General features: G+C 41.3%; 1 protein-coding gene across 3 annotated transcripts; it reads right to left on the reverse strand.

The window, feature by feature from the left end:
• Positions 1-16,477: 16,477 nt before the first annotated feature.
• SGK1 (serum/glucocorticoid regulated kinase 1) lies at positions 16,478-86,270 on the reverse strand. Of its 3 annotated transcripts, XM_077175348.1 has the most exons (14): positions 85,719-86,270; positions 63,512-63,727; positions 41,068-41,143; positions 21,868-21,943; positions 21,356-21,431; positions 20,811-20,915; positions 20,294-20,377; positions 20,059-20,190; positions 19,663-19,775; positions 19,337-19,460; positions 18,896-18,991; positions 18,627-18,782; positions 18,429-18,518; positions 16,478-17,711 (listed from the first exon to the last, which is right to left on the reverse strand). In XM_077175348.1, exons 1-14 carry the CDS (start codon positions 85,785-85,787, stop codon positions 17,544-17,546), a joined length of 1,581 nt encoding a protein of 526 aa, XP_077031463.1. In that variant the 5' UTR covers positions 85,788-86,270; the 3' UTR covers positions 16,478-17,543. The 3 variants fall into 3 exon arrangements, with proteins under 3 accessions (XP_077031463.1, XP_054484600.1, XP_054484601.1); XM_054628625.2 differs by lacking the exons at positions 41,068-41,143; positions 63,512-63,727; positions 85,719-86,270 and adding an exon at positions 24,509-24,835; XM_054628626.2 differs by lacking the exons at positions 41,068-41,143; positions 63,512-63,727; positions 85,719-86,270 and adding an exon at positions 22,044-22,447.
• Between the last annotated feature and the right edge of the window lie 57,909 nt (positions 86,271-144,179).

A 144,179-nucleotide genomic window follows, 5' to 3' on the forward strand; every position in this document is an offset into this window, starting at 1 on the left:
TCTCATCTGATGATGATGATTATTATTTACTTTGTTTAGTCACTAGACTACTCATATCTCAACCCACCAGTTTTACTTTTTTCCCTTATTCTTGTCTTCATCACACTGGGACAAGCTAGGGGAATGAATGGGAGGCTGCATGGTACAGAATTGCTCTCTGGGGTTAAACCACAACACCCCTAAAAGGCAAGTTTTCAATTTGCCACTTAAAAGGGAGGGCCTGAGCACACCCTACAAATGCTTCATTCACCTGAAATCCTCCCTGCCAAGGGAAACACCTGTGCCAGTGGCAAGCTAGAGCAGTGAGGGCTGGGCAACACAGCTGCAGTGGAATTCCCCTTAACTATTTGCCTATGTCTTTTTGCAGGTGTTAGGAGGTCGGGGCAGGAGCTGAGGAACTTATCAAAGTCTTCACCTCTTTATTGGATCCTGGTTCCTCAGAGATAATGAGTGTCATGGAGCAAGTGGGATTTGGAAGGAACATTTTGGAGAAAAAGCAGAAGTGTTGCTGCTCTGCATGGTAACTGCAGCTGGCCAGGTGCTTGCAGCCAATAGATGGGTTTGCATCTACTGCATGGACCCTGCAGCCTGCTGGAGCTGCACAGGCTGCTCTCAGATTTGGCAAGTCTGCTTTCAGACAGCTTTCAGAGACTTCCCACATCATTCCATTCCTCCAGCTTCATTTCCAAGCGACTGCCAGATCAAATTGAGGTTTGATCTCTGTAGGTTGCTGTGAGTTTAGACAGGAGAGATTTCTGGGCAGCCCAACAGGCCAGGGGCCGCTTGGCTCCCTGTAGATGGGGCTCCTGCCTGGACTGTGCCACTCTGGGAGAGAGGAAGCTAGGGAGCAACTCACAACTATCTCAGCAACAGCTTGTGTTGTGCCTCCCTGCTTAACTGAGCAGGGAGAGGAACCAAACGCTTCTTCTTGAAACAATACAGGTTTGTCTCAACGAGTCATATCACAGATAATTACAGATATTCTGAGTTAAAAGGAACCCACAAGGATCATCACGTCCAACTCCAAAGTAAATGGCCGGTATGGGGATCCAACCCATCACTTCGGTTTCATTAACACCATACTCTGAACAGCTGAGCCAATCTCAGGATCCTATAAATTTGTTCTTCATGTTTGAGTACTGCATAGGTTGATTTCATGCATGGGGCACCTGGAAACACTATTACAAAAGGCAGCTGTGTGCAAGCCGGTAAATCCCAGAAGCAGAGAGTATTTGTGCCTGTGGTACTCTGCACTTTTGTGCACATGCACAACAGGTTGTTTAAAATCTCTACTGCATATGGGTTTTTTCACACACCCTCACCTTGTTCAGTACACAAAGAAGATAAGTATTAGCTAATAATATCGTGGAGGTCTGTGGTACCTCAGAACTGAATCGGCAAAACCACAGCCATTGCTGCTTCCTTTATAACCTACAGTGATAGTGAGCATTATGATGTTTGTTTTCTCCAGCCTGTGGTATTAACCTTGGAAATGGAGATAATCTGTCATGGAAATATAGTTAACAGTTTCCCCATAAAATGCTATATGGTACAGTAATAGATAAAAATTTCATAAGACTGAATTAATCCACCTTCACAACATGACAAAAAGATGAATGGATAGCATTAACTCTGCATTGGAGGTCAGGAACCAAGATGTGTCATTTTAAAGCCCAAAACATCCTTTATATTTGAACACCCAGTCTGGGAAACCTAGACTCTGTCCTTGTGATTTAGTATTAACCAAGCCTTAAAACATATAAAGGCAGTTACCGTTCACTTGGTTCACACTTGGGAGTCTGGAACACAGATGAAAATAAAGCTTAAGCATTTCAGAGCACGCCAAGGGGAAAAATAAGTCTGACAGCGTCCCCTGTAGGCCATGTAGTCCATCTTCCTGTCCTAACAAAAGGTCAGCTATCTCAGTCTTTGCTGGTTATCTTTAGTGCTAAATTATTCCTGTCTAACCTGCTCTTTAAAAATGCCTAAAAACAGAGATTTCACTGTCTTCTGAGGCAGGTCTCTTCCAGCACTTAATTATGCTCGTTGTTAGACTCATGTTTATCTTAGACCCTCTGTACAAGTGCTAGTCCATCTTTCCTTGCTTTGTTCCCAGGGGACATGAAGAACTGTATATTTCTGTGCTGTTTGAAGACACTGGATATCTGCTGCTGACTTTGACAAGACTCCTCACTGAATCACACCCTCTTTGGGGAATGTTGCTCAGAATGGGACATGAAGCACCAGTGGATGCCTCAGGGCTGCTGAGTAAGGCAGAAAAATTTCTTCATGACTCTTACATGTTACTTTTTCTGCTTATATAACACAGACACGATCCTCACATTTCTGCCCAACAGTGTCAACATTATTGCTCATTAATAAGATGGGGTATGCTACAACCTCAATTCCCTTTCTGAAGAACTATTAGCCAGCCTGCGACATCATAATTCTGTAGTAAATTACTCTTACTTAAATGTATAATTTTGTGGTCTGACTTATTACTCACACTTTTACAACTCTCTATACTAATTTGTCAGTGGAGCTCCCCTCCCAGCTGGGTGTTGTTTGTGGTCTCCCACACAAAGTTAATGCACACATCTGCTGATGACATGAGTGGTGGAAGGGTAGCCAAGAGAAAAGAAGTAAACCCAAGAGAGACCACTGTGGAAGCAACCACAGATTTTTCTTCAAATTGACAATTATTTGTTAATAATTCTTCGTATTTATTAAGAATTACTAATAAATAATTGTAATGCCCCTAGTGCAATTATTTTCCATGCATTTAAGAAGCAAGGCATCTACCAATGAACAAACTGACCTGGAAAGTCTGTTGTAAGCAACTTCCCTAGAATCAGGTGCCAAACAGGCAGAGGTTGGAGCTCTACTTTCATCTGCCTCCACCATGGGGCAATTTTCTTCATGCTGTTCAGTTCAAAACTCCCTGGGGTGACTGGCTGGGGGCAACTCTCTCTTCCTGAGGAGAGTGAAGGGCAAGGTGCAGCTTCTTGGGCATCAAGAGCTGGGAAGCAAGGACATGACACAGTCCTTGAAGACGTCACCTTCAGAGACTTCAGCTTTTAAGCTCTAGCAAGCTTAAAACAGCTTAGTACATGCCCTAAGTCCTGATTTAACCACATCTAGGGTTTTCTTCAGGAAGAGGAAAGCATTCTTGGTACAAAGACTAACTGTCAAGCTCATTGAGTGTCCACTGAGGGTCTACTTTTAAGAAACCAATTGCCTTTTATATTCTTCACCCTCTGGTGACAGGAAGAACAGGAGAGCTGAAACAGAATTAATAAGAGGTTTGGATGGAATTATCCATTACAGGTTCTTCACCTTTTCTCAAAATCCACAGCTAAATGCATTACACCAATGTCATGTGCCTTCTTTATCAGAATCATAATCATATCATATCATAATCTTTGCATTACATAAATCCATCAGAACTGTGAGCTCACAGAAACAGATTTTGTATGGTTGATTTCAGCTTCTTGAATATAGACAAGCAAAATAAGCTTCTGTTTTATGGGTTTTCTGTTTTTCTGATTTATGGTAAACAGCTGTTTAATAAAGTTTGGAGGAGAGAAAAATCCTTTGCTTTTAATGGGGATTTTTTTGAGCAATCTTAAAAAAAAAAAAGGTCTATTTTTACTCCACTAGAGGTCACCAGCACTGTATTTTTCAAAGAACAAGCTAATTTCACTTCAAGAACTTCACTTGGGACTTAAAGTGATGTATTTGACCAGCTAATCATTCCAGAATAGCTGTACCAAACTACTTTTGAGAACCATCTCACAAAAATTTCTGCTTTGGTGGCTGATAATTTTTCTAGGGAAAAAAACCAAACCAAGTGAAATCAATTCACAAAAAAAACCCACAACACCCACAACAACAACAACAACAACCAAAAAAACCCCAAACAAAACAAAACAAAACCAACAACAACTAAAATTTTTAAAAATTTTGTTTTAAAATTAAAACAAAACAAAACAAAACCAACAACAACAAAAACAAAAACAAAACAAAACAAAACCAAAAAACAAAACCACCACCCCTCAGCACTTTAATTTTGTACTAGCTTGTTCACACCACAAAGGATAGCTTAGAAAAGTTAGATCATACCAAAATAAGTGCACTAAGCAGTTATTTCAAAGTGTTGAGACCAGCTAAAAAAGGGAGTACTCGCTAACAGCAGTGTAAATTAAAATAAGGATTTAAAATTAGATTCTGTGCTCCTCCTTAGCCAGCTCAGTAAATAAAGACCAGAGAGGATACTTTATGTCAAGATACATTAACCCAGACTTGAGACTAGCCCTGTGGTATCCAGAGTCTGTAACACTTTGCAGTAGGCTGGCTGATGCCCCTACCTGTGGCACTTCTGCTGCCTCCTCACTGCAGCCATTTGGGGCCCTGGTCTGGGGTCACAGCAACAATTTAACTCCTGAGGGACACACTCAGGTCGGGCACTGATTTTGCTTCAGTGCTGTGCTCTCAGCTACCTTGCCCCTTGCTGGGGAGCTGGAGCTGAGCTCAGCAAGAGATTGTCACATCTCCATTGTGAGTGAAATCACAGCTGACTCATATCAAATTTGTTGTGATAAGTTATACAACACCTTCATCAGAGCCAAGGGTGGCACCAACAGTTATTAAACTGGTTGTAAACATATCTGGAGATAGGAGTATCCCAAAGGGAGCACCAAAACTGGCCTTCAACTGCAGCAATCTGAGGGTTCTCACAGCTCCCCTCTCGTTTCCCTGCAACAATGTTGCATCCACTTTTATTCCCCCTGAGCTGCTATGTGCAGTTTTCTCTCTCCATGTCACTGCAGCAGTGTAAGTTGAAGCCCTGCTTAACCTGTTACCCTAAGGCCTTGCCTTGACACCTCATCCTTTGGAAAGGATCAGGTCCTACAGCAGAGCCACAGCCTATCTGTATTGGTCCAGGTTGTATTTTTCCATGGATAATGCAATCACAGGCCTCAGCATGCTTTTCCAGAGGGGAGCAGGGCCATCACACATCCTGCTGCTCCAGGAGATAAGGGTGCACAATAGCCCAGTTCATGGTGCACAGCCCATAGCACACCAAAAGAACTTCACCTTTGCTGACAGAGCAGGTCAGGGGCCAGGCAACGGGAAACTGAAAGAGTCTCTTCCCAGAAAGTTATGCCTTGCTCATGAATCAACAGATATCAACGGCAAATACAGCTGCCAAACACTGCACAGCTCCATGAGCAATGGCTTACATATAAATCATTTAAGGAGCTCATATGTACCTTTGCAGAAATCTTCCCCTTCTATGTTCTGCCCCCGTTTTTCAAAGCCTTACCCCGGTTACCTCCTGGTTCTCTTGTCCACTTTTGGGTCTACCCACATTCCTAAGCTCACTCCTCCATGGACATCACCTTGTCTGCACTCCACCAAAGGAGGCCAGGAGACAAAGGACCATCTTTCTACATGAAACTCAGACCCCCCACAATCCCCATCAGCAACAGAGCAGTTCAAATTCTGCTTGTGAGAGAGCAGCAGGTGTCAGGCAGGGAGCAATTCATGACAGAGCACTAAATGTGTTGGCTGTACTGTTTCTGGGCATTTTGAGTGCTTACCAAAATGCTACTCCTTGCAACACCCAGCTGAGGGAGGAACATGGCAGAGAGATAGAAAAGGTAGCTGCAACCTCCTAGTGCTTCTGGCAGCAAGGAGTGGTTTAGAGGTATCAGAGACAGCAAAACCCTCACCTGCTTAGCTCAGCCACTCATGTTTGGGATGGCTGGAGCAGGAACTGAAGCAGATCCTTTACAGTGCTCCACTGTGAACTAAGATTTTTCGAAGGAACCGCTAGACCACTGTATATGTGACCACTTTTATTCCACACTTAAACAAATATCAGTTGTCTTTATTTCATGGCAGCTAGTGTCTCTCATAGCATTGCCACTGCAATGAAGTCTGTGTGGTTTAGGAAGAACACAGTGTTTCTCTAGTTCTCCTCTTGGTCATTGCTAGCATCAATTTTGCCCTTTCTTCTTCAGGGTCAAAGAACCAATGTGTGCAGCTTAAGTAAGGCTCCTGGATGGAATAAAATTAGCCTTTCACTAAATCATGGATATTCACCTCCCTTACTTTTGCTCTCCTTGAGCTCATTTATAAACCACAAGTGGCATGGACAGGGTGAACAGGGATTGATCATTTCCCTGTTGTCTTAACACAATAATTCTAGCTCATCAGGGAAAAGACAGGTAGAAGAGAGATCTGGGAGAAGATATAGTTCACAGCCACAGTCAAGCACCACAGCTGTCCTCCCACAGTAGAAACTGACAGGCAAGACATGACCTGTGGTATTCAACTGCACACTTTTCCCTCATATTAGGAAATGTGGGAAATCTGTTGCCACGAGAAAGTGTGATGACAGGACAGGGAAATGCACTTTGTTGAAACTTAATCTGTTCAACCGGAATACAGGCGGTAGTGAAGAACGCTTTCTGTGGTTTCTGCACAAGCTCACTGCTGAAGTGAGCACCATATGTCCCCCGTGGGCCTGCAGAGCTGAGACTGAAAGCCTGGCTGTCTCACCTTGCTCACTGTTGCTGTCAGAGCTGACCAGGGTAAACATCCATCAAGCTAATGATGTCCCTGCAGCAGAATTGAGTGCAGGCTGTCAAAACCAGCTAAGAAGCACAGCAAGTACCTGTCAAGCTCCCTGCTAGCAGCCCCCTGCCTAGGGTTGGGGATGTTCACCTCATCTCCTTCGGCAGAGCAGCTTACAGGTACCTTAAATTTAGTTCAAGGCTGCCTGTGCGTTCATGCAGGCATGCTCTGGTTACAGGGTGTACACCCTCCCAGGGGAGGGTTCCACCTACAGTTTGGGAAAGAGGATTTCCTACTGCTGACATGCAATACCATGCCTCCTCCTCAGCATGGCAAAATGGTGCTTTTGTCATGTGGTTTTGGATTAACCCAAATGGGAAAAGCTTCTTATATACCTGGAGGGTAGAAAACCTGACCTATTGTGCTCTTCATGCTATTGAGGTAAAAAGGATTAAGATAGAAGTAGTGTACATGGAGTGAGAAAATATCAGAGTATACCTCTGCTGATTTCAAGATGCAGCTGCTGTCAGTGTTTGTGCTTGTGCTTTTATACCTTCTCCTTTGTTATATTTGGATGAAAATTAACTTGCCATACAAGTCCTTAAGGATATGTCATTGATAAGTTTATTTGTGGAAAATCAGTACAGAATATTTAAAATAAATGCAATTAAAATGTTCTTTGATGAAGAGTTTAGAAAAGTTCTATAATCCTAGCTCTGAAAGACATACTGGCAAACTGACATTATATTCAAAGAGGGAAGGGGATTAGATTTTGCACTTGATGTGATCAACTAGGTTCTGAATTAATTCTTCATTTTAGAAACGGTGCTTTTCCAGCTGCCTTTTCAAAGTGCAGATTTCAATAATAAAAAAAAAAAAAAAAAGCCATATTTATAGAGGACTAAGCTTCCTGAAAATACCACAATTGAATTCACAAGCTTCTTAACATCCTTTTTATATCCTGAAGATTTAATCAGTGTATTTTTGTCTTTAGACAGCAAGTAATTTGGCATTAGCACTTCACCTTATTTAGGTCGGTTGAAAAAGACTCCTGATTTATGGTGAACATATGGGGAGAATCCAAAATTGTAAAGACTGACAGCCTAAATTTAGGAAAGGTAACAGAAGGCATTGTACTCAGAGCTAATAGCACTGAGGGAACAGGGTACTGTCAGGTGTTTCAGTTCTTAAGCAGAACTCCCCTATTTTGTGATGATAACAACCATGGTGGCCAAATTCTGCTTTCAGTTTTAACTGTGAAAACCCATAGGACTCTTCAGCCTTACTGTAACTTATGTTGACATAAATAACAGCAGTTTTTTCTCTCTATTTCTCTCTATTATTTTAAATTTTACCTTCTTTGAAAACTGGCCTGTTCAAAAAAGATTTAAACAACATTTTCAGTCTTTCAGATAGAAATAAATTTCTATTTGAATTTAGAGCCTCCAGGACTAATTTGGAACCTAATTATTCTGCAACAAGTTGTTTGTGAGTCAATGAAGTAAAAAATCTCAGTTAGAATAAAAGTTTTCCTGGTAATAAAAAATGGGCAATAAAGTCAGGAAAAGCTGAGATGTGCAAGGCCTTACTTTTTAGATCCAACGGGATATTGTTAGAGATGTTTATAACTTTTAAAAATTTGGGTCAGATTGCAGAGGCTTGCTATGCCATGATCAGGGCAGAGCCTGAATCAAAAGAATCAGAAAGAAAGCTGTCAAATGTGGACTACAGAACATTAAGCTACTATCTACATAGGGAAAAGAGAAGGTATGAGATTTCTCTGTTGCAGAGAAAATGTGTCTGAATCTGACAAGGACTCAGAGATGAGGGTGTGACAAAGGGCAGACAAATAGAGGGAGTCACAGGCAACTGGGGTGATGGGTTTTCAGGTGTCATCTTTGTGAAACCAAATTCTAATTACAATTTGCTACTCAGTGTTGGATAAATAGAGAGATATAATAGATCCTTCTTTTAATATGAGGTTACACGAGTAGCTGCTGGATTCTAAACTGTAAGCAATGTGTATCTTATCTCCTCGTGTCATGGGTTTGGGTACTGCACGTGCCTGTGTGACTAATACAGCATACCCAAGTGTCATCCATCAGCAGTGAACACTGAGACAGGAGAACAAGAGCACTGAAGACTGAGTTCTTGAATTCTCATCCAGGGAAGGGTATCAATATCTTTTTTAAAATAGTCTATTCAAAAAGGCAATTCTGGAACTGAAGCAGCACTTTTTTTTTTTTCTTTACTTGAAGAGGACTCTCAGGATGATATGACAACATTAAGGTATATTTGCTGCAAACAGATGTAAGAGCTTAGCTGAAATGAAAACACTGAATAGAGACCATATACTTGGCTACACGTGGGAAAAATAATCACTGCTTGGTTCACGTGCATCCATAAAGTGCTAGAGGATAGATGCAAGTAATCTGTTTGCAATTTCTCACACTTGGTAGATATTTGTGGTTTGTCTAATTTAGAACTGTCTCATAAAACTGTCCCTAACAGAAAATGGTAAGTACATATCATCAAAAAATATTTTCATTATAAAAACCTGCTTGTAATTTTCAAGTGGTTGTGGGATCAATTTTTTTTAATTGCACAGGAAGCTCGGACTAATTTCCATAAAGTCAATCTTGTGCCAGAACCAAACTGACAGAAGGAGAGGTGAAAATCAAACTTGCTCTGTTTTTTCTTACTTCACAATCAGTGATATTCACAAAATAATTTTAGCAATTTATACTTATCAAACGTATCAAGTTAAAAGATGTGAGGGGCATTCAGACAATCAAGATGAGCATTCTTGGATTCCTGAAATGACTGGAGACCTGACTACATAATGGGAAGAAGAAAAGCTTGGATGCATGAACATCTTTAGGAGATGATTATCTTCAATCTATGTTTATGTGGAAGATGACACTGTTCCTCTCAGAGCCTTCATGTGGACATTATAGTTGAAACATAGGAACTATTCAAAAGGTTGCACAATCCATGGAAATTCCGAGTGCATGTTGGAGCATGGCTGTGGTGGTCCATAGCCTCAGGCCCTGAACATAGGGCTGTACAGAGACAAAACAACAACAAAGCTCCTGCTGCCAACAGCCAAAAGCCTGCAGCCTCAGGTCAGCATCTCTAACCTCTAGTTGCAATCACATGTTTCAAAGGGATTGATTTTCCAAGCCCAGCTGGGTAACCACCAGTGGCCTTAACGCATATGTGAAAGTGCTGAGACAAGTCTCACTTTTACCAGAATATTGCTGTTCTACTCCCCTTTACAACTCCAGCCCTGTGCTGGACCATTATTCTGTGCTGTAATAAGGAAAATGAGGGGTGTTACGGGACCCTTCTCTTTTGTTTAAATAAACTGCTATTTTGGCCCAGTGGTCTGTGGAAACACATCAGAGCTGTCAGTCTAAGCCAGATGTGAAATAAAATAACCTGAGCAGCTTGACCCTGTTTTACTTTACAGCCTCCAGCAGGGACAAAAGCCACCTCAGCAATGGCTCCATAAGGCAAGGGAGGGAATTCCTGAGCACTGTTAGCAGTTTTTCTTACCAGGCTGTTCCAGTCAAGGTGACATGGAAACCAATAAACATTGTACATCTGGCCTGTCCGCTGCAGAACAGAAGCTGCACACTTGGAGTGAAGGAAAAAAGTAAATACATAACTCTTTACTGAGGGTGATGATGCACTGGAGGAAGTTGCCCAGAGAAGCTGTGGATGCCCCTTCCTTAAAAGCATTCATAGCCGTGTTGGATAGGGCCCAGAGCAACCTGGTCTAGTGGAAGGTGCCCCTGCCCATGTCAGAAGGATTGGAACTAGATGACCTTTAAGTTCCCTTCCAACCCAAAGCATTCTGTGATTCTATGATTATACAAAAAAATACACATCAGAATGTATCAGCAAGAGCTATAGTACACACAGCAGTAGAGCAGGTAGTTACTAACATTAACTTTTATTTATGTAAATAAATAAAATTCACTCCAGTGGAGTGAATATGCTGTGGGCTTTGCTTGTTGTAAGGCTCTGAAATCTAGCTCAGAGTGACTAACTGCAGTATTGGAGCATGAACAGTTGGTGAATTATTTTTGACCCAGATGGTAACAGGCTCCCATCAAATGTTTTGTTTGATTCATGCCAGCTGAATGGCTCTGCTTATGATGCTCTCATGTTACATGAAAAAATGGTTTACAGGTTTACATGATTTAGTATAACTCCCTGTAGATCTGGGCAGCATTTCACACAAGAACTACTCTCCTTTTATATATTTTAATGGAGTGTCTCAGTGTCTTATCTATTTTCAGCTCTTCACCATTACCTGTCATAATACTGTGCATGATGGAAACATGCCAAGGGATGCAATGTCACATTAATAATTGTTAATATATAACAGGGCAGATATCCAAAGTGATAAGTATTTTAGAAATAATAAAACTTTTTTATTTTTTTTGCTTTTCATATTTGTTCTCCAGCACTTTCCATTTTAAAGACTGCTTGTTCTAATTCTCATGTCCTTCTTGTCAGTATCTGAAATACTTCTTTTTAGTGGCCACAAAATAAGGAGCAGTTTATCTGTAGTCATCTGTAAACCTTAACTTAAAAATCCATGCTTTGGAAGCTGATTATCAAATCTGTTAAGCCTTCTTCTGGCTTGCAGTCATGTTTTAAACAAATACCGTTTTTCTCTGCTAAATGTTCTTAATTGCTTGCAGGGCTTATCAGCATCTGCAGAGGTAAAATTCTTCAACTCCCTAGTGAGCTGCATCATTTCCAGTTAGTTCCATGTCTTTTGATATCAATCCCATGTGCCTAGGATGTGATCTGCTAAACACACATAGATGGTAAGCAAAATATGCACATGCTGAATGATCATCTGAGAGGGAGGAGGAATCTGTTTTAAGCAAGTGCATTTACAAGTCAGTGAAAACTCCATTTATAGGCAAGGGAAAGAAACCATCCCCATCAGAGCACCCAACACGTCTGTTTAAGACAAGTGAGATCACTTTCTCTCTCTGGGTACCTGGAAAGTCGCTGTAAGGAGAGACTATGTTGCATGCTCAGGTCTGACCCATACTGATCAAGAGGTATGATTTAATTAACTTAGCCATAGACTGTTAACTGGCATGGGGCCCAGTGTTTCTCAGCAAGATTATATTCTATATTCAGAGTTGAAAAATTAATAACTGGATAATCTCTTATTAATCACGAATGGTTCTTACAAGTCTGCAAATTTATCATTCACAGAACATCAGTAAAATATAACCTTAGTACCAACCTGATGTCTGGAAGCCAAAGTGATCCTGGAATACAGGGAAACTTAGGACCCAAATCTGGAAACATAAGTCACATTTGCGACCCTCTTTTACAGTAGCCAATTAAGCATGTCCCATAGTCCCATGGTCATTACTAAAAAAAAGTATATGGATTATTTTGTTCCTTCAGAAAAGCTAGGTCCCTGTATACCCACACATCATTCTTAATTTTTATTTCAGTGCTCACTTCAGCATAATCAGTCATTAACTGTGGTTGTATGGTATATATAACTTATGTTCAAATCCATACACAGGCTATTTTTTGCATCTATAATTGAATTGATACAGAGCAGTTCTCAGCAGGAAACTACTCTGTATGGCATATACTTTGTACTTGGGGAGACATTAGCTGTCCAGCTGTCTTCAGAGCAGTATGTGCATTTACCTGAACTAATAAATTTATTTCCCTAAGAAAAGCAAAAATGGTAACTGACTGACTTACATTTTTGAAAATATATATATAGGACACAAAAAATATTACTTCTTTACAAAAGTAAAGATATATTTCTATAGATTTCAAAAGTACATATATGGATTTTCTACACCAGTGTAGAAAATCTTAATACCAAACCACTAGAGACCAATCATAACTATAGACTCTAAAGTGCAGAGGGAAGGATGTTTACGAGAACTGAGAAAGCAGGATAAAGTCTAAGAAGGCTTAGGCCTTATCCTATAAACCACTTATTTGTGTGCTTCACATACTACATTCATATGAGATGGCCTGAACTGTGGGATCTCTCCTCATCAACATGTGAGAGACCCTCCACAGAGTACCAAGTTCTTCACATCCTCACTCATGGGGAGAGACAATTCAGTGAGCAGATCCCTACCAAATAAACAGGCCAAGGCTGTAGATCCCTTCCTAAATAGTCCAACCTTTCCAGATAAGGGGAGCTGCTGAAGGAGTCATGGACACATTGCAATGCTGTTCTTGCCTGGTGCTGCTTATCCCTCCTGCTGGAGGAGGAGATGGGCAGCATCCATTGTAGCAGCTGGCAATCTGGGCACCAAAAAATACTCAGGAGGGAACTCTTGTGCTAGCCTGGTGCTTCTCAGAGGCAGATGAGTCCCGATGGGGATGTTACAGGGAAGACTGAATCTGACAAGGAAATATGGGCTTAGTAAGGCCTTCACAGCTCCAGGAACGCAGCCCCTCTATCATGGCGGGTGGATGCCTGTCTGCAAGAGGAACCGGAGCTGTGCCATGGCTCCTGCCCCTCTCTCAGCACCAGCATGAACCAATGGCTCACGCAGGGGCAGGAGGAGGGCACCATTTCCCAGAGGCGCCGTCTCCCTCCCCTCCTGTCCCTGAGCTCCGACAGGCTCCCACCCCCGCCCGCGCCTCTCCCTCTCCCGGCGGGAGCCGAGCGCTGCCCGGCGGCACCACAGGGTGTCAGCCTCGGCCCGGGCCCACAGCGCGGCCCCGCTCTGCCGGGCTCCGGGACGCCCAGTGCTGCAGAACTGACTGCACACAGCCGCAGGTGACCACAGGGACACGCGTGGGGACCATACCCTGGCACTGCGGTGCCCCCCGGACCTGTGCAGGAGAGCCAGCAGCTACCGCATTTCAGTGTCTCACAGAAGAGACCGACCTTTCAGAGCCTGGCTTGACTCTCAGCGATCTGGCTTGACTTTCAGCTGAACAAATTGTACATATCTGTATTAATTGTTTGAAGATTGCTATTTCAGATAGGGGTTCCCGCCCCCCCCTCCCCCCCCCCAATATCTTTGGAATGTTTTGTAAGCATTTTTGCAGAAATTTTCCATAACCAGGCCTAGCCAGCATGGAAGATTTTATCCTGATCTTGAAATGTAGGCCTTCGTAGCAGGAACTGCAACTGTGGGGAGCATCAGAAAGCATCTTTACTGTAAACTGTCATAGCAGCCCTACCAGGGTAACTACAGCCACATAACATGTGGTTATGATACCACATAAACATCTGTAGATCTGGTACTGCAGTTAAATAGGAACATAATTTTGTGCAATATTTCATTTCCCTTCTTACAAGAGTCCAGATGGGCCCAGATTCATCTCACCTACCCTCAGGTACCCCATGTGAGATGCTGAAAAAAGCCAAAGCTTTTTTCTGAGCAGCATCCCTCATTTCTAGCACCTATCTGTAGAAATGTTTCACTAGAGATGCAAGGCTGTACTAGAGTCTTGGTTTTTTTCATTAATTTCTCCAGGCTCATTATAAGTCTACAGAGGATAGGCATAAACGACTTTTTAAGAATTTTTTTGGGGAGAGACAGGAACCTCCTGCTTAATTTGCTTATTATCCAGTCTGTCCTCCAGCCTGCTGAGTATAAAGAGCAGAAGAAAAATAGCCACTAAGAAGTTTCTCTTATCTCCCTATGGCTCATGAAACGGTTCATGGCTTTTGGTACACAGAGATAAGTAGCACATACTAAACCACGTGAGATGTCTGCATTTACGTATTTAAATTTTTTTGCATGTATTATCAATACACTCCACCAAAAGAGCATATGAAAGCCCAAGCATGCTATGCTTGCTATGCAGAGTACAATATAATAAGTGTTTGAAGTTTAGTTGCATTGACCATTCTGCTAAATAAAGTTATCCAAGCTGGTGGCGGTTACCACACTGCCACCAGCAGAAAGTATGGATGACTACTTCCATTTTACAAAGGAGTGAAATTAAAGTCCAGATTCAGGTCTTAGTCAAAACAGCTCATAACACCTATGTCACCTCTGATTTCAGGAATGCTAGCACTTTGCCTCTCAGTGCATACTTTTCTCTAAAGAAAATACAGATCTTATAGACACAGAATTCCATAAAACAAAACAACAAACCCAAAACCCAGGTGACTTCCACATTCTTCCTACAGGCATGACTGTAATACATCAAGATCAGCAAGATTAAAATCATGGACAACTTTTTCCCCTTTTCAACACCAAACAATTGAGGCGGCATGTGTTGAATATTCATTGCTAGCTGTTGCAGACTTTTGCAGAAAACAGCAGCAACATAATAAGCCTACGCATGGTAGAACATTTAGAATTACAATCAGACATTGTTTTTTAAAAGGAACCCATTAAAATAATACCCTACATCTTGGCAGAGATGAAAAGCACATGATGTACACCTTTGAGTCACTGAAGTTTTATACTTCTTTATTATTAATTGCTCCAGCAGGTTTTTTTCCTTTAAAATGATAGGCAGCATTTAACGTTCTGTTACCCTGGAGCTGCAGCTCTCTGCTCGCGTATCTGCACGCAGCACCTTGCTCATGGCTGGGAAATGTGAGGCAAAGATAATGTGTATGCACAGCTTCGTTGCTTGGCAAGTACAGTTTCATTTTCTGTAGAGACAAATTAGCACTATATATTTTAACATCTCTAGCCTACAAAGTCACGGGCACAAAAGTGTTTCAGGAACATTATGGCAGTGGAAGACTTTGCAGAGCCTGTCAGTGCACTATTCAAAGAGTTTTTGAATGCATGAATTTGAGTTTGTTGGGAGTTTGAGGGGGAGGTGACTGCATTTCTTTCAGATAATAACGGGATCTCAAAGGTTTCTTGGCTGCTATAAATTAGCATTCTCAGCTCTGAGTGTGGTCTCCCAGAAACAGTTTATAGCTAAAGCCATACACATTTTTCTGTTCCTACATCGAACAGATAATAAAAGCTGGAAAATTACTGCAGGCTTTTATCTCAGAAATGTAATGAATAGAAATACCACCCCTATTAGCGAATTGCTTACACTGCTGTTATCACAGCAGCCTGAGCAACATTCGACTGTCCAACTTTTGCTCCTCTGGATTCTCAGAATTGCTAAGATCAACAATTGAAATACCCAATGGATAATGGGAACTGTAACGAAGGTGCAGAGGCTGCATAAGAGAAAAAAAGCCATCCATCACCACACAAAGGAAACTGAATAGGATCACCCAAGAAGCAAGTAGGTGATCTTGCTTCTTGGCCACAAGTCCCTCTTGCAGGCCATCTGGTAGCAGTACTCAGTAATAAAAAACTAACAGTTTTAGGTAAACAGTCAGTTTTACCCCAGCTGCAAGCATATGATCAGTGAGTGAAATCCAACTCCTGAACAGATTTTGGAACACTGGTAAATTCAGGATACAGTGCACTGCCCCACATCACAGCAGCAAGGTTAGAAGTTCTAGGATGGACTCCCCAACAGGAATTGTCTCCAAAGTACCATGACAGTCTGTTTGTAGTGTATGTCTGCAATGCTGTGCTAAAACATCTCCTGTCTTGGTTACCTAAGGACATCATTCAAGTATAGCTGTGCCTTGTCCACACCAGAGAGCAGCACCTTCACTTTGCTTGAGGCAGAGAAACTAATTTTGGGGGAATGGGAGCATTTGCACCACGAAAGAACACCCACACTACACAACCACTCCCAACACACATAGTTGGAAGACCAAGTTGTATCCACGTACTTTGCCAAGTTGTATCCATGGCAAGACTTCTATGGGTGCAGTCTGATGGAATAACCATCACACACCTAAACAAAATTATCTTAGCTGATTGGCAGCTGGGATTTTAAATCTTGCTAAAACCTTTGTTTTAAAATAAGACAAAGTTCATGGAAGTATTTTTCAGGATTTTACTGCAAACCTATGGGTCTGGTCACAAAAAAATATGATACATATAACCATGTTAATTATATTACATTACAATGATGGTATACATTACAAGTAAGTCTGTAAGTTTAAATATACATCTAGAGTTACAACTGAATGTACACATCTTTTGTACAATACATACAATCAGGAATGAAAATCCCTCAAACCCCAAGACCATAAATAATGCCCATTTTACAGATGATGTCTTTTAAACTAAAGGAGAAAAAAATAAAAAAAAAGAAACCAACAGCTTTGACCGACTGCACAGCTGGGGCATTTTGGTCCATAAAAACCCTTTCTAAAAATAGAAATCTTTTTTCATAGCAGCAATGCTTTCTTCAAGCATTTGGATACAAGTAATTGTGAGCCCATTTCAATAATTTTAGTTGACAGTATAGATTTACAAAAGAAATTTCAAAATTACACTTAATTTATCTTCCAAATATGGAAGAAACAAACAATGCCCCACATTGTGGTATCCTGCAAGTGTCACACTGATGCTTTAAACTAAGTCCATCTGTAGTACGCAGACCACACGCATACCATTTGTTCACATAGTAAACCCACATAAATGAACTGAGAAACACACTCTGCAACAGGGAAAGCTTTGGAGCTCACAAGATCTCATCAGAAAAAAGGCACATTTCATAAAATCCTTATCACGTTCAGATAGATCTCCAGGCAAGGCTTTTCGAGCACGATTACAAAACAGCTTGTTCTTACTCCTACGATCTGCCGTAGCAGTCTATGGCAGCAGTCATTTTATTTTTTCTTTCCCAAGGAGACAGCACCACTTTGGGGGAAGAACAAATGGAAATGAAAAGCCTGTAAAGCTCATTTAGAGAGTGATGTGCTCTTCAAAAAAGCTTCCAGCAAACAGTGTAGTTGAAATTAAGGCTGCAAAGCTGCCATGGTGGAAATGTGCAAATTCTCTTTCAAGGTGACTGGTCAACTGGCAGTTCTACCAGAAGGCCAAACAAAAAATAAAAATAATAGTTGTTATTATTATTAAAAATTAATAAAATAAAAACGTTCACAAGAAAGAGTCCACAGGTGGGGCGTATGAGAAGCCCAAAAAAGCCTCAGCGGCTTCTTTGACGCTGGCAGTGATGAGGATGCTGTCTGGGGACTGGCCAATGGAGTTAGGGACTGGCTCATCTGTAAACTCCGGATCAAAGTGTCGCAGGTCACTGGGGCCACTCTGTGGAAAGGACAGAAAAGGAATTTAGACCTTAAGATTTTGTGAGTGCGCAATTCAATTCACTATGGAGACAAGCACCCTTGTACAGAGACTCACAGTGTTATCACCTCAGGCCCAATGTTCAGCAGCCTTTAACAGTTTACTTTGACCTTTTTTGTATACTGTAGCACACTGACTCACTAAAAACAAGATTATTCAATTTAGTATGCACTCCCACTAAGCTCATGCAAGAGAAGCTAAATGCAAACATGCCACTCTGCCGCACAGCAGTTTGCAGTGCAGGACATTGATCTCCTAGATATTGAATGAAGTTTATAAAATGCTCAGAAAACGATGGAGAACAACCTCCACAACCTGATCTCTCACTTTATATGTTAGTATCTGACAAGCCAATTGTAATTCTGCCATAAGGAAGCTACTTGCTCCCTATACCTTAACTTCCCCTTTGGTAAAATGGGGAGGCTGGGCATTATTTTAAAATTGCCATGCAAATGAAGCATGTGAGACAACAAAAAAAACAGCCAAATTTAGATGGATCATCACTAAAAAGTCAATTACCACCTGTTTTTCACTTTGTTTGGACAGATACAGGGGAAGGAAAGTTCCCTTCCCCAAACACACCCATCTGGCCACTTGCCCCTGGCTCCTGGGCACCCCACAAAGACAAGGGGTAAAAACACACTCTCCATGCACTCTATAATTAGAAGTGATACATACCACATTTGGGTTAAAAGGGGGTGTAATCTTCTTATTAATGAGATCATCCCAGTTAATTGGGGAGAAGAAGATGTGATTCTTAATCTCCATCTGTTAAGAGAGAGAAAAATAGATTAATTCAGAACCAAGCTAATGTAAACAGTACATCCCAGTCATCCTCCCAACACTGCATGTGGGCGCCGGCCAGTTCTCACTTACAAAGTCCTCCTTGGCACCGAGTCTCTTTGTCCTGTCCTTCTGCAAGAGGCCTTCCAGGAGATGTCTAGCTGAGTTAGTGATATTTGGCTTCAGCTGCAAGGGTTTGTTCAAGATATTGTCGTACATTTCTGCGGTGTTCCGGCTGTAGAAGGGTGGCTGTGGGAAGCAGAAAAGGAGGAATTAATGAGGCTGACAGGCAGGCATGGGGTTTCTTGTGGGAAAAGGCCGAGTAAGCTAGTTTGATCTGTCATGAAGGATTTGTTGCTTACCAAGCCATAAAGCATCTCGTACAAGACTGCTCCAAGGCACCACCAGTCCACAGTCCGGTCATAGGGCTGCTTATGGAGAACTTCAGGAGCAAGATACTGTTGAAGAGAAGGGAAAGAGCCATGTGAGCCATAGAGATCTTTACAACCAAGAAAGCCTCCCCATTCATGAATGAAAGCAGCTTACTGAATCCCAGCAACATCTAAGCTAAAGGAAAGCTGCAGTATTTTTACAGACAGGCAGATGGCTTGAGAGCTGCTCTCTCCTGCTCAGCAAGCTCCATGCATCCTACATGTCTTCACTGGCAGCCCTATTATTAGAAGGCCCATAATGCCCCCTGCTCATGTAACCAGCCTTACATACACCTGGGACAAGTCAGTTTTCACTGCTAAGAACAGCTCTTGCTGTCGCGCTGAGTGTGGGGGGCTGAGGACTGGCCGTACCTCTGGTGTGCCACAGAAGGTGGAGGTCGTGCCATTGTGCTCTATGTTTTCTTTGCAGAGTCCAAAGTCAGTCAAGACAATGTGCCCCTGTGAATCAAGCAGGATGTTCTCTGGCTTCAAATCTCTGCAGGAAGAGATGAAAGAGATAAATGTTAGAGAAGGTGCAGCGAGAGTATTTTAGGTGCAGCTGTTTAGAGAAGTTCATTAAGCCACCACAAAATATTAAAAGCAATTCCAAGCTCCTACGGAGCTGAACTTTTCAATGCTTATTTAACAAAGCACATGGGTTTTTTTTCTGTACAACAAATTTGAACAAGGCTGCTCACCGATAAACGATGTTCAGGGAGTGCAGATAGCCCAGTGCACTGGCAATTTCAGCAGCATAAAATCGGGCTCTCGGCTCCAGGAAGCAACGCTCCCTCTGGAGATGGTAGAACAACTACAGGAGACAGAGAGAACAAAGTTGTGTAAACGGCGCCAAAGCCTGTTAACAATGCACTTAATTAGACTCAACATATATAGCACGGGAGAACAATAGTAGGAAATGGCCTAAGGATCCTTTGGTAGTTCAAAAGTTGGCAGGCAGAAACATTGAATCTAGTAACTTCTCCCCCATGACTTTTCCCCTTGCAACTTTTTTTGTATTTAAAAGGAAGTGTGAAAATGTCTACCCTACCACCATGCACATGATAGGAAATACTAATAATTTTCTTACTGCTTACCTCTCCACCATTGATGTAATCCAGGACAAAATACAATTTGTCTGCAGTCTGGAAGGAAAAGTGAAGCCCGACCAGGAAGGGGTGTTTCACATTTTTCAGCAAGACATTGCGTTCTGACATAATGTGCTTCTCCTGAAAACATCAGAAATCCATTAACATTTAGCACACTTGCTTAGTGGTAGCAGTAAAAATGTTTTTGATGGACATTGCAATGGCATTGAGAAGGGCAGCTTACCTCCTTCTTCTTCAGGATTGCCTTTTTCTGCAGGACTTTGACAGCATAGAACTGCTCTTCTGCCTTATGCCGTGCAAGGAGGACCTGAAAGTGCATAAAATTGCAGAACTGAGTAATACTGAAATATAGAACAACTTGTAAACACAGCCAGCAACAAGCTTTTACTTTAGCTTCTGAGCACTGCCACATCCCTCTGGTTCAATGTGCAAGCCCTTTGCTGGAAATGCCTGACACTGTTACCATTCTGGCAGAATTATCTAGCCCAAAGATACTACATCTAGCTTCTTTCTCTTCCAAAAGCCAAGTACATCTATTATTCACAGCACTAGAGGACTGAGTTCCCTGGCTCTTCTGACTCATTCAAATGAAGAGTCCCTGCTCCTGCACTGGATGTGCTCAGGTTTGGTTTAAGCAATCACCATTCACCAATGGCAGTACAAACCCCACTCGCTGGTATTTCACAGAAGAGCTCAAGAATAAATAAATAAATTAGAATGAAAATAAAAGTTATGCTTACCTTCCCAAAACTGCCTTTTCCAATCACTTTTAAGAAATGAAAGTCTGATGGTTTGGCATGTGGGTTGGATGATGGGCCGAGATTGATCTGCTGTGAAGGACTGGGCTAAAAAAATAAACAGAAACCATGTTCATTAAAACAGCTCAGCAGTGAGAGTCCCAACAATTTATCATTTCTAGAAATATAAATAAAGGGAGCTTGAAAATAAAGACTAATGCTCTTATTGCCACTAAAACTTGATCTCTAACAGATACCTTAAACTAAGAGGTACTGCCTAAGAAGAGTCTAACAACCATAGCTTACTTAAAAGTGCTTGTTGAAGTCTTTGACACATTCCATGATGAAATAACTCATAACTCTTCTTAAACATTTCTTCTTAATGTTTGAAACAGAAAGTTTCAGTCTAACCCAACTACTCCTTCTTGTTTACATTAGTGTGCTATGAGATTGCACTAATGCAATACTCATGATGCTAATTTCGCTACACTTCTATTAGTGGCCGAATTGATGTTCTAAAAATGTCACACTGAGTAAAATCTACTTACCGGAGGAGAAGGATTAGCATTCATAAGTTCAGGCTCTTGAGGCTGAGAGATTTTCAAGATAGACTGAACTTCAGGGCTGCAAGGATAAGAGCACACATGATTAGGAGTTACCAGGAGCAGCACAGGCAGATCTTTCCACCAGAGGGCAAGCACGTATCGCGGAAGAGTTTTGGTTGAGTCTACTACAGAAGGCAACCAAAACAATCCATTCGATTTAAAGAGTAAAATTTTTCTAGTGACAGTAAGTTCCATCATACAAAGACATTTATATACACACTAAGTACGGCACAAAATAGGGACGGGTCCCTAGAAATCTCTGACTTATTTGTTCCAAACTCAGCTCACAGAGATGGTTGCGAAGTGACTAATACCTCAACAAGACAAATAAATTCTTCCGTAACAGTAATGCCGCAGGAATTGCGGTAAGCAAACATTATTTTTAAACTAGATCTCGCAATATCTAGGGATATTTGTGACTGAAATCCTCTCCCCACAAGATTTCTGACACTTACTGCTTGCATGCATAGGAGTTGGTGGCTATCTTCTGAATGAAATCGTTTAGTCCCATTCTTCTCTGCTTCATGAAAGCTATAAAGTAAAAGGAAAGGAGAAACAAAATCGTTAAGCCACCGTGACAGAAAAATCACAGCCCCTTGAGCATCTTCGAAGAAGTCTGCACGCCGCTCACCGATGAGGATGGCCACCATCCCTCTCATCTTCGAGTAAGTCAAGGTAGGACCAGACGCCTCAGCTGCTTTCACGGTCATTTTGAAGCGAGAGTGGGATACGCAGCAAGAGCACAGTACCACCAGCTCCCAGCACCGCACTGACTGGACGAAGCACCCGGCGGCGTTTATGTGGCGGCGGCGATGGGCGGGTCCGGGGCGGGGCGGCGACGATCGCGCCCCCCTCGACGTCCTGTGAGGGGCGGCCAGTGGCCGCCTCGGGGGATGTCGAGGGTGGGAGGGGAAGGAATCGTCGCTGCCTGTGCCACCGCCCTACCTTGGGCGCAACCCTCAGGGGAGCCCCCACACAGTACCCCCGCAGGACCTTGCCTCAGGATGCCGAGCATCCACAGGCAAACGAATCAAATCCTTTTTTTTTCCCTTGACAGCAAACTCCGGTAACCCCGACTTTCTCTCTCCCCCTCCCCCCCTTTTTTTTTTTATTCAGCCCTACTTATTTTACGGTTATATAAAGCTGTGTTTTTAAGACGACCACCTCTTCCCGAAAGTATGGGTGTCCCCCCACCAGCCCGCAGTCTGCGTCCGCTCCCGGTCCCGCCGCACCGGCTGAGCGGCGATAAGGGACGCTGACGTCTCCCTGAAGGAGCCGCAGTGACTCAGAAGAACAAAATTTCCTGCCCGGTTTTCAATAAAACAAACAAATGGCCCTTCTGTGCACTGCCCTGATCCTGGCTGGGACATAACTAAAAGGAAAAGGAAAAAAAAAAATTAATGCCAAAAAGGGAAACAACGAGGAAAAAAAAATCCGTTCCCTGAACTTGGAGGAGAGAGCAGAAATCTGCTTCTAGAAAAGCCGGGGAGATGACCGAGGGCTGGACAAGTGCAATAACGGGGGAGGGGGGGAGAAAGGAAAACAACCCCGCTCTGCAGATTTTGTTTTTACTGTACACGGTCATTTGGGAACACCGTGTACCCGGGATTTAATGGCTCAGTCGCTTCCCTACGGGCGCGCCGGGGGCACACCAGGAGCGCTGGTGCATGCACGACGCCCAAGGTGAAAGGATGCAGCCGGAGCCCTCCTCCCGGGGGACGCGGGAAGGACCACGGCCTGCCGCCAGGCCGCCCCGCCGGGGCGCATCCCCGCCCGCAGCTCTGGCATGGGTCAGGGGGGTGCCGAGCTCCTGCGCCCTACAGGCGGCTGGAAGTTTCCACCCGACGGGGTGTTATTCATGCGCGTGTTTCGCCTCGCTGTCTGAACGAAGGGCGCTGGGTTGCGGCCAGCGGCTCCAGCTGCAACCTGCCCCCGTCCTCCCCCCACCCGGAGACCGTCTTTTTACGCTTTATTTTTTCCCTCTGTACCCGCTGCTGCTGCCTCCCCCCACAACCACTGCCGGCCGCTGGGCGGCATCCCTTGGCAGCTGCCTGCACCCTGCGCCTCGGGGGGGAGGGCAAGCACCGCAGCAGGGCAGCCGTCACAGGCAGCAGCGCACCTTGAACGGCAACATGGATGACCCGGAGAAGAGACAGACAGACCCCTGCGAGTTGGGCACAGGTCTTTCAAAAGCGCTACAATGGCGTTATAGGGAAAGAGCAAAGAGGGAGGAATGCCGGCTCCGAGCCTCCGGTGGCCTTCCCGGAGCAAGGGGCCCTTGGCCGGCCCCGCCGTCCCGGTTCGGGGAAGTGGAAGGGAGCCGGCGCCAGGGAAGGAAGCGGCGACGGGAGAAGCAAGGAAATGTGGACTGCAGCTGGCGGGGCTCTAAATTCTCTCACTTGTGGCTTTCCTCACTCTGTTGCACACAGAGATTGCCACTGTAATTAATGTAAGTGGAGAACAAAAAATTTAAAAAAAAAAAGAAAAACAAAAAAATTCCACAATAAAGTTTGGAATTTAAAACTATCCTCAAAAAACCCCGCTTGATAGATTGAAAGAGACGCAGACAGTTGTCTCTGTCCCTTCGAACTGTTTTCAGAGTATTGCTGTTAAAAAACACTCGAGATCCACAGTTTGGAGGGTCACCAGAGTCCCCGTCCCCTGCCCCTCCTGCCTGCTGGCATCTCCAGGCTACAAGACGATGACCAGCGGCACGTTTCTGCCGGCTGTGCACAGAGGCAAGCGGCTCCCAGTCTCCGGCGCTACCCACCCGCAGTTCTACACAGCTTGCCAGAGGCTGACACCCACTGCCGTCCTGCCGGCTCAGCCGCGGCCCCCCACGCCGCCCGCAAGCGCCCCCGCTCCAGCCGGCTACACCAGCGTCCTCGCCCCCGCTCTGCGTCGGTCTCTTTGCAAGGATTCCGCTGCTCTCGCCAAGTCACCTGGCTTCTGTTCGTGCCAAGCGCTGCCTCGGCTGTCCCCCGCACGCACCCGCCTGTATCCCCCGGTGCATCGCCGCGCGGGGACCCCGCTGCTGGGAGGGTTCTTTTCCCCGTGGAGAACAGTTCTCCTGCCAGGGCGGAGCGGTGAACCCACCTTTCAGCGACGACTTCTCCTCTTTGCCCCTCATCTTGCTGCCTGCCGGGACCCCGGGAGCGGCGCGGCGGCGCGGAGGCTGTGCCTGGGCTCCCGCTCCCGGCCGCTGCTGCAATCCCGAATAACTCCCCTTCCTGGCCGGGCGGCCCGCAGGCAGGAGGGAGGCGGCGAGGGCGGCGAGGCCGGCCGGCGCTCCCGCTGACCCCTTTATGGACGCGCTATCGAGGGCGGCTGACATGCGGGAGCGTTATAAAGTTCAGCACGGGCCGCCCCGCACACTCTGCCCCGTTGCAACATCACCCTCAAAATTACTGTAATCGGCGCGCACACAAACACACGCACGGGCGGAGCGGGGCGGGGGGGCCGCTCCGGCCCTCCCTGACCTGCCGGCCGCAGCCGGCCCTGCCCCACGGAAGCTGGCGCTGCCCACGCTCCCCGGCCAGGGCGCGGTGCGAGCGGCCGCGCACCCACAGCGCGGGTCCTGCGCCCCCTCCCCTCCCGTCCGGCACGGGCAGCGGCGGGGCGGGGGCTGCTGCTGCCCGCGGGGGGCGCGGGGCTGCGGCTCCCGGCCGGGCTTCCCCGGCGGCCGGATAGCGCCGGGGCGGGACCGGCGCCCCGCTCCGACCTGGCACCCTGCGCCTTCCGCCGGCAGCGCCCCGGCGGCGCCCCCCGCCCGCCCGCGCGGCACCGCTCCCCCGCCGCCCGCCACCGCCCGGGCCGGCGCCGCGCACCCCGGCCGCGCCCCGCCGCGGGAAGCCGCTGTCCTGTCCCTCCGTGCGGCACCCACCTGCCGGCTCCCGCACCCGGCACGGCCCTCGCCCCCTCCCCGTGTTCGAGGTGCCTCGTAGCAGCGATGTTTTTAACGTGGAAGGCAGGAATGTCGCCCAAGGGGCGAATTATTATTATTTTTTTAGTTAAAGTTATGCAGCGTTTTAAGCAATTCATAACTGGGTTCTCCAAAGCCCGGGGTGTCCTTAAGTTGCATTTTTAAACTTTTCCTTACAATGACGGCAGCAAACCTCAAGAGTTAAAAGGCAGGAGAGAGCACAACAAAGGAACAAGTAATCAAAGATCCCATTTCTCAGATGCCAAGTCTTGCAGGACAGCATCAGAGTATCTCAATAAATCGCATCAAAAATTTGTATAGACAATGTCTTAGGGCTGTACAGCTAAAAAGTAAATACAGGAAAAGAATCAAAGAATCACAGTGATGTTCCACACTCATGTTACTCAGCTTAAAAAATTGACAAACTGTCCTGAAATTCTAAATTAAGAGTTTTTCAAAGCAAAATGAATAATAATAAAGAAGAGGGTAGATGCTGAAAATAAAAGGGAAAGGGAGACTCCACAAACAAAATACTAAAAGTTTATAAAACTCTTTGGCCCAGGATGTGCACACTCCAAAAGAGTGGGTGAGGTAAAGAACGGATGCAAGTAGGAAAAAAACACCCAAGATTTAACTACACAGGCAGCATGTCTGACCTGAAATGTTCCCGTACCACAAATCCCTGTAAGCCAGGGATGGGTTGAAGCATATCCTTGAATAGTTGCCTGTTTTTTCCTTCTCATGTCATATTGCAATATTAGATAATGGTAAGTGACCAGCTAACCCAGTAACCCAAACTGACCTGTATGGACTTTGGGCACATACTCACCTTCTGACAATCTTATACTGCACTTCTGAGTGGCATGATACTGTTTTATTTGTACCAGAAAACTCCAGGAACTGCTGCTCACTGGCAAGAAGGAAGAGAACTGATTTGATTTGTAACCTAATGTGAAGCATTTGGCTCTGCCAAGTACATGTATTCCATGCAAAAGTAGCACTAGGTAAACACTTGCTCATCAAGCTCTTCACCATGACAGCGTTCAAAACAGCCCCGCATCCAGGCTGTGAGAGATGCAGAAAGACACAGACTCTGCTGGAGCCTTGGAACACTTGGGCAGAGGGCAGAGCAGACACAAACATGCTGGCTTACTGGTATGGGTCACCCCAGGGTCCTGCTGACTCAGAGATTGGGACATACCTGATGTAAAGCCAGGAGGGATGTGAATTGATTTATCTTAAAGAACAAACAGCAGCTCATCACTAGCGTGGGCCTGTATTGCTCAAAGCACTTCAAAGCACATTCAGCAGTAGTTGAGCTGTGTAAATTCGTCTTCCTAAAAAAGCCTTGCTGTTTGCAGGGCTTATTCCTCAGTGGTAGGCAGGCAGGTGTTAGTCCTGCCTGACACTGCTTTCGGGGCACACAGAAACTTCTCCCTCTTGCCCTTCAGGAAGGTCGGAGGCTTCAGCAGCCCACATGAACCTGTGAGCTCCCTTCTGATTCTGTACTGGTCCTCATTGTCTGATTTGGAACTCAGTGCCTCAATCCTTCAGGAATTCAATTCTCTGATAGCTTCTGAACTTCAGTTTGGCAATGAATTCAATGCTGAATAAATGAATTCCTGCTTACTTATCTTGCTGAATCAAGACCTTAGGATACAGCAGGTTCCTAGAATTACTTGGCTGACTCTGGAAGGAAACTTCTTCAAATTCTGCAAATATTTTCAGCAGTATTTGGCTTTGGGTTAATTAAATGAAGATGAAGTTCAGGGTTTGAACTGCAGGAATGACACAGCCCCCAACTATAGAAGACAATGGCACTCTTTAACAGCATCTGTCCTCTGAAGCAAAATTTCAGAAGCTTTTATTTTCCTCCTGTATATCCTGAACAAAAGTCTCTGACCTCGTAATTAAGTTTTATGTGCAACAGCCAAAACTTTCAGTCAAGACCTTCATGCTGCCCCCACAAATGGTGTCTGCGAACAGATAAGTAACTGAGTAACAGCTTTAATGACAACCCCAACAGAGATTTTAAATCAGGAGCTTTCAAATGCTGTCAACAGGTCTTCTAGACATTGTGTTGACAGGAGGTTTATTGACTGAAGCCCCTATTGATCTGGAAACATCTAATTGATTTCAGTGTCATATTTTGTGAAATACAAATTTGGAACATCTTTTATTTCCCTTTTCTGATGCCCACAGAGCAGGTTTACTGCATTGTCAGTAAGAGGCTTTAGTGCCAAGGGATTATGCTCACAGGATCACAGAGTGATGCAGGGCTGTGCTGTGAAAAAAAAAAAGTAATTCCCATCCTTGTAGAAACCAGTGGAAAATTACAGCATTCTTTAGATGAACTGACCTCTAGTTATAATAGCTGATAAACAATGCCCTGAGCTCCATTTTAGTCCCAACACATGGATTTGAGTCTAACACAGTTGTCGCCGTGACTTTATGAGTAAATGTTGCAGGTATTTCAGCCTGTAGCAATCAGAGAGGGATGACTGCAGGAAAACTGTGTTTGTATGCCTTCCCCTGAGCGTGTCTTCCTGGGAGTGTGCCACCCCAAGGTTAGTAAAAGTCTTTGCAGTATTGTGTAGTCTGTCTAGCTTAGAGTCCTCATAAAACTGCACTGGATGACAGATACTTAAATTCATTATTGATATTATGAAATTTAATGTGCTGTGACTGCACAGGATCTGGTCTTAGCAGAACTGAATAGAGCTAATATGGAAAAGGAGGTGAAAACATATGATGGAAAAGTGATGAAAAACAAGTCATGAGAAAAATGAACATTCTTAGTGATGCTATGAGTTCAGTCTGCTGGTTTCCTTTGGTCACAAGGCAGCCTTATGTGAGGAGCTCCAGAATGAACAGTGTAAGTCTACACTGTCAGCTGACTCCCACACTCAGACTTTTTCTTCCAAAACTGGTTTTTAAAGGATAATAGCAGAAGGGCATTTATGCATTTTCTGACAAGGGCATAATCTGAACAAGTTTCCTTGAAAGTCTTGCATGAAATAGATGTCCTGAAATACAAATGTCAGTTGAACTAACCTAGCTATGGGGTCATCTCCTTTTCTCTTATCTCTTCATCTAGTGTTCCACTAGGTGTTGGCTATCATGATATCTCAATGTCCTTTATGTGTGTACAAAACCCCCATCATCATGATTGTCATCATCATCAGTTCATTATCTTGAAAGAAAAGATCTCTTTAAGTCTGTAAGTCTTCCAGCAACATTGAAGATAAGGTACTAAATGATGTAAATAGTGAGGGAATTTGTCAAAGAGAGGAATTTTTGCCAGAGAGAAGTTCAGCTGGGTCCTAACTCAAAACAAGTTCGATTCTTGGCAATGTGAAAACAGAGGCCTGATAAAGGAAGACACTCACTGCCAGGTGTCAATGATTTTCCTCTTGGTGATACCATTGTGTCTCTTGCCATCACACTGAGTTTCGATATTCCTTATTATTTGTAGGACGTTTTCTTTCAAGAAGTGTTAAAGGGTGTCCTGGGCAGAAGGATGCAAAATATGCATGATGAATAGGGGGTTATCTATAGTGATTTGTGCTTAGTGATTTATAATTTTAGAAGATATTGGGTCTCTTGCAGAACCCAGATAAATGTAGGGTTGTTACAGCATTTCTGAGTGTAGACTAATTCATCTAAGATAGGGAGTAAGGGAAGAAGTGTTAATTTTGCCCTAGGTAACTGGTCCAAAATGGAGTAAAAATATTTATATATTCATTCACAATATATTTACTTTCCTTAGGTCTTGGTACTCAAGTTAGGCACATGGTCACCAAATGTACCCTCCTTGGTCAGAAGAGACAGATAAGCACCCTGAAGGCAACTCTGCATCTGTGGCCTGAATAAGGCAGCGTCTACTGTTTATTTGAAGGAGTTTGGTCTTGAAACCCACAGATAAGTAGAGGCTGATTTGAATTGTGGATTTTTCTTTCTTATTTCTGAAGTTTTACATGTAAAAGATGTGGAATCACTTTAAAGAGTAATTTTGTCTATGTATGCTGAGAGAGCTGGTTATTTTATTTCTGACCTATATATATTTACATAAAAGAAAAAATCCTGTGGCAAGTGTAAACACCACATATGTTAGCCAGAGCCAGAGATTCCCAACCTTAGTCCAGTCTAGTTATGGACCTGAAAGAATACTTGTAACATTGTTATAACTCTCCATAGTGCTCCTCAAGGTTGGATTATACATGTTGTCTTCCAGCCAGCAGCCCTGTGTGGTTGTGTGTTGAGTGGATATACAAGACATACCAGTTTTCTTGAAATTAATTGACATTATCTTGCATTGCACTGTGCCTGATATAATCTCAGAGAGATGTGAAAATATTAGTTCTATTTTACAAAGGTGGGAATTGAACCACAGGGTAGACAATATGTCTCATCTGAGGGAGATCTGGGGCAGCACCAAAAACTGAATGCAGAGCTAACTTTCTCCCATGCTAGTATCTGGATTATGATTACTGTACAACAATATATATTCCCTATGTGCCAACCTTATTTGTAAGGTTTACATACATTGTAAACAGACAGTTTTGGATGGCAAGAGCCAGAGCAGGCAGTGGAGGCATTTGCTGTACCTTGGAGGAATGCCACTGAGATATCTGATATTACTATAGCCCTGGCTCCCTTCCCAGCAGGAGCTACCCATCACAGTGAAAAATGGGGGACTTTGGAGCACTGGCACCTAAAAGGCTGTTGTTGCAGGAAGGACCTGAATCTAGATTTGTGGGGAAGGAAGGAAGTATAACCATATTCCCATTGAACTGGCAACTGGTAGCATCACCTGCCGCCATCCAACATGTTGGAAATGCCAGGAAAGTGCTTTTCCCACAGCATATGATCATCACAAAGAATATTACAGTAAGACTAAGAAATCCCACAGCTGTTTCATAGGCAGATACAGAAGGAAAAAGCCACAAACATTCCCAGCATTAATTTCTCTTTTCATTTCTAGATGCCATTTTCAAACCTGTTCAGTCATTCACTGCACTGTGAATCTCTTTGTAGTGTTCCAGTTAGCCCATTTTTTTAACACCTTTACCAAAGTAAATTGGAAACCTTTGATACGGGTTTTATTTACTTTGCTAGAAATTGCCTTTAGTTTTTTGTAATTGCTTTGTGTGACTCTACAAAGAAAAGCTCAGGTGTTTTGTCCATAGATTTACTAGGCTTCAAGACCAAGAGAAGATGCTGGAACATATAACCTGGCTGTCTGTGTAACAACTCTTGCATTTGCTGCTATGTATATCATGTCCAACAACCTTTCCTCTGACATTTCTTGTCTCTTCCTCTTAACTCATATTTAACTATCTCCAAATTTTCATCTAGTTCAAGGATAAGAATCAGGAGATTTGACAAGCACAGACACTCACCCATGCACAGTCATGCAGTGGACCACAGGCTGTGAGTATATGACCTTTCCAGCCTTCAGCAAAGGCATCTGCACCCCCATGCATGTGCATCTGTTCATCAGCACCCACATGGTGGGTGTTACCAACCCTTGGATCAGCTGGCAGATCTCCATGTGGGAGCTCCCACTGACTTGCATTAGTCAGCCAGGTGATGAGCAGCTGGGCACAGCCTCTTCAGCTGGCACAGCTGAAGCTGGAGGCAGACATGTCCCAGCCCACTTAGTGGGCAAGGCATAGTGTTATTGATCTTATATGCCTTCACTGCAGTGTTATTTTAAACTTTTTTAAAAAAAGGAATACAGATTTGCAAGTGTGCCATGCTCCAAGTAGTTGTGATACTTCTAGAATGCTCCCATCAGAACCTTATAATATGAATTTTTTTTCAGAAAATGCTTGCATGCAGGAAAGGGGAAGAGCAGGTTTATCTTATTGAACTGCTGGTGAATGCAGTGTGGCTGGTACATAATTCTCAGTGTGACACTAATCTCTATACCTTCAGTGAGATGACCACAACACCTCTCTGCCTAGCTGAATATAATGATCTTTCGATCTTTCACACAAGACAAGCTTAATAACACTATAGAATTTTATTTTAGGGATTTTAGGGAAGAAAGAATGTGAGAGACTCAACAATCTCTATATATTTTTACTAGAGCATCAGAAAAATTAAGTCCTGAAACTCTGCCTCGTTGTGAACATGCCTTAGCTTGCTGCAATATAGGAAACATTACTAAGCAGGTTGTATTTTGTTGACAGTAGAGTTCTTTAGAAAAACAGATAAAGTGCCAGGTGAAGAAATTAAAACATAAGAGATTAAGCAAAGTACTGTCCAATGAGATAGGAGGTTGAAAACAAGACTTTCTGCCTTTGGTGTTCAGCACTAGTGTAGACAGATGAACCACTGAGGGCAAATGTAAAGCTTGAATGCAGAAAGGCTAAGCATAATTTAGTTGCCAATGGCAGCATTTAGTCACTTGCAAAGCATAGCATTGTGGATTTCTCTGTAGTTATAGGGAACTCTCTGACCAATGCTGTTATTCATGACTTTCACTCAGCAAAGATTTTTACTTATGCATGCTTTTATCCTGAGCGCTTTAAACCTTCAAACTGGCAAATATTAGCAGCGACATTTTAAAGAATGAGGCGATGGGGAAGTTGGATGACTTAGGTCACTGTCATATGATGAGCTTGAAATAGAATAAACAGTTTGTGAGGCTTGTGACTTTCAATCCCATGCTCAACTCATTGGACATATAGCCCACCTCCTACAAAGCAAAACCAGACAGCAGTTTTGCTCCTTTGGTGACTGACCCAGACTGACTGACTCAAAAGAGTGGTTTAAATCACAACTATTGTACTTGGGATCAAAGTAAAATGCTGTCTTCTCCCAAGTTTGATGAGGTTTGAAAGTAGCACTCTGTTTTTTACCTGATCCACAGTTTTGAGTTCCTTAGTGCTTAGTGGCAGACACAGGCCACAGAAAGGAAAGACATTTCTCAGAAAGGAAGAAAAAGTGTTAGTGCCGGTGTTTGAGATACGAAATTATGAAATATGCAGTGATCTGCCTATGCCAGATTCAGCTGAGTAGTAACTCTATATCTGCCTAATCCTATTTTGATTTCACTATATCTGTTTCAAAATAGATATTACAGGGTAGTAAAGTATGCTCAGCTTTGTCTGGAGATAGCATTGTGAAGTACTTTTTATGGACCACAGTTTTCTCATATTTAGTATTATGTACATATACATATATATAGGTGTGATTGTGCATTTAATTTAATACATATTTATTCTAGATTGTTTAACTCTGTTGAGCAGCATACACAGAACTTTCAACTCTTTCATGTAGTCTCAGGTCACACTGATGAAAGGTCTGTAAGTACTGAAACCCCAGAGCATTCGCCTTGATTATTTCAAGTATGTTTGTCTTTACGTGCTGCAACCACAGCTAGTGAATTTCCAAGCCACTTTGGCTGTGTGAGTCATAGAAAATATAAAATTACTCCTATCATAGAATAATATAAAATGACTCCTATTCAAGCATTTGTGCTCACTGAAAGATACTTGTATGTACAGTAATGACTAATGAACTAGTGAACATATTTGTTAAAAACAGCTTAACAAGAAAATGTGTTTTGTTCTCAGAGTAGAGGAAAGTCTATTATAAGGTTAGAAACTGTGAGAACCAACATTATTTCATTAATGTAATGAGTGTTTTGTCTTTATATGCATTTTTATTCTCAGATGTGGTGGTTTTAAATATTGAAGAAGATTATTAGACAGATACATCAGGTCCCACTTTGTTGTATAAGCCTATTTGTGGCTGCCAGGAAAGGGCATAAACTTCTCTGGGCATTTGTCAGTATCTTGTGCCTTTAACAGTGTCTCTGAAGTCCTAATCCCTGTAATTTAGAGATTATTTAGTTTTTTACAAAACTATCAATGGATCACCTTGTGCAGCGCAGCTATAATATTCAAATTCACAAAAAAACATATAATGAAGCTAAGCCTTGGGCATCCACTCACTTGCCTTTATCAAGAGTGTTTTGAGAATATTATTTCATTTATTTCCATGTTTCTTTTGCTTTACTGATTACTTAGAAAAAAATATTGCAGCTATTGTTTTAGGTCACCAACTGATGTTCTAGCTCTGTCAAAGACTGTGAGACATCTCTGAATGGTATCTAACATGAACCATTACTGGAGATGAGGTCCTGGACCATGAGAACCTTTGCTTGGAACAAAGAGGCAATTCAAATGCTCCTTAAGCAATTTAAGAATGCTAAACTGATTAAAAACTATTTTATCAATATATTACAGCTATCAACTTGTAAAAAGTCCTGCTTTGTGAGACACCGTCCTTTTCACAGGAGATCTTGAAATAGATTTCAAAATCCCATTTTACTCTGAATTTGCTCCACAGGAAGAAATGCAGGCTTCCAGGCTATATGCCATCATCCAGAGCATGGCTCAGCATCCTGACACTTCTGTGGGGCCAGCTTACAAGAAATGTGGAACTGCTGAGATGCTGAATTCTTTTCACAATGTGAAATGTTTAGACTGCTAAGAAAGGAAAAAAAAAAAAAGGGAACTAATGTGGGAGTGAGTGGGGAACTCCATATAGAAAGAGGAAGTATCGTGTGACTGATCAGGAAATGGGTACAAAGCATGTGTTTTGGTAGTATTTTCACTTGTTTTGGGGGCATTTCCATAGAGAGCTGGAATCTGGCCCTGTGTTTAGGTATTACTTCACTCTGGAGTGAAAGGCAGGCACTAATTTGGAGCGAAACACACCAGCTGTCAGCCTTTGCACATAGCAACACGGCACAACAGCTGAAGGCAGGTCGCACAAACACAACATCCCACGGAAATAGCAGTGTTGTAGAGCCATTCTGGGCTGCAAGAATCAATAAACAATGCTCTGGCTTCTATAAAAAGAGAAAGCTATTTCCAGGCTGTATTTTCTGAGAGAAATTTGTTCTCTTTTACCTCCAAAAACTCTGGGATACATCTGTGCTACAAAAACTCCAGGGAAATATGCACAGCAGCAAGGTGCGAACACGATGAAAGCCCTTTCTGATCCTGCCTGCCAAGGCATTTCTTTACCATGCACAGCTTTGACAGGATAGAAATTTAGTCCTCATCATCTTTCTGTAAACATTATCTAGTCTGGAGTACACTGACAGACCTCGTGATGTCAGGGCTGTTCACTCCTTTGGTTTTGTCATGTGATATTTTTTTTTCAGAACCCAGGAAAAAGTCCAAAAATGTGACAGTTCTTCTTGTGTAAAGTGAAGTTCTGCTTATTCATTTTATCTTGAGCAAGTTGCTGTTAGTCAGATGTTTGCACAGTTGTGGGGAGGGTAGTGTACTGCCCTAAATGCAATGAAGTAATTTTTAGAGGAAGTCCTTGTATGGACAATTTGTTCATTGTTTTGGAAGACTTCAAATAGCATTTCTAGGAGGGCCAATTCAAATTCCAGATTGATTCCCCTTATTAAGTCATTCCTCAGTCAGCTGGCAGAGGTGAGTTTGGGTATGCTCGTACAAGTGAGCAGCACAGAAAGCTGAGACAAAATCCCTAACAGAGGATATTTTGGACATTCCGCTCCAAAACAGGAATGTAATTCTCCTGCAGACTTATAAAGGGACTGAAATAAATGAAAGATATATTTCAAGGGCTGTCATCATGAAGCTCCTAAGCAGCATGCTCAATGATATAGAGCAAGACAATTATTTGGAGGACTCTTTTTGCCATTGGCTTTCCCCTCTCTGGAGAATGAAACTTCTTAGCTTAAATGATTTCAAACTTGACCCATCCCCATTTGCTAAGTAGATGATATTAGTGTACATTTGTCTGGATCGCAGTGTAACAAAAGTGTTATGGTGTAATTTCCTATACTGCTCCCTTGGTCTTTGTCATGTTTTCTTTTTCAGCTTTGTTTTTGTCCTCTGTCTTCTTTCCAGCATTTCCACTACTCCCTGGAGTGATATTTTTGGCCTAATCTGCTTCTTCATTTCACCTTCTTTTCTCTCAGGCCTTTCTTTCTTACTGGCTGCTTCAAATTGAAACCAGCTCTCTGAAGGCAGCATCATCAGCTACAGTCACCTTCAGTGTGACATTATGAGACAAAGTCATCTTCAAAATCATTTGAGATCATTTCTCATGTTATTATTTCACAGGGTGAAGTCAAGTAGGATTTGGAAAGTGGGACAGTTTTGGCCACCCACCTCATGAAAGGTGTTAAGAAAATGGAGGGAGCCAGAGTGAAAGGCTATTAAGGTTCTAGTGCACAGGAGCACTGAGGAGAGGCTGAAGAGCTGAGCTTGATGCATCTGGTGAAGAGGAGCATCTGAGCATGCATCTGAGCATCTGATGAAGAGGAGGTCAAAGGCACTTGAACAGCAGCCTATGATTTCATGATCAAAAGCTACAATGACATCAGAACCAAACTCTTCCCAGTGGTGACAAGGTGCAAGAGGGGGCAATGGCAGCAAGATGAGTGTTCAGCTTGGCCATTAGGAAACAAAATGCCCACCTAGAGCATAGAGCAGCCTGGATACAGGTTGTTTTGAGAGCTGGAGGAAACTCTATCCCTGGAGGTTTCCAAGCCTTGACCCAACTAAATCCACATTGACCTGCTCCAGCACTGATCATAGTCTGGCCTTGGAGTGGGATGGGTGATCCACAAGGGCCCTCTAAACAACGCTATAACACCAAAACCATGTATTTGTTCCCTCAAAACACTTAATGTAGAGTTCTTCATGTTGTCCCTCATTTAGCCAATCCCTCCTGAATGGGAAGAAGAAGAATATACTTTTCTTTTTTTTAAGTGAAGGATCATATAAACCAACTAGAACTGCTAAGGTAATTCTGGTAATAAGGAGAACACCTCTAACTCTTGCTTTAAATGAAATACATCTCATACAGACAGTGTGCCTTCAATTTTTACTCCCTTTCAAATCTACATTTGTTCAAGTGCTGGAAGATGTGCAGGCAGAGCACAATGCTGAGAGCCCAGGAAATGTGCCCAGCAGAGCAGAACCTGTACTTTCTGTTGTTAAAACTGTGTTGGGATTCTGGAGATTCTGATACATCTGTTATGTACTAACAGACCTAGAAGGAAAAAGTTTGTGTGCATGAAGATACCTCTGTTCCCCCAGCCAGGCTGGTCTTGAGCTTAAAGGGTATCCATAGAGCCCAGGCCATGGCAGGTCACTCTGTGTTAGAATGTACACTCCTCGTTCTACAAACTGGTGCAGACACTGGTTTTTATTTTTAGGTAGACGAGCAGCCTTCTTAGTTTTAGTGGGATGATTCACATCCATGTAGTGATGTATAGCTTCTAGAATGAACCTTCTTTATTTGCTGTTTCAATATTTGTGTCTTTTCTCTGAGTTATTCTAATGAAATCTTTGTTCAATTATTTTTTCCCCCTGGGGCTGTCTACAGGCATCCAATGATTTTTTATGGAGAGGTGTTTCTTTTAAAGTTTCTAATTCCTTGGTATGAATAAATTCACTTATTTTTACTGGGGTGCTGTAAATACTTTGTTTAGGACAGATTGTAAGCCACAGTTTTGCATTTTCTTTTAACAGATTTGCAATCTTATTTTTTGTCCAGCCATATTAAAAGCAACAGCAATTTCCCATCTGTTTTAATTTGCAGTAAATGAGTTTATGCTGCTGTGTTTTACCCTGATGAGAGCTTGTATTCTTCAGTAATTATTTCAAGACAACGCTGTTGGAACGATGTGATAGACTAAATAAAAATGATAGCATATCTCAGGTAAACTAAGCAATTTTGCTAGACCATATTAAATTCTGATTATAATAAAAGGCTTTTAATTCATTTCCCTCACCACTGAACAGATTTACAAATCACCTTCTGAGATGTACAGTGACAATGCATATAAAAGTATCTGCTTGAGATTACAGAGGATATCAAAGAGCACTGTGATTGTTAAAACAATTTAAAATGAATATATGGCACTGACTGAGATCACACCCCTTAGTCCACAAATTTCTGAGAAGTGGGAAGATTTCTGAGGTTTTCCAAAAGTCTTAGACATCAGTCATTGCCACAGTTTACATGGAAAAGTTTAAAACATAGTTTCTTCTCCACATGAACAGAAGTCTCTCATCTCCTGTGCAGGAGCTGAAGAAGCAGAAGGTGTCCTTGAAGAAGCTTTCAACCCTTTCCTGAGGCAATGTGGGGACAGCCTTCTCTACCCTAGGGCCTTGAAAGGGAATCAGAAACAAACCTTAACAAGCCTTAGTTAGCCCTTCTCTCTTCTGAAACACATTTACCTCAGAGCATTTGCATTGGTGTGAAAAGGATGAAAAGTCCCCTCAGTCAGGCTGTTCTGTTACTTGATCCGTTTGTGCTGTGTGCTGCTAAGGGCTGATGGATTCCAGCATGCTGCTACACTGTGTTCTGCCTTGGTTAGGGACAAACCTTTCCTGGACAAACCTCACTCACCCTTTGAGAAGTGCAGCCACGCTGATTTTTCTTGCAAAATGTATTGCAGAAAAATATAATACAGAGAAACTTTGGGCTACCATTACTGAAGAAAAAATTTGTATTTTTTCCCTGTAAAGAAGCAACATAAGCACATGCCCACTGTCAAGGTCACTTCTACAAGCAACATAAGAAAATACAAAAAATTATATAATCTTTTCCTGTGGGATCTTCATTCAATATGACCATTTTAATTAGCTTATTTCAATATCTGTAAAACTGAAAGCAATAGTTCTCCTTGGGCAGGAGCCAATCACTAGAAATTAACAACCAGGATGCCCCTGACACTCGGCTTCTGTTCTGTGTCACATTTTCCTAGATGTTTACCCTATTAATCTTGCAACAACCCATGCATTTGTGTGATTTATTGTTTAGCTGTGTCCATAACACACAAAAAGCTTGTAGATGATGACCCCTGTACTGCTTTTCAAACATATGATACTCTCCTATAAGGCCTGGAGGACTTGCCAAAATGTAGATTCCTGCTGGAATCTGCATGTTCCATAACAGCACCTCAAACATAATAAAGACAGTTTGCATACTGTCTGGAAGGGATACTGTGAAGGAAATGTTAGGGCAAGAGAAAAGGTCAGATCTGGATATGGTATCTCCTCACCACCCTGTTATTTTCTCCAGTGATGTCTTTTTCATCCTCTTGCCTTCCCTTGCCTTAATCCCCCACAACTGCAGCAATGTAGCAGATCCTCTGGAAACTTCACCTAATGCCACACTCTGGAAGAAATCATCCAGGGCTCTGGTTTGGCCAATTTGGGGCTGATCTCCTTTACCATATGGTGTGGTGGGTCAGGTGTCAGATTTATAAATCAGTGAGAAAAGATACAAATTAAAAACAAATAAAGTGTTAAACCCCACAAATACTTAGTTCTGTTTTATATCTACATGGGCTGTCCAAGGAAATGGACATGGAGGATTCCCCACTACTGAATATCTCCAGGAATAAGTTAAACCCAGCTCATCCAGTCTTCCTTCATAGTCAAGAGAGAGAAAAGGACGCAGATAGGCACTGATTCTTCTCCTCCTCAGCCTGTTCTCCTGTAAGTCAGAAGAACGCTGTCTGTTCTTTGTCACAAGAAACAGTGACAACTGTGACAGCACCACCCCCTTTGCAGGGATCTGAAGTCAGGGGAAATTATGATTTTGGTTTTTTATTTAAGAAAAATTCTTTAGAGCTAGAAGTACTGGAAGCACAATTTTTCACAAAAAATTTAGAACGTCAAGTCATCATATTGCAGCATCTGAGTCTCCATGGAGTTCTGCTTCCTGCCTGACACCAGTGGCTGAAGGATCAGCTCAAGGTTGTCCTGCAGGTAAATCTGGAAGGGCTTCCCATGTCTTCAATCCAGACTGTTACATTTCTTTTTTAGTGCAAGTTCAGTATGACACATAGAGAGCCAGGTATATTAACTGCAATTAGGCTTTATTAGACCTTTGATCTGCTACCATGTTGTAGTGTATAAATTAATGCATTAAAAGAAAAATCAAATGTAAAATAATTCTCTTCTCTAAGATGCAAAGCTGAATTTCAAGCTGCCTTTAGAGCACTTTCATTACATATTTAATTGAGCTAGCTTTTGTGTCAGGAAATAGGGCTTTATTGGAAAAGATGAGGGGAAAAGTAGAAAAAAAGCTGATGCTTCATTAAACTGAGAAATGCCATGGGCATGAAATTCTAATCTTTACAATTGGCAGTTCTGTCCTGGCAGAAGAGCCCTTAAACTTCAACTACTCTGGGAAAAGGTCCCAGAGCCATGAGCACTTTTCTGCTTTAACTGAAATTAGCCTGGATACCCAATTAACATGGGTAAGAAAAAGAGCAGCCAGCATCCCCATCTCATCACCACTGCCAAGAAGTGGTGCCTAAATACTGTATTTTTAACTGGGTCATTCCCCAGATGTGGTTTCACGTGTAGCCAGCTGTGGACTTAACTGAGAAGACAATAACATGGTAGCAGAGAGAGCAGGAGCAAACAAAAGGACATTAACAGCTCTCCCACTGCACATGTAGCTCAAAGTGGGGTAATCACTGGTTTAGTGTACTTCAGGCAGAAGAAAACACAACTCAAATTAGTTAAATCAGCTTTCCTGTGTGGATTCCTATATTTTTAGAAAAAAAAATTATTATAGCTATAGCTACCACTGCTTAGGAATCAGTGTAATTTGCAACATTCACACACTACTGTGAGATCTCATGACTGACTGATTGTGTTTAGCTAATTATATTAATTTCTAAACTTGTTTCATAAAAGTTTATCATCTAGATCAGGATTTAATGTTAATGCATAGAAGCCAAGACTGGTTATAGGTCAGGGGAATTAAGCAAGAGCATTAAGCATTCAGAATCAAAGCAAGGAAGTGAAAGATTTCCTCCTAATGGGGACAGAGGCTTCTGCGATTTTTCCCGGGGGGAAAGTTGCAAAAATGGCATAGGAAGCAGGAAGAAAATCCCTAAAAATCCAAGTGAAATCTGCCTCAGGATCAGACATCTACTGTCATGTTAGGAGCAGTTTATTTTTACTGGGACATTTGCACTGTGTAGTCACAGCATTTTTAAGGGTAATTTTTTTCTTGGCTTAAATGCAGTTCTGACATGTCATTTAACCTCAGCACCAACAATCCAAGTTAATCTGGTATACTTTCCATTTGTAAATAATATCTAAGCTTATGATTAGGCAAAGGGAAATAAAGACAAACAAAGTACATTAAAAGAATTTCCCATCCCTCCAAAAAAGCAGAACACCAAGACATAAAGGAGATAGAGTAAGAAGAATGCATGTGAGCTCAACATAATTTATTCTATATTTGCCAAAACTACTGAGGCTTCTCTTTGTGCACAGCTCAGTTCTTCTGCATACAGACCAGGGGTCACTGAGTGGCCACTTTTGCCCTCAGATGCATTCACAGGACTCTTGCTGTAGCTAACAAGAGCTCTGCTCACACCACGGGTCAATGCTGAAATGTGTCTGACAGCCCATTAAACAGATCTGCTGGAATTCTGTTGTTTCTCCTCCCTGTGTCATGGCATAATTCCTCTGGAGCCTGCGTGCTGCACATTGTGTGCTACGGCTATGCCCACAAGTGGGGCAGTTGTTGTTTTTGCCCAGCAAACACTCAGTGGGTGAGAGCCTGTGTCTCAGTTTGACATGAAAAACATCCTTCAATTAGGCTTGGCCTGGAGACAAAGCACTGCAGCCCAGAATTGAGGCGCATCAGGCACAGCCCCACTGCCCGCCCTGCAGCACACCACCCGTACCTGTGTCCTCACCACCCCAGAGGCTGCTGGGCTCCGCCTTGGGCAGCGAATCTCCTTTGCTCTGGGCCTCCTTCATCTGAAAAACACAGAGGGAATAAATACATCAGGTCATGAGAGCTTTCTTTTGAGGTGGGTTTTGCTTTACAACACTTAAGACCAAAATTGTTTTCCATCTAAAGTGCGTTTTTCAGGCCCCTCTCCAGCTGTTTCTATAATCAGGGGAAAAGTTATGAAGTGTGAGGTACTGTGATCTTTCAGAAAAGAAAAGGGCCCTGTGAGTCACTGTATTTTGAATTGCATTTTTCCATTCAAAGTGTGCGTGTTGATTTTACACTGTGGACCAGATGGTCCAGCCCCATTCTCCTGCCTTGGCCCTGCAGAGGTAGAGGAAGGGAAAGGAAATGGTGGGCAGGGCCCCAGAGGGTCTGTCTCCTGGCATGGAACTGTTTGCAGAGAGCTACTTTGCCCACTTTCTTTCACAGCAGGGACAACCTTAACAGGGGAGGGATTTGGTGTCGGGGATGTGCAGGTGCAATCCCTTCACATATCCTTGGGATATCGCCAGTGTGGGATCTGCAGACACCTGTTCCCCTTCCTGATTAACACTTCATCCTCATCCCTGCTATTGCAGTGCCTCTAAGTGCTTGCCCTCTAGACCTCTCTTATTCACACATGAGATTTCAATCAGAGCTGTGGAAGAATTCTGAGAACTAGGAGTGTGGCTATCCTCTGTCACCACTTTGATAAAAACTCAGACCTCAGTGGTGCTGTTTCTGGGTGATAACTGGAGTGTGAGGGTGAAGCCAGACAACAGGATTACACCATTGCTAACCCCATCTGCCCCAAAGTACTTCCCAGGCTCTCCATCCTACTGAAACACTGCATCCAGCATTAGCATGGGAAGCAGCAGTCAAACACCAAATAAGGTGCTGCAGAAGAACAAGGTAAAGAATTCCCACTGTAATTTTGGCTTTTGGTAAAGAGCTCTGGTGTCCAAAGACAGAAGTTTTCTTGCTAGCATCAAAACTTAAATACTTCTTCATACAAATGCACTTTTCTCAAAGTCTGCAGTCCTTACAGGTCGAGTAGTTTGTCAGCGTGGGTCTGGAGCTCTGGTGGGTTGCTTATGTAGAGTTTTCAGTTGTGCTGTTTGTGTTGTTAGTTTTAGAAATGCTTTCATTCAAAAGAGTCCCAACTCAAATGGCACTTCACCCCCATTACACACACTCTAAACAGGCATGAAGCTGTCTGGAGGATGCACAGGATTGCAAAACATTGAAAAGGTGACTTGTTCTTCGGATTGCATATTTCTCATTATCTTTTTTCATATAAACACATGGCAAATAGTATGGAAGAAATAGACATCCAGGACAGCCACTGTTCTGACTACTGTAGAGCTCCTTGATTAAAGAGCCAGAGGGACTGTGGGAAAAAAGGAATAGAAAGTAGGTGCAAGATGAAGAGAGAGAAGGAGAGAAAGTTTGTTGCATTCCAGGCAGAACTGTGATAATTCCCAGAAAAAAAAAAGCTCAGAAAACACAGGGAAAACCATTTAAGAAAAAGCAAACTCTAGACCTGGATCTACCCTCCCAGAAAAGCACATCTTTTTGTATGTACAAACCAGTACATATGGGCATAGTCACCATATCAAAGACAGAAGTGTGTCCACAATGTCCATAAGCAATACTATTCAGATTTTGGATGCTGAAAGCTGCAAATTCTGAACTCTGTTACTTAGTGGAGTCCAGTAAAAGTGGAAACACTTGGCTACCCTGCCATTAGATGAGAGGCATCACTGTCAAAGTTTGCAAAAGTAGAAGTCTGTAAAGTTGTACAGATGGGCACATGGAAAGACTCCCATGCAAGCAAACTCATGCTAAACTGATACTAAAGAGGAGAAGGGGAACAGTGCACTCAAAGCAATGACCCCCTGGAGCATCACACACATCTCTCCCTCACCTCATGCAACACAATGTCCTGCATGTGCAAGCAAAGGCAATTGGGGCTTTTATCAAGTTGTATCCATCAACAAGGAGCAGCCCTGGGTGGGAGTGAAGTCTGTTCCTGCTGACAGAAGGAGGGTTCACAGCAGACACTGACACTGCAGCAGCATCACCCTTGTGTGGTCATCATGGGCTAATGCCAGGAAGTCACAAAGCTGACAACAACCTGACTGCACTCCAGAGCATGCCAGTCTGCAGGGCCAGAGCCAGAGCCAGAAACATTTCTGTGTTCCACAGCAGGGATGGAAGGTAAAAGCATTACATCTTGTGAAACACAGAGAACAACAGGTACAGAACTGACATGAATGGGTAGGAAACCTATTTTGGAATAGCTTGTGGAACTCCTTTAGCACTAAGTGTGCCCACTTTACTTGTGTATGATATTGTTAACAAATTCATCAATTTCAATAATTTTGTTAATTTACTTTTTCTCCTTTAATTTCCCCAGAATTATCTGTATGTACAGTGACACTTTATTCACACCTTCCATTTTTATGTCTATGCTTCCATTTCAGTTGAGGTTCTTAAAACCTGTGGCTGCCTTGAGAAGAGCCACTTTGTTATTGTATGCAGAATGTTTCTTTTGTATGCTTTCCTGGATTATATTCACATACTCCCAATTAAGTAGTTCAATTCTATAAAAGAATATCCATACAATACAGTGTATAAACCAGCAAGTTTTTTCCTACCACAAAGCACAACTTCTCCCTTCCGTCATTTCTTGTACTCCAACAATGAGACCCTGAAAAACCAACAGCCCAGGTGAGAGGGACTGCTCCCACTAAGCCTTGTCCTAGGAATCAGCTGTGGAAAACTACATCCTTTGGTTTGCAAGAGGTAAACCATGTTGGAAGCTCTTTCTCTGAAGCAGAGTTTAACAGCACTAGACTATGTTTTGAGTTTTCCCCAATCTCACTGTCATTGGAAGAAGATAAAGGGCAGTAGAAGTCAGAAGTTCATATGTCAGTGCAAGCAACACTTAACTTGGAGTACTGATTTTGGCTAATGTTCAGTGCTTTATATATTTTTGGCAAATATGCCATTAATTGCATGATCCTACTTTATCTTGTTTTAGAAAGTAAAAAGATGTCAGTCTTTATAAATGCTTAATAAAATAGCAACTGCATCACTTCCTTCTCTGCTCCTTTTGACCTAGGCACACAGTTCTTTTCAGCTGTGATGCCTCTTGGTGTGTCCTCAGCCTGGAGACCACCCCTAAAATAAAGGCTGGGAAAGAGACAGGGTAGGCAGACTGGCTACCCATTCTTCATGTAGGAAAAGGAATGGCTGTTGAAATTCAAATACTTCATGAGATACTCTGAGAAAGCTCATCTTTTTCATGGCAGCTAGTATGGGAAAGATTAAAGGCATCCAGACATTCATACAAGCATCACTATGGGTAGACACTGTTGGGTTGTTCAGTGTGGAGAAGAGAAAGCTCTGAGCAAATCTTGTATCAGCTTTCAGTACATAAAGGGGCCCAGGAAGAAGGCTGGAGAGGGACTTTTTGCAAGGGCATGTCATAGCAAGACAAGAGGGAATGGCTTTATACTTAAAGAGGATAGGTTCAATTGGTTATTATCAATAAATTCTTTACTGTGGGGGTGTTGAGACATGGGAACAAGTTGCCTGGAGAAGTTGTGGGTGCCCCATCTCTGGAAGAGTTCAAGGCCAGGTTGGCTGGGCCTCCAAGGAACCTGGTCTAGTGGAAAGTGTCCCTGCCCATCCCAGGGGAGTTGGAACTAAATGATCTTTTAAGGTCCATTCAAGCCCAAACCATCCTATGATTCTGTGATTGTGGGCGCTCCAAAGGAGCTGAGACCTGGGGAAATTGCTTCCTCCTTTCTTGTGATGTGGGGTCCGCATTTCTTCACTGCACACAGCGAGGTGCCAGGGGTGGAGAGCACCAGAAAAAGAAGAGAGAAGACGGTTTAAAGAAGACATTTTACTCTTTGAATAACAATGTTAGTAAGGCAGGTAGCACTTCTGGTCTAGAACTGACCTGTGACTCTAATGCATGTGCTTGTAGAAGGATTGCTGCTGTTTAGCTTTCAGCCAGTCCTCACTTGCTCTGCTGAACCAAGAGCCAGAGAAATACGGTTTGCAAAGGCAATTTAAACTCTGAAACCTAATTTACACATCAACATTGTTAATTATTTCATTGCTGAACATCTTAACAGCAAGAGCTCATTATTGGCTTCATATTCTGTTCACTTGAAAGGACATCAATACCAACAGTGGAAGTAGAATATATTATCTAGACTAAATACCACAACGACTTGGTATTAGAAAGAAAAGATGCTTCTCATTGATACAAAATGATACTCGTTTATTAAACTGTCTGCTTTCATTGCTGTTTTCTGGAGTCCTGTAGAGGATCTACCTTATTCAGCAAGACACAGCCTCAGGATCCAGCATATTTTTGCCACTCGGATGACAATGAATATCCTGGTTTTGCTTGAGGTTCCCAATTATACAAATAAGTCACTGAATTCATTATGACAGTTAATGTGTTTGGATTTACATCTTTGTTCCTGTAGACAATCTCTTCCAATGAGGACAACATCCGAATGTAATAGGGCCAAGCGTTCATTAGCTCTGTGGATTGTGTTTGTGAAATGCTCACCTAAACTTAAAAGAGTCATAAAATTGGTGGCTAACACTTCTGCAGTCAGTCATAACAGCCAGTGATCCATTGAAATTAATGGAAGCCATCCACCCTTCTCTTGGCGTGGCTGCTTCAGTGCTCCTGAAGTCTCAGGGGTGTTGTCTGAGTAAAAGTCCAAAACATCTGGCAAGACCACCACCACTGGGCCTAGTGCCTAGGAAGGGCTGTCACCACTGCTGGTGGCCACAGTCATCTGCAGCTTCTGAAATGAGAATAGACCAGATGTCCCCATACTGGTGTCCAAAGCAAGAACCCCTGGTGAGTCTGGAAGCTGAAGTTGCCTGGACCTGACCATGGCTACAGTGCTACTTCTTACTGGCAGGTTCTCCCAGCCTACCTATGAAAGAATATTCAGAGGTTTACATAGCTGTTTGAAAAAATGTGAGAAGTCTAAGTTCTTCCCCTGGGTGGAAAAAAGCAGTGATGCAGATTTCCATAAACCAACCGTGACTTGGACTGGGTTTGATAGTGCTGCATCACAGGGCCATAATCAAGTGAGCTGCAAAGTTGAGAGAAAGGCATTTTATGTGCTGCAGTGCTGTTTCTCCAAGCTCTGTGTTTCTCCACACAGTGATGCATCCTTGCACAGCATCTCTGCAAAGGGTGCCAGTCCTGGGAACAGCAAGCTGAAGGTGCCCATAGCTGCCAGCACAGCTCCCTGGGCTATTGCTGCCATAAACACCCAGCACAGAGCAGCAAAGGCAGGAAGAAGGGGAAGAAAGTTTTCTAGTTGTGCAAAATACTTTTTTTTTTTTTGTGGGACACCTACAATATAGATACCCTACTGGGATCTGAAGGATGGTCTTCCAGGAAGAATCACCAAGACTGAAAACAATAATGTTCTTCATCTGTGTTACTGATTTATTCAAATGATTCCTATCATATCTTTACTGTGTAAAGCAAAAAAGCATTGAGCATTGCTGTTAGTTATTGGGGAAAGCATCCTTATTTCGTTAAAGCAATATTTTATTCAGACTCCAACTTTTATTTTCAATAAATATCACGCTTTTGCCTTGACAGTTGCCAAATTATGAGAAACCCTATTATTTGTGGCAATGTTTTGTTCAATTAAGATTATTAGGGAAGGAAGAAAATTATATTATTGGTGGACTAAAAGCTCAGTTAAAGCAGAGTACAAAGATCTAATGGCATTAGTAGATGCATAAGATATTGTAAAACTTGCAGCTAATCTGTACAAGTCCAAGCTATTTGGAGTAGCTCACATCTAACCTGCAAAAACATAACCACATAACCCTCTTCCAGAGGTTTCTTGACCATTGCCAGGGGACAGAAGATGCATTTTTCTGCAGAAGGGCAGACTGAGCTAACTGAATTTGGCACTGGGTTAACTGTGTTTTTGAACCAAGGACCTTATCCCAGCCCAAAGCCATGCTCAGGGTCATAACTGAACAACATTCTGTGAATCAGAGCTTTTGTGATTCATTGCCTTCAACAGTGCAACCCAGAGCTGAATTTGATGATGTTGGGAGCCAGATCAGTGTGAATGAGACTGGTTGATGTAACAGGAGGAAGGACTGCATTGTGGTTCACAGGACAGGGGCCTGGGAACAATGAAACTGCAAACCTGCAGTGCAGTGTAAATGCTGCATCAGACAGTAATTCATTATGAATGTACAGCATGCTGTAGCTATGTCACCTGTTCAGTCAGTGAAAGAATCCTTCCTCTTGAGAAAACAAAGTCAAGGGACAAGCAGCAGTGAAAATCAGCACTTTTATTACATATACTTACATGAAATTTCATCAGTGCTTTTTCTACAGTAGAACTACACTAGTCCAAATAATGCATATAAGTGTTATTTAGACTGATCATTATAAAACAGCTAACATCTTTATTTATGTCAGATGGTGGAAATAAAAGCATTGAATAGAGCACTTTTTAAAAGCTACATGTTTCTCTTAGTTTAAAAATTCGCTAAAGCCAACATATGTGATCCAAGCTTTCTAGCCTCAGATTTTGAAAGAGTTTGACTTTGGGTTCAGATTTGTATCTGTGTTTTGTTCCATGGGACTGAATAGGAATCTTGAGACCAGACAATGCTGAATGGAGTGGAAATTCAGGTACCTAACGATAGAGTCAGAAGTAGATGGTACAACGATCTTGTCCAATATTCTGCATAATGTGGCTACAGAATATTGTCAGGTTTACTGCTACCTCACCCCCCTCACCTCTGGCATTTTATGCCTGGTTTGAACTTCAGGATTTCCAGTGATGTAAAATCCACCTTTCCTTATATATGAGTTATTTGTTCAACCTTTTTTTTCACCTTTTTTCTTATTGATTGCTTTTGCTTGATCTTCCAGTCACAGGGTGCTTTTATATCTCTTCTTTGAAGAGCTTTGTGTTACAAGTAGCTGCTCCATCAGAAGATATTTGTAGGCCATGATCAAGTTGCCTCTCAAATTCGTTTTTGATGAAGTCATCGTGGCCCTCTCATACAGGGTTAAACAATCTTTTTTTTTTTGACACAAGGGAGAAATACACATAGTTCCTACAAAGTAGCAAACAGAGCTATAAATTTGAGCCCTTCCAGTTAACTTACAATAATATGTACCTATATCCTAAATCAAGTTCAGAAAAAGAACTCCCATTTAATTAACATTGTCTGTACTTTCCAAAATAAGACAAGGTGTAATAGAAACAGAGATCATGTCTAGACTATCCAAAAATGGGACTTATTGCCATTTTTCTCTTTTTATGTAGACTTAAGGAGGTCAAACTAAAGACTACAATTTAACTATCACAAAGAAACTAATGCTTTGTATGTTATAATAAAAATTATAAAATGTGCCTGAAATAATTTTGAGTGTTGAATTTAACTTTAAAGTAAACAGTGGCATAAAAATGTATCTGTATGTGGAGCTGACACAACACTCTCAATGAGCAAGGCATGTTGAGTGGGCAGAGCTCCCACATGTTCACAGGGTCCCTCAGAGCTGTGGATACCTTCCAAGGCTATACTTCCTTATTTCCCAGGAATCAGACTGAAAGTGTCATGACTGTATTTTCTGGTCCTTGCCATCTCTAACCAGAGCAAAGTCATTCACTTGCACATTATCCCACTCTCATTTACAAACAGTTAATGCAGGAAAGCGAATGTTAACTGAATTCACTGCAGGTTTGGTTAAAGATTTGGGCAAATGTTGGAGACACTCCCCACTCTGCCTGAACTAATTCTCTGCTGTGGGTTGTAAACCCTCAGAAATAATCAATGAACCTTGCATGCTCCCAGCTTGCTTTCAATTGCTTCTGGCCTGAGCAAGGAGCATTTTTCCATGGATGAGCAAGTGAGATGTCTCAGCAGCAATCACATCTGCCCACAGTGATAATTGTTCTCTGGCTGTTCAGTCACACAGCACCTATTGCCAGGGAGAAGATATGACTGGATTTTGCTTCAGATACTAATTGTGCTTATTGTGTAGGCAGTTTGCAGACCTTCTAGACTGTATCCTCACTCTGTCCTAGACACTAGTATAGAAAACTGGTTGCAATATTGCTTTGTTCTCTATTTTTCTGTATATGGGAAGAAAGAAAAGCAGTGACCACTCAAGCAGCAATGTATGCCTTCCATGAGGCAGGGAAAATTGATAATATGTTGCATCTTGAAATACTGAGCCTGAGGATTAATTGGATAATTATCTCAATTTTACAGATGAAAAATCTAAATAACAAAGAGTTTGAAGATTTGTTCAAACTTAAATCTCAGTTCAAAGAATCTGGAGTTGGCTTTATTTTCCAATCCTCCAATTCATTTTCATGAGAAAGTGATATCCCTAATACATTCTTACATAACTATGACAATCAGTTTACACATACATTTTACATGGTTTATACCAGCTGAGAAGCCCTTTTTTCTGTGTATTTTCTTGATGTTCTTCAAGCACTTGGGGATCCTTTTTCCAAGGCTTGTAGTTCTGCCATGTATTCAGATACAAAGGGACTGAAACTCAGTTGAGACAGTGGATCTGAAATCCTGCCAATAGGATTAGCAAGCCCTCAAAACTTCATGTGTATAGGATTTGCTCAGAAACAGGGGTGAATTACTCAGGGAAAGGGCTAAATTTGTTCCTGGATAATTAGTTTTGTTGTAGCACAGCTCCAGGTCTTGGCAGCTTGGTGAGAGTAGGTAAAGGATAATGGTTCTGATGTATGCAGGGTCCACACTGAGTCAGCTGAGATTTACAGCCATTGAGAAAATCAGAAGCAATTTACCTGAGGGATTCTGTGAGACCTATAAATCTTCCTGGTATTCACAGGTTTCTTTTTCCACCACAAATGCCACCATAGCCTAATCCCTCTTATGTTCCCCTACCCCTGTGCAGTGTCTATGCAGGCAGTGGTGGGGAGCTCCCTGCAGTCATCTCTGTCCCTGTGTACAAGGATGCTGGCTGGCACATCCTTTAATCTTGTCAGGAACACAAACTTCTTCATACAGGGCAGATATGCTTGACTGAAGAACAGAAGGTGAGGCTGCAGGAGGAGCTGAAATGTACCTGGACCCACCAGCAGCAAGTGCATGGTGCACTCACCAACTGCCCTGCTGCATTCCCATTGCCTGAGATGTTCATACCTACCCTGAGGAAGCCAAATGTCACTTGCTTAGGGACAGCTTCAATGTCCTACTGACTGGAAAGTGTTGATATTTTCATAATACTGCAGTTCAGTCCTGTGATATCAAGGTCAAGAACATATTACCAGAAAAGATTGTCTACTGTACTTAGGTTTGACCCTTTCTTTTTAGAGTATCTGATCATTCTCCCTTTCTTATTCCCTGCTAAGGAATCATTTGACCTGAAAATGGAAAGGAAATGAGGCTGGTTAAAAGCAAAATGGTTTTGGAGAGTCATTGTCTACCTGCTCTATACTTGAAATCATATTTCCAATAATTTCTGACAAGTCAGTGACATAGTGAAGAAATAGTCTTGTTCTCTGTTTAAAACAATGAAAAATCTCACTCTACCTTCAGGAGTGAGACCTCTGTTACAAATATCTGCAGGGAAATAAAGTAAATTAGCAAAAACTGTACCTTTTTACTTATGTTCATTTATAGTTGCAATGGTTGTTACATAAGTGCTCAGAGGAAGAAATGAAGCAAAGCTGTATAGGAGATGTAAATGGATAATGCCACTGTTGTATGCTGTGTGAGTGCAAAACTTGAAATGGAATCATATGCAACTATGACAAGCCCATGTTATTCTACACCCATATTTTGCAAGAGGTGGTGGAGGTGGAGTGATGCTGGCCTGATAATGAGGGCAGTGACTGTTATTCACCATTTCAGGTAGAGACACTGAAATTACTTAAATGAATAGGCTTCTGCTATGTGAAGGGTATGATTAGCTCTTATCAGTGGGTTTCTTCTGGCTCTCCTGACAGGAGACAAAAGTGGCTGAATAACTCATGCAGCTCATTAGGTAAAATGAAACTCTAAAACTTCATTCTACCCAGAAAATAAATCAAGGGACTTAAGCCATAAAGTTCTGTGTGAACATCATTCTTATCTGGATGGTTGTTTTTTGCACTGGTCAGCCATTCAGCAATATCCAGTTTGGCTGAAACTTGGTTTAAATCAGATTAAACCAAATTTTGCAATCCACAATGCAGGTTCTAAGGAAGGAATTAATAGGGCCTGCATGGTCCTTGCAGTCTGGCTTTGCAATTGCAAACAATGTTAGTTCTGAACATTTGACAGTTTGATATTTGATATTGTCATCGTTACCAAGACTTGATCTTGTACAAAAGGGCTGGCCAAAAGTTAAATGTTAAACATCAACTGCTTGCATGTCCACTGAGCATGTTGTTGGTCCTTAGCCTCTGCTGCTGTGAACTGTCTTTAGCCATGTGTTTTGAGGAGAAAGGATAAAACAAGGTATATTTCACTGCTTATTTCAAATCATAAAAGCACCAAAACAGGACTGCTGGATGTGTTAATACTTTCTCTTCCAATTCGCTTTAGTCATAGCATCAAGAAAAATGGGATTTGTTAAATAGGAAAATATTTAACACACCTGTAAGTGTCAACAGTCACTACAACTCTGAAAAATAGTTGCTCCTGCTTTCAAAGTACAAGTATTTGCTTGCACTCAGTTACCTAATCAGATGTGGGAATGCTGGTTCATAGCTACACATCTCTCTGAAGAAAGTTCCCACTTGTGGTTAGAGTCAGAGATTCAGTTTTTCCATTCCTCCAAAAGATTTATTCAGCATGTAGGTCTTTTCCTTTCCAGCTGTCCACAAAACTTTAAAGCCGATGTAACATAAGCAGTGGTCCATCTTTTTCTCTAAGACCGTCAGCAGGATTAATTGACTTATGAATTGTGGCTTTGGTCCAAGAAGAGCCTCTGGTTCTCCCTCAAAGAAATTGAAGCAGCATTCTTAGTGAAATGATAGCATATAATCCCAACCCACCCAAAACTGGCAACAATCATGTTAGAGCCAAACAGATTTTGAGGTTGTGACAGAATTGAGCAAGTCTGTTACTATCAGCCTCACCACAAGACTGCTACCAAGACACTGAAAATTCAAAACTAAGCATACACAGCAGTTTCACCAAAAGAAAAATAATATTGACAAATGTTCTATGAAGGCACCAGACCTTTTCCCCCCCATGAAAACTCTTTGCAAAACTTAAAGGAACAACGTCCTCTGAAGATCTGCTGACAGTTCATAAAGGAAGCTGTATAGGCTTATATATCCGTAAATATTCCTACAGGTCTTATTTCCACTCTTCTCAATATTGCTGGAATGAAATGTAAGGAAGAATCAGGCTGCTAATGGCATCCATGGCAGTGATACAATCTGAGTTTTGCAGCAACAAGCTTGGAGAGTGTCCAAATTGCCTTTTTCCTGTGCTCCTGCAGTTATAGACTGGGGCAAGCCTAGATTCAGTACAGATTTCAGCATGTGCTAATGTAGTAAAAACACAGATTCACAGACCACTGCAGCAATTCCATAGCTGTAAGAGGACAAAGGGGCTGAAGATTGCAAACATTGCCACCACAGGCAAGCCTAAGAGGACAAGGAGGAGCCAGATTTGTGAGTAGATTGTCTTCTCAATTGGGTGTGAAATGCCCCACCAAATGCAGACAAAGCCTTGGACTGAAACAGTGGCAGTGGCTGTACCTAGCACAGGAAATGACAGATTTGCAGTTGAGTTTTTTCTTCCGGTTGTGCCTATAATGCACAGGACCCTGGAAGAGGCACATTGTGATGGAGGAACCACCACCTGTGCATAAAAATCTTTTACGGGGTACCTATGCCTTCTAGGGATGAATTCCCAGATCCTGATCTTCAGAGTCCACCCCAAAACTATAGACTGTAGAAAGTATTAAGCAGTGCTTTATCAGGGTGGAACTTCGACAGTATCAATGTTCAGAATCAATCCAAATATTGATATTAAATAGTGGTTTTGACACATTAGAAATATAATAAGCATAGTTAGCTGACATGCTGAATTTGAAAAACAAAAGCCACCCTCAGAGACAGCTGGAACTAAAAACTTTATAACATCTCAGTGATGCATATGAAAGCAAAACTAAACAGAAAAACTCTGGACTTCCAATTTTGACCAAAAAAACCCTTGGTGATTGAAGTACACAGATGTCTGAAATTCTTCAAGTTATAGTAATCGGATTGTAAAAGTACTTTTCTTTTCAGATATATGATATTTATCTTGACAGAGTTTACTCAACAGTTTCATTGTTCCATGTGTTTCCCTTTGGTGCTTAGAAAAGAAAGCTAGTTTGTTCTTTTCATCTGTAGCCATTCCCTCAGTAGCTGTCATTTATTATGTAGAAAAAAGGATTGTGTTGCATTTCTGTATGCATTTGGCTTTGCATGTAGCTATATTTTTCTTTCAGTAAATGTATCTTGGGGCTTGGGGAATTGTTTTGATGAAAGGACAGCTTTTTAAGCCAAAATATCTTTATCTCTCAAAGAGTTTCAATTTCTGTGGGCTAGATTAAAAAAAAAATCCTTATAAAACCAAACATCATCATCTCAATGAAAGCTAGCTTTTAGACATCAACCTTCTAGAGTATAATCTGTAACTCTAGGTGTATAGGAACCTCTGCAGCTACCTCTTCAGCAGCACTAGGTGCTTCACAGTAACAACAGCCAGTATCTTGACAATCAAGGGAGTAATATTAGCATCAGCTATCCAAGTCCTGCCTTTTAAGAGTGGCTTTTGAAAAGCTTCTCAAGAGCATCAATCTCTCTTTCTATCTAATAGACCAAGCCTGTCAACAAATGCTCCAGTTTTGACAGGTCCTTCCAACCTACAGAAATCAGATCTGTTTCTCCTGCCTTCCATGAGTCTGCTTGGAATAGAGCTGGATCACTGATGGCAAAACTTGGCCACTCTCAAGAATGAGACCTATAGGAAGCAGACAGGAACCGCAGCTTTCCTTCCCACCTTCACCCCACAACCCCTTAATACTCAAATAAGGGGTTTCAGGAAGGCTGCCCAGGGTTCAAGCAAGCTACAAGGTTTTGCGTGTGCTCTAACAGTGATGCAGCTGCAAACGGCAGCATTCACAGCATCCTTCATTTCACCTGGACAAGCTTATTACTGACTAGTAGTTAAAAGATGCTTTGGGAGTATAGAGGTGTTTGTCTTCCCCACCTAACAGATTTGAGCTATCTAAATCATAGTCCTCAGATTTCCACTTCACACTCTCCTAATAATATGTGGAAGGTACCCCTGCTCCATCAGCTTGTCTTATCTTTCAAGGGCAAGGGTGGATCCTACCAGATCCTCTTCAAGACCATTCTTAATCCTTCTTCATGGCTTAGAGAAATAAATCCAGCCTCTTTTTTTCTTTTCTATTTGCTTGCTTAGCACTATTCTGAAGCACTTAGGTGTGTGCAAAATTTAATCATGTAACCGGAGGCAATAGATTCTGCTCCAGAACAAAGATGTTATCAAGTGTTACCACACCACATGTCAAATGTTTATTGGAATAACACATTTATATGTTGTTTTGGTTTTACTTCTGTCTGTAAGTCCTCTTATCCGCAAAAAAATTCTTAGTTTCACAGGAAAGCAAAACCCTTATGGTTTCACATGACAGCTCACACTTAAGAATTTCTTAATTAAAAGGGTTAGATTCATTTTAGGTTCCTTTAAATTAGTATTTTCAATCTATGGAATTCCCATGGGCCTGACTCCTTCTTCTTCCAGACACATATGACTTTTATAGACATCAGATGAGATGACACCCACCCCCACAATTCTCCTAAGCTCTGTCTCAGGAAAATTTGATTTTTTTTTCTCCCTATGAAATTAATTCTCCAACTTATGCAAAACTGCCACAGGATTTTAGAAACAATAATGTCTTTTCTAGGAAGGCTCCAAAATAATTTTGAGAGAGTGTGACTGTTTTGAGCCTGAGCAGAGTTTCTATTTGTTTTAAAGGTAAATGTTAATATTGTGTCATACAGTATAGGCCAAACAAAGTCTTTGTGCAGCTGCACTGCTCCTTTGGAAATAATTATATTTCCTTTAATGCAAATGGTCAAAAAAGTTGATTTATCATGCATCTGTCAAATCTAGAGAGTGCATTATAGAAACTCTTTTAGAACATCCTGAGCTAACTATTCAGAAGGATGAAAAGATTTCACAAAATGGAAACTCTATAATTAGACATAGAGCAAGCACACTGTATTAAGAGAAGAGACACTGAGGAGTCCTGGGGTGTGGATTCCACTAAATTACCTTAAATGAGCAGCATTGTAGGCACTGTATTGACTAATATAATAGGATTTACAGAATACATGAGTTTACAATGGAGTTCTTTGCCAATTATAACCTCTCTGTGCGAAGAGGAAAATTGTACATAAGAGGTTATCTGGAACTTCTAGACAGAAAAATAGTGATGCCTATTTATAAACTGCAAAGGAATGCAACATCTCCAGTGCTAAGATGAGAAAAAAATTGTTCACTGTGTTACTAGCACTGACCATAGCATTTTGGGTGTCTTGTCTGGTCTGGGACTTCCAGGGGTAGACACACCAGGGCACACAGAGGAGCCAGAGGAAGAAACTAAGTTTTCTTTAAGAAACATGTTTCAGGGTTGGGGATTAATTTCTTTAGAGAGAAAGGGCATACAAGACCAGCCCTTGTCAATACTCAAAAGCACAGTCTAGGCAGGCCATGCAATGTCTTTTGGTGGGGAGGGGTGGACACAAACTGCCCAGGGGATGCACTCAGCTACTTTGCAGATCTAATCTTTAGCTGTCTGTACGTGGTCTTAACAACACATATATGAAAGGGTTTGTTTTATCTGTAGTGCTGTTACTCTTTAGGAGAGAAGTATCAATTGCCTGTCAGATTGTTTTTATGACCTTGTCACACAACAGCAGCAGACTCCTTTGTTTATCTACTGTGAAGCACGGAATTATCTTCAAAATGAGCTGAAGCAATGATTACAAGATGGCCAATAAACAGATTAAAATCAAGCTCTAGTTGAGGAGAGCAACTCCAGTTGCTCCTGCTAAATAGAACCTTTGTAGACCAAAGGAACCTAGCACAGCATTTGACTGACTGGGGGGGAAAAAAATTCTTTCAAACTAACTGCTTTTTTTACTGGTCTTGTCCACTGTATTCTTTGATATCAGATACTAAGTATTACCAGAAGCTGGATTCTGGAGAAATGCAGAACATTCCTCAATTCTAGTGAGAAAAATCTCTTGGTCTCATGTGGCTGACCAGTTGATAATCAGAAATGAGCTTTGTCTATCTTGCATGAAAGAACAAAATTAAACAGAAATTTGGTCGACTGTGTTTGGTCCAGATTCCTCTTACCCACTCTGCTGTGTATTTTTGGGTTACTACCACCAGAGGAGGAAGGAATACTTTTCTCTCATCTTGTTGACTGTCAGCAAAGTCATTTGAATCTCTGACTCAAAAAGGTGCTAGATAAAAAACATATTAAAAGAAAAAAATAACTTAAGAAAGAGAGAGAAAAGAATGTCATTTCCAGTTCAGGTATTGTGGAAACCCCATGGAAAGAATAATAAATCATTTTCCAGCTGTAGGTATCCCCAGGGAAAACACTTGACAGTTTCTTTAAAATAAGAAATACTTTAATTATCTTCAGTCGTGTTGAACCAGCATTCAAAAAGAAGGAGAACATGTTTTTAGATTTTGATATTGACTTGTCCAATTAATTTACTAAGTCTGTGGCACTTGAACAGACCTGTGATGGATGTACAAATGACTGAGTGCCTCACTGCGTATTTGTAAAGCAGATGATTGATGTATCCCATAATTTCTTTGAGCCATGGAGCTGATTTATATGCTCTGTGCTGTATAGACATTCTCTTTGTCAGCTGGGACTGTAAAACCCCCCACAGGCAATTGTCTGCTATTCAGTCTTTCCCATTCACTGAAATTACACATAATTTTAGCCTGTGCATTTATAAACTATGCTTTGCCATTTCCATTTGAAAATGCCTTTGTGCTAAACATTTTTGACTTGTCTAAATAAATATTATCCATAATAACCCTATATCAATCCATTACAAACCCATGTAACTACGTACTGCATTTAGATTGAATCCCGGAAACAAAGCCTGTTCCCACCTCACTCGTGTGATGCTTTCACAGCTGATACTCACAGCTGCAGAGAAATCTGAGCTACAGAGAAATCTGTGATTGTTTCATTTTGCTAAAGCTATAGGATCTGCAATAAAATAATGTTTGAGTGCCTGGTCTTCATATATACAGATGATCAAATTCCAAAAGCACAGAGACCTATTGGCAGGTAAATAAGCCCGTAGTTATGGGGGGAGGTAAGTATTCAAATGAACTCGATTCCAAATTCCATCAAAACCTCATTAGTGACACATTTATATCATTAGCTGAAAGAGCTTTAGTGTAGTCAGTTAGAAACAACTATTTAGGAAATAGCTATAAGCTCTGCTGGTGAAAAATGGCTTTTTCATTAGAGACTGTGAATTCACAGGATTAAGCTACAACTTTGAGTTGTGATGATCCAGAAAAGACAGACTTTCTACAAGCAGAAACTGCAGAATGAAGAGGAGTACAAAATACCTTCCTTACTGTTCTAATTGCTCATCTTGAACCATTTTATTCTCTAAAACTCTCTTTAATCTTCTGACAGTGCTACAATACATTACTGGAGCAATGTATCATATCTGGATTTACTTGTAAATGAAAAATGGTGAGAGAAACTGTGGAGTTCCAGTGGCTGTGGATTCTGAAGTTAAATCACATGTAGTATAGAACTATTTCCTTTACTGGTTTTAACATTTTCTTCCTTAGGATTATGTTGCAATGTCCTTCTCACTATAACAGGGAGCACTGAAAAGGGTTATCTGATAGATTATCTCTCTGTACGTCACTTTTATGGACACAAGGGGCAGTTTCCCAGCTCAGTGAGATAAGCCACCATCTTCCAGTCTTAGGGGCCATAGCAAAACATACCCTGGAATCTGGAGTAACCCACTGTAGGGCAGGAACATCCTACGCATGAATACATTAGACTTCAGCCAGATGCCACTAACTTTGACTCTTCTGTTTTGGAACACAGTTGCATATCCCTGTAGCTCTTATATTTAAAGTCTGCTTGTAATGTTAAGTCTTTTATACCACAAATGTTTTATACAAGATTTTCTTACTGTTTCACTGCTTAAATGGGATTTTTTCAGTTGTTTTTAATTTTCTCTTTTCAGACTTATTTCTACTTTTCAATATTACCATGGAGCTAGCAAATAAAGCACCATAATTTTTCTGGAATTATGTTAACAACATTTTTTTTCTGTCAGGTCCTTTTCCTGGAAGAAGAACAAGAAGGGACAAAAGAGAAGCCTAAACTCATCGAGGTAATCTTCATAAGTCTTTCCTAAATCACTGCATGAGGCATCCCATCAAGACAACAAAGGTCACACCAATGTCAGTCTGTGCTATAGGCTCAGAGACCATTTGACTCTTTGTCTGTCCTTTGCTCCTTGACAACATCTTTCCAAAGGATCCTACTTACCAGGGTCTCTGACAGACACTCCAAACTGGATTTCATTATATAAATGAAGAAAAAAAAAAGATAAAACTTGCTCTGCAAGGCCTTTCAGAGGCATGTGTTGCCCTGGTATTGCTGCTCTCACTCACAGTAGATGTATCTATTTCACATCCTTCCCCATGTCACTCCATAAGGGACAGAAGCAGACTCAGTGGATGGAAGGCTGTACTCCTAAATGTGAGCATAGAGCATCTGCTTTGCTGAGTGTGGGACTGACCTGAGCCAAGCCACTTTCTGTGGCATCTGGGCTACCTTCTAGAATAATCACACTTAACTCAAGACCCTACAGGGTGTAGTGGGTAGTTATAATTATTCCATCAAAGTGCATTACTGTGTTTCTGCCTCTATCAAGTGTAATGTGCCATTAGGTTATTAATTTGCCTAGGTTTATTGGAGCCTCTCACAGTCCTCTCCAGACTTGATTTCACTGAACAATTCTGTAATTCTGTTACCCAAACTTCCTTTTTAAATCTACTTTTCTTTTCCAAATTGTCTTTTATTGCAGCACTTCTCACATGTATTGGTTCCAGGAGTATTTTTGTCCCGTACTGGGTTTCCAGGATTTTCATTTCCTCTGTTGTGCATATGTTAGTGTATTAACTAGCACTTACCAGGGTGTAAATCACAGGGTGCCTCATTACCAAGGCGGATCATTAAATGTAGGAGGGTTATTTATCTAAAATGTGTGAGAAAACCATATTTCCCTAAAAATCCCACTCAGATTTGTCACCAAACTCTTTCTTTATGGAGAGCTAGTCAGATTTTTTTCATCTCCACATTTTCCTAGTCCATTAAAAGGCATTAATTTTTATTATGCCCCTTTATGCAAAATGTTTCATCTGAAACATATTCTTACCCCATCTCAAATGGAAGTTTCTAGAAGCTGTATGTTATTTGTGGGAGAGATTTGTAATTAAAACTGTCTCGAATAATTGTCCAGCCTTTGGCTTGGGTACATTTTTTTCAGCATTCCTCATCTCTGAAGCAAGACTTGAAATATGGTTAAGTGCTGAAATCTGACTGAATTCAAGAGCTCTTCTATACACAGGAGCCTTGAAAGACTTCCAGTACCAAAATAAATTCCTGCTATGGATCTAATAACATGATCCAAAAGTGTCCATGAGAGTAATTAATTTCCACTAAGCTGCAAAGGACTTCTCCAAAAAGGTGGCAGCACTGAATTCCCTGCAGCCCTAATTAAGATTCTCCTGGTGCTCTTTCACAGAAGACATTGGGCATGGATGAACTGCCCTGGGTGAAAGAAGACAAGGCAACTGCCTCAGTAGCCTCCATCTCTTTCCCATTGCCTGCCCCCCAGACATGATAAGAGAGGGTGAAGGGATGCAAACGTGGTCCCTGATGTGGGGATGGCCCCTCCTGGGGTCGCTGGGGCCGAGCACCCTGCTCAGCAGCCCTGAGTGCCCCGTCTGTCACACAGCCATGGCCGTGCTGGACATGCTCCCGGCCAGCTGAAGTCACGTTGCCTAAATGGAGTAAAGGCTTACTTAGCTCGCCCTTTCCCTCCTCCCACCTCTTAGCTAGGGGCTGCTCAGGGCTCTTGTTTGGCTATGGAAAGAAAAAAAAGACAGCTCTAGTCATTCAAGGCTTTGGTCTCCTAGATAGAGATGTGTCTGTGGTGCTTCAGGACAGATGCTAGCTGATGGATAGGGCAGCAGGAGTTTTTTTAGACAAAGAGGAAAGAACAGAAAAAGCCTTGAACCTAGCTCTTGGCTCTGAGGAAAAAAAAAAAAAAGAAAGCTATTTTGAGCTCACTAACAAGGTCCTATCTTTTGCTTATTTAGAGAAAGGTTTGAAAGAAGGGCATAACAATACAGTGTAAGTGGAATACACAGGTCATGCAGAGCATAAAAGAATTTTATATGTGTGTGTGTGTGCATGTGAGTATGATTTGCTTCTTATAACCCAGCTTGGTAAACCCTCACCTGAGAGATTTAAATCACACCCAATTTTCACCATGTTTGCCTCTCCCTGTTTAGCAGACTGCAATGCAACTCTAAGAGATGGGTTGCCTGCTCTTTCAAAACCAGCTTACTAACACGAGGTATTCATTACACAGCATGGTAATTTATTTTGAAAGCAAATTTACCCTCCTCATCAAGCCAGTGAGTTATGTGCAACCTGAACTATGCAGATAGACGTGGAAAAGCGAGGTTTGGTTATTGTAAATCACTACCCTGGCAATGGTCCAAGCTCTTAGGGCTTCAGCTGTTACACTAGTAGAGCAGATATAAGCTTCTATATAAGTAATCCACATCGGTTACAAAAAACAATAATATACCTATGTAAGCCAGTCATGTGAAAATTAGCATGATTATCTGGCAATGCTTGATAATTATCTAGTCCACTGTAAGCAAAGCAGAAAAAAATTCATAAAAATGCAGAGATTGTACACTATCGTACAAATAACAGAGGAGACTTAATGGATGTTACATCAGTAATAATTTTTATAAATTCCAGCTGGCACATGCCTTAATAGAAAAGCCTGGGGAAGTGGAAATGAGAGCATATATTAAGAAAAAAAATCATTATTTAAAATACTTTTAGTTTCAAAATAATCTTATTTATGCTATGTCAATTTTTAAAGACTCCACTACATAATTACAATCACAGTAAACAAGCAGTAATGATTTTTTCCCTTGTTCTGTACTGGAAATAAGAATAGCAATACAGACACGTGTCCCCTTGGGTGATGTGTTTTAATCAGGTTGGTTTTTATAAGGCCTTTTTTAAACTGATCAGACTAGCCTGAAGCGTGTCAGAAAAAACATGTTGCCTAGAATAAGCCTTTAATAATATTTCACAGCTGATTTGTTTTTGAGTTAATTTGCCCTTGAGCAAAAGAACAGGGTCAGGAGGACCCTTGTATGGGTTGGTGTTGAGCACAGCACAAAGGAACTATAATCATGATACCAGTACCTGGTTGCAGTACTGAAAAACAGAGAAGGAAGAGCAGTGGAGAGAAAGAAACAAGAGTTATCCAGGAGAGATGACTGGCACAATCCAAGCTCCCTGCTGATTTAACAGAGATCACGTTCTCTTCTCCTTGAAATACAGAACTGTCTGTTCAAGTTCATTGGTTTAAAGTGAGGGGAGTTATTTCACACTTAATGCAGCTTGTGCCACTTGTAACCCTCGAACAGAATCTCACCCAGAAACTCTCTTTAAACTTTGAAAAGGTCACACACAGAACTCCTTCAGCCTTTATTATTGAAAGCTTCCTCCTGGTTCTACTGTAGAGAAAAAGGCAGTGACCTTACATTTAATCACATCAAGGACTCCATGCTTTAACTTACTTAAAAGATTCCTTATGCAGGAAAGCTTTATCCAAGAAGTCTTTTGCCAGATAATGATGTTTTTAAAGCAGCGTGCAAAATATCTCCCTTGCTGCAAACTCCGGCTGCTGAGTAAGCAGCCTCTGCACTGCCTGCAGAAAGGAGACAGCGAGAGAGGTCCAGGGGAATCTGCATTCAGCCAAATCCGCCCCACATGCATGTGAAACCTAATGGAAATCAGTTGTGAGGCCCTACAGCTCTACAGGAGTACATGTGATTTATAGCAGGGCAAAGGATTTGCAGAATCCTGCATCTTTGGTGCTTTCATTTTTTAATGCTTCAGCCTGAGCAAAATTAATCTTCTTAATGAAGTAAAATGGAGGAGTAATTAGCTCCTTCACTTGCACAGGTTTAACCACAATGCCTTTGCTGGGTTTCAGAAGTGCACAGGACTTCCATTTTTACCTGCTGCTTGGAATTCCCTGTTTAAAAATGCAGCAAATGTAGTTTGAAAAAAATGTTTCTGCTGTGAGCTGTATGCTAAGGCTCTGATAAATGCCTTGTCACATTTGCTCTGCTTTGTACTTGGAAAGATTCTTATTTGTTTGCTTTTATGTTTCTACAACTCTCTCCTTTTTTGCACACCATTTCCAGGCAAGGGATAATTCTGTCAGGGATGACAGACTCTGCGGAAAACTTTCTGTTCTGCATTTGCCTTTTCTCCACAGGGATTATGTGGAGCTGAACAATGAAAAAAGGTCCAAAGTCTGCCTCAGAAAATCCCCTCCTTGACCTTTCCATCTCAGCCCTCACAATTTTGCCATCTTCACACCTGTGTGCAACTGCCCAGCACTAGATGAGGAATATTGTCATCTATTACACACTAACATGACTTGAGGCAAAACAGGGTTTTCCTTCTGCTAGAAGAGCCCCTGAATAGTTTACCTCCTGTTTGGGAAAACTCCCTGAGCAAAATTCTGATTTCTAAAAAGAAAGCTAGACGTGGTTTGGGGGGTAGAGGGGATGAAGGGTGGTCTTGTACTTGTTGGACAGAAAGGAAAAAATTAGCAAGTCTGGGTCCTTTTCACTATCTTGGAAAGATAATATCACCTATTCTCACCCCAGTTTCTGTAAAACAGGGAAATAATATTTATTATTATTGCTAATCTGTTAAAATACTATGAGAGTACATCATAGCACTTTAGTGAAGAGTCTTTTCTTTTCCATGGGCACCAAATTTCAAGGTAGAAAGCAGAACCCAGATGTGCACAACAGCCTTGGTCAGTAGAGTTTCAGGTTTTGGAACATCCCTTTTCTTCCAGGGGCACACAATCTCTTAAATACAGGACCATTTTAAGTATAGACCTGTTATCAGTACAAAACATGTAAACAGAGTTTGAGGGGAGGAAAGAGTGGCTTACTTTGCTGTTTCTCTGGCTCTCCCAGGAGCAGGACTCGGCCTCCTGAGGAGCAATCCCTCGCTGGAAAGGGTGGTCACTCAGGCAGGTCTGGCAGAAGGGAGGCTCCAGCTCTGGATCCCCTGCAGGTAAATTCATCACAGTGGGCCCCGGGTATTTGAGGCTGGCATGTGGATGCTTCTCAACGTTGACCATCGGGCTCTTAATCCACCTTCGTACCTGCCAAGACAGGAGCAGATGATGGACTCTCTTTGCTCTACAGCTGTTGGGATGGCACAACAGGGTTTCCAATGAGGACAGAAGCACAGATTGGGGTAAATAATCAGATATGAGGATCAGGATCAATTTTCTGTAGGAAAAAGTACCAAGGGAAGTCAGGGTGAGCACACATCATCATAGCCAGGCTCTTAATGCTAAGAATTTTTTGCTGATTTGTGCAACTCTGCCGTAAGTTTATTTACAATATAAAGGCTTTATAAATAAATATATTGAAGTATGCAGTAGACTGCTAAAAGAGAGTGATAACTGCCCAAAGCAAGTACTTCCAGCCTAAACAGCTCAGTTTCCCCATGAGAAAAAGCAGACTGGTTTTGCAGGAATAGAATTGTAAGACTTGCTTTCTGCAGTCCTTTCTTTCAACAGCAATATCTCCTGTATCATCTCTGACTTCATAAACTACCTCAGCCTTTTCTGTGCCTCCTATTACTCCATTCAAGAGTCAGTTTCTCTTGCTGACCTGCCCCAAATTTTGATCCTGACTCCTCTAACCTGGCGTCCCCTGCCTTCTCCTCATCTCTGCAGCTTCCCAGCTAGGACCCAGTGCAGTAGGAAGGACACTGGTTACGAGCATAATGCACTGGTTACGAGCATAATGCACTGTTCTGGCAGGGCACAGTGTCAGCCTTGTGCACTTTGCTTTTCCTTTCACTTCTGTGACTGTCTCTTTGATGTGAATTAACAGTATTGGGCTTTCTGAGGCATTAAGTGAGGAGAGACCTCTCTGAGCTCTTTTTACAAGTTATTTTGCACTGTCAAAGCAAAAAGACCACTATGTGAGCTGTGGTATATATGCAATGAATCTGATCAGAACTCTGTAGTTAGAATGCAAAGGATGGATAGGGATGTCTCAGGACACACTCTCCCAGCCTGGAGGGGGAAGGCTGAGACAGCCAGGGCTGACAGCCCAACTGTCCTCCTATTGAAAGGATGCAATCTGTTTCCTCTGGGATCCCTGGCCTCAGCAGCTCCATTCTTCATTAAGAGATGATATTTGCCATTAGAGGATGCTTTACATCAGGAAAAAAACCCCATTTTATCTTACATTAGTCATGAGCAGGATGGCAAGTGCTTGATTAACAGTGGAAATCTATATCACAGCAACTGGTAACCAGGATCATGCATGATAAACAAACAGAATGAGACATCTCTAACTGGCCTTCTGCTGGTGACTCCTCCATGAGCAAAGCGCCTGCTCTGCTGACCTGCCGGAAATCTCAACATTAGGAAAATTTCTCTTTCCTCTCTATGGAAACCAGGCAAATAGATTTCCTTCTGTGGGCAAATGAGACACTTTCCTGTGCATTCCCCATTTGCATTTTTTAGTGTCAGTTCATGTGGATAATATTACCCTCTACCTCCATGCTCTGGAGCATCCCCAAAAAATATCCAGACTGCTTTAGCTTCAGATTGATGGGTTGAAGTTGTAGGGGGAGGGATTATTTTTTTCAAATTTAATTTCAACAAATATATAGAAACTGATCTTTTAACCCAGGCAGTTTTTTGGGTTTTTTTAATATATTTTTGCCAAGCATAATTGATTCTGTGATTGTTAAGCACATCATTAAATATATTATTCTGCCCAAATAAATACACGGTTATGTGTCTTGATCTAATTTCAGATTTTGGTGTGTTGGAAATAATTATTACATTCATGGTAAAAAAAAGAAAAAAAAAAAAAGCTTGATTTCCTAGTGTAGTTTTATTACAGGAAACATTTAATGTGATTCTGAAAGAAGTAAATGTTGAATTTGTTCTTTTCAAGATATATCTGGTGGTCAGTTAAGTATTTTCTGACCTGGTTCTGCCTTTTTTCCTCAACATCCTGCAATTTCAGTCATTTCACTGTTGGTGCACACAGAGTGCAGAAATGTGCATGAATAAAGAACCAAACTGACAGCAGAAAAGGACCGGGGCTGCAATGAGCTGCAGGTTCAGTCTTCCTTAAAAATTCAGGAAACATAGGCCAGTCTTTTGCTTGAGAGTTCTAAATTGCATATGGAATTCACATGTAAATGTGGATCTAAGGTTTCATTAAGACCCTGTGATGTTTGGTTCTGTGATATGAGATTCATGACATTTGCAGTGATACAGTTAAACAATAATTTCTATTGTAACATCACCTGTTTTTCACCCTCTCGTGTTTTCATTTACATATCTTTAGCCTTCCTGTGTATGAAAAAGCATTCAAAATGTGACTGGGATGCTCCTGATACACCAAAATGTGTTGGTATTGAATGATGTTGTAGCTGTACCTTTTAATGGCAATGAAATATACATTCTGCAGTAAAATGATCATAAATTAAAAATTAACCACTGGTGCTTTAATGATGAGGGAAAGTAACACAGAGTGCATTTTATGAAGCTGCACACACCAGAATGTAGATGGCATTTCTCTCTCTAGCATCAGCAAGTAGTTCCTGAGTTCACTCTGAATTCTGAAGAATTTTTCTTTCTTTATTATGTATTCCAAGCTGACTCCTGATTTGAAGCCAGATATGCATCTTTTTTTTTATGGATTACTTATTGCTGTTTAAAAATGTTGGGCTAAACCAAAGTTTTCCCATGATAGGTCCATATTATTTATACATTATAGCTTGTATTGAGAGATGAGAAATAAGCATGATCATGAACACTGCTCAACAATATGAACTCTGGTCATATTGTTGTTCTGTTGAATGAAGCAGAGTTCTGGAGAAACTAAGGAGAAAAAATTTCATGAGAATCCAGCATTGAGATTGAATGAACCAGCACGATTGTTGGCTTTGGTTTTTTTTTTAATGGTTGGAAAAAGTTCCGATAGGTTAGCACACCCACAAATGCACTGTCAGAGGAGAGCTTTAAAAGTAGTTTATCTTCATTAGGTCGGACAAAGTCCAGGTTCGCGTACATCCAGTCCAGGACGCCATGCTGACTCAGCAAGACACGCGTAACATTTCAATAAACTTAACTGAGTCACTCTGAAAAGCAATGTACAATCAACAGACACCAAGAGAAACGCAAGGCCTGCCCAGCTGAGCCCAGGGAAGTTGTTTTTCTTTCCCGTGCAGCCTTTGCCCCTGAGTGAGGCACTCCTGGGTGCCTGCCCACGCGCCCAGACCTGCCCGGCAGCACCCGCAGGGAGCCGCGCCGGGGCTGGGCTGCGGCGGTGCCAAGGAGCTCTGCCAACGCCGGGCGTGCTGGGCTGCTCCTAGGGCTTGCCTGCATGGATGTGCAAAAGTCTGCTCTCCAGTCACAAATGCACATCCAGCCCTTATGTGGGCAGCTTGGGTCAGAGTTATGGTGGGTTTAATTAGCTCTGCAGCTGTTTACTCCATTTATTGGAGTTAAAATTTCAGGTTTTATTCTGAATTGAGAGGTTCAGGAGGACTTTAATGACATTCAACTCCTCTAATTTCACTTTTTCAACTAATTCCGACTAATGCCCCTCAGTATCCCTTTGCAGACAAACCTTACATTTGATTTTGAAATAACATTGAGTAAAATGCACAGAAGAGTGTAGAAAATTAAATGATTCACCCCTGACTTTCAACATATATCCATGTCCAAAGTCATTGAAAATACTGATTTGAAAGTAGGAACTGGCAGCAACTTCATAGCAGCAAGGTCAAGATCAGACTTTGGAAGAAAACCAATTTCCCTGGCCATTGCTATGCAGGTCTTGGGTTTCTATTGATGCTTGTAGATTATATATTACTTTTCAGAGGGCCTCAGTTAAGTTTATTGAAATGTTATGTATATGTATTAGTCACTGAATTGTAAGTCTACCCTATAGGCTTTTGTCTAGCTTTAACCTTAATAGACTTCAAAGATTTTTTGAGGTTTTAATATTTACATTTACATTAGACAAGTGCCTTAGATCTATAGCTCTGTTTGACTTGGGCTATCTTAAATGTCACTAAGGGATTCAAAGTGCAAAGGTTCATTTCTTTTTAATTCACTTCCGCTAAAAAAAGTCCTACACTGGATTGCACAAAATTTAAAAGCATTTAAAAGAAATTTCTCAGAGTTTCTTCCCTGATTTGACAAATTAAGATTAACAAGTAGCAGATGATAGTTTGCTATTTAGGGCATTATGTGATCATAGAATCATGGAATGATTTGGGTTGGAAAGGACCTTAAAGATCATCTAGTTCCAATCACCCTGCTGTGAGCAGGGACACCTTCCGTAAGACAAGGTTGCTCCAGGCCTCATCCAGCCTGGCCTTGGACACTTCCAGGGATGGGGCATTCATAACTTCTCTGGGCAATCTCTTCCAGAGCTTCACCACTGTCATAATGAAAATTGTCTTGCTAATACCTAATTTAAACATCTTTCTGTTTGAATTTGGTCCTTCTCCTGTCACTACATGCCCTTGTAAAAAGCCTTTCTTTAGACTTTAGGTAAAGGGCCCCTTTAGGGCCCCTTCAGGGCCCTTTCAGCTACTTGAAGATGCTGCAAGGTCTCCCCAGAGCTCCAATAGCAACGTGCTAGGTGCATAATTCTTTGTGGCACTGTAAGGAGTATTTTATTATTCAAATACATTATTTTTTTTTATTCTTATCAAGATATCCACTACCACTAAATAAACTAGAGCCTGCTCCTAACTGCAGGAAGCAATCCTCCTCTGAACTTCCTCTGACAACTTCTGTACTTACGTTTCCAAGACAAGGCCCAGCAATTTCATCCACCATTATAGAGTATAAGCAGCAGACTCTAAATGTGTCTGAGATAATCAGCTTTAATATAACTACTTATTTGAATAATTTCTTAAAATGAAGAGTTTTGAGGTTGTCAAAGCAAATAATTTTAACTTTTCCAAAATCAAAAATTTCATATTTTCAACTCAAATGACATTTTTCTTTCTTTTATTGATACAGAACAAATTATTTGGAACAAATGCAGTCTACTTCACACTCACAGACTTTCATGACTGGGAGTAAACACTTCTCCACCCTGCCACATTTTAATTTTTTTTTTTCTATTGGTGGTTTTGTTGGACCTCCAAAGGAGCTCTGGAAGTAGTCAAAATTGTTTGGTATTTCTGGCATTTATTGCAATGACAACAAACAAAACTGATAAAAATTTTCAAGAAAAGTGAGTTCTTTCAAGAAAAGTGAGTTCAAGTGAGTGTTCTGCACCCTTCTAATCTGTAGCCATGTTTCACTAATCCCAAACTAAATTGAAATCTGACTGTTGCTAGAGAGCAGCTCTAAATACCCTTTTCCCAAGCATGGCCTGTAGCATTGCTGAAAGGTGCACAAGTGTTTTTTTTAAAGGTTCTTTATTTTCTGAGCCTTGTTTTCTCAAGTTTCTTTGTTTGCTTTACTTTCTAAAAACATGATATCCAACAGTGATAATCTTAGACTTGAAAATTGCCAGATGTGATTAAATAAGATTTGCCAAGTTCCAGGGGTTTTTTTCACTCCTGGTTTTTGCTGTTATGTAATAGCAAACAGATAAAGCTTTTAATTTCATATGGCTCAGTTGTCAATGGCAGCAGTCGACTCAGCACATTCTACACTTTAATTGGTTATCCATAAGCCAGTCCCCATCACTGCAATTATGAGGAATGTTTTCCATGAGAGAAACACCAGCCTGTTCCCTGCAGCCTCTACCAATGCAGATGTGGCTCTTGCTCAGAGGAAAAAGATGCCAGTGGCACCAGTGACCATCTTGGAGCATCCTCCCTATCACTGGAGGCTCTGAAAAACCTGGTGCTTCAAAGGACAAGATGAGCTCCTTTGCTGGCTTCACAGCTGAACACTTGACCTTCAGAACCGATGAATACACAAGAAAAGAAAAGGCAGGTTATGCAGGGACATAATGTCTTGCAAGATTAGGCCCTTTGTGGGTGTGGCAGTCACTCCGCCCCAGTGTCTGATACGGGACTGTGGATTTTAGAAGGATTTGGCAATAGGGTGGGAAGATACACATCCTAGAGTAATATTTATGTGAAAGAAAAATGGCATAAGATTGTAGACAAATTTGATAGGCCATTAGATGTTTAAAATTGAAGATATTTGCTGAGGACTGAGCATAAACTGGATGATGGAATGGCTTGAGGAAAACTGTGGAAAAAACTGCTTGGAGGTCCACTACTATCAGGCAGTTCTCAATGAAACATCACACCCATCAACACAATAGTATCAAATGTAATCTGACAGCCTGTGCAACCCTGTGCTCTGTGCAGCAGCATTTTCTCCCTCTGAAACTTTGGATGGGCTTTTTTTCATATTTTTGTGGGAAATTGGAATAAACCACTCTGTGCCCTTGAATTTTTCTGTACTTAAATGCCATTCTTCATGAAAGTTTGTTTGCATCAGTTATGGGTTATTTTGGCTCTTGGTCAGCTCCTTTACTCTGCATGTTGAATTTCAAAGCCTCTGGATATTCTTTTCCCTGCCCGACAATACCAAACGCCTGGAGTGTGATCTAGGTCAGTGTATGTGCCTGTGTTTGAGTTCCGCCTCCCTCTGATATCAAATGTACATTCCTCCTTCTCCAGTTGCTGTACATCTGATCCCTTCTTTCCTTTTCCTGACGTTATCTAATTGCACCCTGGACAAGGATTTGAATTTTCATCCATTATGTAAACGCGAGGTGGACACAGAGCTCTTGGAATCATCTCCCCCGAAGTCTTGAGGGCGACTGTCAGGAAACCTATTTAAATTACAATTAGGTAGATTAGGGAATGAAAAGCTCCATTGTTCAAACTGTATACAGTCATCTACTTGAGTGGAAAGTGGTAAACGAGAGGCAGGCTGATTAATGCCCCGACTGAGATCTAGCACTACTCTCTAGCTGACTCTGACATTTAATTTGTCATGTCCCATGGGAAATGCGGCACAGCAAAAGAATCAGTTTGTCAAATCACCTCGAGCTATTTTTTTTCCCTGCAGATCCCTGAAACACACAACTTTGTTGATTAATAATCACATTTTATTTTAAAAGGGAAAGTGAAGGGCAACTCGCTGCACAGTCATCATTTGCTGCGTTCCCTGCAAAGCCGAGAAGTCGCTCGCTAAAAAGCAGACAGAGGCCAAATAGCAGAGCACTTTGTTTCTGTCCAAGGCTGGATGTACATGCCCTGGATTCAAGGAGAGTTTAGTCCTCCAGCTGTGCCAGGAAAAAGGTTACCTGCATGTGAGGGTGATCTGGGGAAGGACAAATTTGCCACAGCTCAGGGTAGAGAAGTGCAGGGAATCACCATGTTCTTCACAGGAGCCCCAGCACACTTCAGTATTGCAGGGGAATATACAGCATCTGGCAGAAATCAGATCTATCCAAGGGAAGGTACAGCAAATATTTAAGTACTTGTTGTTGTCATCACTTGCAATGTTAACACATCAAGTGAATAAGGCAGATTTTCATGATCTTAAGTGTGAATGACATGTCTCTGGGCCACAGAAGAAAGTCAGCAAAGGCAAAATTCTTAAAAAAATACATGTCAACACGTGACTGCATTCAGGCACTAATCCCAAAAGCTGAGGGGTACCAAAACGACTCAAGAAATCTGGAATCCTCTAAATATGGGTCCAAATATTTCTGCTGAGCAAATTGTAAATCATATAGTTCAAGGCATGAAAAGCAGCAGAGAAGTTAGGCACACCAGTATTGCAAATAACTACTGTTAATGGGCACAGTGCAAACTGCCTCGTTGATTTTCCTGTTCCAGCAAATGGGAAAGCTCTTGCCAGCTCCAGTAGTGCAGGAGAAAGTTTGTAAAACCCACGTCTCACATTAATACCTAAATTAACTTTTGCTGTGCCCTTACACTGATTTTTGTAATGTGGCACCAAAAAATTCTAAACAACTGAATAGGCACTACTTTTAGGATTTTCCTCTTTTACTTCCTCCCATGTTGTCCTTATAACAATTGTTAGTGTCATGGGATTCTTCTCTCTGTGAATAAATAAATAACTGATGTGTTGGAATCAGGTAAGAGCTCTTGGATCAATTGCGAGCACTGATGGCACTTGTTACTACACGAGATGGGACAATAGATTCATTGTCCCTTCTGGTGTATAAACACCCTCTGCGTATTATGTCAAAGAGCAAAACAAAACAAAATGGGGTTTATTGTGTATGTGCAAGTGTAATCTTTCCAGGCTACCAAGTTAAAAGTGCTTTTCATCTAGATCAAATAAAAACAACACAGACAATACAACCCGAAATCCTATCCAGTCTGAGGCTGCTCGCTGGTACCTTCCCTTCTCTAGTCTATGTTTTATGTGAGCAATGCCAATTGTCAGTAAGCCTAGGCAACATTTATTTTAACTCCTGCTTTGAAAAACACCCCATCCCACATCTATTAGTCAAAGCCTCAAATCAGTCTGCAGGGTACTGTGAGCATCTGATCTGGGCACAGGAATGCATGCTTGGATGTGAATGGCAGCAAAGGTAGGTGAATGACAAAATTCCAGGCAAAACAAAGATACCTCAGTGTACATTTTCTCCATCTCAGTTTCCTGATGCAATGGTTATTTTGCATCCTTCAGTAATCTGGGCTGAAATAGCCCAGCATTATAAAGTTTAACTGCAGTGCAAGAATAATGACTGCAGTGGCAGAACATTATGGATGACTGGTTACAGCACCAAGTCCCATTCAGTAGTCATCCTTAACTATTCAAAAGCTTCATACTGTCAGAGCAGGGAAGCATATTTTGTGTGGCCTGAAATTAATAACTTCCCTATTTCAAATTTGAGCCTAACTCTACACTTCACTAATCTCCTTTAGATCTGGCAGAAGGTGACCTTTCTAATTTATTATATAACTTTGCACAGCATCCTAATTTTTTGTCAATCTTCAAAGCAACCAGGACCACTAGATGAGCTGATTTAGGATGCCTGGTCCTTCTGGCCCTGTGAGAGAGACATGCCAAAATATTCACAGAGCTGTGAGACAGACCATACACCTTAGAAAGCTGCAGTATTCCCAGAGGGGTTCCCAGTGAAAGATGGCAGTAATTTTTTACAGATCAGCCTTTGACAGGTCCCTGGGATCTGGCAGCAGGGACCTTTGCTGTGCAAGCCTGTGTGTCGAGTGGCATGGCAGTGCCATGGGGGACTTGCCACAGCCTTGGTCAAGCCCCACTTGAGCACTCTGGGGTGGTCCTGTCATCTATCAGACTGGGTAACACAGACAGGCAAATGTCCTTACTCTTCTTTTCCAAGTCAAAGGAGACACTGAGTAATAGAATCACAGAATAGGTTTGGGTTGGAACAAACCTTAAAGATCCTCCAGTTCTCAACCCTCTGCCATGGGCAGGGACACCTTACACTTGACTAGGTTGCTTAAAGTCCCATGCCACTCAAATTAGCCATTTCTAAATGGCATCCCAGCTGAGATACAGTGTGCAAAACACCAATAAATTTCTATCAGGATCTAAAAGATTGTTTTATTCCAAACCATACAAGAACTTATGACTTAAAAAACCATCATCAGCAGGGACTTAAGCTAGGAGGAGGATTTATAGTTCAAGTGTTTTGACAAATTAATTCATTGCCAAATGTGACCAATTCTTATAAGATCATTCACTGATTTTCATCACTGATTTTTTCTCCACTAGGATGATAAATTGAACTTATGGAAAGCAGACCACTTGATACATACTCTGTCACTGTAGGAGAACATATGGTCCTGAATAATTTGAAAATAAAACATACATCGTTGTCTAGCAATTGCACAGACTGAAAGTAAACGTCCTTGATAAAAGAGACTCTTTTGAGGTTAAAATTTGTTGGTTAATGATTCAAAATTTTCTGTGCATGATATTCTTTAGATATATGTAATAAAATCTTAGCTCAGGCTATCTGAAAGATGGACCAAATGTTTATAGCATTTCCTGCTCCAAAAGCTGCCAGCAACATTTATTTATAATCCCATGAGGAGAAAACTATTATTTTCTAGATACATTTCAATCTACTCTGAAATCTGCTTGAATTTCACCAAGTTTCCCATCACTCTGTGGTGACTAGATGCCTCCTCCATTTGAGAAATAGGTCTTACAAGTCCTCCTTGGAGAGGGGGAAATGACTCAGTGCTTCAAAAACAAAACAGCAAACACAAGATGAACTAACAAATCTGAAACCCCATCCCAATGCAATTTCATCACCTATAAAACTGCAGCTGTTTCAATTTGTGAAGCTAAGCAGTTTCTCCTGCACCTGTCAAACCTGCCTGGCATTTCAATAAATTTTTCCATGTGTTGTTTTTGCTCCTGCTTTAAAATAGCTGGAGAAATATGGTTTTAAGAAGGGCTAAGTACAGACAAAAAGTACAGTTAATCGGAGTAAAACCACATTTTCAAACTGCCAGTCAAAACCAGTCATTCATATGTATTAAAGAAATAAGTGTTCTTAAGTGAAAAACATAGTAACAGATGCAAACCAGACGCACTCAAAAAGTATGAAACAAGGGAGGCTTTCTTTCTGCCCTTTACATTATTTCCTTTCTTAGCTTAGTATTTTTCCAGGGGCACATTCACACACGCAAGAAACATATTATCCAGCATTTATTCCTTGTGGTCTTCACTTTATTTACAAGATGAAGGCAATAAAGAGCTTTGTTTTAGAAACACAAGCTGAAGTGTAAGTCACCAATGCTGACTTATCCGCTTGTGGGTTGGAGTCTCCCACATGTGTAGGTTGTTAGTTTTGGGAAGATTGTGACTGAAGCAGATTGTTTTGAGTCTCTTATTCCATATGCTTTGTTATGTGTAGATTTTCTTTTGCTTAACTCTTGCAAATAAAAAATAAATATTCTGAAGTCATTTTGGGCAAAAGCTACTGAAAGCTAGCACGTTTTTCCTCTGAGAATGCCAACATTTTTTGAGCGTTCAATGCTAAGCAGGTTAAACAATAATTATGACATCAGAGAAAATATTAAAAATATCCTGCAAGTAGGATAATTTACATGGTTTCAATTTGGTGTGCAAATCCTTTTGCAGGACTGCTAGTCACCAATATAAATTACTGTGTCAAAGAATAAGTGAAATGGAGAAAGCAAATAGAAATTGAAGAAGACACGTAGAAGGAGATAATACCTGAGACAGGTTTTTAAATGGACTGAATACTTTTCCTAGTATTGTGACCATGAAATAAAGGAAATCAGATTTCAGCCTAGCATTGTGGACTTGGCTGGTTACTTCTTCACTAAAGACAGTTTTTGGAAAAGCAGCAAATGCACCAATCTCAGCTCCTTTCCATCCTTGCAAATCATTTCTCTCATTGGCAGAGCAGCTGGGCATGTGGCACACCTGCTTTTGATTCACTTGGTAGGGCAGGTGAACCAATTTTTAGGTGGCATACCTACAATGGAGAAACCCAGTGTGGTTGTCTGGATCCCATATAAACACACAAATGTGCAAAGATATTTAGGTGCAGAAGCTGCTGGGGTTTTCCAAGGCTCACACAAGTTACTCCAAGGGCTTCACAAAGCACACTGCTAGGCTGGGCTCTCTAGCAGCTTGCAATGAGAAGCAGCAATCTCTCCTTTCAGCTCTGTATGGGCCTATTCAGTACACAGGCTACTATGTGGGAAAGGTCCAGGTTGGTTTGCCCTTGGAGAGAAAAAAGGGAGAAGTATGATGAACAGAAGAAATTTGTTGAAAAGATGATGATTTATTTACATATTTAACTTCTGGATGACTGCCAGTGTGCTTGGAACTGCACAGAAAGAGAACCTCATGAGGCTTGTCTCATATCTAATTACAGCTCTTTCAGGCTTAGTATATATGGAGTAATTGGGGAATGGAATGAACAATCTCAGAGTAGCTCTGACCTTTTTTCCCTTCAACAGTTCTTAATTAATCTTAAATAGAGAAGGAAATAATTTATTTTGTCCAAGCAAGATATCCCAGACCTTTGCTCTCTTATCACTGTACAAAAGAAAAAAATGCAGTACAGAAGAAGAGACATTAAAAAATAAAGGAACTTTTGAATCTGAAATGAGACCTCTTTCTCTCACAGGGAGCTGATGGAAGGTGCATGCGTGGACACCATAGGCTTAGGAGAGAATGGACACTAATGAATGCTTCTTTCTGACAGGGTGAATCAAATCTCACAATCTCCTTATCAAAAAAATACATCTCCCATCTCCACCACATTGTAACTCCTGATGTTAGGCATTGGGGAGACACTGTCAAACTGAAATGCAGGAGCTAAAAGAGAAGTTTCAGGGCCAAGATAATGAAGAGAGACTCTAGATTCCATCCTGATGACTGTGTTTCTTCTTGTCTCTCCACCTCTCTAAGGGTCTTGGTAGTGTTAAAGATGTCTTTGGATGATAGCTGGATCTTTAGGATGCCCATCTAGAGATGCTAAGCATTGAGCAGCATTCATGTTCATCTGTTTTTTGGGAGTTCAAGACCCCTGACTAGTAGTGCTAAATAAAAAGGCTTGGTAATTAATTAACTTTGCATGCCAGTGTCTGAGATGAGCAAGAAATCAGTGTGAAGTCAGTGATATTGCTGTATAAAGGGTTAGGGTGTCCATGGAGCAGGAGAGAAGATGACATGGAGCCAGAATGCAAACTGAGCACAAAACCTGGAGGCACAGCAGCTGTGGTTTTAATCAAACCTCCAGTCTGCTGGCATAAGAAGAAAAGGTCACACTACAGAGCTAAAGGTTGCATTGGTTTGTATTTCACGGGCTGTCCTCCTCCAACATTACCTTCCATTATCTTCTCTTCACATGAGTTTTCTTTATATCACAGCCTAACAGTCAGAAAGGTTTTACACAGAGGATTCCCACAGTCACTTTGTTCCTACAGGATAGAGGTTTAGTCCAACACTCTAACCAGAAAAGTTGATACTACAATGGCTGTCCTTGCAAGGAGCCCTCCTTTGGGACCCTTAAGGATTGCAGGATCGAAAGTTTTGCATGAATCAGAGTGTGTCAAACAATGTCAATGAGCTTCAAAATGTCATTAATTTTAAAGCTAGAAATAAATTATCATTATTCAAATTCCAACCTACCTACAGTTTAGGCCATTAAAGCTTAACAGTCTTTCATTAGAATAATGCAGGGATCTTTTCAGAAAACAAAAGATACTGAAAGAACTGTATATTTTTTTCACTAATCTTAATGAATTAGCTTGGAAAGAATTTCAAGCCATTTTATGGACCTATTCTTTGGTAAATTTTTGCAATACATCTAGATTTGTATTGTTGACCTGCAGTTCAAGCATTTTTCTTAATAACCTTTTTCACTTATTTGTGCTACACACTTGCAAACTTTTAACAGTCCCAGTTAAAAGCATACATGTGAACTGACTGAAGCAAGACAAATATCTAATAAAAACAGAGCACAAAATAAAATAAAATATGTCTTTCCCATTAGAAGTACAAAAGCCCCCAGCTATTCCCCAATCAGTCATATAAAAATAATTTTGATGGCAACAGTAGTCAGTGATTTTGACTATCTTATTTGTGTCCATGAAGTCTCAATTGAGATTTGAAGTATTTAGGTGCTGTCAGTGTCCTTTTCTCTACCCTGAGGAGCTTGCAATCTAGACAGCTGACCAAATGATGCTTCTTGATCTAGTTGAGGTAGATTCCCAGGGTCATATGTTACACAGGAGCCTGAGTTGCAATGAGTTTGTTTTCCTGCGTACTCTTTTAGCACCCAGTACTGGTGTGAGGAATCTCCTTAAAAATTCCTCCTGGAAAGGCCCCAGCCCACAGGGATGCTGAAAGAGTGCTGATCTGGGTAGGTGCAAATTGAGCCTTTCCAGAGTAGGAGCCCCAGGGTCATGTTCCATCCCCATATCACACCTGTAGTCAGCTGGCAGTGGGGCAGTGGAAGCAGGGTTCCCATTCCTCCTTTTGAATATTGAGTGTTTTCAGAAAAGTCCTAATGTGCACTGCCTGACTGACAGGGATTTTTAGCTTGTGTAGTCCTCTGGATCTTTTCAGAAGACAACTGAACACCCATGGCATGGCTTGCACAGTGTACAAATATATGTGTGGCTGAAGAGCACAAGCAGACAGGTTGTTGGCATCTGAAAAAGCAGCCCCTTGACTACTGAGCTGCAGCATCTGCCTGTACACACAGCTCCTCCTTCACTGGAGCTGGGGCATTAAACAATTTGCTGCTGCTGGTGGTGGACACCAAACCAACATCAGTGCACACCTACAGCAAAAAGAGGCTGTCCCCATGCCTTGCACAGCTCACCATCCATGCTACTGATGTTATGCAGAAACTTGGTTATTAGGGTTTTCTTGCGGGAGACACAAAAGCAGAGAACTAAGTGCTGGATTATGGAGCACAGCAGGCTCCAGTCTCAGGCTGTCCCCTCTCCAGCCATTTCTGATGGGCCACAGTATGAGAACAGGCTTGGTCATGCTGCAAGACACTTATAAGACAAACGTGCCCCTTGGCACTCTTGACTTTGCAGGGCAGGCAGAATCTCAATTTGTGATGCTTTTTCCTTTTGCAATCTTTTAATGAGCTGAGTAGACTTGAAATAATAGCTTGTCAACTTAACACAGTATCTAGCATCTTCTGATGCCACTGCCATGTCAGCAAGACTGTATTAAACACTTCTGACTACTTGAAAAAAAATTATTTTGGTGCTGCTGCTAAGCTGCTTAAAATGCTTGCATCAATTTCAGCCACACAAACCCAAGCAGATGTTTGCTGCTGCTCTTTCAAGGAAAGGAAATTATTATTTTAGTGGTGAAAACTTAGAGTAAAGGTCAGGAAAGAAAGAATAACTGTTGTCTTATATATAACTGCTGTCTTGTATATGAGTTTGTCTAACTGACTGAGTTGCCTATTTTCTCTTTGTGCACCTATCTGTGAAATGGGTATGATTATTCTACCTTGTAAGGATATTTTGAGTCTTGGTTAATTGCTTGTGAGCTGATCTGGAAATCTCTCAGTACAGTCTTCAATAAACATTAAGATTTATTGCTTTTGGAGCTATTGTTTTCTTACTCCCTATATTTAATAGTCTTGCCATAAAAGCAACTGTTGTAAATAACAACCACTAGCAATTATTTTGTGATAACATGCTATTTAAAAAAAAACAAAACGTTCTGTGTTATTGATTTGATTTTGCAACACAGTTTTGTTGTTTTAGGTTTTGCTTGGCTTTCCACTGCCTTAGCATCTCCATTTACATATTTTTCTGCAGAGATGGTTCCTGTCCTCCTGTTTTCTTTTTCTTTACATCAGCCAATTTCTTCTTCTTTACATCAGCCAAGATATAAGCTTTCCCCTTGCTTTCAATTCTCTGATTACTTTCTCTATGGACACAACCCTTGACCTCCCCTGAGCTTGTAACCCTCATCAAAGCCATGTCTTTAATTAGCAGATAGAGTAACATATACACAGGGTTGCTCCAAACTCATAGTCCTTCCCAGTCCCTGCAGCTCATATTTATCAATCTCCCCATTTGGCAGAGGAATCACATTGATTTTTCATCAGACACATCTGTCTCCTTTCTTAGTATCTCAGTTTGCATCACCAGTTACCACACAGCTAAGGGTGTCCAAAACCCTCTGTGCTGTTCTTCTTGCTGACGTTTTCTTGCATCACAATGTTTTTCAGACAATTTGGATGTTTAGACTAAGGGTAAATGATACTGAGGCTGCTGAGCTGAGTTATGAGAGCAGTGACAACATTGTGTCTGGGGCAGAATTGCTCTAAGAATTTGACTCCACACTCTGTGGCATTTAAAACACTGTCAATATGCACTTGGCAGAAGACTGGGAGATCTCACAGCTGGCCCTTCCCCAAAAAGAAGCCATGCTCAGCTCTGAAGGCATGTAATGAAGGCAGACCAAAGCACTCTTCAGGTTCAAGCAATATCTAATCTGATCTTGAAAGGAATGAGCCAGAGCAGGCTCTCAAAGGAACCTACCCCCATCGCTATTTGATTTTAGTGATGGTGGATAATGAGGACCTGAAAGCAGTAAAAGAGCTGAGAGCATGTTTGGAAAAATCTAGTCAGAATCTGAAATTAAAAAAAAAAAAATAGAGAAGTCCATTTTTTAGAAAGAGTGAGGTAAGATAGAGTAAATCTTTAAATGAATTCTGTGCTCTGAGTTTTCCAGGAGGACAATGATGTACAGCATAGAAGAAAAAAACTTATGTGACTGTGTGAACAGAAACAAAACTATCACATCTGAAGGGAGAGCAAATTTTAAAAAGTTCAGTAGAAAATGAGATAACATGCAACATGAATTTACCAGTATGCCAAACTTGCCTGATGTCTTCCTTTGATGAGGCAAATGTGGATAATTTAATCCATATGGTCTTTGGTAACACAGTAACAGTGATAACCCAGGGGAAATAAGTTAAAATGGAGAATAAGAATAGTCTTACAAATATAATCATGGGCTAAAGGAGCAAGCAAAAAGTGTATTGTCAAGAGGAACATTACTACTCGAGATGGATTTGATACAGAACCTAGGCTTGTGATCAGAAAATTTGCCAGTGACACATAGATCTGCATAGCAAAAGAGGACTAGAGTGGGGGGAAAAGAGTGGGAGGGAGGCTGAGATCCCATGAGAAAGAACTTTGAAAGAGGACTGTTTGGATGCTTTGGTAACCCCAAAGAGATCTCTTGGCCAGCAAATATGACAGCTGCCTCTGTCTGCTAGTGTTACTGGGCAAGGGAAAGGAAGTTGTTGTCTAAAGGAAGTTGTCTTCTTTAGCCTAGACAAATAAAGCTGAAAGAAGAAATGACTGCTCTCTAAAAATACAGCACTGGTTGTATAGATGAGGGAAGGGCACGATCTATATAAATTATTGCTTTGTGTTAGTAAAAAAGCAAATGGGAATAAATTGGTCATGTGTAAAACTAGGCTGAAAATGAAAGGAGAATTTCTAAATTTTCAAGCAGAGCGGTTTTTCTCAAAACTGGAAGAGAACTGGGCAGCTTCAAGCATTAGCTTGACAAATTTGTGATAGGAATTACAGGAGATGTGTTTAGGAAAGAAGATCAAGCTTAAGTTTAAGGAGTATGGATGTGCTCTCTAGTATTACATTTTTTATGAGAGAGAATGGAAGAGGTTAAAGGAAGGAGAAATGAAGAAGAAATAACATTTTCCTCTCTCTTGATATGTTTTCTTTCTTTCCTTTTCTCTCATTCTGCTGTCCTTCCTCTATTCTTCCCTATTTCTTTTTCCTTTTCCTTCCCTTTACCTTTTGAATTTATTAATTTTATTCCAAGCTATTATACTTTAGTTTTAACAGCACTTTCATATTTTAGTTTTGAACAAGGGACTCACAGATACTTTCTTTTCCAGATGTTGCTAGTTTTGTCTCATAAGTCTTTTCCTGTATGCTAGCTGAAAACCAAAATATTAGCTATGTGATCCCAACCCAAAGCTCACCTTGGTTTAATGGGAAGACAGAACAAAACATTTTTTTTAATTGAAAACAAGTACTGCAGAAAGCAATCCCCCCACAGCACAATCTACCAGAGGGACCATAATCTGTAGAAACTCAGCTGGAAGCACTTCATTCAAGGGCTTTCTGTATCACTAAATTACTGTAGCCCTAAAAATGGCACTCAGGTAATTCTGCAGTCCCCTCAGCCATGTGTTGCCTTGGGCTCCAGTGCAGTCTGGGCTGTCATCTTCATGCACGATGATGTTTACGGCTTGGTCTTTTCAGCTCGTGTACGGGGAAAGCTGCTGGTATGTAGTGCCATAAAATATGAACAGAGAGAGGAGCAGGACATGGCTTCCACAAACTGCTTGTTTGGAAAAACTGCATAGAAACAAAGGTTGCTATTTTCTCTTCATTCTTGCGCGTTCACTTTGGCTTGACCTAAATTGCTAATTAATGTAAATTTTCTCAGTGAAAAAGGATTATGGATATTCTTTCTCTTATCAGGTTTCAGACTAGCAAATCCTTAATCCCTGCAATAAACTTCTTCTCTAAGACATGCCCTGTTTCTTTTTTTTTCCTTTTATGGAAGACAGCTATTTCTTTTCCCATTTATCAGTCATTTATCTTCTTCACATTCTGAATAAATTTGTATTTGGTCTTGGTCCATACCTAAGAGGATAAAGAATTTCCATATTCACTGAGGTTACCATATCATGAGCACAGTATTTAAGTGGCAGGAACGGTTCCTCATCACCCACCCTCGTATAACCATGTTGGTTTGGGTTGTGATATATGACATGGCATGTTGTTTTGATATGAAGGAGGTTGTGTATTGTAAAATACTATCCAAGATCTTCATAAGGGGGCCAATGCAACAGAAGAGGCAGTGCAAATACCACAAACAGCACTTGCCAAAAAACATCTGGCAGGGACGGCAGTAGGTGAAAATGAAAGGCCCCTCTGCCCTGGGATATCCCTTGGTCAAAGAGGAATTAGCATATTTGTAGGTTTACCTCATTCAGTGATCTTTTGAACTGGGAGCATCCTGCTGTGTGGGCAATCCTGCACAGCTCTGAAGGATGGGACCTGCAAGCCCCTCACAACAGAAGGATGTGACTTCTGCCAATTAACAAACCATTTTTATTTAACTTTGGGAAAGTCAGGCTGCTACTGGTATATGGAAAAAAGAGATTTCCCAGCCATTTATAGTCAAAGATGTTTAAGGGTTATAAATATGGGTATCCAGTATGCAATGTCAGTCGACAAGGAAAAGGATGGTAGTAAAAATGAAGGTAATCGTGTGCCATCAGATGACAATGTCTTTTAACCTCCCAACCTTGTCAGGAGGTAATCCTTTTATGCCATGGCCCAATATTATTTGAACAATGGTGTTTATAATTAATCTTCATTGGATTAACTTCAGATTTCCCCCTTGTACCTATATATGGCCCATCTTCTCTCCCCTTCTCTTTTTCAATTTGTGCTATCTTTAATTAAAACCCAATATTTAACCATTAAAACTTCTGATTCTTGGCACAATTACTTGTTACACCTCTTGCAATGAATAAAAGACAGGCATTGTAAATCCATTGGTTTTCTCCAAGCTGCACCCATTTTAAGTGGTTGAAGTCCCTATTTTGTTGTTCCAACCCCACCAGAAGTGAGTGCTACAGGCTATTCTGCAAAACAAATAGTTTCTATTTCCCTTTTTATTTTAATTAAGTGTGCTGCTCTTTAATTTCAGCCTTTCCTTCCTGTTCTCTGACCTCTGGACATGATTAGTCCATACCCTGAATCATCTGACACAGCAGGTAGCATCCCAGAGGGGCAGTACTTTGTAATCAGAGAATAAGCCAGGCTTAAAAAAAAAATCTGTTCCTCAAATTCAAATCAACATTTGAATGCACTTTCAGCCTAGTCTAAATCCACACAGCTCTGCCAGTCCTTTCTGCACTCTTAAACACAGCAACAAACAGGATTGCAATTTAATGAGAGCATAAGGCTCAATGGGAAATGACACCAATGAAGATACATCTGGCACTTTCTTCCGAAAAAAATCTAACTGAGTTGAAAAAACAGCAGCATTTCCCAAAATTTACTCTAGGTTGATTTGGATTTTTTAGAATTAGACTTGGAAAGCACCTCTACTAGGAATGTGTACTTTTGAGGAGACAGAGACAGTGATTTCAAACTGGAGAGATCCAAGCCCCATCCCTTGTTTCATCACAGACCCTGTGATCTGGTGATCTGGGAGAAGCCTGCGCAGTACCCAGATAACAAATCTCCTTCTCTGGGTTTCAGGCATCTGTCAGTAAGGAGGGATAGCAGCACCTCACCCAGCAGCCAGGGCTGCTGGGCTCTGCAGTGCAAGGGCTGCCTCCCACTCTGGATGGATGGAGGATGCATCCACTGGGGTGCTGCTTAGGGAGCACTGGTGCTGTGGGGATGCAAACCATCAAATAGCTCCACCACACACTACACTCAGACCAAGAAACCTTGCAAGTGTGCTTCTGTACATGCAAAATTCTGGTGGTTGTTCAGCCAGAGAGTCCAGATCACTGGCAGAGGACCAAATCAACTCTTGAACCATCTCTCCCTGTTCTCCCAGCAGTTAACATGTGACATGTCACCAGTACAGAAAATACAAGAAATATTTCTGGGAGCCAGCAACACGTTATGAGCATGTAGCTTTTTTTGTTTGTGTGTGTTTCAAACACTGGTATTGGACAATGGAGATTTTCTGCGAGGAAGGTAAGAGAGGTAAGAGAAACATCAATGAACACATATATCTCTTATCAGAAAAGTATAGGGAGAGAATTCCCTTCTTCATTTTTCTAAATTGGTTTTACTGATTTTGGCTATCTTCATCACAGCAGCAAAAAGGAAACATCTGTTAATACGAAAACCTTCAGAAACCAAAGGCAGCTATTTGTCCTGTTCCACTGTCCAGGACTGTATCAGTATGCCAGTTTCTTCAATTAACAATCTCTTTCAACAGAAAATTCACTGATTATCAGTGTAGGTCTGGGAAAAAACCACAAATGAAAATATTCCCTTCTTCTAGAACAAAATTAGGTAGAGGTTTCCAATGATAACTTCTCAGTGGCTCTAAACAGATAGAAGACAGTTACCAATACAGGAACCTTATACAGGAATTGTAAGCCAGTTACTTTCCTCTTTAATAATACAATTATAGTAAAACCTTCAAGCAGTTATAAAAAAAACAAACAGATAACCTTGCTGGTAAGCTGAACATCAGACATACATGTGCCAATAGTAATGTACTTAAATGAGAAGCATGTTGGGATGAGAACCATTTTTATGGGTTGAATTTATGTGCTCTTTGAGTTATCAGTCTGAGGCTTCTACAAACCACCTTGGAAACAACAATTGTTGGCTAACACTGCACCTTTTTTCCTCTGAGTGACCCAGCTAGTATTTTCTACATCTGCCCTTAAATGTGGCATCTTGGTGCCTGAAAGGGTTTGACCCCAGCTTACATTTAGATACTGGCGTAGGCTTCATTTTTTTTTTTACCTGAAGGGTTAAAAGGACTGACCATATTCTTGGCATAATGGAGAGAGAGAGAGAGAATGAATGGGGATGAATGAATGAATGAACTAATGAGTGAATGGAGCAGCTTATCTGCTCCTACTCCAGTCTGTTTAAAGAGAGGGTTGTCCTTTTAATCACTCAGGAAATCCTTTCCACTGTGCAGTCTCTGCTAACAATCTCTTTCTGATGCTTTGCTTCTGCTGTCTGGGTCTACTCAGATTTATCCAGAATACCTGTCCTGCTGCCACATGGAAATGACTTTGTTTCTCAAGTTAAATAAAGAGTGTGCAGTATTGTCACCAGAAAAGAGTCAAAGAAACAGAAAGGACTTAGCTAAAGTGATGAGACAGAGTTACACCTGCATTTCTTCGAGGAAATCATCAAATAAAAGGCATAGCAAATATTTTCTAAATCCTGATATATCTAAGTTAAAGATTATAAAAGAAAATCAAATTCAGGTGTAGCTCAGTCTTACTCTTCTCTCCTGCATGAATTCTGATTACAGGCAAATTACAAGCTGTGAAGTATTTTCCTGAGCTCACAAATGCTTCTTTGTTCTCTTTTCCCCCCTACTTTGTGAGATGATGAATGGATGAGGGTAATGCTACACTTCAGGAAAGTAAATGGAAGGTGTGGAGGGAGTCATAACCCTAGGTGGATGTAGAGGAGCGAGTCAGAGACAAGCTGCAACATCCCTGCGCTCTGCTTTGGAGTGCATCATCCCAGCCTGAATAGCTGCCTGTATTGCGTCAAGCCCCGGGGTCAGCTGTGACAGAGACACACATTCCACAGCAAAGAGTGCTGATGTAATGCCTTTGGAGCCCCCAGCCTCGTCCCCCTGCCCTGCTCCTCTTCACCTACACTGCTATTGCCCTTGCTCTTCAGTAGAACTGCCCATGCCATGGGCTCCGTAAAGTAGGAGACCAATGTAAAGCAGTTTCCTTCTTCAATGACTTTCTCTCTGCTCTGACTAAGTAAGAACTGCAGCAATAATAAAAGAAATAGAAAAAAAAAAAAAAGGAAAAGAAAGGATTAAAGGAAAATCTTACCCTCTTTTTAAAAAACTGAAAGGCTGAGCACTTCTTGACTGGAAATCCATTCATGTCTTTGTTGACCATTTTCCACAGTGAAGGGTACACAGTGATAGATCCAGTGTGCCAGTGTGGCACTTGCTCAGTGCATCTGTTTTCCTCTGTATTCTTTCAGCTGATGAAGGCAGAGCAGGGCAGGAGGCTCACCGGCACGGCTCAGGCAGCTGTCCTTTACACATTCATCCTCCTGTACCAGCTACTGCAGCAGCAGCAGCAGCAGCAGTGGCAGCAGCAGCAGCCTTTCCCAGCTTTCAGATGCAGCTCTCTATTAGCTTCTTAAAACCATCCCCTAAATACATATACTCCTGTAAAATCGCTTGACAGCTCTCAGATCAGAGGCAGCAGAGCTCAGGCTAAGAGGGGCTCATATAAACCCGGGTCCATCCATCCTGTGAGAGTTACTGGTGCCACATGCTGTACAAGCACAGAGGACACCGTGCTCAATTTGCTATTCTCCTTCTTCAGGTGATGCGAGTCACTGCTGCTTGAGATGAGAGCTGGTTTTGATTGTGCAAATTTCAGTGGGAGCTGCAGTTCAGCAACAGCAGAGAGAGAGAGAGAGAGAGAGGGAGAGGGAGAGAGAGAGAGAGGGAGGGGAAGCGGGGGGGAAGGAGAGAGAGAGAGAGAGAGAGAGAGGGAGAGAGAGGGAGAGATGCACAGGCAGAGCAGCCGAACACAAATAACCATACAAAGGATAGTAGGAAGGCTCAGGGAAAGAAGTGCTGAAAGGCAATATCTTTCCCCTGGGAGAGTGACAGGGGTAGCTGTCATTTTATATGTGAACAGTCTTTGAGTAAGACAAAAAGAAACACAGGTCAATTTAAGAAAATGTTTTTCCTGTGTTGTTCTGATTTAAACAGTGGTACTTTGGAAAAAAGCCCATCCAATGATCAATGCCATACTGGGTTATGTGACAGGACATGCTGTAGAGAGTTCAATGAGCTTAAAGGAAACCCACAGTTCCTATAAAGTACATTTTTTATATATGGTGCAGATAAATGTGAACCAAGCAGACACAGACACATTTGTCCAGATATTTCCGTAGAAACATGGATATATAGCTTTTAAAACCCAAAGAGTTTTTTCATTTGAAATAGGACTGAAAGAATCTTGAAAAGGCACCATTTTTAGCTTTCTTTTTATTAAATTCAATTGAGTTAAATGTCACCAAGTCCAGTGAATCCAATAATATGTGTTTAACTAAACTGTGAAGTATATTTTAATTAAGCTAGAAAGGTTTGGAAAATAAAATAGGGTTTTCATGACCTCCTATCAGCCTATGTTCCAGGTTAATGAAAATCAGTTTCAAGAAAGCACCTAATTTCTAATATTGATCTGGCTTCTCATTCAAGCCATAACTTCCATATTACTGGTCAGCCCAGTAATATAAAGAATATTTTATATATATATATATATATATGTATATGAGAGGATACTGCTCTAATGTAAATCATCTCTATGTTTAGGTAAATAGACTGAGCATTTCACATTTTTCAGTGGAAGCCATTTTCAGTAGTCTTTGAAGATATTGTGTCACTCTTCCCTGTCCCTTTTATCTCCTCTTTTGAAAATCCTTTAATAAAGAGCTGTGTATCCTATCCCAGTGCAAGGTTCCCCTTATTGCATGTAGAGAGGTGAAACTATGAACATACATCTACTACCATGACTGTTCCCCAGAGTATTTCACAGGTCTTTGGACCTGTGCAACTCACAGAGACCCCAGCCAGAGCAGACTGTAGGCTATGACCTTTTTACAAGTCAACCACATGTATTTCCCAACTCTGTACCTTTAGCTCTCCATCACTGTTTATAAACAATTTGGCTGCACTCATCTTAGACTTGGAATTTCTTAAGGACATAGTATCACAGCATTCATTCAAAACCTCTTTTCCTCATACCTGTTTCCCCATTTTTCCCTTTTTCCCCCTTCCTTTTCCATCCTTTTTCTGTCCTTTCCTGTCCTTTTCTGTCTTTCCCCTTTGTCTTTAATTGCAGTAGTCACAGCAGTCCCATAATAGTCTGAGAAATATTTCTTGGGCTCGGGTTAAAAATTCTGGTTAAAATTATGAGGGGAAAGTACAGCCTGATCCGAGGTCACAAATGAAGACACTCATTGGGAAGCTACAGTTTTTGTCCAAGCAGCACAAAAGACATAATCTTGATTTTGGATGTTCTTACAGGACTGTCTGAAGCAAGGGGCTGAAAAGGCAATATCTCATCAGAATTGTTTCACTTCATATAACTAATTGTCACTGGAGCAAGGACAGAGGGAATTTTCCACTCTGCTCCTCTGTCTGGGACTAATGGATTTTGCCAAGAAGCAATTCAGCCCAGCCCTTGAAAACCAATCAGCAATTCAGAGTGCCCAGCTAGAGGGGCATTGAGGAGATTTTTAGAAAATATGGAATTCTCAATATGCCTCTGCCAGGCTTCCCTGAAGTGAGCACCACCCTCCTCCACCTTGCAGCCAATCCCTCAGTCTCACTGATCTCTCATTAATCCTCTGCTGTGCTTTAGAGCTGCCAGAGCTATATTCTGGTGCTTACACATAGAGATGTAGACAATGGCGAGTGCCCAATTTCTACTGGTGGTGTCTCTCACTATTCTGAGCACCATGTGCTTTGTTGGCTAATCTGAAATGCAAGAAAATGATTGTCAAAAGAATGACTTTCATTCAGGCAAACCAGGAAGCTTGCTATGCACGTACATTTATTTTTGAGATCTTTGATCTATTCAGCCACAGCTTTGATCTGTCTCTCAGCCACAGATATGTCTCCTGCAGGCACTGCCTTCTCTTTCACAAAAGCATTTGTGTTGTCTCTACCTCCTCCATAAGATTTCCAGGCTGCTGACTGAAACGCCATTCTCCTTCCAGCCTCCCAGACCCGGCACCCTGCAGGCTGCTGTGAGGATATCTCATGAGTCCTGGTGCCAGGGCCTTGACCTCCAGACCTTTTTTTCTGTTTATTTTCGTTGGGTGTTTGCCTCTTTTCAGCTGAACAAACTATGCACTTATGTTAATTTCCATTAGAGAGAAAAACCTCCAGCTGCTTTTAAAGTAGCCTGATAGTTTCAAAGTACTGGAGGAGTTATTTTTCAATGCAGGTGTATTGCTGCAAGGGGAATGACCTAGGACACTATTCCTGAATCACAGAGAGCCCTCCTTGGCCTCTTCAGGATATCTATATTTTGATTAGAATTCTTCTCAGTGGAAATCCTGTTGGCTCTGTGGCCTCCAAGGAGTTTATTTGCAAACATTTTTTTTTACTACAGGTATCAGAGTGCAACGCAGTGTCTGCAGAGCTTGTGTCTAGCATAGGAGATCAAAAATCTAAAAAAGGAGGAAAAGGGGAATACCACATATTTGTTTTTACACCAGAATCCAAAGATTTAAAGCCAGAGATATTTTTACAAGAAAATGTGTTTTACTTTTTTTATGATGCAAAAAGCATGGCTTCATAATTAAACCTTAAATGAGCATAAAACTCCATGTTCACTGCATTAAACTTTAATAAAAAGGCATAAAAATTGAGTAGGAAAATAAGAATTTCAGCCAAGACAACCCACTCAGCTGTGTTTTATTGTGATTGTCACGAAACATCAAGGGCTTTCATCAGCTTGGTGGACTGCCAGATATACCAAACACTTTAAACAAGTCCTGCAGGTACTTCATGCTTTAACAGCCTTTACCATTCCCATTAAATTGCATATACTCCCCCAGTGATAAAATGAGTTTTTTATTAGGGCAGTCAGGAGAGAAATACACATATATTCCAGCTACAGAATTTTGGAGAACTGCAAAACACATGGTAGCATTTGAATCCCTGTGAGGCAGCCCCACAGGGAGAGCATGAAGGTGGTTTTCTTGAAGATCTTCTTGAATAAATAATATAACCTTTAACTGACATAATATGCAAAGGACACTAAGCCTGGACCAGAATTCTCATTCTCTTATTATGCCTCTTATGAACACAGCATACCAATAATTTGCCTTGCTTTTAAATGCTTACAAGTGTAATGTCACAGATAGCAGGTGGTAAATCAATCCAGGGTTTATCATGGAACAAGTAGATTACATTGACGAGTTTAATTAGCTGCGACCTTAACAGACTAAAACTTTTTCTCCCACTGACTAAGATGAATGCTCAGTATGAAGTCACAGTTTTTAGTATCACAGTCACAGTTTTTAGTATCACAGCCTTTTTTGTGGTTCCCTCTGCTGTGCTTTCAAAGTTCCTTACATCTCTGGCAGTGGCCAAAACCACATGTGACAAATCACTTCTAGAATGTTATGGGTTCTTACACAGCTGCTCAGTCTGTGAGTGCTGCTTCCCTCACTTCCTTTGTGGGCAGGGAAAGGTGGATAGTGTCCAACACCCATGACTGGTATTTTACCTTGGTATCCGGTGATGAAGAAAGGCACAGCTTGTTTACCAGAGTACCTCAGCACCAGCTCAGAAAGTAAGAACAATAACTGAAGAGAGCAGAATGGGTGTTTGAACATTTTCTATGTCCAGAAATGTCTAGTTGAGTGTCTGTATGGCTTTCATCTCAGAACTGCCTTAGAGCAGTTCTTGACACTTCTGTGGTTGCTCCTCTAGCTTTGGCCTTGTCAACATCTGCCTTGGAATCCTGTTGTGTGGACACTACCCTTGGGCCAGCTCTCATGTTCTTCATCTTGTATTGCTCACAAGCATCACTTGTTCCCCAGTTTCTACTTGTATTTGCCAACCCTGCCCTGATCATATGCAGCTCAAGACCTCATGGACTGCATGGTGCAGCTTGTCAGCCAAATTTCCCCACAGTTCTTCCTCTGTGCTTGCTCTGTTCTCTCCCAGTCACTGTGAGGAATGGGGGGCACTAAGTGACACGGCAACAACCCCAACAAATGACCACAACATTCACACATCAGAAGTTAAAGCTGGAGATACAATGCCTAGCAATAAAAGACTGACATTGATAAAATTGCTGGGAAGAAAGAAAAGCATTTTAGCACTTTGGAAGATTGCTCAGAACTAGTACTAGTTTTTTAGGGAAAAACTAGGATTAGGATCCTAGAGAAGTTATGGTACTTTCCTGAAGTAAGATAACACAGTATTGTAGGAAGACAGAAGAAAGTGGGTAGAGGTGTTTCCTCAGCTGGGAGAAAAGAAGGATGAAGATCCTTCTGCACAGTGCTGTCCAGAAATATGGCACAGCTAGAGCTGGGCCCTGCCAGAGCACTCCAGCCTTTCCTTCACCTGACCCACTTGATTATACCCAGTCTTTCACAGCTTTTGCTGGTTGAATAGAAAAGGAAATCTAGCTCCTCCCCTAGCACTTCAAACTTCTTAAAAATGGCTTACAACACTTTCTATTCATACACAATATCAGAAGCAATTTGAAGGTCTGATGGTCTGAAATCCTTCCAGGCCTGGAAGCAATTGTTCCATATTTCATAGGGGAGCTGAAATCCCCTTCTGTCCAGCTGTATGTAGTTCCCATTTCTAGCCTACAGAGAGCAGGGGATATAAAACCTATTCCACAGGAAGAAAACATCAATCTATATCCTATAGGCCACAAAACAATCACCAGAAAATAATGAACTTTGCTTGCTGCTGACCTGAGCAGAATTCAAACTGCAAAAATTTCCATGTCCAAGATCAGTCAGCTTAGCTAAAGTGCCTAAGTGAGTTTAATTTTTGCATACTTGACTTTCACTGTTTGATTATTTCAGGCATCTCATTTCCTCGAGTATTACTTAGAGGAGGAATGAAAATAAAATGATACATGAAACCATGAAATGAAATAAAACTGACATTCACAAAAGAGAGAGAGGGGAGATCTGGTTCTAAAGCAAGCAAAATTTCACTGGAATAGACAGTAATGCTTTGTTTGTGCCAGGACTCTGTTTTTCCCAGAGAAGTCCAATATAGAAAAAAAAAAGAAAACAGGATAGAGGAAGGTCATCATTATTACTGTAGGCCCTTAATTAGATTTCCTAACTGTATCTTGATTGATCTGTAAGGTTTTTAGAGATAGGGAGCCAAAAAGCATTAGGGGGGAGGGAAATCAAATTTTATGGAAACCCTACTGAGTCAATAATTTTCCCTGGCTTCTTTTTTCAGTCCTTGAAGCCATTCACAAAGCAAAACCTCCCTCCAAGCCCAGCAGTGCCTTCACAGCAGCAAGTGCCAGAGTTGGAGCCAGGGCTGAATGAGCTCTCTGTGCCACTGTCCCTGAGCTCTCCCTGCTTCACCCACGGCACCCAGGCCACTGCTGGCCCTGGCCTTGGCACAGCACTCCTGTGCCACAGCCCAGCAGCACTGGGATTTTCCCAGCTGCCTGCAAGCTGATTCTGGGTGTGTTATCCCAGGCAACAGATAGAGCTTGTCAGGTAGAAGGAAACCTGCAGTGAAGAAAAGCCCCTGCAAAATACCTTCACAAATGACAAATAAGAAACCCATTAAAACTAAAATAAAGGTCTCACCATGAGAATATTTCACTTACGGCCCTTGCTGTCCACCAGGATAGGGCTGTGTCATAACATTTACAGGGATAGGGATTATGAACCATACGGCGAGTGGACAGAAATTGGTAAAGGTCCAAGCTGGGACAGATTTAAACAAATCCATGGTGTTTTGAGAGTGAGTTAGCAGCTGCCATGGATCGAAATCCAGGACTGAAAATCACTAATAATACCTAGCTACCCACTGAAGACTTCGACTCAGTCCTCCACCACTGACAACTGAAATGTGGAACCATTACTGGATTTAGATGACATTACAAATAAACATGCTTTGTGGAGGATGTTGTCATTTTGTAAGGATTTGGTAGTCTAAGCTTCCTACTGCAGGTTCGTTCAAATACATGCATTTTGTTTAAAAATGAAAAAACAATCACATCTAGGACACACACTTCTCTAGGACATTTGCCACTGCTGTCAGGGTGGAGATACTGTTCATTTTCCTCAGCAGGCTCAGCATGCATGCTTGAGTTCTCATGCTGTGGAAATCTGCTCACTCTGACTAGCAGGTGGGGAAATGAATTACAGCTACCATCCCTCCAGGCAAAAAAAAAATCTATTGGTTGTCACAGCAGTTAGGTGTGAGTTCTCATTGTCCTTCACTTTTGGAGGAATTCTTTTTGTCTGCAGATCAGCTACTATTACTATCTACTTACTTTCCAGGATGTTGTTTTATCTCAGCTGTCTTTTTCAGTCATATCACAGAGCCATTAGACACAAATTGTACTGGATTTCCTAACCAAACCCAGTGATTGCCACCCTCAGCTTTAGCTCCCTCTCCCTAGCCAGATGGCCCTTCTGGGAGTACCTCTAGATGTCCCCTTTTTGATTCCTCTTCACCTATTCCTCTTCACCTATTCACACTCCCTAAACTATAGAAATTTCCCTCTGTTTCTTTAAAAAAGCAATTCAGTAGAATGGAAGTTTTCCAGCTACTTCAGTCAAGTAAATAACTACATTTAATTTGGCACCTGAAATTCCTTTGTTTCACTCTGCCTTGCCACGTAGAAGCAGAAGAAAGACACGATGGTACAAAATCAACATTTTGTAGACAATAGTATGTAGTCCATCTAAAATGGTCTGGCTTATGACTCTCTGGCACAGGGCTGAGAAAAAGATTCTGATGTTACCAACATCAACTTAGAAATATTCTGAAGAAACCTGATCTCTCAAAAGTATCAGATGAGTCACAATTACTCATTCTCTCCTTCAGCTGGCTGGGGAAAGGGACTCAGAGAAATAGCTTATTAATGCTGGCTCATAATACCTAACAATTTCAACAACCCACGTGTGGTACAGTTACAGTAGCTGTCATGCAGGGGAGACAGAGCCAAGATCCACTCAGTCTCCATTGCTTCTCTCCCAAACTTGCAGCTCCACCATTTCCCATCACAGTCAGAGCCAAGGTATGAGCTGTCTGTGTAGGAGTGTTTGCAAGTGGTATTTCTCCAAGGCAGTGTAACACTGACACATTCTGATAAGCCACATCATCATCCATCCCTGCAAAAGGGCAACTGAGGATAGCTGATTTTTGCATTTTAGCTCCAGAGCTGCCAAACAATCTCTGTCTGCTTGTAAGACCTGGGCTAGACAGTGGTGGGGTCAAAAAGAGAGTGTGACACATTCTCAGGAGGAAAGGGGGATAAGTTGCCTGTCCAGAAGACTGTGCTTTTGGTGGTTAGAAGACAAAAGAGGCTTGTATCAGAAAATATTTTTGTACAGGCCATTTGAAAACATCCAGGTAACTTTACGACTGAATCACTCAATTCTATTTTCACAGTAAACTCTGCTATAGCAAAACTCCCTTTATAGCAAGGCAAATTAAAGTCACTAATTGTTTCATATGTTCAATGTGGGAATTGCAGTTTCATTTATAATGAAACTTTGATTACACTGTAATTGTTCTAGCAGAAAAAAGATTCCATTTTCTGAATCTTCTGCTGTGTTTTCAGACTCTGTCTGTGTCTGCAGTAATTTTTATATTTCTTGACTAGCATTGTGTAATCACACATCTTTAGGCTTCCCCAGAACTGTGGTTCACATTGCCTGATTTTGAAATTCTGAAAAAACTCAATGGAAACACTCCTCTTTAGTGGGAAAAACGAACAGAAATGCAGTGTTTTGGATAGCCTGGTAAGTCCATAACATTCTGTGCAAGATCCCAGAGGAAATACCAACTCATGCTTTTTACTTTACTTGAAAGTATTCTGCACTTGACATGTCCTCTAGTGCTTTTCCTGTAACAGAAAGCCACTCTTCCCTTCCAGAAGGTGCTTCCTTGACTTCCTACCAGAGTTTACTTAGTAATTGCCTACAAAATGTGAGCGTGCCTGCACTGAACATCTGGAATGAGAAGGCATCATTGAAAAGACCTCCACAAGCTTGTTCCCAAGGTAACTAAATACATGAATGACATTCCTTGTGACCTTCTCCCCACTGTAATATGTTCTGCTTCACGCTCATCCATAAAGATCACCTCCAGGTGGTTATTGGCATAACTTTGAACGTTACAGTTGTTGGTATTTCTCCTATATGTTTGCACTGGTGAAAGAGCGGTTTAGGACTCTGAACTGTTTGTAGTAGGGATCCAATTTTCTTGGATTTCTATGTCCAGTGCCTACAAGTCTGAGAGCTTCACAGAATAATACATAGTAATAAGCTGATGTTTATCACTTCTGCTTCCTTTACAGCCTTTCCAATGTCCTCTCCTATTTCAGAGGAATATTGTAGCTATCAGGTGGCACAGGAGGGGAACCCCTTTTAGTTCATTAGAAAACCAAGGGCAATCACACATTTTACAGTGAAGGAAGAAGTATTTCTAATTGATGTCAATAGACATGGGCATGAAAGTGACTGACAACAATGTGCAATTGTGGGCCAAAGCAGCGGGACTTGCAGCTGAGACCAAGGGTGTTATTTCTGTGTCACTGATACCACGACTGAACTGTGAAGTGAATATTCACATCACTAGAGTGAGAAGTATTCAATTTCCTCAAGATAAACTCTCTGTAGTCTGAAAGTGTGAAGAAAATGTGTCAGGCCACTTTCTGGGCATCCTTTTCTGAAAATGAAACAGGTTTTCAAGATATGAGAAAATTAACACCCTAGATAAAGCTGTTTCGCCAGATGATTTCAGCCTTTTCATATTAAACACTCTTCCACAATAAGACTTGAATTCTTCTGAGTAACAGTTGTGGGCCTCAGCAGTAATGTCCTTTAGCACTTAGCTGGCATTACTAATGAATTTTTATGTGTGACATACCTCTGGGTGAGAAAGCTACTATATGAACCATTGAAAAATGGAACCATTTTAACCTGGATTATGTAGAGGCTTTTCCTACGCTTCTATTTGATAGATACTAATGACATGTTCTACTCCTCGTGTTATAAATTGTCCATGTGACACAGGCATTCACTTCTAAATATTTGAGTTCTGTGCTGAACAAAATATGTCACTGTTTTAGATCTCAGTGCTCTCAACTAGAGAAACTGGTACTTCTAAAAGTCTGTTCATCCCTACATAGGATTTGCAATCTTCTGAAAATCTCAATGATGGAAGTCTGATGCCATTAAAAATCTGTCTTCGAATTTCTTCTTGTGATTTGTGCTTTATTCTGAAGGTTCTTTGTTAGTCTTACATTTGCCTCATTGAAATTTCAGTAATTCAGCATATGCAGAGGCTGAATTTAGAGTAAATACATCTGCATCTTTCAGTATGTCTCCAAGTACCAGGTAGGCTAAGGAAATCCTTTGATCAGTTACAATAAATGTCTTGGTTCAGATAATGTTGAAAATATCCATTAACAAATAACATTAGTGCTGAGATACCTACCATAATGGATTATGTCCAACTGTATTCTTGATCAAACATGGAGACATCTGATGATGCTGGAAAAATATAATTAGCAAATTTTATTTTAATATATCATAAACAAAATTAACATATGGAAAATGATTCAGATAATACTTTAGGAACATAAAGAGAATTCCTATTATATTACAATGTCATATGTCAGGCAGTGCCATGAAAAGAAAGAAAGGTAAAACTAATTAGAGCATTTCCAGTAAAAAGCACTTTTCATTACAAAGTTCCATATGTCAAAACAGAAGATATTCACAGAAGGCGGTTGGTTTTAGTAAGTCCCATGGTAATTTAAATTGAAATTGTCAAAATACCTCTTTTTGGTTCTTTAAAGCAAAAGTCTTCTTTTCTGACACATTATTTTTTTTCCTGCAGCAATTTTCATTACTGTATCATGAAAAGGTTTAAAAAATAAAAATCAGTTATCAGGAAAAAAAAAGTAATGTTTTGACTAAAACAGTCTTTTTTATTGTTATAACATCACACAGAATTTCTTTTCCTTTTCTTTTTGTCCTGAGTGAGCTTAGAAATCTCAAAAATTCCTGTAGATCAGAGACCTGCTTTGCATTCAACTCTTGCACAGATGTCAACATTTGATTGTCTCAGCATACTGTACCATTGGTTTTAGTTAGGAGTCCTGAGGCAATGTCAGTGTTGTCAAACCTATCCAAACTTACAAATTGTTTATTTGAGGGCATATTTTTTTAGCATTTCTTTACAGACAGATGTGAGTTTAAAATGGTTAACATTTTGCCCTTTTTTTTCCTCCCTAGACCTTATTACATTACAAAACCAGTTATTATGTGATGCTAGGCCTCTCTCTATCATCCAGCAGTAGACAGTTGATCCATCAGTGTGTATTTCATGTGCAAATCCTTTGATTTTCTGTTACACAGTTCCGTTGCTGGTTCCATGATTTTTTAAAATGTCGTTCCTTTGATCTTAAATAAATTAATTTGGAACCACAAGTAATTGACTGATTTTCCTACAAAAAAAGCATTTAATATATTACTTTTTGACCTCTTCTCTCTCACATGCTAAGAGGAACATTAAAATTCATATCATGTTTAGCAGAATAACAAATCTCAGCTTCTCTTCTACTCACTGCTTAACTGGATGTTTTTAGTTAAGACTACAGGGTTGTCATGGACAAAAAGAAACTGCCTCTTCAGTAACAGCTCTGAAATCAGTGCAGGAACTACATGATGAAAACAAAACTCTGACCTTCACACAGATCCTTATTATGAACCAAACCTAAGCATAAAAGCAGGAGTTCAATGCACAGCTGAGACTTGAATTCTGTGCTGTAACAGCTTCAATTTTGCAGGATTTTGTCATGAGCAGGAGAGCTGCCTGTTCCCAAAGTGGCTAAGACTTTTGATCAAGAGTGAGGCAACACCTATGCTGTGTGTTGAGGCAAGACACAGCCCTGGCCAGGGTTCCTGGCTGGCAGGTGTCTGGAGGCCCTGAGCCAGCACTGCTATCCAGTGCTGCATCTTGGCTTTGAGCTCCATGAGTGATGGCTGTTCCACATTTGTGTCACTCAAAGTTTGACAAAGCAGTCTCCCTGTATGCCATGCAGACCTATCCAAAGTGACTGCAAGGAAGGCTTGTGCCTCTTTCACCAGCTAGAGATGGAAAGGTCCTCACAAGTACAAGAGAACCAAATGCAAGTGGCTGGTGCCTCTGGGCCAGTGGCACAGTGAAACTCTTGACAGTTGTTGTAATGTAACTCATTCTTTATCTGTTCACCAGCTAATTACTGCTGGCAGGAGTGTCAGTGAATCTGTGCAGGCACCATGTCACTGGTTTTGGTGAGTGGCAAGGCTCAGAGCAGATGGCATGCGGAGCCAGGAATCATTTACATACTGATACATATCTATCACTAGTTAACAGACTGACTGTCTTATGCATGTTCAACAGCACAGCTAAGAGGTCACAATGCCACACAATAATGCTTTTAGGGCAGACTCTGATCCTCTCAGGCATCTAGCAAGGAAAGGAACAATAACTTCAAATCATCAAGGAACCAATTAGGGTCACCTTGTCTGTTGCTGACAAATTCTGCACTTGGCTGAATTAACCTAACTTTGACATGGACCAAGGTCTCCATGTCTATGGCCCATATAGGAAACTTTGGACTTGATCTCCAAGCAAGCAAATTGATGCAGTTTTCTGCAGGATCTGGGCAGGCTTGACTTGGGGCTACATAGAAAATACTCCTCTATACTAAATAACCTTTCAAATCTCCCTGTGAGGCTCTTCTGAGGGAGAGAAATGCTCTCTGGGCACTGTGAGAGCTGATGAGAACTATTAGCAAAATCAGTTACTGGTGACCTTCATCTCTTCTGAGTGCAGATGGACAAGTGAAGGGCAGGGAGGGCGTAGGATGAGCTGTAGTTGTGGGGGATGTTCATGTCCAAGTTAATGTAGGTGCTCAGACCCTGGCAGCTGGCACACAGGATAAACCAAAGCCCAGTCAGTCCCTATCTTGCTTCACTTTTCTGAGAAATAAACTAGAAATAAGTCAGCTGCAACCCATAGATTGTGTAGCATATGCAAAAAGGAAATTGAACAGCTGCTTAACCTGTCATTAAAAGAGCAACTATCCACTTCATTACCTGATAGCCTGTAGAGGGACCCTGAAGTGTCCTGAATACCACCTGGACTCCTAATGCACAATATTCTCAATTTCTTAGAAAAGAAATGGCTCTATCTAAAAAGACTCATGCTTTCAGTCTACTGTTCCTAGAGAGGGGCAGCACAACAGCCTCCTTCAGACTGCAAGCATCCAGTCTGTGGCCAAAAACATTCTAATGCCTTCTTCATCTCCACAATTGCTGCTTTTAATATACCCTGTCTGACCAGCTGGGAAATCAGGCAAAAAAATAAAATCAAAATACATTGATATTTACCTTATTAAAACATCTTAATGGTATGGAACTGCATGCAAAGAAGAACACACAGTCACAGAGGCGTCTTCATGACAGAGTTAAAGACAACAATAATTTAGCAGCTCAGTCAGCAGCAACACATTAACAGCCAAATCCAAAGGCAGATGTCTTCAGCTTTGTAGCCTTAGCATATACCATGGCTCACCTGCAGCCAGCCACCCTGCTATTACAGGAGATGAGATTTTGCACCCTTACACTCAAGTTGCTCTCAGCACAGATGCCTCTCTTACACAGGTTTTGCCATGCCCTTGAGGTTACATTAAATATGAGAAAATTGTATCAAACATGCAGCATGACAGGAGGCATAGCGTGTTAGAGGCTCAGCATGCACACCTGTGCATCACTATCCAAGACTGCCCACTTGAAACATGTTAAAGCAGAGACAGTGAATTCTGAGTGGAAGTTGTCATTCACCTTTTACCCCTCAATTTTGACACAGATTGGTCTGACCTTTTCTCAGTACTGCCTCCTCTGAGATACAGAGGTAAGAAGGTTTGGTGTATTTGAGGTCAAAGCTGTATGACCCTCTAGCATTAGACGGTGCTCACTGTTAAAAGGTGAAACCTTAATCACATCAACCTCAGGGCCATGCATGCAAATTTTGGATCAATTAAAGCCAGATCAACTTTGAAATTAAAAAGGAGTTTTCCACCTGATACAGATCTAGATGTGAGGACAAGCAGAAACCATAAAGATCACAAAAGTAATAGCAGAAAATATCAGCACCTCTTCAAGCTTCGTTCAAAACAGAAATTATGTTATGCTGCATTATGTTTAGTAGAATCCAAATTCTATCTGTGACTGGGTGAAATATGCAGAAGTTTGACTGTGTCCTGTCATTATGCATGGAAATTCCACTTAATGATGATAAATACTGAACCATAAACCTCTTCAGAGTTCAGAAGAGATTTCTTGTTTTCAGAATGTTCTTCTGATGATACAACAATGTGACTCGGGACTTATTACATACAGCTGTTTCTTTTAATCTAGTGTACTTAGCTTCAATGTCAATTTTAGGCACTCCCCCTGGAGCTACATGAAAAATAAAGTTCTTCATCATTGCCCATCTCTATGGAAATTCAATGCGAGCAATCGTGAGCTGAACCCTGAGAAGGTCACACTCACAAGAGTGAATGAAGGAGCTTACCTCCAGGATCCCCTCCCCTCACCACTGCCCAGCTTTTGAAAAGTTTAGGCTAGGGTTACCTTTTTTGAGGGATCTTTGGTTGTAATTTTAAAAAATCCTAATTTCAATGCTTGTGTCATATTGAATTATTTTGGCAGGAGAGAACTTAATGCCTCTCCTCCTTCTATTTTATGTTATCATCATTTAACACCAAGTGAAATAAAAAAGTACAGATTAAAAAAAAAAAAAAAGCTTGTTTGTATTATATTGCATTTTCTTTTTGGCTTTCTACACCATAACTTTAAATTTTTCCACTGTTTTTTGAAAAGTTGCCTAATGGTAACAAATGAAAGAGGACATCGCAGTGCTGCAGTAATTGATTCATTTCAAATGAATACTTTTGTGATGGAATGTTTTTCAAAGAAATCCTTTTTCATTCTGCCAGCCCCACTATTCAATTTGTAGACTTGAAATTAAATAGATGTATAGTGTTCTATCAGTCTGGAGTGACTTCTGAAGAATTAGGGTTACTTATATTTTTTTTTTAATTTATTTCATAAGTCTTTAAGGAATATTTTGGGAACTGATAAGTGCCTGTCATTTATTACAAGAAGGAGCTGTTGGCTGAGCAGAGGTATCATTTATCTCTTCTAGCCTACAGCAGAATTCCTGTATTACTACACTGTAAACATTTTGAGATAATTGCTAATAGTGAGTGACAGAATACTCAGGAGTTTGCCTATGGACAAGCTCACTCTGGGTATGTGTCACCGACACTGAGGAGTTCTCATGCGCCACAGTGAAATCAAAGAAAATACTGCTTCTTTATGGCCTTACAACATAAAGTTGCATTTTTATACAAACTGTAAGTGTAGTAAAGGTCTTCTATAGTATTTAAGGTGTTCAGTTCATAGGGCTTGTTTTGGGTTTTTTGGGGTCCTTATGGCTTTGTATTTGAGCTAAAAAAAGATGTAGATTGCTACTGTTCTGCTCTCATAATGTTTCAGATACTAACTACTAAAATTATGCAGCTTATATTTGTGAGGTAACTGGCAAAAGTGCTGGAAAAGCTGGGGCAGTATAGGCTGGGAGTCCCAGCATGTTTACAAGGCACATGTCTTTGTAAAGATTATGTCATGTATTTTCTGGTTATATTTCATAAAAATTTATTCTATAGATCTGCTAACTTACTACAAGCAGTATATCAGCCTGCCACTCCTCATTCTTTTTTTTCTGGCACATAAAATTTCTACAGTTCCTATATATTTTGGCAATCACAGGGATGATACTAAAAAACAGGGAAAAGAACCTTTTCATATGCACACTGCTTTAAGCCAGGAGACTTGCCATCTAATATTAGACAGTTGATTTGATACTTGACACAGATTAGTAGTGCCTTAGACCTAGCATCTCTAGACACATATTTGTCCATTAAATATCTTTGAATCTTCTGTAATGCAAACTAGCTAGATGATAGTTTCCCAGGCATACAGAATTGCTCATTATGTCAGCATCAGTGTCTGATTTGTGCTTTTGGCTCTGGCAGCAAATGAACCTGCAACTTCCATTTGTGCTAGATGAGTCTTCCTTGAAGGAAGAGAAAAAAATGAAGGTTTTTTTTTTTTCTTACTTCCTTTAGTCTTTATTTTTGTTGTCACTAAATAGTAGCTTCTACCTCCAGAAAATAACATGGAAATGCAGGTAATTTAATCAAAGGATTGTAAAATATTCAGTGCCAAAAAGAAAGGTGCCACAAAATCCATTTGCACAGCATATGGAAAGAAAACAAAAAAAGTACAACTGGAGAAATTAATAAAACTTGACCAGTGGAATCTCTTAGAGAAGACTCTTGAGAAGTGGGTCCACATGGACCTCATGAAGCTCAACAAAGCCAAGTAAGGGCCCTGGAAATGGTTCAGGTTGGGGGTGAAGAGATTGAGAGCAGCCCTGATGAAAAGGATTAGAAGTACTGGTGGTTGTAAAGCTGCACATGAGCTGGCAATGTGCACTTTTAGTCCAGCAAGGCAGCCCTGTCCTGGGGTGCTTTGAGAGCAGTGTGGGCAGCAGGGTGAGGGAGGGATTCTGCACACTCTGGTGAGACCCCACAATTGGAGCCCACACCAACTGGAGCCACCAATGTAACAAGAACATGGATTTGTTGAAGCAGGACCAAAGGAGGGCCATGAAGATGATTGGGGGATGGAGTAGCTCTCCTTTGAGGAAAGGAGAGAGGTGGGTTTGTTCAGCCTGGAGAAGAAAAGCCTCCAACAAGACCTCATTATGGCCTTCTCATTGTGTATCTAAAGAGGGCCTACAAGAAGGCTGGATGGGGACTTTTCACAAGGTCATGAAGTGACAGAACTAGGGGAAATGGCTTTAAACTCCAAGAGGGTAAGCTTAGGTTAGAGAGTAGGAACAAATTCTTCACTAGGAGAGGGTGGTGGCACACTGGAACATGTGATATGGAGAGAAGATGTGGATGACTCACACCTGGTTCAAAGCCAGACTGGATGGGGCATAGAACAACCTGATCCAGCTGAAGATGTCCCTGCACATTGCATGGGAGTTGGAACTAGGTAACCTTTAAAAGTCTCTACCAACCAAAGCTCTTCTATGATTCAAGATGCCATGGAAATTCTCTAGGATCTGATGTACTGAACAAAGTAAACTTCTTAAGTTGTGGTTTGGCCCTAAATGCATAGGAATTTTTAAACTATGTTAATATTATTCAACATGATTAATTTAATTTGAAACAGGACCCATTCATAAGTGCTATGAAGTGAGAGCTGCTGGATGTGATTTGATAAGCTGGAGCTCAGTGATTTTTGTGTTTCTTTTCATCTGCTCAGACATTCATCCTCCTCCTCACTGCACACTGGGTGCGCAGGATGGATTCAACCCAGATTGCACAGATAACAGTGGGCAGCCATGAGATCTGCCTCAGTGCACACCTGCAACTGCAGACTTTGTGCCAAAGCTGCAGGCATGCTCAGCAGATGGCTGGGAGCTTCTAGGGCATGACAGAACACATGGAGCCATTGTCCACGTCTAGACACAGGCAAGCAAGAGAGATTTTTCCCTCCTGCACACACACAGAGTCTATTTGGGGACATAAAATGCAGATATTAAAAAAAATCCAACCCAAATTTATAGAAAAAATAGGACACGGACACCAGAAATGAAGCTACCACAGGAGTTTTATATCAAAGGTTACCCCTAAATAGCTCCAAGCTGCATTAATATTTTTAAATTTGTATTCATAGTCGTCTAAAAGTCTTGCTGCTTCTTTTTCTTCTTTATACGATCATATGCCTGTGAAATGTTTTGCTTGACTTGGGAGGGAAATACACTCTTCTGCTTTTCTATGCTAGATTATGTTAAAGGCTTTTCTCACTACTAATGAGAGATGGAGAGGATGAGCTTTCACCGAGAACTTTTCTTTGAAATTGAAAATCTTTGGTAGAGCCCTCTCATTTCTAAGGACACTATAATCATCTTGATGGGAGGAAAAATAAAAAAGGAATTCTGGCTCTGTAGCTATCTTCCTCCCACTCTCCCCCTCATTTTCTTTCTCCCTCTCCTTCGTGCACACGTGCACATCCACACACACACACACACAGTATCTCTCTCTGTGGGGTAGAGAAAACTGCACATTTACATCTACACAGGTACAGATATTTTGTTTAAAATGGCTCTTACCTGTAGCACATGCATGCCAACACTCACACACCATACTTCAAGGACTTTACTTTTATCCTTTTCAGTACACTTTTATGGTTTTGACCTTTATTTTCTGTACACATCCACACATCCTGTCAAATCCTTTGCAAATGAATTTTATAGACACAAATATTTGCTCTAAAGGAATCTGGAATTATAAACACCTACACTCAAGGAGACTTCACTTTAAACATGAATACTTTGCTATGGAAATACTTGCATTCTTCACTCAGGGAATAAAATCTGCATCTTGTGTGATCGCTTCCAACCAGACAGCACAGCTTCAGTTACAATTATGCAGCATAATTCCCTGCGATAGAGGGATAGTGACAATAATCAATTCAAATGCATTCAGATAAATAATTTTAAAGTAAATGCACATTGCTGGAGGATGCTCACCAAGCAGGAAAAAAAAAAAAAGCCCAGTAGCCTAATATGTTATTTCTTGGGAATAGTTCTTTCTGCCCTTAGGCTGATATATTCTTTGGGAACACTTTAATGCAGTTCCTATAATTAGCGAGTACTTCACAATCACCTTCTAGAGAATTAAATCTCTCTGTAACACTCGTGTGGGCTTTGAAGGCATCGAAGCATACGTGGTTCTCGTATCAGCAGAAGAAAGGTTGCAGGGCAGAACCGGGGGAGGGGGCTTTAAAGCGTTGCCAGGAGGCATCAACACGGTTTCCGTGCAGTAGACACATCTCTCCTCTTTGAGAAATACTGGTGAATACTGGTCTCACCGAAGCCGCCGGGCATTTTGGCAGCTGCTCCCGCAGCAATGCAGCTCGGGGAATGGCTTCATTTGCATTGCGCAGGGGTGGGGTATGCGGGGACAGTCAGGTGCTCCTTTGCGTCCCTGGCTAAGGAGGTGACCCGTGGGCTGGGTCCCTGGGGAGGCAGCTGGCAGCTCTCTCCCAGCCATTTCCCCTGTGCCCTTCGGCCACTCCTGTTCTGCCCCGCTCGCCCCTCTCCTGCTCACACCCCGGGGCTATGATGTCTACAGGCAAAATGTGTTCCTTCAAGTGAGATTAACTGCCTGTGATAGCATGGAAAGATTGCCATGTGGTTTTTAACTCTTTCAGTGTCCTGGGACAAACTCTGTCAGTGGGAGCTCCCATTCTGGCTGCCACTGCATCTTGTGTCGGATTGGCATGCCAAGAGATGTAAAAGTCAGGTCTGAATATGAAGCTGATATACTGCCATGGTTGGTAATTATTCTGTCAAGTGTCCTATGGGAGGCGAGAGCAGAAACAGCTGTGGAAACCAGGCAAGGACTGTTGTTCTTGCAAATATCTTTGAGCTTGTTGTTCAGTAATTGCATAGCTGTCGAAAGGACCAGAGCTGATATGACATATTTCATTTTGAGTGTAGAATTGGCCTGGTGAAGGAAATGTCTAGAAAAGAAATTATGAGAAAATTTTATTTCTGATGCTGTTTGCCAGGTATCTGAGAACTTAAAAAGAATAGCCTAAAAAATTCCCAAAATTCTTTTAATGTCATTTATTCCTCCTTTTTTTTTCTCTGCAAACTTGAATTTAATAAGACAGGGTTGCACATTTACATAATGCATTAGTTGATTAGAGATCCATTGCTGGACCCCATGGATCCCTGTACCTCCTCATGTCAGTTAGCACCCCCAAAAAATTCCCTATTTCTCATTTTGAACTAAAGAAGGCTTTTATGACATTTCATGTTAAAATGTATTTAACTAAAATAATTTCTCAGAAGATTTCTAATTCTTTCTAATTTCTAATTAGAAAGAATTAGAAATCTTTCTAATCCTGAAGATCACTTTCTCAGAAGTATTTAGACTGCTCTGAAGTATTCTGAATGATTTAGACAGTGATAGTGCTCTATGTCTCAAAAAAAAAAAGCAAAAAACTTATAACTAAATGTCTCTGTGGTAATCTGATTAGACCTTCACTTTATGCATAATATAACACAGCTCTTTAATTTCCTGTAGAATTTCTAATACACTCATGTTACTGTGGTTCCACAATTACTGGAATACTTGGAGCAAAAAGTTGAAGACTACTGATCAAACACCAGGCATTATTTTTGAGACGTTCAATTAAAATGTTTAAGGAGTCTATGAAAACCTGAGAGCAGCTACTTAACAGGGTGATTTGTTCATTGTTGGAAGCTGAGGGGAAGACCATTTATAAGACTAACCTCTCTTGCAAGGATAAGTTAGATTAATGGTTTACAAAATGTTCTGGGTAATGTAGCTCTTTTACCTGCAGGGTTTTAGGCAGTCAGGCAGGTGACAAGTCTGCAGTACTGCAGGGTTGGCATGCACTGCTTATTTAGATTTATACCTGCAAAGCCGGTAGTGATTTTATGCCATCAGAATGAATTTGGAACAGAATTCATTGCTTTTTCCAAGAAAGATAATTTTTGAGAAGCCCTCCTGGTGCAAGTAATACTTGTTCTTTCTTTGACCTTCACACCTTTTGCACCGTATGCTTCTGAGGAGGATGATATAAGGACATTGAAGGACTTTGGTCAAAGTGTAAGACCAGATTCCTAAGTCCTAGATTCTTTGTAAACAGCACAGACATCTGTGGGGCCTGGAGCTTGTAATCCCATTTTTTATGTGCCTTGAATTAATTTTCTCTGAAATTGTGAAATTTGTCCATCTCCCAAATAGGTAGCTGATATTAAAACTAATTTTTACTCTAGGACATGACATATAGTATGGATAAGAGGTGGCTGGAAGTTTCACTTAATCTCTGCTTCTATCACACTTTCAAATTATCAGTTCCTAAGGTGTAGCTTGAGATGGACACAGCTCTGGGAGCTGCCAAGCCACATATTCCAGTAGCTGGGGTACCAGTAGAGAGAACTGAAAATCTCCTATGAAAGCCCAGAGAATTAAATCATATATTAGAGCAGAGTCGGTGTAGATGCACATGCACACATACATATATGCATATCTATGCATAGATATCAGTCAATTAGCCTGATAAGCCCAAATCACTCTGTGATTCTATAATATAAAATTAGGGCAGGATGGTTTTAGCTATGGGTTAAAATTGCTATGCAAATCAGACATTTCCCTTTGCAACTCCAGCCACTGTCAGAGAAGGTATATGGAGTTTATCCTCTTAAGTACAGTAGGAGTAAAGAGCAGCAAGCCCTTTCCTTGCCCTCCATTTCCAGCCAGCCATTTCCCTGTCCTCCATTTCCAGGACAGCTTTTCCAGAGCTCTTGCAATAAGAAGGTCTGACTTTCCACCCTAGTTGAAGGTGACTATGCTCTTCTTACTATCTGTTTACTTCTTTCACAGCTTTCAAGAGGTGGAAGGACCATGAACCTTTGTTGTGGACAGTGTTTGCCACGTGATGAATTGCCTGGGGCAGCAAGTTCTAGAAAGTCCCATTTTGTCTTCCTACACAGGGCTGTCATTGTCTCTTCCATAAATGTGTGTTGCACATGTGGCAGGCAGGAACACAGTCTCTAGTTGTATGGCAATGAAATTGTCTTCAGAGGGGAATTTGCCCATACTTAATAGACTATAATACCTTGTCATGTTCTGTAACAATAAGTTTGACACAAGCATCAAAAAGCCATTAAAATTTCCATAACCCTTTCAAAAAGAAGGCTCAAACAGGATGGGTAGCCATTAAAGAGGAAATCTGTAGGAACACTGTAGGATCAACCTCTGAATAGATGTAATCTGAATTCATTAAATTCCACACAGCATTGTAAAACTTCCCCTTTTAACTGAGGAAGAGGCATGTTCCCTGTTTTTTGTCCTACTAGAATAATTGCAGTATATTAAGACACACCAGGTAAGCCAGAGCAAAGCTTGTTTGGAGTTCTCATTTCAGCTGCACATTATACACTTGCATTGTAATATATTCAAACTGACAGCTTCATTATGGAGAATTAATCTAAATTATGTCTAGACATATATTTGCAAGAACAAGCATCACAGAGACTGTTTGGTGGCTGACTGTTCAGAGGAATTAAACAAGAAAATCCCTGGCTTAAACCTTAAAAAAATAAATGGTTAAAATGATAAACAAAGGAATAAACGAGTTTAGGTCCTGCTTCAGGAACAATACCGAAACCTTCACCCTAGAATTTTACTAGTTTACACATTCCTTCACCAGTTTACCATTTTAATTATCATCCCCTCTGCTGTAGGGATGCAACCCTGCAGTAATGTTACCACAGAAGCCCACACAGCAAGAGTGTAGAGAAGTCACAGCAAGAGTGTAGAGAAGTCACAGCAAGCCATAGGAAGCATTACATGATTCCTGCTTCTGTGCAGTAAAAGTGCTTGGATATGCCCATGCTTTGAAAGAATATTGTGAATCTCATATGGCTAATTTATATCACATATGTCAAGAGGGCTGGCTATCATTTTAACATTTGTAAAGTTGCAGACATAAATTTAGTAGTGCTCCACCATTAATGGGGATAGAGAGAAAGGAGACTTGTAGCTCACTATATAATTATTTATTAAAGACAAAGGCTTTAGGATTTTCCATCTGGAGATAATAATTTTATTACCCAGCTGTAAAAAATCCACAACACTACCAGTGGATCATACATTTAATAGTAAGTTTAAAGTCTCACTGCACACAGTACTTCAGACTAAACTCACTGCAAGCTAAAAGCTTGCAATGCAGGGCAAGGGATGGTTATGAGAGGTTTGGTGTCTCACTGTAGCTGGGACAGAATCAGATACTGGACAGGAGAAATGTGAGACTTGAGACTGCTGCAGCACTAGGATTCCATATTCACAACAGGAAATTCAACTCCTTGACATGCCTCTTTTCTCCATGGGGGAGCAGGAAAAACTAGCATGGGCAGAGCCCTCAGTAACACGTCCTAACAGCTTCCAGCCTGGGGAAGGCTTTCACTCGTCTGACTCAGAGGGAAGGCAGAGCTACCTGGGCAGATGTGCCTGCAGATACACCAGGTGGGAAAGGCGCAGTGCAAGAATTGCACATGTCCCACAGAAATGGGAATGAAGTACAATGACGGCAGCATAGGAAAGTCAAATTAATTTCTTAAGATTGGCCTGTGCCAAATACAGTGTTTGAACCTCGGTGCCTCCTGAATTCTGAGCGAGTAACTTGGAGTGGAGTTTTACCTTCAGGAACACTATCACTACTGCCTTTAGTGAGTGCTTTAAGTGCTCTGTCAGAAGTGTTTGACAGCTATTTAGAAATCAGAAGCAGAGGGGTATGGCATTAGTTAGCCACTGCTGTGTGCTGGGTGGCCCTTCTGGTCCCTGCTGTCAAGGGAGGCTGGGGAAAGACTGCAGAGGTTTCAAAGGGGAGCCACAAAGTTGGATTGTGGGCTGCCAAGCAGACTGTAGGAAGGGAGACATGAAGACCACAATTTATTCCAAAAAAAGAAACATGAAGTGGTTTGGGTGTTTTGTACAAGTGTTAGCACACAGGATGAATATCTGAGAGTAGAGAGCTTTTAAACTTTTACTGACAAAGACGTGACAAGATCCAATCACTGATAAATGTCCTTTGGTGGAAGAAACTAAATCACAGCCTGCAATCAGTAGTGAGTACCTCTCATGACTGCCTTCAGGCTATGAAAGGATTCCTTCTCCCTGCCTCCAAGATATGTTTTGATTAGTTCCCTAGCCACCTACCACTTTCTGAAGTGTCAGAACCTGGTCACCAGTTAGAAGCAGGACAATGACAGGGTAGACCACTGGCAGAAGGTGCTAGATATTCCCAGCAATTTGCTCTGTGTATCTTCCCCTGGTGCTCAGGGTCACAGCAATAACCAGATTTGGGGTGGGAAAAGTGTTTTTCTCCTAAAGATAGTCAAACAGGATCTTGAGGGTTTTTTGGTTTTTTTGTTTTTTTCTCCTTTATCTTCATCAAGGATTGTAGTTTGCAGGCTGGAATTCCTCATTGTCAGGGGTCTTCAAGGTTCATTACTTGGTGGGAGTTTTTTTTATACCTGGTACAGAGCTTTTTCTCCAAAAATCTGAAACACTTATTATAACCAACACTTAGTATAACTGTAGTCTTTGGGTCATGCAGGAATTCAAGCAATTCTCTTGGCCATTAAGAGAACATCACTAACCAAGTAAACTTTTAAAACAAAGTCACACAAAGTCCTTCTCAGCCATTAGCCCACCTGATAATGCCCAAACTCCTCATGCTAGCCCCCTGGTAGAGATGAGCAACTTGAAGCCTGTCTCATATCTATTTCCTATCAGAATCAAGAAAATGGAACTCTTTCTGCTCATCTCCCTTTAATAACTTAATCCACCTGGAATTCCAAGAATATCCCAATGTGACCACACTGCATTCAAAATGTAATTTAAAACATCTGGACAAGAAAAACATCTTTATGTTTCTGGTAAAGGGTTAAAATGTCCAACTGAGTTGTGGTCAGTTGACACAGGTTCAACCATCCTTTCTTTGCCTGGGGGAATTTAAACTTCAGAGGAAAAATCTTTGCTTCAGGCAGTCCTCTGAGTACTAGTTAAAAGAACATTTTACAACCACATAAATGCCAACATCAGTCATGGCACTGAAGAAAAGTTTAATGTCCACTCAGTGTGTTTGAAGGAAGAGCACTAACACAGCCTTTCTAATGTAAATTAAAACCTGGGAATACTAAGTGAAAGTACTCAGATACCTGTCTGTAAGCAGATTTGGAATACAGGAGTTCTGGCTTGGTTGTGATAGCTCTCCATCGGTTTGTCTTCCCTTCTGCTGCTGTCCACTGTTGCTTGCAGGTCTCCCCATTGCACCCTGTGAGGAGCCTATCCCAGCAGTAGCAAACAGCTATGAGTTTGTGCATGGTAGCCCTTCTGTGAACTTGGAGATTAAAGTTTTCAGAAATTTACAGCTGGATAAGAAAGAAACAGAGAAAGGCCATGCCAGAAGGAGAAACCTAAAATTATATTATACACAAACCATTATGTATATGGTCACTTCTATAAGCTGCCCATGAGAAATACCTGGGTTTAGTCAAAATTGCAAATTAAATTATTCAGTGAGAAGAAAAAAAAAAATCAACCCAAAACCTTAGGAGTTATCCAAGAATTACTGGCATGTTTCTGTCAGTCATATTTTTAGCCTTCTTTTTTTTTTAATGGGCTGCATCTAAGTGAGCTGTATGTATATGTTTCTCCATAGCTTTTGAACCTACTCCTTGATTTGAAGTGAATTCAAGACATGGATGAAACCCTCAAAGGTTTTTACTGGTAAAACATTATTCTGGAGGAGAACTGAAAGGTGACAATGTACAAGGAGAGGGGACAGAAAATCTTAATTTTGTTCTGTTAAATCAGCCAAGAGATTCATCTCTGTAAGAAGACTGACTTGGTGTTCTGTACTCGTTGCTCTTCTCTGACTTTCTCTTTCTTTCTGCAGCTAATACTCAGAGTTTCTGAAGGTATGAGCCTCACTCATAGGCCCCTCCACTAGCTGTCTGTTCTTGTGGCCCTTGCAGGAGCTTCGCAGGTACAATATATCCAAAGGTTGTCAAATTTCATTCAAATCAGCCAACGAGTTTTGTGACTACTGAAGGGGAAAATATATTCAGGGTGCAGTTCAGGCAGAAATAGGAAAGCTTGTCAGCCCTGAAGCCACGAACAAACCACCTGATACCAGCCAGAGTTAATGAAAGGAGAAGGAGGGCTCAAGCTACTTTACCTACTCTGAATTATTCCCCTTAAAATGGCAGGTTGAAATGCAGGCTAGTAGAAACTGGTTTATTGGTTTTAAGTGCTTCAACTTCTGCTTGTGATTCATCAATAGAAGAGCGGGCCACAGCATGCAGGGAGGTTTGTTTGGCCAGCTGTGAGCCAGAGCAAGTCCAGACTCATGTAGCCAGTCATCACTTTCTCACTGTTAACATAGCCATGCAGAGCTCTCTGTTGTTTTTCTTGGAAAGAGTGGGTAAGGATGGACAGAACATGTCAGTGAAATCCAGTTCCAGGACAGAGAACATCATTTGATCAGCATGTGGAAAGACATGGGAGAGGATCATCTGCACTGTGCTATCATACGTAGAGATCACTGTATCCTGGCTGTTCTGAATATTACAGACACATTTAAGAGGCTGCAAATTGATAACTAACTTTCATGTCCAACATTACAGGGTGACAATCTTATTGAGCATTCAAGATGGCCAACGTGCAGTCATTTAAAAAGGCACATTTCTTGTTTTTATTCATTTTTTCTGTGCCCTTATGTATTTCAAAAAGACTTAGAAGAAGAAAGAATTAAAACATCATTTTCCAGGCAATGCAATCTAAATAATTATCGTAATAATTATGTTTGGTGTCTGCTTCTGTGGTATAAATATAACCCATCCTACCATGTAATAGAAGTTAATTTTAAACAGTGCACATTTACACAGCTCATGTGAGGTTTGATTCTATTTTCAGTTATTAGCCATGAAAGCTACCACTGTACAATCCCTCAGTTCAGTGACAACCATTTGGAGGGTAATTGCATGCCTTGCATTAGCTCAGTGCCACATGTCAGCTAAGGCATGAAGCCACTGCTCAGGAGTAGCTCTGTGTCTGATTGAAGTGTTCTATTAGACTTCTGCTGAGGAAATTTCTGTTGGCCTGGTTTGTGTTTACACTAATGACTTTATACACTGTCAAAGAAGAGAAAAGGAGCCTTAAACCACGTACAGTTTTCTCATATTTCCTCCCCTGGATCCCTCCATACTTCATGGGCTATGTGATTATTTTAACCTACTGATTTGGATATAAGGGAGCCTACAAGGAAGGACACAGGAACCTTTTTACAAGAGCAGCACGTAGTTACAGGATGAGGGGAAGTGGATTCAAACTACAAGAGAGTTGGTTCAGATTAGATATTAGGAAATAATACTTTACAGTTAAGGTGATGTGGCACTAGAACAGGTTTCCCAGCAAAATTGCAGATGGCCCGTTCCTGGAAATTTTGAAGACCAGGCTGGAGAGCTGGAGTTCAGAGCAACCAGGTCTAGTGGAAGGGGTTTAGGACTAGGTGATCTTTAAGTTCCCTTCCAACCAAACCATTCTATGATTCTACACAGAGTAAGTAAGCAAACCCAGCAGGTGGATCAGGCTCTGCACAGATGCTTTGCAAAGCTGTGTTCCTGTCTGGGAAGTCACTGACCTCACCAGAGATCCTCAGTGTTGCAGCAAGAAGTAAGGATTGGGACCAAGTGTGAGGAAAGATGGGTACAAGTGGCAGTACAGCCCCTTCACAGCTCACTATAATTTAAATCAATTTAATATTTCCCTCCAAACTGATGAAATGTTACCTTTGGCACAATGAATCCACACTTCCCTCTGTCTTTGCAGCCAGGCTGCATTCCCAGTGATGTTGAATTGACTGCATATTTGACAGCCATGTCACCTTCTCTGACATCTAAGTAGGCATTTCCTTTGCTCCCTGACCAGCAACTTGACAAGCAGTGCATCAAGAAGATGAAAAGGCAGTGTTTTTATGAGTAAAGGACAAAGAAATGCAATAAAAGCTGTCCCTTTTACTGATCACCAGCCTCTCTGGCAGACTCAGCTTGTAATGTTGCAATGCTGAATGGCTGGAAATTATCAAAAGTGAGGAGCCATGCTGCTGATCAGCTGCAAACAGCCTGGGAAGTCAATTGGACTGGCTGGTGGGGCTTCTGGGGCTGCTGTGCTGATCCAGAGTGTGCAGTGCAGGAGAGGGACAGACGCAGAGAAATGGGAGGGGGGAGGGAAGGGAAACCCCCATGGCAGCACCAGCACGCTCCAATAAAACCCTGAACCGTGATGCCTGGGCAGAGATTTGTTTTTCAGAGTGTGGCACATGTCAGGGCTGTTGATGGTGCTGCCTGGCCGAGTACAAAGAGCTCCTTGTAGGATGACTTGTCCTGGAGTGCTGCCACTCCGGCTGTGTTTGCTGGTCTCAGTCACTTGCTCCTGAGTTTATCCCTGCCTCTGGCCACCGCGATTTTAGCTGCAATTCCACTTCATCAGCTATCAAAAGGAAGTGTTTGGGTGAGGGGTGTGAGCAGTGGCTTGAGGCTGTCAGGGCTTCCTGCTTCCCAAGGGGTCTGGGAGGAACTGCTGGGCTCTCAGAAAGGCCATAGGGCTGCATTCCACATGGGCACATAGCAGGAAGCCCAGCTGGGTGTCTGGCCTCTTCCAGTGCCAGTGCCAGCTGCCTTGGTGATGGCATTCTGGTGACCCCAGCATCCCCATGGCAGGGACAGGGGGGAGCATGGGATCAGCCAGTGATGGGTGGTGGTGGGAAGAGAACAGGGAGGCAAATGAGTTCTGCCCCATGAACCAGCTTGGGAACTGGTGCCCATCTTAAAAACCTGGTCTCTGCTGCTACTATAATACAGGGACAGTTAGTGGCTAGAATTTGTCAAGGGGCTGAGCTCATGTGCTCCTGCTGCCCTGCCAGGGCCTCTACAAGGGTGGGATAGGGATAACGGAGCAGCTGCTGTCAACTTCTCGTCCCACTGCAGCCTTTTGCTTGGGGCTAAGCGAGGTCACATCCTGGGAGCACCTGTTTCTTGGCCTTACAGATGAGTTACAGCAACTCTGAGGGGCTATCTTGGATGCAGAGGCATGCAAGACCAGAGTGCAAAGCTGGAGGTATCCAGGCTCTAATTTTCATCTCTATTAGCTTAGCTAAGTCTTCCCAGCAAAATGATTTCTAGAACCTTAAAACTGGTACCCCCAAAGTGGAATGATTTGCTTTAGTAGGGAGGACTCCCAGCTCCCAATTAACTCATCAAGTCTCGACCAAGGGCAACACTCCTGGAAACAGGTGGCTTGTAAGAAGTTGCCTGGCTGTCAGCATCGTGTCAGGAAACACTGTCCTGTGTGTAGGTCACCTCCACAGGCACAGCTGCTCTGGTGGGCATGATGGCCATGGCCCTGGGCCAGGCTTTACAGGACACAGCACCACCCCTTTGTGTATGCTTAATCTGTGAAGCTGTCATCAGGAACGATGGACAGGGCAAACAGAAGGCTCAGGTGCATGTAGCAGCCTGCTTTTCTGTCCTGCCACATTCTTTTTCCTTGACCCCTCTGTCCATGACTGCACAAGCTGTCCTGGTTTGCACACCCTCCTGCATACCAAATTTGAAGCAAGTCACACCAATGTCAAATTCCCAGGTGTTCAAACCTCTCCCTAAGCTCTAGGCAGCTGGTCAACCAGGTCTGTGACCCACCGAGCAGCTGCAACTGGAGAGAGGGATCTCCGCAGCAGGGTGTGGCTCTGCAGGTGTTTGTGATAGTGGGCATTTGGGAGAAGGGAAGAGAGAGAGGGGAAGGGAGAGAAAAAGCAAGACATCCATCATCTACTTCCCTAGTCTTATGGTCAGCCTTTGACACCTGACTGGTGTTGCCAGCATGACTACATAGGATCTGATATGATGATAGAGGTACTGCAGGAAGAATCAAGAGGGTCGTGAATGTCCCTTCAACCTGTGCATGTGACCTGTTTTACTGGGAGTAGCTTTGGCATTTAATGAAATCAGGCAGTGAAAGCAGACTAAAGGGATTTAGAAATGTGTAGTTAAATTGAGCAATTTCTCCCTCTTGTATTAAAAATAGTTTTTCTATGCTGACTTAAAGTCTAGGCTTTGTTCATCAGATCATTTAATCAGAACTATAGTCCACAGGATAATTAAACTTTAAAAGTGAATTAAACCAGCAATGATCTAAGAATAAGTCTAAGGAAGGCAGGGAATTCTGATACCTAATATCTCCTCTTAGATGTCATGACTTCTATCACATATAATTACTCTCCCCTGTGGTGTGCATGGGAAATATCTGCTTCTAAATGAGGACATTTTCTATTAAAAACAGCAGGAGAAAAGTTCAGACACCTAGGGCTTAATCTGTAAGGCTGATTTTTGAATGAAATCAGCCCCATTCTGGCCAAGCAGTGGCACAAATGTTTATTTATGACACTGTGAATAGCTCTGTTGCCTTTAATGCCATCACTTCTCCTAACTCGGGCATGTTCCTCAATCCTTTGTTCAAGCAGCCCCAGAACACTCACTGGAGGTGTGTTTAATTGGCAACACACAAACCAAACACCTAGGAACCATGATCTTCAAAAATGTGCCATCAGTACACAGATCCCAAGAACCCAGCATGTAGCTGTTGCTCTAGCAATGACATGACTGGCAAGTGGGCTGTGAAGGAGGTGGGACTTGGGGAGCAGAGCTCTGTAGAGAGTTGAGCACACATTGAATGGAAAATATACTGAGGATGAATTCCATGGGTAAGAGAGTTGACCTGTAGGGTTGTTCATGGGACTGGGACAGACTGGGACAAATGGGTTGTAGATCTGTGTGGAAAAGGGGTGAATTCATCAGAGGTGGGCTGTGGACTATGCTTGGGGTTGGGAGAAAGGTGGTGTAAGGTTGGATGAAAGTCTATGTTGCTACACAAATATGAAAGTCCATGGCAAGCTTTGGGGAAGTAAACTGAGGACTGTTCAGAAAATTCCCCAGCTAGCAGTGACAGCTGTAGAAAAACATCTGGGGATTGTTTCTCTTTCCATAAACACTGCCAATTTTTCTTTCTGTTCTCTGCAAGGTGAGATTCTGTACATATTACAAACTGACCTAGGCCATTTCAGTAGCATGATTAATAATGCATAATTCCACTGTACATGCGGGTAGTTTCTACAGCCACTTGAGCTTTGTAAATGTAGCTGACATCGTGATCAGAGAATGAGATTGCTGTGGAAACTGCTTCAAGAAGCTCTTGCACTTCAGATGAGGCAATGACCTAAATGCTCTTAAAGGGTACAGGGAGCGGCTTGTGCTGTAAACAAGTCTGTCAGTGAAACTGCACTTGAAAACAGACCTGAGGAACTAATACACATTTTGTCTTAAGTAGTCATTGTTTGATTTTTTTGTAAATGAATAAGGGCATTTCCTCTTTCTTACAATCATCAGTTTCTCACACTTCAGTTTTCCCCCAGCCCACCCGGCAACAAGGAATAAGAGTCACTATTTGATTCTTCATGTCTCAAGGTAGGGGATGTCTTCACTGTCTGATTCTGGATTTGAGAAAGCAAGCAGAAGATTGCATAGGAAAATGGTGTCAATGGCCATCAGTTTAAACCACTCTCTGCCTTCCCCATTAAAGCATTTTTTTTTCCTTCTGCAGGCAACCTTACTGTCTGGAGATAGCTTTCCAAGCAGCTCCAAGATAGTAGCACAATTTCATTGTTGATTACACATCATTTGTCGAAATACTGAAGAATCTGGGAAACATGGCAAAGGCATTAATGGGTAAGCAGTGTACAGAAAATAACAATAATACTCACTGAAATGCACTTAGTGCAAGTGATTTGCCAAGCTCTGTTTGCAGAGCTTAGATAGATGTTTAGATAGATGTATATACACATATGTGTGTATATCAACAACAAAGTCTGAAGAGGTGTCTGCCTGTTCACATGGTGTGTCAGCCTATCCAAAGAGTAGCAGCAAGAATATTGCATGAATTTCATGTCACTGAACTAATATCTTTGGGCACACTTGATATCTTGCTAATTCCTGCCTGTAGCAGAAACACATTTCAGAGGTCTAAGTACTTCAGATTCTTCCTGTCTTCTTTTGCTGACTTAGAAGGGCAAGAGTAAGTGTTGCCAGGGGACCCCTGCTTGGGATCACTTAGCTGAAAGAAATCAGCCAGCATCATCTGAACTTTTTCAGTCCTGTTGCTCCATGCAGGTGTACTTTGCTTTCAGGCTCTGAGAAGCCAGGTTCATCAGGCCTTCACAATCATGTTGGTATCTACCCCGAGAAGGAACTGCCTGCCCATGGACTATAGCTGGAGTTAGCAGAAATCAGCTAAACTTGGAGCTTGTATGAAAAGTCACCAAAGGTGACAATGACATGTAACCAGATGACTGCTCTATTCTCTTGGGACACAGACTGACCTGAGCTCTGCAGGGCTCCCATTTTATATTATTATATAAGTGAGCTGGTTTGTGACTACCACTGTAGCTCAACTTGCATTTTTTTCAGCCTTCATGACCGGGTGGAGGTAGAGGTTACAGCGACGGGTGAAACCCGAGTGTGGATGTGGGGGAGAAGAAAGGCTCTGCAGTCACAAGACTGCAGCATCATATGACAGGGAATGTGTGTGTGGAGCAGGGAGGGTGGTGGCAGGAAAGGGCAAGAGCCCTCATGTTTGTGTTACAGATCTGCATCACTGTACTGTTCAGTATCACAATGACCCCAGCTTCCTTGGGGAAAGCCCCTCCTTCAATGCAGTTGGCAGTGTCCCTCATATTCCAGCAATGACTGTAGCTCAAACAACCTTGTTGAGCTACTGGAATGAACTTCTCTCCAGGTAGAGGTCACAAATGTTTGCCTTCTTGTTGAAATAATGGGTCGCCTACACGTGCTTATTCAATACTTTGGCATATACACACAACTACATCCAGAAAGCAAGCAGTGTTTCAGTTTTGTGAGAAAAAGAATTGCAGAGGTTTGGTGAGCAGGAATAAGGCCCCACAGGTGTGGGAGTTGTGACTGGACCCTCCCAGGAATCGTTCTGCCCTGTCTATCCACCTCTGCCCTTTGATTGCATACTACTAGCTCCCATTATATGCCAGCAAAATCCCAATGGATCCATGCCCAAGTAGATAGAAAGATGGAGTGGGGAGGGAGAGATTGGCTCCCTTTCTTATTCTGCAAGTAAGCTTTAGTCCATGTCACCCCTGGGACCTGGTTTAGTGCATGCTGCATGTGGGCAGGTGCAGTAAAAGGGAACAAATGTGGGAACAAGAAATTGAATGTGAGAGTGGACAGAATTTCTTTTTCTCATATACATGTCAGGTTTGCTTATGAGTTCCAGATAAGTAGGCAGAGAATAGCGTGGGTTTGTGAATTTTATTTCTCAGCTGTTATGTTCTTAATGTAGAAAAACAAAGGTAGAGATAGTAAGGGATGCTGAGCCCAGCATTTCAGCAATGCCCTTGAATTTGTGTTTTACCTGTTCATCTGTAATAGTAGCTTATCAGAAGCACATCAGAAGCCTCAGGTAGAAATAGACAGATCACTGGGCTTGAAAAAAATGAAGCCATGGTCTCCCAAGGAGCACAAGGCAAGAACCAATGCCATGCTTTCCTGAGAACGTAATGAAATGCATGAAAGTGAGATAAATCCTTAAGTTATGCAGAGGAATGTCTTAGAAGCTTCCAGTATGCTTCTCTCCTCAACTCAAATACTTATTTCTAAAAGTGGAAAAGAAAGTCACTCTCTGTTTTCATCCACTTCTCTGGCTTATGGCTAAAAGGCTTGCCAGGATAAGCCCCTAGACCCTAATCCTCAGTTTCATGAAGGGAAGTACATCATTGCTCTGGGCTGGGGGTCTGGGCTTCAGCAGGAACTTGGAGGGTGCACTTTCAAATAGAGCATCTGATCATCATACAGGAGTGCCACTAAAATTACTTCAGTGATTTCTGCTTAATGAGATGCATTGAGATGAGCACATACAACTCTGTCAGCACTTGGGAAATCCAGTCATAAGGTCAAAATGAGCACTAGTTTTATTTAATCTGGAAAAACCATAAAGGATATGAATATCAGAAATTCAGGAAAATTCTCACAAGGCATGCAGTGCCTCCTCTTAGAGCACTGGAAGGGAAAATGCATGACAGAAAACAGTACATTTACTACAGATAGCCTTTCAAACCTCCTGCAAACCTGACATGATTCAGAACTGCAGATTTGTTTCTTCTCAACTGCAAAAATATGCAGAAATTCTGCAAAACTTCTGGAACTCTCTCAAACAATCCTCACTTCTCCATCAAGTATTTACTTACAAGAGATATTGCTCTAGAGATAGACCATTCAGGAAAACAAATTTTTTAAAAAAAGGAAGTCTTTCACCTGACAAAAACAGTAGTCTTATGATTTCTCACACTTGCTTCATTATCTTTCAGAGTTCTTTCGTAATAATCAGTATGTGAAAGAGAGAACCTTCACATTTTTGATGCTGTAGATCTCAACATGCCAAGACAGTAGTGCTCAGCAATATAAACCATTATTACACTAAGAACTTGTCCCCATGTCTTTAGTAGTATGTATTATTCAAACCATGAAAGGTACATGACTACACTTGACTCATCTGAGGACCTCATTAAACTACTTTTCTTATCATACTGGATATAAGAATAAATGATCCATATGAATGCCACAAAACCATACAAAACACTATATAAATTAATCCTGATTCAGTCTTAATTAATATGGAATTCTGTATCATATCCTGAAAGGGGGCCAGTTAAGAACAGTGATCTGAGCATCCCCTCTTTCCATAACTGTTCTATAATACTCAGGTTGGAAGCAGAGACTGTGAATAAGTGGAAGCAGTCCTTCTGGAAAGGCCTGCAACCATAGAGTAGAGCATTCCTTTCCAAAATCTTAAAATTCACACACAAAATGAGAACATTACTGGAATATTACTGCATTCAATAATGTTTAGAAACCACCACCATACTGCAGATTTTTGGGCTGTACTTCAGTGTATCACAGACATGCTCTCTCAGTTTTAGACTCTTTGTATGTTCAACCCAAACATTTCCAGCTTTAAAGAAATGCATCCCATACCTTCCTTTGCTGAGATAACCTGGGAAAATGCACATTGTCATGATACTGCCCAACCTATTTGTCTGCAAACTGAGTTTTGCAAAAATGCTGGTTGTCACAGGGTAGCAAAGCTCAGGTTTGAGAAAAGCAAAATAGAAAATCATCTTTATCCTGCCTAGAATGACAAATTTCATAGATTTACAAGGAAGGTTTAGAGACAACAGAAATGGTGGCTCAATTCCAAGTGGCACTGCCTGGGGCAGCAGATGTGTCTCTCCTGGGGTCAAAGGAGATGTTTTGCAGGTCCCCACCCCCTCCTTCAGGTCAGCGTCCTGCTCTGCTCAAAGCTCTGATAAGCAGCAGATCATTTCCAGACCTTTAGATGCCAGGGATATCACCTGGGTGTGGTACCGTAGCTACTCTTATTTCATACTGTCATGACCTTGTACCTTGTAATTTCACTAAGATAATTGGTGACATAGACACAAAGTCCAATCTGTAGATGCTCAAAGAAATGTTCCCTCTGATTCCTGGTAAATGAGTAAGTCTGTCATTCACTCGGGTTGTCTCCTTTTACCTCTCTTCTGTCCTCTAAGACTTTAGTTCATGGCCATTGCTTGCCATGAACATGGTGGTTGCCTGGAGAATTATAATTCATTGTAGATAAGATTATTTAGAATGAAGTCCCCAGTCCTGAAAAGAAATGGGAAGGGCCTTTCAGTTTTAGCAAATGTACATATGTTCCTATTGCAGGGTTTTTGCCTGGCTGGTATTCTAACAAACTGGATGTTTTGTTATGAGCACAAAGAATCTAATCCAATTTTCACAAAAGGCAATGAAAAAAATTCTTTTTGTTTTTCGTGGGGCTCAGATTCTGCACTAATTGTGTTTCCTCTCTCAGCCTAGCAGATACATGAATAAAAAGCTGCAGATGTGGTTTTGAGTGTCATTAGATGTTCTTTAGATCATGTTATTCCTCTAATGAGCCTAGTTATATTATTAGAACTTCTGTTTATTCCAGATTTTTTCATTTTGGATACCTTTTCATCTCTATTTTGCAAAAAATTTAAAGTTTTTCTCCTGGAGAAAAAGGAAGAAGCCTAATTTTTTAAAACTGTAAGGATACAACAGAGAAAAAGAGAAAAAAGAATAGCAACACAGAGAAGAAAATTGGCTTTTTTCAAGACACCATGCCACTCTCTTGTATTTAAAATTTAAGTGTTCTAGTGTCCTAGCTATTGTATCCTCTCTTGTTTCTTGACTGGTCTCCCTGTCTTTCCCTTTTCAGTCAGTGCAAGCAAGGAGCCCTTTTCTTTCCTGTTCTTGAGACAGGCTTCTGGCTTCTTTTAGAAATCTAGGTATGGATGAAAGGATACAGATCTTGGCATTGCCATTCCTCACGATTAATTCCAAGTAGAGTTAAAACAGCAGAACCAGATGCAGAAGACATTTGCATTTGTAGATGACCTTGAATGAATCTGTACATAAATTGTTCATTTTCTCCTTCATGTGCATTTTATACTAAAGACTTCAGTATTCTGAAAGTAGATGGGCAGAAGTGTGTGCATACCTCTGATAAGTTAGAGTGTTATATATACACCTCAAGCAGCAACTATGAAAAGTTGTGAGGGAAGTATGTTTGTAGCTTGGGCAGCATCAATCTTTTTTTGTCACTTTATTGGATTCCTCTCATGCAAAAAATATTGGCAAAATCAGTTAAAATTCCTGCAGAAGTCAAAGTAGGTTTTTTAGTTCTGTTTGCCATCTTTCTGTGGCAAGCACAGCCAGAGCCAAGCCTCTTCTCCAGGCCCATATTTGAAAAGAAGCATTTGCCAAGGAGCCTCTCTGATTAGACTGTGCAAGGAACCCATCTGGATGTGGTGCAGGAATGCATGGGTGGGTGGATGACTACTGCAGTGGTTTCCATTATGGCCTTCTTGGTTGTTCCCTCTTGGTTTGCCAAAAGAAAAAAGCCATTTTTTATTCAACCTCTCCTCCCTTTAAACCCTTCATTGGTTTCCTGATGAACCACATATCACATTCATACTCTTTCTACTGGCATGAAAAACTTCCTGTAGCTGTCCAGACTGCAACTGTAAGTGCCTCTTGTGCTTGTTCAACATTATGTCGCATTCTTCACCTGGGCCTGGGTGACCTCTTCTGCCCTAAGCTGTCCATAGTGGAAGGGCTCCTGAAGACTTACTCACAGAGGTGCTGTGCCCCTCTTTCCATGAGTCAGTAAAGTTTGTTTCTATTGTGATGAAGCCCAAGTTTATTCAACAATATATTTAAAATTAATGGGAGCACCAACAAAACATTAGTAGCATCATACCCAAGCAATTACCTTTTGAGGTGAAGGCTGTGATTTTCATATTCCCTTGGTCCATAATGACCATGATGGTTGTTCTCACAGTGGCAACACATCTAAATTTAGTGTGCAGATTCTTTGTCCGTTAGATTGCTTATTTGCTGTGCCAAGTGCAGAGCATAGTTTAGGCCCTGCATAGTTTGGCTGTGGGTTGGGATGGCTTACAGCTGGAGTGGCATGCTGCTGCTGGCTTGTTGGCCAGGCTTTCTTAAAGGATGCACTCTGTGCTAAGCTCTGCTTCCATTTCATTCCTGGGGGCGAATTAGGGTGTTGTCTTTCACCATTAAACTCACACCAAATCTGGAAATGGCGTCTTAAAGACTGCGCCTTTGCTTGTGGGAAACCATGGAAGTGGACGACTCTGAGATGTTTCATGAGGAACCTCTCATTTTCTAAGCAAAAACTCTTCGGGAGAGTTAATTTCCACAAATAGAGATGAACTCCTTTTCCTTTCACCTTGAAATGGCTAACCTGCAGAATAACATGTAGCCAGTTCTGTTTTCTCCAGTGTTTAAGTGGAAAGGTCTAGCCTCTGAAAAGCTGAAAGTAAGTTCTGTTTTGTTTGGAGAGCAGGGTAAGTAAACATTGCTGGTGATGAGCAAGCAGAATTTTCTGGATCAACTAATCAGTGTACATTTGTCTAGATCACCCTAAAAAAGAAAAAAAGAAAGAGCAGTGTAGTATATAAAACATTTGTTAATGATAGCATTAATGATAAATTCTGACTGCTTCACTTAGTACAGCCACAAACTTTTCATTGCATTCTAAAATTTGATGTCAAATACCACTAGGCTTGTGTTGCATTTAGGACATTATTTAGTGACTTTTCTGGCTTAGTCAGTATTAAAAAAAAAAACATTTAAGGCCAAATAAAATGAAGGTACAGTTTAATCCAATTAATTAAAAAACAAATCCATATAATATTTGTTGAAAAATTTCAAAGCCAAACATTTGAACTTAAATAAGCACATTCCTTTATTTTTTTCCCTTGCTGAAACAATTTCAAGAACTTGGTAGGGATTTCCATGCAATTTTTCCTGATCCAATGCCCCCTTTTTTGCAGAAAAAGATACACAGACTGAAATGTTTCCAGTTCTTTCCATATTTAGAAACCCTCAAGGGAAAAATTATATCTGTTAGTAGGTCTGGGTATTCTTGTCCTTCCAGTAGAGTGGCCTTCAGGGACATGCCTGGTCATTTGTGCCAAGAGCCACAGAAAACATGAGATGAGCCTCACGGACACTGATAATATTCTCTACAGCTTTGACTAACTTGCTGCCGCCGCTTGGGGCATGGCGTCCCGGCTTGAGGACGGCTCGGTGGCAGCACCTTTGCCACACGGACCAAGCACACGCACACACCAATGTGGTGGGCGGTGAAATGGCGTTCATTAACGGTTGAACCGGGTCATTTATAGCAGGGGTTAGCGGTAAAGTAATGGTAAAAGGGGAGGGGTTCCGCCTGAGCGTAACATCGCAATATCTTGAGCGTAACATCGCGATATCTTGAGCGTAACATCGCGATATCTTCCCACACTAACTGGTGCCAAGCAGCTGTGTGCTGAAATGCACAAGCCTTATCCAAGGCTCTTCATCTCTAGTCTCCCCTGGACTTGCCTCTGATGATTGTCTGTCTGTCTGTCCTGCCTGCCCTCCTCTGTCTCCTTCCTATGCTTTGTCTTCTTTCACTTATCACACTCCTGTCCCTGCCCCAGTGAAACCTCAGGTACCATCATGTTTGCTGGTGTGGATCTCTGTTTGATCACCATTTTCTAGTTTTTGTTTGTCTTGTCTGTTTTGACTGTAAGCAATTCAGAGTGAGACTGCCCTCTCCTCCTCACCCACACGATGCCTAGGACAGTAGACCTCCACTTCCAGTTTAATCTTAACAACATGAAAAATAAGTATGTAAATAGAACCGACAACAGAGTTTTACCCACCTAGATAGGAAATTGTAAAAACCATGATCCTTGACCCAAAAATTCTCCTAATATGAAGCAAAATAACTCTCTCTTCCTATATTGAGTTGCTTACATGCCAACTTTACTTTGTGTTTTGTCTTTTTATCTTCAACAGGCAGTCTTATGTGGCTCTTCACAGCAATCTTTCTAGCAAATAATTTCTCACTCATATTTTTCTCTCCTTTCTTCTGCAGACCAAATTCAAATTCCTCAATCTCCATATCCAGAGCCTTCTATAAATTCTCTCTTCTATCCTGCTCTGCAAACCTAATTAGCAGCTGAGTCTTGCAAGAAGTCAGCACATGGAAAATCTGGGGTAGACTCCTGCACTGCAATTTCATTCCAAGTAGTAAGGAAACCAAGGTAATAGAGGTATTCAGTGTTCCCTTATCTCCTGTGAGGAAGTCTCTCACACAGCTGCTTGCAGCCTTTCTCTGACTCACCCAGCAAATCTGGGATTGGAACAAAATGAAGGGAGCACAGTTTCCAAACTTTAGGTCTAATGTCCTACACCTAGTTCCAAACCTGCACTTAAAGGGATTGCTTACATCCTTCCTCCTCAATCCACAAAGTCTCTTACATAAAATGTTTTCTTAGGTCAGTCAAAAATCATTTCATGATGACTCCATAATCTTTAATGAGCTTTTGGCAGTTGTCAGTGTCTGCTCAGAAATTTCCTGACTGCAAGTTGCACTGCTTAAGTGTGTGAGGGGAAATACTTCTCCAGTGCTCATCATTTATAGCTCAGCAAAGATCAAGCATGAAAATGGTACATTCTCAATTAGCTGCTGGTCTGGATGGTGCTGGGAAGCTGTAAATAAAACCTGTCTGTGTTTTGCCTGCCTGTGAATAGGCTGCTTTGAGGAATGCCCTGAGCTGGCTGTCTGTGACAGGCTGCTGCCCTGCTCAGCTGTTGGCAGCTACCTCATGGTTTGGCTTTGGTTTCTTCTTCTTTTAAATCAGCATGTCATAAAATTCAAGTTAACCTTAAACTGAGGTCTAGTCTGAGGATAGGTGGGTGATATATGTGTGCCTGATGCTAAAAGTGTCTAAAGGGTTCTGATTACTTTAACTTCTGTCAGTTTAGTTACAGATCTTAATATAAGATAGAAGGTATTCTGGTCCCACAAATCTCTAGTCTTCCTAGCAATAGGATAAGAATAGGCCTCTTGGCTATTTTTTTAGATCCTGGATTTTCTTTTTTTTTAGTATTAGTGATCAACACGTGGTGTTCATTTCTCTCTTAAAGTGGAACAACTAGAGCTGAATGCAAACATCAATGAAGCATGTTTGCTGGAGACTAAAAGCTCCTGGATAAGGAAACTTTCTGCCCTTACAGAAAAAAAAAAAAAAAAAAAAAAGGAGAGAAGGGAAAAAAAGGAGATTGTCTGACTTTCATACATGTTTCTAAGGTCCACTTTTACAGAAGAGCCAAAAACCACCTGCAAGATTTTGGGTGTAGTAAACTGCTACAGTGAGGACTGTGATATAACTGATTTTCTCAAAACTTTGTCAAAACTTATTGTCATAAGACTTGTTGGAGCAGGCATGTTCTGATGATGCCTTTTACTGAACATTATAAAAAAAGTAGATATCAAAATGACTTAGGAGCATCAGTTGATTTAATTAAACTCCTACTTTGGGAAAGCATTAGAGGAATGTTTTTAAACTACTCAAGTACCACTTGTGGCAAAATATTTTTCTGGTTAAAAAAATTAGCTTGGTTTACAACAAAAATACTTGGTCTTTATAAAATGGTTAGAAATAAAGTTTGTTTTAAAATTGCATTCATGGAATATTTAGATTTACCAAATCAAAACTTTTTTCAAACCTCACAAAAATAGTTACATATTCAACTTTTCTCTGAGCAAAGTTATTCAAATCTAGAATGTTCTTGTAGAAGCACTGAGTGTGAAATAATGGCTTTTTAGGTGACATCATTTTATTTTGCAGATCTGCCAAACCTATTCTTCTATCCCCATGAAGTGGTCAGGTGTTAATCAGCATTACCCTATTAACTATGGAGCTCTCTGTTGTAATTGCCTGGGGATGGTATTGTTTGCACAGGTGCCCTAGCTGAGGAACTGAATTAATATCCATTTTCCTTGGCTAAAAGGATTGTTTTTCATGTCTTGTCTGTCTCTTGCAAACATAAACGCGGAATCTCTTGTGGACTTGCATTTACAATTAGCTGTTTCCACACTACAGGGTTTCTCTCCTGCTGATGCTGCTTCATTTGTATGTAGATACATTTTCATGCCTTCATCTAAGATCCTGAGCCTTTCCTCTGAAATAATTAAATTCATACTGAAATAACTAAATATCTTGCCATTAATATCAGTGGAAGCAGTTTGTGGCCACACATCAGTACTCCTGTTTACCTGAAGAGGTTGTGGCCTTTCCCAAAATTAGTGATTGGACAGTAGACCACTCTTCATTAAACACAACATTAAGGTGTGCAGGTTCTCCTAGTTCCTAGTTCCTGGAGTTTTCAATTGAGTGTGCTGTCTCAGTTGACAATACTCAGTCTGTCATAGTCCCCATATGTCCTGTTCACTTTAATTTGGATACACACTTCCAAAGTGGAAATGTTTCCTGTCAGATTACCTGGCTATCTAACAGTCTGCCACTGCTTAATATACTAGTTTATTTAACTTACCTACAAGCTAAGAGTTTTCAAAAACTAATCCTATTTTTCTCATTTGGAGTCCTTGTTTCTAGTTTGTATTTCTATAACTCTTTATGAAACAGCAAATCAAGAGAATTGTATTTAGCTTTGAGGGTGGAAAGGCTGATTTGTTCTACAGGACACATCCAGACTCTATGACTTATCCTCTCCCCAGTAAACTTAGGAGGAATTCCAAAGTAAACTAGGTACTTTATTAGAAAATTATGCCAATTTTCCCTGACACAGAGCCCATTTAAACCAAATGCGAAGGTTCCTGGGCAAAACCAAATCCAGTGAGATTTGGCTAAAATGGCAAAAGAAGCCCTGTTCCACAAAGCAAATATGGGCTGTCTTTTCCAGGATATTTGGTCTTGCTCCCAAACGAAATGAAGCTTACTTGAGTCTACTACCAGGCATAGACATACTTCTGTGCAGGGTAATTTTTGTTATTTATTTTAAATTCCTAGCAGTCTTACAGATTACTCAAAGCAGTGAAGTGAAAATAATGTTATGGCAATAAAATGACCCACTACTCTGTTCAAGCATACCTTTTCCAAAGAAATGGCTTCTTTCTGCTGCAGCAGACAGAGCCTCCATCCAAGAACACCATGAAAATGCAGGAAGCCTTATGTGCAAGGGCATTTGTTGTACAAATTGCTCTTCTGCCCATACCTGCTTAATTTTACCTCCAGTTTTGAATAGCTCCCTTCTGTGAGGTGATGAAAAAGAGCATCTGAGAAGGAAAGAAGCTGGCAGTTTCTTATTTTACAGCATTAGTACCAGACATAAGGCCAGACTTAGTCCATAATGTCTCTAGAAATCCACATTATAATGGCACCTGGGAGACTAGGTATTACGTGTGGAAAACTAGGTGTGAAAAGATGACCATGGTCTACCCTAACCAGGCTATATATCCATAGGTGGTGAAGTCTATGAAGATAAAGGCAGAGTGATGATCTTGTGTACTTCACTACCTTGTTGGAGAGCATTTCTCCCACTCTGCTGGGGATGCCTGAGTTTTGGGAGAGGGGGAGGTAGGGGTGGAGGGACAGAAGCATGGGAGAAGCTTGGAATGTCTGGCTTCCATCAGTCTCCAGTCTCTCTGCTTGCATGGATGCCATTGAATAATTCCTGAATCAAGTGAAACTTTCCTGCTTTAGGAAGGAAAGGGAACAAAATGGCTGATCCGTGTCTTTCCTATCCCTTGGCAAAAGTGAATATGGAAATGGGGATAGGACACAGCAGACTGGACAGATGGGCAGTGGTTGGAGAAGCTGATTTCTGGAGGCAGAAATTAAGATAGCCAACATTTCCTCATCTCTGGTTTTTGAAATATTATTGTGTGCATGCTAACTCCTTCATAAGCTGGTATTTGTAATTGCCTTAAGATATTGCTGTGAGCATTTTTTGAAATTGCTTCCAAGGGGAGAGTTTTCTGAGATGTTACCAGATATGAAGTAAATGACGCAGAGCCGAATTCCTTGCCTGCTTCTTCACTGCACCATTTCAGTGACACAAGAAGCCACAGGCATGCACAGCTCATAGCTCCTGCACCTCAGCTGCCACTCCCTCGGCACTCGCCTGCTTCTCCCTCCTTCTATCCCATCCTCCAGCAGCTCAGTCCCTCCTGCCTCATTTTGCTTCATAAACTCTTACCTCTCAGTTGTCAACAAAGTGGTTCTTACCTCTTACCTGAACCCCATAATCATAAATCAATAATTGCAGGATGACCCCAACATGAATAGAAGTCTGGCGAAGATGCTTATTATTTAGATGACATAGAGAGTGTTTCCTGTTTATCTTGTTCTGGTTTTATGAAGGATCCTGATACAAATAAGTGCCTTAGCTGAAGCATCAGCTTTCATAGGATCAGCCTGATTTTACTGGGGCAGGTCCATGTCCTGAAACCTGCAATTATATTTTAATTTAACTCTAGAAACTCTTTTCTTGCTAATAAGACTTTTATTTGCATTGTTATGGTGTAGGCATGTGATGCCATTGCCACAAGCTGCTCTGTTGTGATGTCACAGCATAGCAAAGTGACACACTGGCATTTGCAAAGCAATAAAAATTACAACCAAAAATACAAGATATGGGAGGATTTCATTTGTTCTTAGCCAAGACTAGTGAGTCAAAAATAAATCAGCAGTTTAAAACATATCACAAAATTATCTAAACAGAATTTCAACAAAATGTTGTTTATTAGTCATTCTTCTATTACTAAGCTGCATCATAATTATGGTTTATACATAGGAAGCGTGCTAATTGCTTTTATATTGAAATCTCTAATTAAATATTTGGCTTAACTAAATCATAGATTAAAAATGACGTGAGAGGACATGATGTGAATACCTGACTTTTCTGGTAATGGGGAAGATGCTTTAGGAGAGTGGTGTGTAATAGCAAACAGCCTCTCTGCAGTGAGTGTGCAAGGAACTCATCTGTTTCAGTATAATTCCCCCCTAAAACTCTTGACAGCAGTGGTCTCCTATCGTTGATGCAATTTTTATTTAGCTAGTTCTTACTCTTAAACTGCTTGTTTTTCAGCAGTGAAGCTGCAGCCCATAGCGTCTCCTTTTCAGTCTGCATGTAGGGAATGCCTCTTGTCACGCCAGCTACAGCATGTGCCTCGGGGGTTCCCACTTTCTTTGCAATAACTTGATTTGTCTGCTATCAGTGCAAACACCTTTCTTTTTAAGCACTAGTTATATCAGGTCTGGGCTATTTCTAGAGCCTCACAAGCAAGGATGAGCCATTTCCTCTCTGGTAATCTAAATGGGGTACTAAATCTAAGATTAGCAGTCTTCCTGCTTTAAATGATCTTAGTGTCTCTGTCTATAAAATCTTCTATGTTAAAATAAGAATCTACCTGGGAATACAAATCCAAATAATTGAATTTCAATTATTCTGTTGATCATCTTAAAAGAAACACTGTATAAAGTGCTAGGATTTCTTCATTTGTTGAATGAAACAATTCCTTCTACTTGCACACAATTATTTCAAATAAAAAATGAATATATTGCAAGGTGAATTCACTTGCAAAAGGGCTGGCACATTAAAAGGATTTCCCTTTAAAACATCTCTTGTGTCAGATGTTAGAGCCAGAGCTTCACAGCTCAGTGGCCGAGCTGCTTGAAACAAATGAATTGAATCACTTCATTGATTCAGACAGGCATCAAGACAAAGTGTTTTCAGGTTGCTATTTTCAGGATTGGCATGGACTCTGTCAGAGATCAAAATGCTGTATTAGCCATCCAGCTATTGAATTAATGATCATAAAGATCACTTTGCAATGACAGATTTGCAATGACAGAGATTTTAGCCACACTGCACAGGTGCACGAAAACAGAGTGCTGTATTGAAAACAGCTTTGAAATTTATATAAGGTATATTTCCAGGCAGTTCATGGCTTTTGAAAGAAGAATTGTGACACAATTACCTTGGTGTTTGCCATTGTCACCTTCAGCACATCCCTGATGTATTCCATCAAGCCCTTTTCCCAAAAGCAGAATACTATGGGAAGTGGAACCTTGGTGCTCAACATCACAGCATTGTCATCAGAGTTGGTTTTGCCACTGCATCGAGTGGGAGTAGAATCTTGAGACAGAAGGCATGGACACAACAGAAATGGATAGCTTTGGGATTGTTTTTGCTTTTTATTTTGCCCTCTGTTGGACAATCCTTTCAAATGTCAACTTCCCTGATCAATAAAGGCATGTCATGACAATTAAAAGTAGACAATGTCTTCTAAGACACTAGATTTTAATCTTTTGCAGGAAAAGTTAGAAGAAGACAATATAATTTGTGGATGAGTGAGTCAGTATCATTTCCTGGCCAAATTCTATTTAGGGTTATTTATTTCCTTTCGTCTTTGTATTCCTCCCCATTTTGAGAGACACTGTATTTTCCATTCAAACAGAGCACTCTGGGATGCTGTTAGAGGTCTGTTTCTGCACAGGTGACCATGCTGAGGTTGTGGGAAGAGCAATTCCTAATTGTTAAGTCATAGCACTCTGCATTCTAGAGCTAGTCTTTAGATTAAAAGTTGCTGTATAAATATAGATTGCTATGGAAATGCATTATCCTTTATTGACTTTATTATTTTATGTTTATTTACTCCTATTAGGAATGAAATATCTTGCAATGTCAAATATCTCTTAATTCTGGGTCTGAACACAAACTAAGCCCAGTGATGTCCAGCAAGATCTCAGCTGTGAGGTTTTGTCTAAATCTAAGTATTTTAGATCTTTCAAGCAGTGTTGACATGACTGAAGGATAGAACTGCTGAAGCACCTCCAAGTTGCAAGCCCTACAGAGTCATATTGAATTGGCAAATAATAGTATTATTAGTAGTATTAATAGGCCATCAAATTAGGGGTGGTAGCATGACTTTGTGTAAACATAGCCTAGAACTTCAATCAAAAGTCTGACAAACAGGAACATGCTAATTGGTAATAAAACCAATTACATTGAAAAAGAAAAACCTCAACCTCTCTTTACCTATGAAGCACAAGGAGATTGTTTTCATGATCTGATGACAGACTGCCCTTGAATTCCTACACCATAAACTAAAAATGGCAACTGATAAACCTCTGAAGGGATGAGCCCCTCTTCTGAAATGCGCTGAATACACACCAGCTATGTTTGAGTCACTCAGTGAAGTACTTATGGAGTCTTAACACATTGCTACAGTATGCTTCAGGCCTGGAGTCACATGGACTAATAGCAGGGCACAGAGATAGAGCTAATCTCACCTTCATGCAGTCAAGGCATACTCACTGCTCACAGAAGTAGTACCATGGTGTTAGATCTTTTCTGAGACTTCTGCCCCACAGCACCGCACCAATGGGCAGGATGGTGGGGCTGAGGGGTGTCCCTGATTCAGCACATCCTTTGGCAGTCCTGAAAAGCCCTCCATTGTGGATTTTGCCGGGGAAGATGGTGCCTGACCACTCTGCTGGTCTCCTCCAGGCAGGCTCTCCTCCTCGAGGGTTTCTTGACAGATTGGCAGAAGTCAGCATGAGCCCTATCTACATTTTTTTTCAGATGTTTACAGGCTGCAAGTTGCTTTGGTAACATGGTTAAATCCCAGTCTGGGTCTGTTTGATTTCATCTGCATGATCATCTTTATTAGATGACCAGGGTCTCTCTTCCCTTCCCACTCATCTCTTACTTATGTGGGACTGTGGTCAGGCAGCTCAGGCAGACTAAGACTCTCACAGCATTCTTATTGACAGGACCTATGCCACAACTTCATCTGTTTTATTTTCCTCAGCAATGCAGCCAAACTAGCATGTTTCCATTCTCCCACAGTGAGCAGATGTCAGCCACACACCCCCTGCCTGGGATGGGGGACAGTGCTGCTTTTCCAGAGATAACTCAGCTCTGACTATGCCCTGCAGGGCCCAGCCCAGTTCCTCTGTAAACCTCATGGCTCAGATTTTCCATGTGTGGTGGAAACCTGATTTTACTTCAGCCACCTCAGCTGATCAATATGCCGACATTAGTTATTACAGAGGCAAGATCATGTGGTGAGAGGAATTGTCTCACCCGACACATCTGGAACAAATTGAAGAGTTACTACTCCCTGCTGTGCTTAGCCACAGTCACCATCTTATTTAGAATATAAGAACAGTAACAAGGTCAGTGAGGCACAGACAAGAGAGACTCATCCCTTTCATTTCGAAAAAGGATCATGTCATTGTCATTTAGACTTGATCCTCATTGTAAACGGAAATATTAAAGGATTAGTGAGTCATTTATACCCAGTTATACCCCCAAACATTGGGATGGCTTTCATTGCAGGTCAGGGTCACTGCTCCCATGTGTGTGCAGAGAAGAGGATTGCCCAGTGTGACCATCACACCAAGAGAGGACTTGGCTAATGCTTTATTTTCGATGACTTAACAGGCTAAGGGAATCCTGTTCCTGAAGAGCTTCCTAAAATAACACTGCTTACTTGTTGTGAGAGTAAATCCTAGATTAATGTCTTGCTCTCCTTTCTACCTTTCCTTCTATTTCTTTCTCTTTTGAAAATAAAAATATTCTCCTACACCTCAGGTGTCCTCAGTTATGGAACATAACTATCCAGAAATGTATCTTTCATCTTGGAACACAGGACATGCAAGAGAAGGGCAAAATCCTAAATTTCATGGAAGGTGATAGGAGCAGTGCCTGAAAACTATGTAAGATTTTTAAAAATTGTTCGGAATCTAGACACGTTGTAATTTTTTAGAACATCAGAAGCTGAGATGGAGTAACATCACAAAATCAATTGTTTTATTCTACACTCTTGAATGCAGTCTAGTGTCAGACATCTGGGGAAGTTTTATGTACTATTTTGATTGCTGAGCATTGAGACATGTCAGACTGCCATTCCACCCCACCACCTTTCAAAAGCAGAGCAGTGCAGGCCATGTCACCCAGCTTGTGAGCTGTGTAAGGCACTTTCTTCGGATATAGTAGGATTTGGATATATAGTAGGATTTGGATGGCTACAACTCCCTGTTTACAAATGATCAAGTAAAAGTGCTGCTTTTGGCAAGAATATTACTTAAATTTTGTATTTGACATTGCATGCCTAAGTAGCTGGCTGTGTACCCAAGCCTTACTCAACAGTATATGTACACAGAGTTATTCTATCATAACTACACTCTGGGAAACAGAGCAGCTCATGAGGGGGAAGACAACAGCACCTCACACTCACACTTTCCAGTTCATCTGTAAATAAGCTGTGAATCCCTAATTTCCTCCCTTATCAAGCTGCTCAGGACTGCAGTGGAGACGTCTCACCCCATGATCCTGGCAGGTGTTTTTAGGTGTTTCATGAGATCTGTAAGCCCAGTATATGCCCCAGTGTGATCAGGTCACTGAAGCTGTTGGGGAAAATATGTAACTATGGACGTTGCCCAGAGGAATCTGAGCATCCTGGAGGAGTCCACCTAGGCGAAGAAAGTAATGGAGGCTGATAATGGAGTTAATGAGATAGAATACTTTTGGCTGGTATACAGACAAAGTCCTTTCTTATCTTTCAATGATGTTTCTTAAAAGAGAATTTTGAATTCAGGTTTTTTGAAAAAAGCTTTTAAATTTACCTGTTATTACCCATCAGTCTTCTTTCAGCTAGCTGTATAATATGTCAATAAAGATTCATTTAGGGTCTTGAAGACCAAAATCCTTTGGAAACCAAAAAAGCCTCTGCTTCAGTTCTGGCTGGAAAAAAAAATCTCACCTCTTTATTTCTGCCTCTGAGTTTCATGCTTCTCTACTTCCAGGTTGAATTCATTGCAGTATCATTAGTAAATGCTGCTTCTGGATGGACTACACAGCAGGAAGAAATAAAGGAATCACATCATGGTTTGAAGACGTGATCAGTGCAAGGCCTTAAGAAAATTCTCATTGCTGGGACAGGGAGATATGCAAGCATACTCAAGCACTTGCTCATCTTCTTACTGTCCATGATGAATTTTGCACTTCATCCTTCTGCCAGTGGACAGCAGGGTGGTGTGGCCATGTTGTGCAGGAGCCTGCTTATAGCTGTCATTGGCAGAAAAGTGCACCGAAACTGGTGCTTAGTTACTCAACAAGATTTTGGTGTCACAAGCCCCAAAGGGTTTAGCAAGGGTTCAAAGTCCTTGTTTAGGCACTTAGACTCCCCTTGCTCCATATGGAAAAGGTCAAGTAACTCAGGAAAAAAGGTGCAGAAGGGAAGGGTTGCAAGGTAGGAATTTGGGACTATGGAAGTCAGGGTGTACCTCAATGTTCCCAACTTCTTTCCCTGGCTGCCCTTCCACCTCATTTCCTCATTGCCAGACCAGAGAGTGGTGGGGGCTGCATCCTGCCAGGAGGAGACCCTCCACCTCCTGCCTCTTTGAGGGGCAGCTGGGGTCTGAAGGTGCTGCCTCCAGAGTGCTCTGGCTGCACAGCATCCTGCTTTCAACAGGCAGGGCAGGACCTTCCTCTGAACTGCTTTTTTAAAGGGGCTAACTGAAGATTATGAGCTATGCTCTGATTATGTATCCTTTGATTCAGAGAGGATTAATCTCCACCTGGGTGGAGGTCAGCAAACGGTCAGGTCTGTGCTGTATTCAATGTTCTCTAAGCAAGCAGGTCAGGGTGACTCCCTCAGATGACGGAGGCAAGAATGGGAGTACATGGATATCTCCTGAATTCCCAGCAATGTCCCTCTGAACACAAAGCAGGAATGAGTGTCCACCTGGTCAGAGATCAGGTGAATCCCAGGCATAAATCAAGGCATGGTTGAGGGGTCCCTTTGGTGTTAAATTGCAGCAGGAGAAATCTCCTCTCCTGTTGTGTGCACCCAGATATAAAGCATATTGGATGCTGAAGGAACAGCAGTGAGAAAGGAAAGGGAAAGGGAAAGGGAAAGGGAAAGGGAAAGGGAAAGGGAAAGGGAAAGGGAAAGGGAAAGGGAAAGGGAAAGGGAAAGGGAAAGGGAAAGGAAAGGAAAGGAAAGGAAAGGAAAGGAAAGGAAAGGGGAAAGGTTAATCTGCATTGGTGTGCATGGGCTTCCAACCAGGCATTAAGCCCAAACTGCTTCATTGGAAGCATCAAGGCTTTTAGAGGTTTTTTCCTTTCAGGAAATGGAATTTCTGATACTTCAAGAACTTTAATGTTATAACACATAAAGTGCCTCTGGATATCTTTGAGATCTAGTCACAACTATGCAGGATTACATCCTTAAAAGTGGAATTAGGAGAAATTCAGGAACCTCCATCACTCCATAACCATTTTATACCATTCTGAAGTTTTAACATCCTATGGGAGTAATAAAAGTTGACGCAAGAATTAGACTTGAATTCTCTGACTTTAGTGTTTTTACCATCACTGAAACACCAGAGGAAGCCAGATAAAGATCTCATATGAACCCTTCAGGGATAAAGAGCAATACTTAAAATTGTGGCATGTAAAGTCACACTGCCATTCACATTTGCTTGAACTTGACAGGTCTTTTATTATTATTTTATGTATTTTCCATTTTTCCTTCTATATTTATTTTTGTGTTATCTCGTGGCATTTTTTATATTGCTATTATGGCAAGTTTTGTATTCAGCATATTATTCTGTGGCAAGAGGATATGAATGAACTCTGATTCAGCAAGTCAGCACTACTGCAAGAAAGACTTCAGGGTCAAAGCAATTGGCTGCCATAGACATAAAAGCATTACACTAAAATAGCATTGCAGCATTCACAGAAGGCACAAAAAATCAATTTCTCTTTAGAGACTAGAGAAATAATTATGATCTATTTTTACAGTACAAGTAGAATGCAATTTTTGGATGATGTCAGGTCTTTTAGGTACTCAGTGATGTCATTCCCATAGACTATGTAGCTAGAATAAGAACAATCAGCATTACAGTTCTCATCAGTAGTGGCTGGATTTGCAGTTTCATTTCAAATAAATGTATGTCTAAAGTCTGGATTTTTAGTGAAATGTCACCTAACCACAAGGACCACACTGACATGAAGAACTAAAAAAAAAATCTCCCAAGGGAAGTCAATGTCTTGTTCACTTTGCTCTTTTTTTTTTTTTTTTGTTCTATTCTTCCTTAAAACAAAACAAAGAAAATCCAAAAGGAATTTGTCATTTTGGTTCATAAAACACTGAGGCAGAAGAAAAGAAACTGCCCAGCATAAGATTTTTTTTTTTTCCCCCTAAGTGGCATATTTTGAAGTATTTTCCCAGAAATTTGGCTCAGCCTTGAGATGAAGGCTCTGGTTGGTTTCTCACACATCTGACCTCATGTGTTCACCTCTGTTGAGGAGGTGATTGCTGCTCAGCCCCTCACAGCCCACCCCCACGGTGCAGGGCAGCAGTGCCCTCTGGATCAGAGCCTGCAGAGGATGCTGGGTTTGCCTTCTCTCAGTGACTTCAGCTCTGAGGATAAGGATGCAGGGGACATCAAAAGAGGCAACTCCTTTTCTCAAGAGCCTTTTTTTCTGCAGGTCAAGTAGGGCAGGAGGGGCCCCAGGGTTTCCAATAAGCTGTCCTTTGAGAGGTGGCATGTCACCCCTGGCAGAGTGTGAGCAGCACAGTCAGAGCAGAAGCACTGCATCCTTTGCAAACTAAGCCTGGCAAGGCGTTCAGCTCAGGGGCTGAGCAAGATGTATCTATCTCCTGCTGTGTTTACTTGTTTGCAGGTGAAATAAAACACAGCCAGTCAGTGGGGAATATAATGCTCTAATGCACATTATCACTTCCCTTCTGAATTTACATCACCAACACCATTCAATCATCTCCTTATTATATACAGCCAGGTGCATGCACTTTCTTTAAATCTATTTAATCATAAGACTACCTCCAAAAAGTTTAGGATACAAAAGGCATTTGACCATGCAGAGAATAGAAAAGAACATTTGCATCCCAAGGTGGCATTTTAAAAGTGATTGCTGTAAACAAATGAAGTCTAGCTAGAGGTGTAATAAAAAATGCAAATGAAATGGAAACAATTAAAAAACCCCAAAGCTTTTCCATTGTAAAATTGCCAAAGCACATTTAAGTAACTAAAAAAGGTCTTTTTTAGAACAAAAAAAATGTATATTTTTTTACTTTTCCATTTTGAAGAGATTCTCAATGACTTAGTAAGGTGTGAAATTTCTGAATTATGGAACTCCTTTAAAATATTGCTCAAAAGATGATGATTGCAATTTAGCCTGTTAACAAATGGCTGTTTGACTATTAATGATGCAGTGAATTAATATATGCATTGGTTTGTATTTTTGGTCTATGTGAGCACTTGGTCCTGATTTGCATATCTGCATACACAAGCAAAACCCCCACTAGTATAAAATAGGTTATTAAATCCTTGTTCAAAAATACATGAAGATGCCCTTCACTTTCTCATTAAGAGATTGTTTCACATCCGAGGTCACCATTTTTTACACCATTTCTGAAGTGATCAGTTACCATTAAAGACCTTTTCTAAAGAGGGGAAGTGGCCTCTGCCTCAGCCTATCCCCAGCCAGAAGTGCCCATTGCTTGGGCTGACCTGCATGGCTCCGGTGGTTAGAGCTGAGCTCTCTGAAAGTCACTTCTGACAGGGGGACAATGACAGGAAAATTGGAGGAGGTGCTCTGGGAAGGATTTTCAGGGCTGTTTTCAGGCAGCTAGAACATGCAGCTAGGAGTGACACATGAAAAAGGCTCAGTTTTTGGCCAGTCCCAACACTTCAGAGAACAAAGCAACTGCCAGGATGAACACTATTGTCTGATAATAATAGAGGCACACACGGAAAGAAAAGATTCCCCATAGCAGCCCAGTTGAAGAATAGCTCAATCTTCATTGGGAGTTGTGCAGCTGGTGGCTCTTGGTGGCACACACAGCTGAGGGGCTGTGTCCTGCTGCGTTTCCTCAGCTGTGGTTTCTGAGTGGCTGGAAGGTGCAGTTCCATGTAGATGTAATTTGACCTCTGGGTGACAAAGATCAATAAACATACCAAGGTGCCCAGCAGGAGATCAAGGATAAGACCTGCCAAACACCTAGCACAAAGAGCTTGGCAAATATCTGAAATTCATTATATTTAGTAGCTCACTATATTGGATTTGCTGTGCATGTTGCAAACAAGGATTTTGAACTATTGAGAGTTTCTTTCCTAAGGATCCTCTAAAGCTTTCAAGGGCATGGTGGTTATGGATCAGACTAATATATTTCAGGGTTGCCCACCATAAAGAAAGAAATAGAAAAAGCCAAACAAAATGTCTTGACTTTCTTCTAGAATGTTGTATGACTATTCAGAAGTATGAATTTGCTTCTCCATGTATAAAATATTCAGAATGAAAATGCTCAGAAAACTAGTCACCATGTTACAATTTTTCAAAAAGTGTTTATAGTTGTCTTTCTTTTAAGCATAAGAAATAGCTTTTTGTACTGTGAAAGGTGGTCTGCTGATAGATTTTTAGTTCTGCTACTTAAAAATAGACAAATACTTTTTTAAAAATTTTCTAAATATTTTTATGTTCTGAGAATATATGCTATGCTTCTCAAATCAGTGAATGGATGAATACAGTCTTATCTGAGCCTTGGGGATGTCTGAGAAGGGCAGGGGGAGAGTTACCTTTCATGTGAGGTCACGGCTGTTTATTTTCTAATAATACAAGTCACTACCCAGCTGCTGATGAAAAGTAAAAGCTCTAATATTCCATTGCATGGATTACTTTTAAGAAGTGCTGCTAGAAAACCAGCCACACTGGACTAAGTATGAAAGTTTTTACTCCTTTCATTATTTTTAACCCTTTATTGTCAGAGTTCTTTTGCTTAACATGAAACAAATGAATGTTCCTAAGTACAGAGATAGCAGGAGAGAGACCATTTTGGGTATGGATGGAGCAGGGAGTGCAGGAATCCTGATGCTATATTAAGAGATATCTCATAACATTGTATCAAATATTTGCAGGTAGAGAGGCTTGATGACAAACCTATCTTTCCAAGGTTCTGATTCATCAGAAACACCAAAGTGTTTCCAGTAAGAGGTTTAATGTGGAGCAAAGAAATGTATGGTAAACTCGTGCAGGCCCTTGATATGAAATTTAGCTTATTCTGTGTCGTGGTGCCTTTAATCAAAACTCTTTATTTGCTGACTCCATAGGAGTTCATATTGCTTGCAGGACAAAGAATGCTCATGCTCAGAGAAGTGGCCAGCACGCTGTACTTTCAGTATTCCTGCTAGATGTCATGAGCATGGGGCATGAGATGACACGTGCACAAAGGCTTACATTATCTTTGAGAATATCAAATGAACATTATCCACAATCAGTAGGTTCTTTATGGATAATTTGCCACCTACACATACACTATTAAAGCTCTTGATGCACCTGACTGCTCATCTCTAAGTTACAGCAGTAATATGAAACACAAGCAAGTTATTATTACACGATTTTTCTTGCAAATATGGTATTTTACTGCTGTAATCACTTCCATCTAGGATACTCCAGAAGAAGGTTTCATCTCCACTATTGGTGGTTTATAGAATCAGCTTTGTCCACATCTTAAGTTTTCCTGTGACCTGCTGAAGCACAATTAATGGAAGCTATAACAAGGAAGGTTGACTTCCGTCTCCCTACTAAAGAGGAACCTTTGCAAATGGGGTGTATTCAGAAGTTTCATACAAAGTAAAATGTCAGCAAGTCCCTGCTCTGTTAGGGAAGGAAACAGGAAGGGGGGAAAAATCTATTACAGCAAGAGGAAAATGTAGAAGAACAGGAACATATAACAATAAGAACGGTTGTGGGGAACCTGACCACAATGGAGTAGAGAGGTGGAGAGAGAGGAATTACGATAAAATAAAATAAAAATACTTGTGCTGCTCAGTAAACCCCTTCTGGCAAGGATTGTTTTTACACAGAAAACACATTTGGCTTTGTTTTTAAAATCTCAATGCCACATATGTTAATGGGAGAAAAAGTCTGAGATTTTTTTCTTGTGTTGAAAGCTATATGAGCCAAACCCTGGCAAAAAAGACAATGCCCTCTACACAGAAGAGGGTTTGCTGCACCATTACTCTGATGACAGAGGTCAAAATCTACTTGTCCTGAGGGATTCTTTGGCCAAAGTCTCTCCTGATAGATTAGGTCTGGAAATAACACCATGTTCTTTAAGGACAGGGAATATAGAGTGGAATTCAATAAAAATTCCTCTGAGTGTGGTATTTTCCTTCATTTCCTCTTCCCCTCTGCTGTAGTGCACTATCTCTCCTCCTGGCTACAAACTGCAACAAAACCTGTCTGGGGAGAATAAGGTTTATGTACAATGCCTGATTGCTATAAAGCTGGCTGGGCTAGAGAATGAAGCCTCACATAATGCTGCTCACTTACTTTTAAGACTTGTCTTTGTTGCTTCAAGCCTGTTGCACCTAAGGGGCTTGTACTTCTCTAATTCTGCAGCATGGGAAGGCTGCAAAACTCACATGTGGTGTACGATGAGATGTAAAACATTATTACTTTTTAGGAGAAGTCTAGTGTTATAATTATTCACAGCAAGAAGTATGCTCTTGACTGCTGTTAAATCTTTTCTGGAGCAGATTTCCTCTATGACAATAAGCTTACCAGTTATGGAAAAGAAATGCTTTCCTTTATAACCTTCATAATGTCCTTGCTTTACTCTTGTTTAGCAGAAAAAACATTTAAGAAAGAACATTTCAGTCTTCTGACTCTTTTTTTTTAGCAGGTCCCAGGAGCTCAAAATTTACAGATTTGCTTTCGTCCTTGGAAATATATCTGCACGTTCACACCGTCAGATTGAAGTACAAATATTTTGGCTGTTCTGTTAAAGCCCTAACTTAGCTTTCCTGCTGGGATTTTACAGCCAGAAAAGATAGATCTCTATTTTCTTTTTACTTTCGAAATATTTTGTGTACTTGAGTTGTACTATCTTTTATTTAGAATTAAGTTTTCTGTTGTTTTGTCTTGCAGTAGTTCAAGGACTGGGTAGGGAGGGTCAGTGTTAGACTTTAAAGAATACATGAAGCAAATGCTTGCAGAAATAAGATCCTAAGGTCAGACAGTCAGGAGATTTGCAGAGAATGTATGATTGCATTTTGTGAGGTTGCTGAATTGCAATTAATAATGCAGAGTGCTTATGATTAAGTAGAAGATAAATCTATGTTCTGGAAGGAGGCATTGGTTTGCAGCTGAGGTTGTGGTACTATTTGTAGGCATAAGTTTACACAGCCTCATTCATATGAGTGCTAATTACTTACTCCCACACAGAGGACTTTATTTAGGTCCCTTGTACATGTGAGATGTGTACATGTTTGTATGTGCCACCTTTGTTTTGGCTTGGTTTTAGTTTTGGCTTGTTTCTTCCACTACTTTTAGCTTCCAAACTTAATGTAAGGTAAGCACAAGTATGTACTGTTGTCACACTGAGCATAAATACATACTCATGTATGTACATATCATGCACAAGTATACTGTTCCCTAAAAATTACCAATTTGCCCTCCTCTTGGCAAAACTAGAGGTCCTACCTGTGTAAAATAAATGCACATACCATTACCATAGTAACAAGTGAAATTAATACAGTGGTGGTATAAAACTTAGTGATAGACTATTAATATGAAAAACCTTTACCCTGAGAGAGGTAAGTCCTTCTCAAGGTCACAAGCTGTATCTCCTTTACCTCCTGATTATTACATGCTTATAACTAAGAATCCAAACACTAAATAAGAGAGAAGGAGGGAGAGAATTTGGGAAATAAAAACATTTGTGAGGGAATAAATTAGTTACTGACTAAAAATTTTCAGCATTTTGATAAGATGTTTCTTGTGTGCCAAGAGACATTGCTGAGTAGGTGTCAAAAGTCCAAGCAGATTCAATCTAAAGATAACCTCAAAGAACATTCCCTGCCAGCACTTTGTTTATTTTAGCAGTTCAATATGTTTCACAACATGAGATGAATTTTCATTATGTATTGCTGGTAGTGTATCACTCTGCAAGAACCTACAATGACCTCACTTAAATTTTTCACCCACCCAGGAGCGATTTCTCCATTAGCCAGGCTGCATGGGGGCTGAGGGTGGAAAGTTCCTGCTGCTCTGAGGCTGAGGACAGTATGTTATAGTATACAAAAGCAGTCAGACTAAGCAAATGCAATGCTTTAATCTAATTTTCACCTAAGGGCTGTCTGTTAAAGCACAAACACATTCTAAAATCTGCAGCAATCTTTTCTAGATCTTCATTAAAACACCTTTTTTTTCCCCCAAACAGGACACAAGATCTGACACTGGCACAGTAAAATTGTTCAAGCTTTGCTTATATACTGTCTTTACGACTATCAGTCTTTGTTTTTACTAAGAGAAGCACAACAAATTTACAGAAGACACTACACTACTCCCTGGTCTTTAGCTCACAGGACAAAAAACTGCAATTATGGTATCATAGAGTGGGCTGGATTGGAAGAGACCTTAAGGATCATCTAGTTCCAGTGTCTCTGCCGTGGACTGGGACACCTTTCAATAGACCAGATTACTCAGAACTCCATCCAGCCTGGGCTTGAGCACTTCCAGGGATGGGGCATCCACAACTTCTCTGGGCAAAGTGTTCCAGTGCCTCACCACCCTCACAATAAAGAATTTCTTCATAATATCTAATCTAAACCCTTTTTGAAACCATTGCTTGTTGTCCAATCACTTCATGCCTTTGTATAAGGAGAGTTGAGGACAAGTGCTACTTGAAAAAAGGCTAGACGATTTTTTGTTCACACACAAGCACAACATGATTCAATCTTTTTTTATAGTGTGAAGTTTGAAATGCCAGAGAGCAGGGAAGGGAATTTCAAACTTACAAGTAGGATTTCAAGTAGGGTGTAAAATCAAAATAAGGAATAATACACCAAAGAACTTCTCTGTGTACAGGCTGTAGGCAATCCTTAGCTACTTGGCTAAGTAGCTTACATAGCTACTAAGGAAAAAAAATCATTAATGCATAGGATTTAATCTCTTTTTCCTCACTTGTATTTTGTCATTTGGTTGCCCAAGCATCTCTTTTGCTATGTTTAAATAGTGTCCAACAGAATAGAGTCCTCAGCCAGTGGCAGGGTCTCTGGGTCCTACTTGAGTAATATGGAAAATTATACCTTAATATTGCTCTTTAGAGACCTGGATTTAAGTCTTCTGTTCAACTGCTATTGTTTTGTCATCACAGTTGCAGACACAGTTTGACAACACAGTTTAAGGTTAT

This window comes from Agelaius phoeniceus, chromosome 3, assembly GCF_051311805.1.
Source record: "Agelaius phoeniceus isolate bAgePho1 chromosome 3, bAgePho1.hap1, whole genome shotgun sequence".
NCBI classification, from domain to species: domain Eukaryota; kingdom Metazoa; phylum Chordata; class Aves; order Passeriformes; family Icteridae; genus Agelaius; species Agelaius phoeniceus.

Bases quoted from the DNA above. Each gene is read 5' to 3' on its own strand.
- SGK1 (XM_077175348.1), bottom strand. From the start codon at position 85,787: ATGGTCAACAAAGACATGAATGGATTTCCAGTCAAGAAGTGCTCAGCC. The intron at 21,432-21,867 runs GTAAGTGTCAGA...TTATCCTTGCAG, and splicing joins AACTCCTATGCATGCAAGCA to CCCTGAAGTTCAGTCTATCT. The intron at 20,916-21,355 runs GTAAGTAGATTT...TTATTTTTTTAG, and splicing joins ATGCTAATCCTTCTCCTCCG to CCCAGTCCTTCACAGCAGAT.